Source organism: Silene latifolia, unplaced genomic scaffold, assembly GCF_048544455.1.
Source record: "Silene latifolia isolate original U9 population unplaced genomic scaffold, ASM4854445v1 scaffold_240, whole genome shotgun sequence".
Lineage (NCBI taxonomy): Eukaryota > Viridiplantae > Streptophyta > Magnoliopsida > Caryophyllales > Caryophyllaceae > Silene > Silene latifolia.
Genome location: NW_027413189.1, coordinates 74296 through 218474, shown reverse-complemented (window position 1 = coordinate 218474; position 144179 = coordinate 74296). Strand labels below are relative to the sequence as shown.

Genomic DNA, 144179 nt, shown 5'->3' with positions numbered 1-144179 from the left:
CGTGGCCACTTTATGTGATCCGAGGAACCTTCTGTGTGATTTTCGTAGGATTTTGTTCTGGGACCTTCTAATACCGAAAACCGTGTGTTATAAACTTCAATTTTAACCGTTTGGGAGGCCGTATCGGACCCTGTTCTATTTTTCCCAATTTTTCTACCACATGTCCGAGTTCATTTCAAGAGTTGACCTATTCGATTTCAGTTCCAAATAACAAGTATTAATCCATTTTTCACGATTATCCGAGGTTCGGCGAATATTGGTTTATCGCATACTGACACCCTCAAATGTCCTCCGTTACACCTGAAATTTGGTTGGGAGGTTTATCTGATCCGATGAACCTTCTGTGTGACTTTTGGAGGATTTTGTTCCGGGACTATGTAATCCCGAAAACCGTGTATTATATACACTTCAATTTGAACAGTTTGGATGGTCGTACCGGACCCTATTTCTATTTTTCCTGATTTTTGTGCCACATATCCGAATTCATTTCAAGAATTGACCTATTCGATTTCAGTCCCAAATAATTAGTATTAATCCATTTTTCACGATTATCCGAGGTTCGACGAATACTGGTTTATCGCATACCGGCAACACCAAATGTCCTACGTTACTCTTAAAATTTTGTGAGGTCACCTTATCTGATCCGAGGAACCTTCTGTGTGATTTACGGAGGATTTTTTTCTGGGACCCAGTAATCCCGAAAACTGTGTATTATACACTTCAATTTGAACCGTTTGGGAGGTCGTACCGGACCCTGTTTCTATATTTCCCCTTTTTCTACCACGAGTCCGAGTTCATTTCAAGAGTTGACCTATTCGATTTCAGTCTCAAATAACGAGTATTAATCCATTTTTCACGATTATCCGAGGTTCGACTAATGCTGGTTTATCGCATACCGGCTCCCCCAAATTTCTCTGTTACTCTTCAAAAAATTTTAGGTGACCTTATCTGATCCGAGGAACCTTCTGTGTGATTTCCGAAGGATGTTGTTCCAGGACCCTGTAATCCCGAAAACCGTGTATTATACACTTCAATTTGAACCGTTTGGGAGGTCGTACCGGATGCTGTTTCTATTTTTCCTCATTTTTCTACCACGTGTCTGAGTTCATTTCAAGAGTTGACCTATACGATTTCAGTCTCAAATAACGAGTATTAATCCATATTTCACGATTATCCGAGGTTCAACGAATGGTGGTTTATCGCATACCGGCACCCCCAAATGTCCTCCGTTACTCGTGAAATTTCGCGTGGCCACTTTATGTGATCCGAAGAACCTTCTGTGTAATTTTCAGAGGATTTTGTTTCGGGACCTTCTAATACCGAAAACCGTGTGTTATACACTTCAATTTTAACCGTTTGGATGGTCCTATCGGACCCTGTTTCTATTTTTCCCGATTTATCTACCACGTGTCCGAGTTCATTTCAAGAGGTGACCTATTTCGATTTCAGTTCCAAATAACGAGTATTAATACATTTTTCACGATTATCCGAGGTTCGACGAATGTTGGTTTATCGCATACCGACACCCCCAAATGTCCTCCGTTACTCCTGAAATTTGGCCGGGAGCTTTATCTGATCTGATGAACTTTCTGTGTGATTTTCGCAGGATTTTGTTCCCGAACCATGTAATCTTGAAAGCTGTGTATTATATATACACTTCAATTTCAACAGTTTGGATGGTCGTACCGGACTCTATTTCTATTTTTCCCGATTTTTCTGCCACGTGTCTGAGTTCATTTCAAGAGTTGACCTATTCGATTTGAGTCCCAAAAAATGAGTATTAATCCATTTTTCACGATTATCCGAGGTTCGACGAATGCTGGTTTAACGCATACCGGTACCCCCAAAGGTCCTCCGATTATCTTCAAATTTTGTGTGATTACCTTATCTGATCCGAGGAACCTTCAGTGTGATTTCCGGAAGATTTTGCTCCGGGGCCCTGTAATTCTGACAACCGTGTATTATAGACTTCAATTTGAACCGTATGGGGGGTCGTACCGGACCCTGTTTCTATTTTTCCCCATTTTTCTACCACGTGTCTGAGTTCATTTCAAGAGTTGACCTATTCGATTTCAGTTCCAAATAACGAGTATTAATCCATTTTTCACGATTATCCGAGGTTCGACGAATGCTTGTTTATCGCATACCGGCACCCCCAAATGTCCTTCGTTACTCGTACAATTTTGTGAGGTCACCTTATCTGATCCGAAGAACCTTCTGTGTGATTTCCGGAGGATTTTGTTCCAGGACCCTGTAATCCCGAAAACCGTTTATTACACACTTCAATTTGAACGTTTGGGAGGTCGTACCGGACCCTGTTTCTATTTTTCCCAATTTTTCTACCATGTGTCCGAACTCATTTCAAGAGTTGATCTATTCGATATCAGTCCCAAATAACGAGAAGTAATCTATTTTTCGCGATTATCCGACGTTCGACAAATGCTGGTTTATCGCATACCGGCATCCCCAAATTTTCTCCGTTACTCTTCAAATTTTGTGAAGTGACTTTATATGATCCGAGGAACCTTCTGTTTGATTTCAGAAGGATGTTGTTCCAGGATCCTGTAATCCCGAAAACCGTGTAATATACACTTCAATTTGAACCGTTTGGGAGGTCGTATCGGACCCTGTTTCTATTTCTCCCCATTTTTCTACCACGTGTCCAAGTTCATATCAAGAGTTGACCTATTCGATTTCAGTCTCAAATAACGTGTATTACTCCATTTTTCACGATTATCCGAGGTTCGACGAATGCTGGTTTATCGCATACTGGCACCCACAAATGTCCTCCGTTACTCTTAAAATTTTGTGAGGTCACCTTATCTGATCCGAGGAACCTTCTGTGTGATTTACGGAGGATTTTGTTCCGGGACCCTGTAATCCCGAAAACTGTGTATTATACACTTCAATTTGAACCGTTTGGGAGGTCGTACCGGACCCTGTTTCTATATTTCCCCTTTTTCTACCACGTGTCCGAGTTCATTTCAAGAGTTGACCTATTCGATTTCAGTCTCAAATAACGAGTATTAATCCATTTTTCACGATTATCCGAGGTTCGACGAATGCTGGTTTATCGCATACCGGCACCCCCAAATGTCCTCCGTTACTCTTCAAATTTGGCGTGGCCACTTTATGTGATCCAAGGAACCTTCTGTGTGATTTTCGTAGGATTTTGTTCTGGGACCTTCTAATACCGAAAACCGTGTGTTATAAACTTCAATTTTAACCGTTTGGGAGGTCGTATCGGACCCTGTTCTATTTTTCCCAATTTTTCTACCACATGTCCGAGTTCATTTCAAGAGTTGACCTATTCGATTTCAGTTCCAAAGAACGAGTATTAATCCATTTTTCACGATTATCCGAGGTTCGGCGAATATTGGTTTATCGCATACTGACACCCTCAAATGTCCTCCGTTACTCCTGAAATTTGGCTGGGAGGTTTATCTGATCCGATGAACCTTCTGTGTGACTTTTGGAGGATTTTGTTCCGGGACTATGTAATCCCGAAAACCGTGTATTATATACACTTCAATTTGAACAGTTTGGATGGTCGTACCGGACCCTATTTCTATTTTTCCTGATTTTTGTGCCACATATCCGAATTCATTTCAAGAGTTGACTTATACGATTTCAGTCCCAAATAATGAGTATTAATCCATTTTTCACGATTATCCGAGGTTCGACGAATACTGGTTTATCGCATACCGGCAACACCAAATGTCCTACGTTACTCTTAAAATTTTGTGAGGTCACCTTATCTGATCCGAGGAACCTTCTGTGTGATTTACGGAGGATTTTGTTCCGGGACCCAGTAATCCCGAAAACTGTGTATTATACACTTCAATTTGAACCGTTTGGGAGGTCGTACCGGACCCTGTTTCTATTTTTCTCGATTTTTCTACCATGTGTCCGAGTTCATTTTAAGAGTTGATCTATTCGATTTCAGTCCCAAATAACGAGTATTAATCTATTTTTCACGATTATCCGAGGTTCGACGAATGCTGGTTTATCGCATACCAGCACCCCCAAATTTCTCTGTTACTCTTCAAAAAATTTTAGGTGACCTTATCTGATTCGACGAACCTTCTGTGTGATTTCCGAAGGATGTTGTTCCAGGACCCTGTAATCCCGAAAACCGTGTATTATATACTTCAATTTGAACCGTTTGGGAGGTCGTACCGGACGCTGTTTCTATTTTTCCTCATTTTTCTACCACGTGTCTGAGTTCATTTCAAGAGTTGACCTATACGATTTCAGTCTCAAATAACGAGTATTAATCCATATTTCACGATTATCCGAGATTCAACGAATGGTGGTTTATCGCATACCGGCACCCCCAAATGTCCTCCGTTACTCGTGAAATTTCGCGTGGCCACTTTATGTGATCCGAAGAACCTTCTGTGTAATTTTCAGAGGATTTTGTTCCGAGACCTTCTAATACCGAAAACCGTGTGTTATACACTTCAATTTTAACCGTTTGGATGGTCCTATCGGACCCTGTTTCTAATTTTCCCGATTTATCTACCACGTGTCCGAGTTCATTTCAAGAGGTGACCTATTTCGATTTCAGTTCCAAATAACGAGTATTAATACATTTTTCACGATTATCCGAGGTTCGACGAATGTTGGTTTATCGCATACCGACACCCCCAAATGTCCTCCGTTACTCCTGAAATTTGGCCGGGAGCTTTATCTGATCCGATGAAATTTCTGTGTGATTTTCGCAGGATTTTGTTCCGGAACCATGTAATCTTGAAAACTGTGTATTATATATACACTTCAATTTCAACAGTTTGGATGGTCGTACCGGACTCTATTTCTATTTTTCCCGATTTTTCTGCCACGTGTCCGAGTTCATTTCAAGAGTTGACCTGTTCGATTTGAGTCCCAAAAAATGAGTATTAATCCATTTTTCACGATTATCCGAGGTTCGACGAATGCTGGTTTAATGCATACCGGTACCCCCAAAGGTCCTCCGATTATCTTCAAATTTTGTGTGATTACCTTATCTGATCCGAGGAACCTTCTGTGTGATTTCCGGAAGATTTTGCTCCGGGACCCTGTAATTCTGACAACCGTGTATTATAGACTTCAATTTGAACCGTATGGGGGGTCGTACCGGACCCTGTTTCTATTTTTCCCCATTTTTCTACCACGTGTCTGAGTTCATTTCAAGAGGTTACCTATTCGATTTCAGTCCCAAATAATGAGTATTAAACCATTTTTCACGATTATCCGAGGTTCGACGAATGCTGGCTTATTGCATACCGGCACTCCCAAATTTTCTCCGTTACTCTTCAAATTTTGTGAGGTGACCTTATCTGATCCGAGGAACCTTCTGTGTGATTTCCGAAGGATGTTGTTCCAGGACCCTGTAATCCCGAAAATCATGTATTATAGACTTACATTTGAACCGTTTGAGTGGTCGTACCGGACCCTGTTTCTATTTTTCCCCATTTTTCTACCACGTGTCCGAGTTCATTTCAAGAGTTGACCTATTCAATTTCAGTCCCAAATAACGAGTATTAATCCATTTTTCACGATTATCCGAGGTTCGACGAATGCTGGTTTATCGCATAGAGGCACCCCCTAATGTCTTCCTTTACTCTTCAAATTTTGTGAGGTCCCCTTATCTGATCCAAGGAACTTTCTGTGTGATTTCCGGAAGATTTTGTTCCGGGACCCTGTAATCCCGAAAATCGTGTATTATACAATTCAATTTGAACCGTTTGGGAAGTCGTATCGCACCCTGTTTCTATTTTTCCCGATTTTTCTCCCACGTGTCCGAGTTCATTTCAAGATTTGACCTATTCGATTTCAGTCACAAATATAGAGTATTAATCCAATTTTGACGATTATCCGAGGTTCAACGAATGCTGGTTTATCGCATACCGGCACCCCTAAATGTCCTCCGTTACTCCTCAAATTTGGCGTGGCAGCTTTATCTGATCTGAGGAACCTTCTGTAAGATTTTCGGAGGATTTTGTTCCGGTACCGTGTAATCCCGAAAACCGTGTATTATATACACTTCAATTTAAACAGTTTGGGCGGTCGTACCAGACTCTATTTCTATATTTCCCGATTTTTCTGCCACGTGTCCGAGTTCATTTCAAGAGTTGACCTATTCGATTTCAGCCCCAAATAATGAGTATTAATCCATTTTTCACGATAATCCGAGGTTCGACGAATGCTGGTTTATCGCATATCGGTACCCCCAAAGGTCCTCCGTTACTCTTCAAATTTTGTGAGATCACCTTATCGGATCCGAGGAACCTTCTTTGTGATTTCTGGAGGATTTTGCTCCGGGAACCTGTAATCCTGAAAACCGTGTATTATACACATCAATTTGAACCGTTTGGGTGGTCGTATCGGGCCCTGTTTCTATTTTTCCCAATTTTTCTACCACGTGTCCGAGTTTATTTCAAGAGTTGAGTTGTTCGATTTCAGTCCCAAATAACGAGTAATACCCCATTTTCACGATTATCCGAGGTTCGACGAATGCTGGTTTTTCGCATAGAGGCACCCCCTAATGTCCTCCTTTACTCTTCAAATTTTGTGAGGTCCCCTTATCTGATCCAAGGAACTTTCTGTGTGATATCCGGAGGATTTTGTTCCGGGACCCTGCAATCCCGAAAATCGTGTATAATACACTTCAATTTGAACCGTTTGGGGGGTCGTACCGGACCCTGTTTCTTTTTTTCCCGATTTTTCTCCCACGTGTCCGAGTTCATTTCAAGAGTTGACCTATTCGATTTAAGTTCTAAATAACGAGTAATAATCCATTTTTCACGAATATCCGGTGTTCTATAAATATTGGTTTATCGCACTGGCACCCCCCCAAATGTCCTCTGTTACTCCTCAAATTTTGCGTGGGAGCTTTATCTGATCCGAGGAACCTTCTATGTGATTTTCGGAGGATTTTTTTCCGGGACCATGTAATCCTGAAAACCGTGTATATTCACTTCAATGTGAACAGTTTGGATGGTCGTACGGGACTCTATTACTATTTTTCCCGATTTTTGTGCCACGTGTCCGAGTTCATTTCAAGAGTTGATCTATTCGATTTCAGTCCCAAATAACAAGTGTTAATCCATTTTTCAGGATTATCCGAGGTTCGACGAATGCTGGTTTATCGCATATCGGCACGTCCAAATTATCTCCGTTAATTTTCAAATTTTGTGACGTGACTGATCCGAGGAACCTTCTGTGTGATTTCCGAAGGATATTTTTCCAGGACCCTGTAATCTCGAAAACCGTGTATTTGAGGTCGTACCGGACTCTGTGTCTGTTTTTTCCGATTTTTTAACCACGTGTCCGAGTTCATATCAAGAGTTGACCTATTCGATTTCAGTCTGAAATAACGAGTATTAAACCATTTTTCATGATTATCCGAGGTTCGACGAATTCTGGTTTATCGCGTACCGGCACTCCCAAGTTTTCTCCGTTACTCTTCAAATTTTGTGCGGTGACATTATCTGATCCGAGGAACCTTCTGTGTGATTTCCGAAGGATGTTGTTCCACGACCCTGTAATCCCGAAAATCGTGTATTATACATTTTAACTTGAACCGTTTGGGAGGTCATTCCGAACCCTGTTTATATTTTTCCCGATTTTTCTACCACGTGTCCAAGTTCATTTCAAGAGTTGATATATTTGATTTCGGTCCCAAATAACGAGTATTAATCCATTTTTCACGATTATCCGAGATTCGACGAATGCTGGTTTATCGCATAGAGGCACCCACTAATGTCCTCCTTTACTCTTCAAATTTTGTGAGGTCCCCTTATCTGATCCAAGGAAATTTCTGTGTGATTTCTGGAGGATTTTGTTCCGGGGCCCTGTAATCCTGAAAATCGTGTATTTTTGGGAGGTCGTACCGGATCCTGTTTCTATTTTTTCCGATTTTTCTCCCACATGTCCGAGTTCATTTCAAGAGTTGACCTATTCGATTTCAGTCACAAATATAGAGTATTAATCTAATTTTGACGATTATCCGAGGTTCGACGAATGCTGGTTTATCGCATACCGGCACCCCCAAATGTCCTCCGTTACTCCTCAAATTTGGCGTGGCAGGTTTATCTGATCTAAGGAACCTTCTGTGTGATTTTTGGAGGATTTTCGTCCGGGACCCTGTAATCCCGAAAACCGTGTATTATAACACTTCAATTTAGACCGTTTGGGAGGTCGTGCCGGACCATGTTTCTATTTTTCCCATTTTTTCTACCACCTGTCCGGGTTCATTTCAAGAGTTGACCTATTCGATTTCAGTCCCAAATAACGAGTACTAATCCATTTTTCACGATTATCCGAGGTTCGACGAATGCTGGTTTATCGCATACCGGCACGTTCAAATTAAATCCGTTACTCTTCAAATTTTGTGACGTGACCTTATCTGATCCGAGGAACCTTCTGTGTGATTTCCGAATGATGTTTTTCCAGTACCCACTAATCCCGAAAACCGTGTATTAGAGGTCGTACCGGACCCTGTGTTTGTTTTTCCCGATTTTTCAATAACGTGTCCGAGTTCATTTCAAGAGTTGACCTATTCGATTTTAGTCTGAAATAACGAGTATTAAACCATTTTTCACGATTATCCGAGGTTCGATGGATGCTGGTTTATTGCATACCGGCACTCCCAAGTTTTCTCCGTTACTCTTCAAATTTTGTGAGGTGACATTATCTGATCCGAGGAACCTTCTGTGTGATTTCCGAAGGATGTTGTTCCACGACCCTGTAATCCCGAAAATCGTGTATTATACACTTCAATTTGAACCGTTTGGGAGGTCGTACCGACCCTGGTTCTATTTTTCCCGATTTTTCTACCACGTGTCCAAGTTCATTTCAAGAGTTGACCTATTTGATTTCGGTCCCAAATAACGAGTATTAATCCATTTTTCACGATTATCCCAGGTTCGACGAATGCTGGTTTATCGCATAGAGGCACCCCCTAATGTCCTCCTTTACTCTTCAAATTTTGTGAGGTCCCCTTATCTGATCCAAGGAACTTTCTGTGTGATTTCCGGAGGATTTTGTTGCGGGACCCTGTAATCCCAAAAATCGTGTATTATACACTTCAATTTGAACCGTTTGGGAGGTCGTATCGGACTCTGTTTCTATTTTTCCCGATTTTTCTCCCACGTGTCCGAGTTCATTTCAAGAGTTGACATATTCGATTTCAGTCACAAATATAGAGTATTAATCCAATTTTGACGATTATCCGAGGTCCGATGAATGTTGGTTTATCGCATACCGGCACCCCCAAATGTCCTCCGTTACTCCTCAAATTTTGCGTCGCAGCTTTATCTGATCTAAGGAACCTTCTGTGTGATTTTCGGAGGATTTTCGTCCGGAACCCTATAATCCCGAAAACCGTGTATTTTAACACTTCAATCTGAACCGTTTGGATGGTCGTGCCGGACCATGTTTCTATTTTTCCCATTTTTTCTACCACGTTTCCGAGTTCATTTCAAGAGTTGACCTATTTGATTTCAGTCCCAAATAACGAGTATTAATCCATTTTTCACGATTATCCGAGGTTCGACGAATGCTGGTTTGTCGCATACCGGCACCCCCCAAATATCCTCCGTTACTCCTCAAATTTGGCGTGGCAGCTTTATCTTATCTGAGGAACTTTCTGTGTGATTTCCGGAGGATTTTGTTCCGGGACCCTGTAATCCCGATAATCGTGTATTATATATACACTTCAATTTGAACCGTTTGGGAGGTCGTACCGGACCCTGTTTCTATTTTTCCCTATAATTCTACCACGTGTCCGAGTTCTTTTCAAGAGTTGACATATTCGATTTCATTCCCAAATAAGGAGTATTAATCTATTTTTCACAATTATCCGAGGTTCGACGAATGCTAGTTTATCGCTTACCGGCACCCCCAAATGTCCTCCGTTACTCATCAAATTTGGCGTGGCAGCTTTATCTGATCCGAGGAACCTTCTGTGTGATTTTCGGAGGATTTTCTTCCCGGACCCCGTAATCCCGAAAACTGTGTATTATACACTTCAATTTGAACCGTGTGGGTGGTCGTACCGGACTCTATTTCTATTTTTCCCGATTTTTCTGTCACGTGTCCAAGTTTATTTCAAAAGTTGACCTATTTGATTTCAGTCTCAAATAATGAGTATTAATTCATTTTTCACGATTATCCAAGGTTCGACGAATGCTGGTTTATCGCATATCGGTACCCCTAAAGGTCCTCCGTTACTCTTCAAATTTTGTGAGATCACCTTATCTGATCCGAGAAAACTTCTGTGTGATTTCCAGAAGATTTTGCTCCGGGAACCTGTAATCCTGAAAACCGTGTATTATACAATTCAATTTAAACCGTTTGGGAAGTCGTACCGGACCTTATTTCTATTTTTCCAAATTTTTCTACCACGTGACCGAGTTCATTTCAAGAGTTAACCTATTCGATTTTAGTCTCAAGTAACGAGTATTAATCCATTTTTCACGATTGTCCGAGGTTCGACGAATGTTAGTTTATCGCATACCGGCACCCCAAATGTCCTTCTTTACTCTTCAAATTTTGTTTGGTCCCCTTATCTGATATGAGGAACCTCCTGTGTGCTTTCCGGAGTATTTTGTTCCGGGGCCCTGTAATCCCGAAAATCGTGTATTACACTTCAATTTAAACCGTTTGGGAGGTCGTACCAGACCATGTTTCTATTTTTACCGATTTTTCTTCCACGTGTCTGAGTTCATTTCAAGAGTTGACCTATTCGATTTCAGTTCCAAATAACGAGTTTTAATACATTTTTCACGATTATCCGAGGTTCGACGAATGCTGGTTTATTGCATATCGGTACCCTCAAAGGTCCTCCGTTAATCTTCAAATTTTTTGAGATCACCTTATCTGATCCGGGGAACCTTCTGTGTGATTTCCGGAGGATTTTGCTCCGGAACCCTATAATCCTGAAAACCGTGTATTATGCACTTTAATTTGAACCGTTTGGGATGTCGTACCGGACCCTGTTTCTATTTTTCCCGATTTTTCTACCACGTGTTCGAGTTCATTTCAAGAGTTGACCTATTCGATTTCAGTCCCAAATAACGAGTATTAATCCATTTTTCACGATTATCCGAGGTTCGACGAATGCTGTTTTGTCGCATACCGGCAACCCCCAAATGTCCTCCATTACTCTTCAAATTTGGCGTGGCAACTTTATGTTATCCGAGAAACTTTCTGTGTGATTCCGGAGGATTTTGTTTCGGGACCCTGTAATCCCGAAAATCTTGTATTTATATATACACTTCAATTTGAACCGTTTGGGAGGTCGTACCGGACCCTGTTTCTATTTTTCTTTATTTTTCTACCACGTGTCTGAGTTCTTTTCAAGAGTTGACCTATTCGATTTCAGTCTAAAATAACGAGTATTAATCCATTTTTCACAATTATCCGAGGTTCGACGAATGCTGGTTTATCGCTTAACGGCAAACCCAAATGTCCTCCGTTACTCATCAAATTTGGCGTGGCAGCTTTATCTGATCTGAGGAACCTTCTGTGTGATTTTCGGAGGATTTTCTTCCGGGACCCTGTAATCCCGAAAATTGTGTATTATACACTGCAATTTGAACCGTTTGGGTGGTCGTGCCGGACTCTATTTCTATTTTTCCCGATTTTTCTGTCACATGTCCAAGTTTATTTCAATAGTTGACCTAATCGATTTCAGTCTCAAATAATGAGTATTAATTCATTTTTCACTACTATCCAAGGTTCGACGAATGCTGGTTTATCGCATATCGATACCCCCAAAGGTCCTCCGTTTGTAACACCCTCATACTCCAAGTGCCTTACCAGGACCACTCAGGTATAAGGGTACTACCATCTCGGTTGCCCGAGGCAATGAATATCATAAAACAATAAAGAAACGTACTTTTAAAGTAATTATAGTTTAAGTGATTACATGTTCAAAACCAAAACTAATAAAAGAAATTAGAAGGTTCTCAGACGGTCTACAGCTAAAACTATCAAAGCTACTAGACATCGTCTGACACAGCGGAAGACTTCTAACTGCCACGTGATGACTCATCCCAGCTATCCCATACGCGTCATATCACACCTGCTCAATAACTGCTCACCACACTCGAATGGATCACCACAGTTTTTTTTTAAAACATTTAAACGGGGTCGATACTAATCACACAATTCAATACATATATCAACAATAAGATAAACAGATGACTTAATCACACACACACACAACCAACCAATTCCGGTCATCTCAATCACGATCGTCCACCGACCACCCGCCAGTGGGGGACCGCAGCCGTACCCACCAAATCCCCGCTCCACATAGTGAGCGATAACCCCGTCCATTAATGTGCACATCCCTTCGTGGCGGGTTCCACGAGAGAGCGAATCTAGGGCGTGAAGCCACTCCCGCAAGTGACCCCACTCAGCCGAGGCCACGCCTCGCGAACCATAGACAACGATCACAACCACAATCACAATACAATTACTATATCAAACAACCAAACACAACACATCAACCAATATCCCATTATGGGACTAATACGAGTAGAAATCCTGCCCGATATGCACACAATCGACGGTCTCTCTTCTTTGAGTCAAAAAGCCTCTTCTATGAACCCTCCTCCTATCATACAACACATAAGGGCTACCAAATCACATACTACACATAAAACCCCCAAATCTCTAAATTAGGGTTTAACCAAAACAAAGGAAAGACAATAAAAAGGGTACGTAGATCTTACCCTCGACGCAAGGAACTCAACGGTATAAACAACGACAAGAACTCGACCGTCGAACTCCGGAATTGCTAAGAATGCGATTAAGAAGATGAACTTGTTTGCTTTCTCTCTTAAACAGGAATTTAGGTTTTGTAAAAGTGATTTAGAGTAATGACGACGAAGCTTAAATACCTTAATCGCATAATTAACAAAACCCGAGAAAACTCCCCGTAAAACCGACTACTCGATCGAGTACCTAAGGTACTCGATCGAGTACCCCCTTACTCGATCGAGTGCCCAAGCTACTCGATCGAGTACCCAACAAGTCAGAAACTATTTTATTTCGCAACTTACCCTTACTCGACAGAGTAAGGCCTACTCGATAGAGTACCCAAAAACTCATAAATACGGAGTATTACAGTCTTCCCTCCTTAAAAAGAACTTTGTCCCCGAAGTTCAACCCATACATAAAAATAACCATACTGACTCGACCAAGACACAACAACTTAGCTAAGGACTCAAGAACTCGACCGAACATAGAACATGAACTCTTAACACCCACTCCACCAACTATGTTTACTTCCACAACATGACTCACTATACCGTATCTACCACATATATATCTCTCACGATACCAACTCCATACATAACCAACTACCATCCTCTAATGTTGCTAGCTCCATAATATCATCAACTATCAAATCCAATACCAAGACACTCATAGACACCAAACGGAATGTTACATTCTACCACCCTTAAAAGGAACTTCGTCCTCGAAGTTTACTCACACTCGTAACCTCATCATCCAACTGTCAACACTAGCGAAATATTCTCACACTCCTAAACATCACGCTACTACAAGCACGGTCATGACCTTTAATAAAATCACCCACAACACGAATCGATCTTTTATTCTACATCAAGACTCAACTTCCGAATATATTACCATATGTACAACCATCAAAATCTGTTTTATCGCATCCTACTCCTCTTAAGACAAATGTTACGTCCTCGTAACTCACTAATACCAAACCATATCTATATCTCATTACCCTCTGTACCACCACATGTCAAAGATAACCGTCTATAAACCAAACACTCACAATTCTTATATCCAAGGCTCCCATACATAAACATTTCCCATTCCTCAACTCACTCGGCATAGCACCTAACCTATACCATAAACTCGTAGCAAATCACCATACCCACTCTTCATTATTACTGCCAAACAACATACCTCTCTATGTAAGGCACTTATCTCCCAGAAGCATAACTCACGATCCGCACTCGTTACGTACACGCACACTAGATCCTCAAGTTCTTTCTTTCATTACCGCAAAATTCATACACAACTTAACTTGACACTAATTTCCCCAACACCCTACACTCACTGTCTCAACAAAAGATTATGAACTACCTGCCGCTTTCAGATCATTACAACACATGGTCCACGAATCATTTTCCATTACCATGTCTACCGATGTCTCATCTGAAAACAAGATCAAAATTACCGTAACAACCTCTCACAACCGTGTCCCATCAACAGATTATCACTATCCCATGACAACAACGAAACATATACAACTCTATTTCATATCATACTCTACCTCATTCCCAACTTAACCTGGTAAAGAAAACATGAATAAACAAGACAACTGTCTATCAGCACAAACTGAAACTCGCAGAGAGCAACATCAAACAAAACAACAATTTATGTATAACTGGTATGTACTTTCGAAACTCGAATCATAATCATCCCGCCTACTCCACCACAACCGGTGACGGTATCACAACACCGCCACCAACAGCCACACCGTAGTGCGAAAATATCCGCATCACAGCACTATGTACCGTGCCCGGATCACCACCCGAGGCACCACAACCACACCGATAGACATCACAACTGCATACAATTCCCATAAATACTGACTCAGCATAACTTCTCAGACAAGAAAAACTTACTCAAATCCACCTTATTAAATCACCCCGCAACATATTATATGGATAAACAGATAAGCATCTCATGAACATCATCTCTACCATTTCCCGGAATACACATGTGTTATCAATCCACATAAAATTATAACTAGCCATGTCAAATCCATCAAATTATTACCTTTTTGGATATCATTCAATTAAATTACCGTGTCCAACATATATATTACAGAACATTCATAAAACAACTTTATAATTATCACACCATACCACTTCTTGTGAGGTCAGAACCTCACACAAACATTTACACATATCATAGACCCGTAATCACAACCAACTATTCAATCCTGACCACGTAAGTTACCACTCGAAAAAGGTTACCTGCCGCCCGAGTTTAACTCATATGCCCCTCATAACATATTCCCTCATTCGCACAACCATCACTTCCTGCCAAATATAACCATACCTTCACTATTCAACTAATAGCGTCCGCCTCATCTAACCACATCTTATACCCTCTCACAATCATACACAACAATCAGGTCCCTACCAAATCAACCTCTTTAGAATTGCTACCTTTCTAATATACCATCACTCTTAACCACTAGTGATAACACCACAATGCCACCGCTGCTCGTATATCAAATCTCTTACACTCATATCAAAATAACATGGTTCTTCTCCTATTTTTGGTTAACATTGCAAATAACGAACATCAAACCCATCCACAAAATTACCTCAACATTATTCCCAATGCTATCTTATTTGTATTGTCATCCAACTCTCCACCAAATATCTCGTATCGTGCCAATACTCCACCAACTTCTTACTCCCTTAATTCCTCGAAACTCATTACCAATCATGTTGTCCTGAAACTCCTATATAACCTTTAGCTAACATCCTCGTGATACCATCACACATTTCGATGATTCCTTATCTTTATATCACATAGCTCCGGTGAACATTTTCCTCAGCTTACTTTTATCCTTCTTTTCTCTTTACACTTAATAATACCAATTAATAGTTCAACTCCTTATTCCTTCTAGCTAACTCTTTAGAAATCCGGTTACCCCTTCGTCGCTCCAAAACTCGAATTCCATTATTTTCTACCGACATAATCTCACTCTTTCTTACCATGGATCTTCTCTTATTATGCTATCACTCATACTTGCCACTAATCTATCCATAGAACCAACGTTTAATGTTCAAACAATTGCATCTCCCTTTTTACATCTCTAGAAATCAGAATTCATTTAATACCGTTAATTACTCAAGGAAATCACACAGTAGTTTCATCTTTTAATAAACCAAACCTCCCAAACTCACTCACTGTCTACAAATACACCTCGCGACATGTCTCCACAAAGTTCACTATATATTACTCTTCTCAACCCCTTTAAACGAACTTCCACTACATAAATCCATAACCCACACGACTCCTAACCATTTCCCTCCATAACTCTTTACACATCTCAAGCTGCCACTATCCACATTCTTACTTTCAATCTTTTCATTCTCACGTTCATTATACTCACATCATCCCTTGCCTATATTCACTTATTTTTACATTACTCAACACACAATCATATCACTCATCCCATCTCGCAAAACGTGTGCCATGCCTCAATAAACTATACCAATCTTCCTTTTCTTTTTCCACCATCTATCATAATTGCATATAACTCATGTCCTCCCCACCGAACTCATACTCATCATAGTGCCACTCTTTACATCATAAGATTGGGTAACTTACGCTTCAGGACCAACACATACGTAAAACAATACATAAAGAAGTAATACAACACCTTTGAATTAAACATAATATGCAACGAATGTCAAAAGATAAACATATGACCCGAAACACGCATATGACCTGCACAGACCCCACTCGATCGAGTACCAGAACCTACTCGATCGAGTTGAGGCTACTCGATCGAGTGCCCAACATGCTCGATCGAGTGCCCCGACTCCAGAACCCAAACAGACCTTCTGATCTCTGACTTACTCGACCGAGTAGCCCCCATACTCGATCGAGTGCCCGAGGTACTCGATCGGGTGCTCAAAAACACGATTCTGGTCAAAATAACGACAAATACCCACTCGATCGAATCAAACCCACTCGATCGAATCAAACCCACTCGATCGCGTCATGCAGACTCGTGAATACTACCCGAATGTTATCTCACATACCCTAACGTACTATGCATTCATTATTATTTCAACATTATGATTACAACTACGCATTCAAATCTGCGCGACTCCTCATACAATTAACAAAATAATCTACTTCGTGTTATCAAGTGCCACGTTATAAACAACCGTCATGCTTTTCATTCAATTCGTTATATAAAACACATATCATTGAACCTCTATTCTTCATGTTACTACTTACCAAAGCCAAACATTACCATCTATCATGCTCATATAACATTCAACTTTCAATCATGTATTACCCGCATGTTTTAAATTTTCATAACTTTTCATAACACAAACCACACCCATACACTACAAATCCTATTTCCATGTTGCTAATACAACAACATTACAAATCCACTTCATCACATAAACACTTCCATAATCAAGAAATTCATATCCTTACGAAATTGCCACTTCATCTTTTCCAATCAATTCATCTAGTTCAATCACATACTTCATCTAACAAGCGCATATGATACGATAGTAGACAATTATACGAACTTAATATATAGCTTTACGCAAACAAAACTACGAAAACAAATCTTATCACACCCCCTAACCACATGTTATTAGGATTGCCTCATTATAAATCATTCGTCCTACAACATCATTATTCATCACACATCATCATATACGAATTACTTTCTTTTTCTACCATATCATTCATCATTCTCATATACTTTTCCAACGATTCCAACCAACATGTAAACCAACTATCATGCAACATGCTTTCAACAAACCATATACAGCACAATTAACATACACGTCGCACATATACACACGGACTCCACGTTCCCATACCATGTGATTGGCTTAAGTATCATGGGGCCAAGATTTTGAAGTGAGGGCGCCTACTCACCCAAAACCTAGCATCAGCCGGGGCTCCCATTACACATACACCAGGTTCATTTTATTAGACTCCCTATGTTCATTATGTTCATTTGTTACAGGTTCCAAAATCATCGCTCTGATACCATTTGTAACACCCCCATACTCCAAGTGCCTTACCAGGACCACTCAGGTATAAGGGTACTACCATCTCGGTTGCCCGAGGCAATGAATATCATTAAACAATAAAGAAACGTACTTTTAAAGTAATTATAGTTTAAGTGATTACATGTTCAAAACCAAAACTAATAAAAGAAATTACAAGGTTCTCGGACGGTCTCAGACTAAAACTATCAAAGCTACTAGACATCGTCGACACAATGAAGACTTCTAACTGCCACGTGATGACTCATCCCGGCTATCCCATACGCGTCATATCATATCACACCTTTCAATAATCGCTCACCACCCCGAATGGATCACCACAGTTTTTTTTTTTTAAAACATTTAAACGTGGTCGATACTAATCACACAATTCAATACATATATCAACAATAAGATAAACAGACGACTTAATCATCACACACACACAACCAACCAATTCCAGTCATCTCAATCACGATCGTCCACTGGACTGGACCACCACGCCCGGTGGGGGACCGCAGCCGTACCCACCAAATCCCCGCTCCACATAGTGAGCGATAACCCTGTCCATTAATGTGCACATCCCTTCTGTGGCGGGTTCCACAGAAGGCGAAACTAGGGCGTGAAGCCACTCCCGCAAGTGACCCCACTCAGCCGAGGCCACGCCTCGCGACCATAGACAACGATCACAACCACAATCACAATACAATTACTATATCAAACAACCAAACACAACACATCAACCAATATCCCATTATGGAACTAATACTGAGTAGGAAATCATACCTGATATGCACACAATCGACGGTCGGTCTCTCTCTTTGAGTCAAAAAGCCTCTTCTATGAACCCTCCTCCTATCATACAACACATAAGGGCTACCAAATCACATACTACACATAAAACCCCCAAATCTCTAAATTAGGGTTTAACCAAAACAAAGGAAAGACAATAAAAAAGGGTACGTAGATCTTACCCTCGACGCAAGGAACTCAACGGTATAAACAACGACAAGAACTGACCGTCTGAACTCCGGGAATTGCTAAGAATGCGATTAAGAAGATGAACTTGTTTGCTTTCTCTCTTAAACAGGAATTTAGGTTTTGTAAAAGTGATTTAGAGTAATGACGACGAAGCTTAAATACCTTAATCGCATAATTAACAAAACCCGAGAAAACTCCCCGTAAAACCGGCTACTCGATCGAGTACCCAAGGTACTCGATCGAGTACCCCCTTACTCGATCGAGTGCCCAAGCTACTCGATCGAGTACCCAACAGGTCAGAAACTATTTTATTTCGCAACTTACCCTTACTCGACAGAGTAAGGCCTACTCGATAGAGTACCCAAAAACTCATAAATACGGAGTATTACACCGTTACTCTTCAAATTTTGTGAGATCACCATATCTAATCCGAGGAAACTTCTGTGTGATTTCCAGACGATTTTGCTCCGGAAACCTGTAATCCTGAAAATCGTGTATTATACACTTCAATTTGAACCGTTTGGGAGGTCGTACCGGACCCTATTTCTATTTTTCCATATTTTTCTACCACGTGTCCGAGTTCATTTCAAGAATTGACCTATTCAATTTTAGTCCCAAATAACGAGTATTAATCCATTTTTCACGATTGTCCGAGGTTCGACGAATGCTGGTTTATCGCATACCGGTACCCTCAAAGGTCCTCCGTTACTCTTCAAATTTTGTGAGATCACATTATCTGATCCGAGGAACCTTCTGTGTGATTTCCGGAGGATTTTGCTCCGGGACCCTGTAATCCTGAAAACCGTGTATTATATACTTCAATTTGAACCGTTTGGGAGGTCGTACCGGGCCCTGTTTCTATTTTTCCCGATTTTTCTACCACGTGTCCGAGTTTATTTCAAGAGTTTACCTATTTGATTTCAGTCCCAAATAACGAGTATTAATCCATTTTTCACGATTATCTGAGGTTCGAGGAATGCTGGTTTGTTGCATACAGGCACCCCCAAATGTCCTCCTTTACTCTTCAAATTTTGTGAGGTCCCCTTATCTGATCCGAGGAAACTTCTGTGTGATTTCCGGAGGATTTTGTTCCGGGGCCCTGTAATCTCGAAAATCGTGTATTATAAGGACTGCATTTGTGTTAGGATTCGCTCCTTCAACTAAAGAGTATAAAATCCTCGCTATCACATTTGATGGAACTCTGGGTACTCACCCAAATGATTTGTTTTTTGCGGTTTGTACACTCAGTGATCAACGATGGACTATCAGAAAGAATGGGCTCGGGCTCGATGTCGAGAGCTCGTGCTTTGAGCGTATATTTTGGTCATATTTTCACCCGTGCATTATTGTTTTCTTGCAAGGCGCGGTACACATTATGGCAAATAATTTATACGGGATAATAAAAACCATCTTATTTCCCTTGACTTTGATTCGGAAAAGTTCACCTTTTTGGAGCTTCCATATTTTTCCGACAAAAGTTATACCCTTGAGTTTCTGTTTATTCTTGGGGAATGAGTAGCGGGTTTCAGTATTTCTGAAGTAAATACCAGCAAATGGGTGCTTGAAATTGACGGTGGAAAGAGGGTGTGGACTCTTTGGTTTTCAGAACCTTCAAGTCGTGATGGATTTGATTTCTTCAAGCACCACATGTACTCCAAGGCATTCTATTACGAGAGTGATTATGGTGGTTGTTTGATTATTGAGAAAAAGTCTTATAACATTGCTAGTGGCCAGGTTCAGGAACGTGGAAAATCTATGAGGAAATATGTAACACTAGGAACGTATTCAGAGAGCTTAGTGTTGTACAAAGGATATGGAGCTCAGGATGACGTATTTCCTGTGAATTAGAAAATACTTTCTCTTATGGATGATTTTGGAAAATCCCATGCTGGTAAGCAAAGGATATGACTGTTGCTACTTGTTTTGCTGTTAGCTGGAATTAGTATTATCTCTTACCTATTGTCTTGACTACTTGCTTTAATGTCCATTTTGCTGCTATTGGTTGTGGGTTGTGGCTCCGCTAGATATGGCCTTTTTTCAATCTGGTTCAAGCTAGAAGTACATGACTGAAAATGCGCATTTCGTAAATAATGGCTAATTTTATGTATAGACTACTACCCCTTTTGGAAGATTCATTGCCCCTATCGGATTGTTTAGTGTTGAACTTAGGCAGAACATAGTTTCTGTATGTTTCTGTATTTTGGAAGTTGACTTACTATGTGTACTCAATTGAATTATGGAGTGCCTTTTTTTCCCACCAAATTTCTTTTTTACTATAGTTGTTTTTAGCTGACTCTTCTATCTCGAGATTGTTGAGATCCTTAAATATAATCACATTCCAGGTCTTAGTGCTATTATTACATAAAGTAATAAGTTTGCTGATACATAAATTAACATTATTAAAGATAATATCATATCTATGAAACTATGCATTCCACCAAATAAAAATAATTTTACTGAAATCATCTTTTGGAATTAAATCTTTGAGATAATTAAGTTTCGTTAGAAAACTTTGACTTGTAATATTATCATATTTTAACAAAAACTCGTTGAAACTAATAATGTTCAGGTCTTGGATGACAGACCCAATCAAGGGACATTCGTAAAAGAAATGATTTTTGTTTTCATTGGGATTGTTGCACAGAACACAATGAGGTGGGACATAAATATGACTCTTAAGAAGTCTACTTTCGTTGGAAGGCCGTCAACATAGGCTTTCAAAAGAAAAAATTTCAATTTTGGAGGAATATTCAATTTCCAAATCCACTAAATTTACATTTGTCAAGAGCTTGATCGAACAAACCTTGCGCTAACCAAGTTGTCGTCTTGGTAGAGAAATTTTCATCTACGGACAGCCCCCAAATGAGGGTATCTGGAATATCATTATGTGGCAGAGGAATGTTAGTAATCTGATTAACAAAATCGTTATTCGCTAAACTGGATAATTTACTAACATCCCATTGTTTGTCTGAGGTTATGAAATTTTTAACCAAAAGATTAGGATCATGGTTACTATCATCATCAACCATACTGTTTGTAAGTGGGTGTGAAAAAATCCAATTATCAGACCAAAACTTAATGCTGTTATCATTACCTACTTGCCATCTTAGTCCTTTTCTAAAGAGATTTCGAAAACTCATAAGCTTACGCCATTGCCAAGAGGATACTGAGTTAGGCTTATGGTCAAAAAGTGAACAATTTCTCAAGTATTTTTTAGTTATCACTTTGACCCATATATTTTCTTTATCCATAAGAAGTTTCCATAAGAGTTTCATTTGAAGAGCTTTGTTAGCTGCTTCAGACGTTTTTATTCCTAGTCCACCCAAAGATTTCGGTAAACAAATTTTTTGCCAACCAATCAAATTAGGGAATCGTTGAGAAGGATTCTTGTTCCAGAGAAAATCTTTATTAATCTTATCAAATCTTTTATGGATTGACGAGGCAAGAAGGAAGCTTTGCATTTGAAAAGTTCCTTTTGAGGCTAAATTTGCATTGATTAGAACTAGTCTACCTGCTTGTGATAAAGAATTCACTTTCCATTTTGATAATTGATTATGAGAAGAATGAATAATACCGTCGAAAGTATTTTTAGTAACTCTACTATCAATGATAGGACATCCTAAGTACTTACCTAGGTGAGCTTCCTCGTTCATACGGAGAATAACTATATCTTCATCGCTAAAATTAAAGAAAAAAAACATTTGTATAAATGTATTGATCACCGAACTCATAACCCGTCCATGTAACCCTTTAACAAATCTACCACTGACCCAAACTAAATGGTCATTTATCATGAAGTGATCATTTTATCTGTTGCACTCCAGTCTCACACTATATAACCATCTAGGAAGCATCAAAATGGACACGGACACATAACACGGTATACCATAAAATTTAGGACACGAGACACGCTATTTAAATTTAATAAATATATAGTTTATAGTTATAAATGACGTGTGATTTTATTTTTGTAATGTATAATGTATTTGATATTAAATTTAAATAAGTGAGGTAAAATTTGTCTCTGGACTATAATTAATTCTCAATCATACCCAAACTCATCTTCCAATCAATCTCTTTTGACACTTTATTTCGCGTCTAAACTATAACATGTTTAGGCGTATGTATGACGAGTATTGAGTGTCTGGGTATCCGACGCGACATCGAATATATGACAACTAGTTAGAAGGAGTGTTCGTGTTACTTAGATAACCATCACACGCAATAAGTAATGCAAAACTTTAGTCTTTAGTCTATTTTTTATTGGTGCGCACTTTAGGCTCTGTTTGGTAAAACGAGCTGAAAAGGTAACTGAAACCTGGAAAGGTAACTGAAAACTGAAAAGCTAACTAAAACTTGAAAACGTAGCTGATAAGGTAACTGAAAATTAGGAACTAATTAGGTAACCGATTATATAAAATGTATGGTGACCGATTATATAAAATGACGTGAAAGGATACTATAATTATTTAATATGAGTATATTATAGATTGAAGGATAAAAATGTAATATAACCTAGAATGAGACACCTAAAATCTCAAATGTTAGCCTATGTAGTATGTTGTTTTAGGTAGCTTATTTAGGCAAATAAGCTACTTGTCAAACACTTACAAATAAATAAGTTACCTGAATTTTTTTTGTCAAAAAAACTACTTCTATCAAAACAGGTACTCGAAATGTCTTGTCAAACATAGCCTTAGTCTATCCTTCATTTTTCGCTTAAATCGGCTCGATTATACCCCAACTCACACAATACAATCCGTCTCATTGTAGATGGAGTATGAACGGATAGTGGCCCTCCCACAAAATGCAAGTGAGAGGATAAATAGGTCTGTTATTCATTCTCATTTTGTGAGAAGGACAATTTTAAACCGGATAATGTCTCTCTAGAGTGAGAATTTGTGGACATAATAACTAGTGTAGTCGTGAGAACTTTAATCTATCCTTCATCTTCACTTATACTGTAACCTTATCCTTTTAACAGTAAACCGTAACTCACTCACCTCTCAATATTTTACTGAGCTTATTCATCTACAATTTCATCATTCGCCTTCAATTCGCGCCATTGCTCTTCAAATACTCTGCTGCAGTTGTAAACAGGTCCATTTCTCTTTTTATTGAACAATTTTTTGTTTAATTTTTCCTAAACGCATGTGTTCATCAATTTTTAAGTTAATTTAGGGTTTAGGTGATGATCGTATTTCATATTCTTCTTTGATTTGTGCAATATCTTTGTTTATGTAAGTAATTAGGGTTTATTTTAGACTTCTTTTGTTCAATTAATTAAGAATCCTAAATTGTACAATTAAAACCCTAAATTGTCGAATTTTAACTCATTAAAAATCCTTTCAAACCCAGATATGAAGAAGGTGATGAGCAGAAAGAAGACGAAAACTTCATTCAAGTATTTACCCCTTGAAATATGGACTCTGATTTTGGCAAGAATGCCAGGTAAAACCCTGTTAAGATTCAGGTCCGTCTGTAAACCTTGGCGCTCTATAATCGATGGCGCTGATTTTGTTTACTTGCATCTCCAACTCTGCAACATTAATAACAATTCTAAGAATAAATTATTTGTAGCCTTTGAGGATCTGGGTAGACTGGGATTGAATGGTCTAGAAGCATGGTTGAGGACAATTCGTAGAGCTGATACTTTGAGGAAAACCGGTCACAATTTAATGAGTCCAGGAAATGACGATCCTCTAGGGAGTTGTATTGGTCCGAGTGTTAATGGGTTAATTTTAACTTGCGAACTTATTGATTTTAAGCAAGAATTGATATTGTGGAACCCTAGTATTAGAAAATCATTAGTAATCCCTCCTTGCCCAATTCCTTCCCATTTGCAAGTTGAGACTGCATTTGTATTTGGATTCGCCCCTTCGACTAAGGAGCATAAAATTATCGCAATCACATCTGATGAAACCCCGGGTACTCAGCCTAGAGATATGTTTTTCGCGGTTTATACACTCAGTGATCAACGATGGACTGTTCGAAATAATGGCCTCAATGTCGAGAGGTCGTTTTTTGAGGGTATATTTCAGTCGTTTCTGTATTCATCGGATACTACTTTCTTGTATGGGGGTACTGTTTTCTTGCATGGGAAGGTACACTGTTTGGCATTTGATTACGGGAATAACAAACTCCATCTTGTTTCCCTTGACTTTGATTTGGAATCAGTCACATTTTTGGAGGTTCCAGATTTATCCGACAAAAGTCGTCCCCTGAGGTTTCCGTTTATTCTTGGGGAATCGGTAGCGATTTTCAGTATTTCTACAGTAAAGGCCAGCATATGGGTGCTTGAACTTGACGATGGGAAGAGGGTGTGGACTCCATGGTGTTCAGAACCTTCAAGTCTTGATGGATTTGGTTTATTCATGGACCACATACTCTCCAACGGGCCATACTATTACGAGAGTGACTGTGGTGGCTGTTTGATTATTGGGAAGAAGTCTTATCACATTGCTAGTGGCAAGGTGCAAGCGCGTGGAAAATCTATGAGGCGTAATGTAATACTAGAAACATATTCTGAGAGCTTAGTGTTGCACAAAGGATATGGAGCTCAGGAGGTTGATGTCTTTCCTGTGAATTAGAAAATACTCTCTTATGAATGGTTTTTGGAAAAGCTCCTGCTGGTTAACAAAGGATATGGCTGTTTGATTAGCTAGAATTTCTATTATCCCTTACCTATTGCCTTAACTACTTGCTTTAATGTTCATCATTTTGCTGCTGTTGGTTGTAACGGGCTCTGCTAGATATATGGCCTTTTCCAAACTGGTCCATGCTAGAAGTATATGACCAAAGATGCACATTGGTAGATAATGTCAAATTTATGTATCGACTTGTATGAATGTATGATTGCAGTGAGCAACGACTAGCTCTTTTGGAAGCTTCATTGCCCCAGGTTTCTCTATCGGATTGTTCAGTGTCGAACTTAGGTTCAACATAGTTTCTGCATTTTGGAATTGACTTGCTATTTGTGTACTTAATTAAATTACCTGTTTTTCTTTGTAAGCTAATCTAATTAGAATGTAATCTTTTGGCACATTTTGTTTCTGATCCACTTTGTAATGCCTCCTCTGTTGTTTCTGATGTTATCTAAGCAGTACATGGGCACTTGTTCCATTGTGTTATAATGAACTTTGAATTTCGGAAGTTTCTGATAAGATCCATCTATCGAAAATGGCTAGAGCTTTTTTCTCCACCTCTTCAGATTATACATGAATCACTTGAGTTTGATACTTTGATAGGAGTAACCTTTGTTACTTATACTCTTCATATTATCTCGCTACCTTGCATATCCGTGTTGGACACTTGGAGCACTTTTTTGGAGACACACAATTTTGGATATTCAACCGCGTATCAGTATTATAGGGAGTTACAAATCACAAGTCCATGATTATTGATCTACGAAGAAACGACTGCTTAGCTGAGAGTGCATGTATGCAAAGGTACATTTTCTTTCTTACTTCCGTTTTCACAAGGTTCGTGTGATTATTGATCTCTTATTCATGTACTACATGAAACTTAATATATAACTGAGTTTATGTGTATCTTTTTTGTGTCTTATAAAGTTTATAAGTTATATTTCAGTTTTTTGAGTTGAAACTCAAATTTACCTTGAGCTTCTATGTGATATTTTTGAGTTATATTATAATTTTTTGAGCTCAATATTTAAGTGAACGAAATCGGAAACTTTATAATAAAGCGCATAATATTTAAAATAAAACTTGAAACTTTTATTATAAAGCTTAAAACCTACCAATAACTATATTTGGTATTCGATTTTTTTACTAAAATAATATTTGGTATTCGATTTTTTTCCGAACAAATGTATTAAATATATATATATATAAGGTCTTGTAAGCAACGAAAGAAACACATTTTAACCGTACATGCCTTTATACTAAGGCTCACGACCATAAATTTTTTTTAAAAATTAAAGCTTTTGTGGGATTCAAACACTGGTCTTCTTGATCAAATAGTGGATAACTAACCATTCAATCATTCAAGGATTAATACTTCTACAATGCACCAATAACTATATAATTCTGAAATTTGGGGGTAGGCACGTGCCTAACCCGTCCTACCCCCAAATCCGCCCCTGAAACCTACACCATCATTTATAGTACACATCGGATGTATAGTCTACTAATTTGATTTTATCTCGAGGTTTTGGGCTATAGGGAGACTTTTCACAAAATGGGTAGCTACTTTTTTAATTCCGTGTTTTCTTTTTTACCAGTGTATTGCTCCATAATTCATACGTATATGTTAGGTTTTTTTTGTCAAATACAACCTTTAAAAAACGTTTTTTTTTTCAAACACCACCTTTAAAAAAAATGTTTGTAAAACACAACCTTTAATCATTTGTGTGTGTTAAACACGACATTTTGGCCAGAGTTTGACCCCTTGCAATGAGTGACTTTCAGTTGATGTTTGAGATAGCAAACAAGGCTGGTTTGAGGTGTTCTTAGACTCGTTAGAAAGATGGGAGTACAAGTTTTCCAGGGGTTATCAACACGGTGGTGATAGGTGCCTTATGTGGGATATATTGGTGTGTAAACGCTGATCGTGGCTCTAAATCTGGGTTTACAGCGGGTGCTCGGGGGTTTCTTGTGGGGTTTTTAATGGGTTATGATGCTTTGTTTGGTCTGAAATTTGGTATGTAGGTAGAGGAGAAAGTCTAATGACTAGGCCCGTCAAAAGATGACTAGATTCGAAAAATCGATAGAAATCCGTCAGGTAGTAACCTGTTCTTTTCTATCTGAATTCTAAAACGAGCACCTGCACATTTAGGTTAGGGTTAACTGGTCAAGACACGCTTAAGCACGTAATAGGCAAACTAGTGTATGTCCCGCGCGAAAGCGCGGTTTCTTAGATCGTTTTTTTATAGAGAATTTATCATTTAAACTGACTGTAAAAGTAAATTTTAATAATGTGTAGTGATAAGGGGTAATAGAGATAAAATTAGACATTTTAGCCTTAATGAAGTTGGCAGTAGAACTATTTTTTTTAATAAAAAAGTTAGTTATTATAAATGATGGGGCATATTCTGCACCGCTGACCAAGTCAACATATTGAGCAAGGTCAAAGATATCCACAGCAAGTCAACGACTTAGACGACCTAGCCGATGCGGCCCATCGGCTGCCAACTGGTCCCGGCATGACAACCCGGTAAATTAACACATACCCGCGTACTCATATCCAAGACCCCTCGGCGGCGAGCCAACAGGATCCGCCGGCCAGCCATAGGCCCCTCGGCCGAGGGGTAGATCAGTCTTTCCACCTGCTAGCCACTTGGCCACTTGGCCACTACGTGACAAAAGGTGAAGTCTATAAATACTCCTCAACCTTCATTGAGGAGGGGATCCAATCCAGAAATACACAACTTAACCTAAATACACTATTCATCTGGTATAATCTTCCTTATCTCTCTACAATATATTCCTAGCCAATTAGCATACAACTTATACATCTAAGTTTACTGACTTGGGCGTCGGAGTGGGTACGCTTGGCTCAAAGCCAAGCCCTCGCCCGTTCATTGTTGCAGGAGAGGCCGAGAGGAACGATTAAGACCAAGGGAGAATCCAACTCAAGACATCATTCAACAAGCCACGGGTGGTAACTATACTTGCTCTGGAACTACACCCGGAACAATTGGCGCCGTCTGTGGGAAAAGCATACTAAAAGCTAATAAAATCCCTTAAAAACACAAAACAAAAACCCACCCAAAAAGCTAAGAAAATGTCGAAACAGCAAGAGGTGTTCGTAACCGACGAGCCCCTCCACCCGGATGATACCTTCAACAATTCGGAGTCATGCGACCCTCCACCGGCGGAGTGATCCAACCGGAGTTCGGGATGCCAATAACACCGGATGCGCCGCCGCCCGCCAACCAAGTCACCCTCATGGGACATGTGGTCGACGTGGCATTACTAAAGCAACTTCTAGACCTCATTGGTAGTACGCCGGCTCACACCGTCACACCGACAAGAGCGGCGGAACCCGCACAGAGACCAGGGGCCCGAATGTGACTCCAAGAGACTTGAATGGAGCGCTAGAAGAAGTTGGCCTGTCAAAACGCCGAAGAGCCCCGAGAATGCAAGTGGTGGACACAAGTCCCGACCGCGCTCGCGGGAGGACGGCGTCACCGCAGCCGGCCACGAGGCTGCCCGGAGAAATGAAAGAAGTCCGACTCATCGTAGTCGGAGAAGAAGAAGCCCGACTCGCCGCAGTCGGGAAGAAGTCCTTCCCGCCACGGGGAGAGGAGCCGAACTAGGGACGTGAGGAGCCGATCGCCGCGCGCCGTTCGACACGTGGTCGACGGCCCCTCGGCGACTACGTCCTAGAAATCCCGGTGCCAACTAAGCTAAAATTGCCACCCATATCGTACTCAGGAGAGGGCGACCCATCCGACCACGCGGAGGCTTTCGAGTCCCACATGTCGGTATGGGAACAAACTGATGAGGTCCGTGCCGTGTCTTCCCCACAACCTTGCATGGGATGGCACAAAGTCCGGTATAAAGGACTCCCCGACGGATCGATATACGGGTATGGCGACCGAGAGAAAGATTTTTGGCCCGGTATTCTGCATAAGAGGAGGGCCGTCGAAACATCGGACCTCCCGACTATCAAGCGGGAGGGAGGCGAGACTCTCCGAAGCTATGTGAAGAGGTTCGACGCCAAAGTTCAAGCAGGTTCGGGATCGAATAGCGAATCGCCGCCTTGCGCGATGAAAGGTCTCCCGAGAGGGGACTTAAAAAATGAGCTCATCAAGTGCGGCGGCCAAAGACTAGACTCCGCCAGGAAGATGGCCGACCAAGCCATTAAGGTGGAGGACTACCACAAGACCTAGGTAGGCCCAGCCGAGGCCGAGCACTCGAAAAGAAGAGCGCGGGGATAATCCGGATGAAAGACGCCGTGACGACAATAGGTCACGGTCCGATGAACGACGCCGTGAGAATAATAGGTCACGGTCGGACAAACTGCCGCGGGAGGCGGGACTCGACGGCACCGGGTGGAGTCCGGAACGTACCACCGGAGGCGGTATAGTGATAAAACCCCACTCGTCGTATCGGCCGCCGAGGTCTTTGCCCGAGCAAAAGCGAGGGCCGAAGTGGGAGAAACCCCCAAGCCAAAAAGTGACGGTGACACGAGCCGATCTTTGTGAGTACCACGGCCACACCGCCATTTAACCAACGATCTAGGCATCTAAAGAATGCCATTGAAGAGCTGATCCGGAAGGGGAGCCTCGGCAAGTACGTTGCCAAAGGCCAAAAGGCGACGCGGCAAAGACAGTAAGAAATCCGTCTTCGAACGGATAGGAGTGATCCATGTTGTCATCGGGGGCAACGAGAACGGAGGGTCCGCTCATGGGCACAAACGACACCTGAACGAGCTATATCAGGCCATCAACTTTGTGCCCAACACAGCGATCCCCGCTTCCAACATCCCCGATATAACCATCGGAAGGAAGGACTACGAAGGAGTCATCGCTCCTCACAGCGACCCACTTGTAGTCAATTTGGACATATCCTGTGGGTTAATATCCGTATACTACCCTTTAATTGTAGGATTATAACGCAAAATTTATATGTAGTTTATAGTCATAAAACGAAAATAACAATGAAACGATAAAGATATAGAAATAACCTTCGGTCCTAGTGCAAAAGGCAATGAGAGATCAAGTTAGATCTCCTCATAATCGTTGCACCCAAGATGTCCGAGTTATGCCCTTGTGCTAGATCAAATCCTCTAATTGCCTTTGCAATATTGAGAGGATAGTTTTTGTGAGTTGTGTTGGATGTGAGATCCGAGTTCTGAGAGGCACAATTCCCAAAACCCTAATTTTGATTAGCAAATGAATTAGGTTAGACAAGAGGAGAAAACTCCCCTTTTGTCTATGTGATACTCGGCCAAACCGAGTGAGTAAGAGAGAAATGGGCTTTTCATTTCCTCTTTACTTAAACTCGTGATCCGGTCCATAGCTCGCTAAGTGTATACGACGCGTTTCATTATAAATCATTATCGGTTATCGGAAATTAAGGCATCAACTAATAATACGGGTTAGTTGAATTATTAATACATGTCCGACAAAACAGTATTGTATAATTATATTCAATATACATTTAATTAAATATAAAACGCTTATATTTAATTTTACGAATTAACTGGTTAATTCGCCTTTAGCCCATGATATTTAATCCGTATTAAATATAATATCTCAACATCACATTTTGACTAATTATTAGTCAAATAACTCAGACTAACTGGTTAGTCAAATTTGGCATCTACATGACTGTATTTTCATACCGTCACATCACTCAAACGTATCCTATAGGTGTGACTTTTAGGGACCAGTTGATCACCGCCATCTGTATGACAATAACGTCAAACTTATCTAGCAAGCCAACCGTTATTGATAAACGTGGATCAACCGATAATAATACCAAAAGTATGCCCTTTGATCCTTTTAGAGGTTTATAAGTCCTTGCACTAATTGTTAAGGACACCAACCCCAACAAGCTCCCACTTGTCCGTACAAGTGTATGTGCAATGACGTTATCCGCACTAACTGGAGGACACAAGCTCCAACAAACTCCCACTTGTCCGTACAAGTGTATGTGCGATAACCGATTCTCATATTCATTTAAAATTTCTCCCACTCAATGTAAAACAATTTGCGGATCCGGATCCGCAAAGGTCGTATTTTACAATCGATCAGGATCTAGAGTGGTTTCCCCGACTAGAGAGTAACTTAACCGATAAAACGAATCCGTATCCGAGCATGGCCATGCATTTCGATTCTGACTCCTCGAGTGGCCCTGAGAAATATCGAGTACCTGATAAAGGCCGAATATTTCCTTCAACTCGAACTCCTTCCGATCTAAGCACAGCATGAAATGACCCAGAAAAAAATCTACTTGCCCCCTGTTACGGATGACCGTGAGAAAGAAACCAAAGTCACCCAAAATCCGCCTTAGTCTCAAGAGACAGTCGATAGTCAAAAGAATCGACTCTTAGGATCACCATGGAAGTCCTATCCACGACCAGGCACCGAATGTTATAAAACATTTAGGACTCCACGTCGATGTCACAATTGTGTCCTACGAGATATCCGTATAAATCGCCTCGTGATTGGTCGGTCAACCTGTTGACTTATGGCTAGTTGAACCCACCATCAACCAACGTCACAAAATAATTGCCGAGTTATCAGCTCATGTGGGCAATTAAGGACCGAAAAATATAATGTTCGTTCGATTCACTTTGTGGTGTTCAAAAATTGTCGCACAATTCCACATGAAAAACAAAATATATAAATATCAAAACGATGATGTTGTATAGAGTACAAAAGGGAATGAATCCGATCCATAAAAGAGTACTACAACTTAGGAACACGTTTAATTCCCATGGAATTAACGTGCCCTTCATGCTTATCTTGTCGTAATGGTTTAGTGAGAGGATCTCGCTATGTTATCATCTCAGTAGCAATCTTTTCTATCACTACTTCCTTTTGCTCCACGTAATCTCGGATTAGATGAGCTTTCCGTTGTACATGTCTAGACTTGTCGCTAGACTTTGGCTCCTTAGCTTGGAAGATGGCACCACTATTGTCGCAATAGATGGTGATCGGGTCATTCGAACTAGGCACTACGGATAGTCCATGTAAGAATTGACGCATCCATATCGCTTCCTTTGTAGCTTCGACGCGGCATAGTACTCGGACTCGGTCGTAGAATCTCCTTTATGAATCGTTTGCTTGGAACTCTTCCAAATGATCGAGCGCCATTAAGAGTAAAAACGAATCCAGGTCGAGATTTCGAGTCATCTCGATCCGTTTGGAAGCTAGCATCTGCACAGAATCGGTTGCGCATAGCTTTTGATCGCCTCCATAAGTCAATGCCCAATCTTTAGTCCTCCGTAGGTACTTAAGAATGTTCTTGACGACCACCAATGTGATTCACTTGGGTCTTTGTTGGAATCGACTTGTCATACTCAATGCATATGCCACGTCGGGACGTGTGCATATCATGGCATACATGATTGATCCTATAGCCGAAGCATAAGGAATCCGTGCCATGCGCTCTTTCTCTTCCGGTGTCTCTGGTGCCTGAGACTTGCTCAAATGCACCCCTGGAGCCATAGGAAGAAACCCCTTCTTGGAGTTAGTCATGCTGAATCTCTCTAGGACTTTGTCTATGTAAGACTCCTGACTGAGAGATAACATCCGTCGTGATCTATCTCGATAGATACGGATGCCCAGAATTCTTTGTGCCTCACCCAGATCTTTCATCTGGAAATGGTTTTTCAACCATACTTTCACCGAAGTTAAGAGAGGTATGTCATTCCCAATCGGGAGTATGTCGTCAACATACAATATTAGGAAGACAATCTTGCTCCCACTCGACTTGATATATAGACATGGTTCCTCGACGGATCGAGTAAATCCATTTTCTTTTATCACTTGGTCGAAGCGATGATTCCAACTCCTTGATGCTTGCTTAAGTCCATAAATGGAACGCTTAAGTTTGCATACTTTCTTAGGATGTACTGGATCGATGAAACCTTCGGGTTGTACCATGTACAACTCTTCTTCCAAAAAGCCGTTTAAGAAGGCGGTTTTCACGTCCATTTGCCAAATTTCATAGTCATGAAAAGCGGCAATCGCTAAGATAATCCGAATGGAACGCAGCATGACTACGGGTGCAAAAATCTCATCGTAGTGCAAACCTGGCACTTGGGTGAAACCTTTAGCGACTAGTCGTGCTTTGTAGATATCTTGTTGACCTTCCACAGAATGCTTTATCTTGTAAAGCCATTTGCATTGAAGGGGACGAACCTTAGCAGGTAAGTCAACAAGATCCCACACGTTGTTCTCATACATGGAGTCCATCTCGGATTGCATGGCCTCAAGCCATAGCTTTGAGTCGAATCGGTCATGGCACCTTTATAGGTTGCGGGTTCACTACTCGTTAAGAGTAGAACGTCATCTATGTCATGTTCCTCGACCATACCGATGTATCTGTCCGGAGGAATAGAGACTCTTCCCGACCTCCTAGGTTCCTCAGGAATGTTAACCGCAGCCGGGATTGAAGGAATAGGTTCCTCCAATAGTTGCTCGGTATTTGGTTCTGGAACCTCCGACAGGTCGAAGGTTCTATCACTCTTTGCATTCTCGAGAAATTCCTTCTCTAAGAATGTCGCACTAGCCGCAACAAAAACACGTTGTTCGGTTGGCGAATAGAAGTAATGACCAAGGGTTCCTTTAGGATAACCTATAAAGAATGTCTTGACCGATCGCGGGCCGAGCTTATCCTCGTGTCTCCACTTGACATAAGCCTCGCAGCCCCAAACCCGTATAAAGGACAAGTTAGGGACCGTTCCCTTCCATAGTTCATATGGAGTCTTGTCAACAGCTTTAGACGGACTTCGGTTAAGTATTAGAGCGGCTGACAAAAGAGCATAACCCCATAATGAATCAGGTAAAACCGTGTGACTCATCATGGATCGAACCATATCAAGTAAGGTTCGATTTCTCCGTTCGGACACTCCATTCAATTGAGGTGTTCCAGGTGGAGTTAACTGTAAGGAAATCCCACAGTCTTTAAGGTGATGATCAAACTCGTGAGAAAGATACTCGCCACCACGATCTGAACGTAGTGTTTTAATCTTTCTACCTAATAGGTTCTGTACCCTATTTCGGTATTCCTTGAATTTCTCAAAGGATTCACTTTTGTGCTTCATTAAGTAGACATAGCCATATCTACTTAAATCGTCCGTGAAAGTGATGAAATACCTATAGCCTTCTCGTGCGGTGATTGACATAGGTCCACATACATCCGTGTGTATGAGTCCTAATAGGTCAGCAGCGCGCATTCCAACACCTTTGAAGGAAATACGAGTCATCTTACCGATGAGACATGATTCACACGTGCCAAATGATTGAAAATCAAAGGCCGAGATAGCTCCATGCTTGATGAGCTGTTTTACGCGTTTCTCATTAATGTGTCCCATACGGCAGTGCCATAGATATGTTTGATCTTTGTCACCAACCTTTAACTTTTTATTCATTACGTGTAATATTTCCGTGGTCTGATCTAAAACATAAATTCCGTTCATGGAGACTGCCTTGCCATAAATCATATCGTGTAAAGAGAAAATGCAAGCATTATTTTCTATTACAAATGAAAAACCAAGTTTGTCAAGTGCAGAAACTGAAATAATGTTTTTCGAAAGACTAGGTACATAATAGCAGTCATATAATGACAACTCAAATCCGCTAGGAAGCTGGATCACATATGTCCCCTTTGAGATGGCGGCTACTCTTGCTCCATTCCCAACACGCAGTCCACCTCACCCTTTACGAGGGGTTCGATGTTTCGGAGCCCCTGCACATGATTACACAGATGAGAACCACAACCAGTATCAAGTACCCAAGTTCCGTAACTTGCGTGGTTAATCTCAATCATATGAATAAAAGTAGAAGAGAGAGAAGACATACCAACAGGTTTAACACGACCTGCCTTTAAGTCCTCATGATAAACAGGACATGTACGCCTCCAATGCCCAGTCTTGTGGCAATGATGGCATTCCATGTTTTCATTCTTGCTCTTTGTCATGCCTGATGAGTTGCTCGACTCACCAGGACCACTCTTACCTGAACCCGACTTCTTGAACTTCGGTTTACCTACCGCTAGGTTTGCACGAGCTTTGCCCTTACCTTTCCCTTTGTTGGACACAACGAGAACATCCTGTTTCAAGCTCCCACTTTGAACTTCATGTCCTTCTCGGTGCATACGAGAAGGGAGTGCGATTCATGGGGAGTCTTCTTCAAATCATTCATATAGTAATTCGCTCTGAATTGCGAAAAACCATCGTGGAGTGAATGAAGCATGCGGTCGATAACAATGTTCTCGCTGATGTTACAATCAAAAGTCTCCGACTTCTCGACATTCTCAATCATGCTGAGAATGTGTGGGCTAACCGGTTGGCCCTTCTCGAGTCTCGCATCAAAGAAGCGAGTGGTATGCTCATAGGTCACGATTCTCGGTGCTTTCGAGAATTCCTTGGTGAGCGTGGTGAAAATCTTGTTCGCACCATGGGCTATGAAGCGTTTATGCAAATTTGATTCCATTGCAAAAATGAGTACGTTTTTAATCGCACCCGCTTCCATACGTAAAATCATTAAACTTGGTGATTTCAGCAGCTCTAGCCGTGGGATCTGGGTTTGCCGGGAGGGGCTCTAATAGATATTTGAGCTTCCCATCGCCAGCGGCGGCATTCCGTAATGCCGCCTCCCGCCTCCGGTTGGATCCATCATTCTTCGATCGAGTAGACCGATTCATCCGATTCATGAAGATCCGGCCGGACTCACGGTCCAATGTGGCACTTGGCATTGGGTTATCGAGAGAACCACCATTTGTAATTAGCAGTTTTAAATTTCGTGATCTACACTGAAAAAGAAAGAAAAACAAAAACGAAATAAGCAACTCATCGAGGTGATTTAAGTCTATTAAAATTCATTTTAATCGTGTAGACTCATTGCACTTGCATAATTGATCTCCCTCAAGAATGATACAAGTGATCCCAAGACTCAATTTCTGTAAATTGATAAGCCAACTGTTTAGCTAATTCTTCCGGAAGAACTCTTGGTCGATAGATTTCCGTAAATCCTATCTATAGTCCACCATAGTCACAAGATCGTACGAGTGACCATAGTGTTGAGATAAAATAAGTCAATCGGTTCCAACTTACCCGACGTAGAAGGGGTCATAGTATGCCTACCGACGAAGAAGGGACTCATTGGAGTTTGACCTATAAAGACCGTTCTCAATTTTGGTTTATACGAGGAAGATCCCATCAACTTAATTATAATTCATTTTAAGTGAACGAATAACTAGCGTCTGCGTGAATGAATCAATTTAGGTGATGGCTTAAAATCGTGTGACATGAGAATGTCAATGAAAACTAACTCGTGACCTCTATATGTGTCAGTTTTCATGCAATAATTAGGTGGTTTGGATTTTTAGGCGGAATATGATGCATATTATCGTTACGAAAAATAAATAAATGAATGCGATACGTAAATAAAAATTCCTAGTGTGGCCTATCCTAGTAAAATAAAACATAAAACAACTTTGGAATCCACCGTTGGACCCGAGAAGCTTGTCTTGATGTTCCATCTTGATCCATGTAGCGGGAGTGAGCATCCGGTCTCCATCTTTGGTCTTCTCAAAAATTACAATTAAAATTTACAAATATAAACCTATTTACATTCTAAATAAAAACTGTAATTAAAAGAAATAAAAATGGAGATACGAGATCTCAAAATACAACCAAGACCGTGTTCCATCATTACGGTAACACGTTCTACTAAGGCCACACTAAGTTACAACCGTTTGCAAAATTAAATAAATACGTAATAAAAGGCATTCAAAACATTCAAAATTAACGATAAAAAAAATGCATCAACTAAAAATTAAATTTATTCGTGACATAATTCCGTAATTATGTTAAATTTTTATCCAAACCACCAAAGATAATTAAAATTACATGACAAAACCGCTTTAGTCAAGTTAATTTTAATCCGAGATAATCCGTTACAATAAATCGTTTTAAAGTAACTTTATTTTACGTGGGTGAACCGTTTCACTAATCAAGCGAGAGCATAAAAACGTTTTATGCATAAATGGCCAAAAAGAAAAAAAAACGGAAATTTTTTTTTTTTTTTTTTTCTTACTGTACTGCTGTACGTGAACAGTACCAGTACCCAAAAAAATTTTTTTTTTTTTTTTTTTATATTGCTGAACCGTGAGCAACAAAAAGAACAAAAAAAATAAAAATCAGATTGCTCAAACCGTGAGCAACAACAAACAATGCCGAAACGATTTGACAAAACTCAATTGCAATTTTAATCTAATCCGTATAGAATTCAAAATGCAATTGAAATGATCTTCACCTATTGTTGTAATTATCGTTTAAAACAACAATCGCAAAGAACAAAACGAAAATAAAACAGGAGATCGAATGATCTATCAAAATGTATGGCACGCAAATCAATGCAAAAACAAAAAAAAACAGGCCGTGATACATGAAAAGGCCACACGGTTTTCATAATTTTTCGAGACAAAAAAAATTTGTTTGTGCCACACGAAATTTTATGCAATCATTTTAACCGATCTTTAACATATAGCGATGAATATCGATTACATAGACAATATGCAAAGATCAAAAAACGAAAACAAAACAAACCAACCATCACCGTGTAAACAAGACACGGATCCCAAGGCACAAAGCAACAAAAAAACGCAGCAAAAAAAAAAATTATGCCGAGTAAAAAAAATTTGAGCCGTGACTTTTTTTTTAACCAAAATTCATCGTTTCAACAATCGTTTGATGAAAAACACATATAAAAATTTACGTGGTCTCGCTCTGATACCACTTGTGGGTTAATATCCGTATACTACCCTTTAATTGTAGGATTATAACGCAAAATTTATATGTAGTTTATAGTCATAAAACGAAAATAACAATGAAACGATAAAGATATAGAAATAACCTTCGGTCCTAGTGCAAAAGGCAATGAGAGATCAAGTTAGATCTCCTCCTAATCGTTGCACCCAAGATGTCCGAGTTATGCCCTTGTGCTAGATCAAATCCTCTAATTGCCTTTGCAATATTGAGAGGATAGTTTTTGTGAGTTGTGTTGGATGTGAGATCCGAGTTCTGAGAGGCACAATTCCCAAAACCCTAATTTTGATTAGCAAATGAATTAGGTTAGACAAGAGGAGAAAACTCCCCTTTTGTCTATGTGATACTCGGCCAAACCGAGTGAGTAAGAGAGAAATGGGCTTTTCATTTCCTCTTTACTTAAACTCGTGATCCGGTCCATAGCTCGCTAAGTGTATACGACGCGGTTTCATTATAAACTGTTATCGGTTATCGGAAATTAAGGCATCAACTAATAATACGGGTTAGTTGAATTATTAATACATGTCCGACAAAACAGTATTGTATAATTATATTCAATATACATTTAATTAAATATAAAACGCTTATATTTAATTTTACGAATTAACTGGTTAATTCGCCTTTAGCCCATGATATTTAATCCGTATTAAATATAATATCTCAACATCACATTTTGACTAATTATTAGTCAAATAACTCAGACTAACTGGTTAGTCAAATTTGGCATCTACATGACTGTATTTTCATACCGTCACATCACTCAAACGTATCCTATAGGTGTGACTTTTAGGGACCAGTTGATCACCGCCATCTGTATGACAATAACGTCAAACTTATCTAGCAAGCCAACCGTTATTGATAAACGTGGATCAACTGATAATAATACCAAAAGTATGCCCTTTGATCCTTTTAGAGGTTTATAAGTCCTTGCACTAACTGTTAAGGACACCAACCCCAACATATCCAACCACCTGGTCAAGAGGTGCCTGATTGACACAGGCGCGTACACGAACATCATGTTCAGGGAGTGCTTCCTCAGCCTCGGCCTAAAAGTCAAGGACTTGAGCCCCGCACCAACCCACTATACAAACTTCTCTGGGCCGGCCTGGTACCACCGGGATCAATCGGACTCCGTAACGTTCGGCGAAAAGAAAGCGGCTAAGAATGTCCTAGCCGAGTTCGTGGTCATCGACGGCTCGTCCGCCTACAACGTTCTCATAGGCCGAGTCACCCCGAGCGAGGCCGACGCAAGTGATGTCCATCCGGGCCCTAACACTGATGTATGTCTCGGACCGGGGGAAGCGCATAAGCTCGTCTCCAAAGACGAGAATGACGAGGTGGTCAACGTCCGGATAGCCGCCGAGAGGATGCAACATGCAATCCCTCAAAGTGGCAAAGAAATCGAAAAAAGGGAAAGGTCTATCCTTACAACGTAAGGGCGACCTCATGGATGTAACTAGTGGCCGATCGGGCCATTAGGACGCTGGTAATCTCGGGAATAACCTATGTAGCGGCGGAGGTGTCCAAAACAGATGTGGGCACCCCGACGCATGTTTTTATCTAAATGAAAAATCATCCAAGTCTTCCATCGTAATGTTCGCTCTTCCCATAGTCACTAGGAAGCGCAGACGCCGACTCACACCGTCATACCGACAAGAGCGGCGGTCTTTATCGATAAATGATGTCGGCTCACACTGTCATACCGACAAGAGCGGCAGCCTCTATGAAGAAACAGCGCCGTCGCAGTCACCCCAAGTAGTAGACGCCACGACAGTCACCCCAAGAGGTTTGACGCCGTCGCAGTCACTCCAAGTGGTAGACGCCACGGCGTCTCTATGAAGAAACAAAGCGCCCGTCGCAGTCACCCCAAGTAGTAGACGCCACGGCAGCCACCCCAAGAGGTTTGACGCCGTCGCAGTCACTCCAAGTGGTAGACGCCACGGCGCCTCTATGAAGAAACAAGCGTCGTCGCGATCGCCCCAAGTAGTAGACGCCACTAGCGATCCACCCCAAGAGGTTTGACGCCGTCGCAGCTCACTCAAGTGGTAGACACCACGGCGGTCGATAACAAGAAACAGATCTTTGGCTCACACTGTCACACACTGACAAGAGCGGCAATCACCGCTAGGAAGCAGACACCTCGATGGCAATGACCAACGCAGGTGATACTCGCAGAGCGTTCAAAATGCCTTGGAAGCGTTAACACAATTGAGATACGCACTCTAGACCGCCTCGGCCAAGCCGAGGCGGGAACAAAAGAGACACTCAATTAATAACGTAAGGAGACAACCCAGACGAAGACATAAACGCTAAGGTACAATCGAGACGCACAAATACTAGCGCAAGAAAAAGAAGTGAGGTAAAAACCTCGGTCGGGCCGGAGGCAAAAGAAACGAACTCTTATTAAGAATGTTCAACGAATTACAAGAAATTACAAGCATAAGCCAAAAGACAAAAGGTTGCGAGATATTATCTCCCTATGTCCGTTGTTGCTCACCATCGCAGCCGCAATGCGCAGACTTTTTTCGACGGGTAACCCAAAAGCGACTCTCTTAGCGGCCTCGGCTTCAAAGACCTCGGCCTTAGCCTCGGCGGCCTCGGTTTGCCCTTGCCCGCTTGGCTTCCTCCGTGGCCTCTTTAGCCTTCTCGGCAAAGAAGAGTGCCTTCTCGTGGCGCCGCCTCCTTCTCCGCCTTCTCCCTCACCGCCTCTTTAGCCTTCTCCGCCACGGCCTTCTCCTTGGCTTCGAGCTTGTCATCAAGCAGCTCGTCATATCTATCCCACGGAAAGGAACCATCAAGAGGGAAGAGCTCTTCAATCACTTCCCTAGCACTCCTTCGGCCAAATCCCGAATTCAAGACACATGTTAGGGAGCATGACGGTTTGAAGCATCTCAATGTCCTTCTCCTTTTGCCTAATGACGGCCTCTTTGCTCCGAACCACCTCCGACCGGGCCTTAAACAGTCCCCGGTTTCATTCCTCTGCTGGAGGTAGAGGTCGGCGTGCCTCGAACAAGTTTACACTTCTCCAAAGACTTAGCGGCTTCGGTTGCCGCACCTCGGCCTTGGCTCTCTCGGAAGGACCTCCTTTTCAACGTCCCGCCTAAGTTTTCTTTCGACCAAGAGCGCCCTCTCAAAGATCTCCCCTAAGCCTCTCGCTCATTGAGAAGATCCCGCTTTGCCTTCGCGGCCACCTTCTTAGTGGCATTAAGCTCAAAAGCGGATTGAGCCACGGCCTTCTCCTGCTCTACGATACGAGCACCGGTAAGACTGTTCCACCTCGCCGACTCCTTGATCGACTCCGTGCCCTCATCTATGAGCCGGGAGAAGGAAACCTTCAGGGATGAAGGGACAAAGGTGACATTTTGATCACCTGCTGCACTGGGGAGGAAAACCTTCTGGGATGAAGAGTTCACGGTGACGTGTTGATCACCGGCCCGCACGAACTCCCCTCCACTTGCGCCCAACAGAGCGGCGGACGATCGCGCCGATCTACAAAATTTAAAGTAGGCATAAGTATCGACATACGCAGACATGCCGGAGAGCCTGTCACAGGCAGCGCCTAAGGAACCAGCTAAATCTGAAGCCACAGATAGAACAATACCGTGTTTGGCCTTCTTGGCCGAAAGACGCGTTTCCTCGTCGGCAGCAGAATCAACGGTCGCGGTAAAGGCCGTCTGCTTTCTTTTACGGACAAGGGGCGACCCCTCCTCCTCGTCGGAGTCATCCCCGTTGGAGATACAAACGATCTCCACCGTCTTCTTCTGAACAGGGGGGATGGAAGGCGAAGCCGATGTCGACGCCACCACCGCCGAGGACTTCGTTTTTCGCGTGTGGCGCGGCACGTTACTAACGACCTTCGCCTGGGTCTCCACCGCACTCAAGCTTTTCACCGCCGCTCCATGAGATCGGTCGGCGACCTCCTGCGGTCATTGGGGAGAGCTTTGGGACGTAAGTTAGCAACGGTCTTATCTTTGTTCACCCCATTCTCCGGAGGATATCCTCGATGTGTCCGGTCCAAAATGGCCTGCGAAGGAAACGAAGCAAGAATTAAGTAGAAGAAATAAATCAAAGTTCAAAGACACAATGAGAACGGTGATGGGCCTCACACCGACCCCACTCACCCCGCGCTAGGGCCGGTATGAGGCCGACATGGGAAAGCGGCTCATCCTGAAGAATGATCTCGCGTCGGGGATCCATCTTTTCGGCACCCACTCTTGTCCAACTCAAAAAGCCTCATCGCGCTTTCGTCCTCCGTAAGAAGGACCTTGCCGACGTCCATTTTAAGCTTCTTCCGGAGACCCATCCGTCATGCTCCGCCTTAGTCTCGCACCGCAAATTAACTCGGTCTTTGAAAGTCGCGGGCGCGGATAGTCATCCCAAGACCTTAACGTACACCCACCGACCCCCGCCCCTTGCGAGAGGAAAGTTTGTCAGCAGAGACATAACCCTTCTCCGTGTGCACACTGTACCACCCGGCGCGCGCAGAATGACGGCCGGAGGTAATGAAGTCGGCGAAATAAGTTCACCGTTGGGGCCTCCCCTTGAAGAGACAAAGCCGGACAAAGCCGACTATGGTCCTCATAGCCAATGGGTGCGGTTGGGCAACAAGAACGTTCATGGCCTTAATAATGGCCATAACATGCTCGTTCAGCGGAAATCGGAGCCCGTACTCCAAGTGCCGCATGTATACGCCGGTGTGGCCCTGGGGAGGGCAACAGACGGCTGACCCTCCTCCGGGATAACAATTTCGTAGCCCTCACCAAAGAAGAAATGTTTCTCGAAAAATATCTCACCGAACAATGGGCTAACTTATGGGTCCAAGCACGGTCAAGACGGACTTTACAAAGCGTCACCATGATCCATAACGTACTCCCTCGCCTTACTAGGACGAGCCCTTTCAAAGATCATCATCAAAATCGTCCGGCTCATCATCGACATCGAGTCATCCTCCCATTCCTCCAGAATACGAGGATCGACTTCGGGAGAAGGAGACCTAGGGCCCCCAGGCCTTATCAGGAGGTCGTCCCCCGGCGCCGGCTTACTAGGCCCGGCATCAGCAGAAGACATGTTTACAATGAACTTACAAAATTAAGAATTGGAAAGTTTGTTTACCTTGAAGAAAACGCTCGCCGGAGTAACAAACTCTGGAAATTAGAAGACAAAGAAACCCTTGGAAGTTTAGAGAGAAGAAAATTTTGGAGATTGAAATTGGTGGCCAATTTTTCGGAGCAACTGCCCTATTTATAGGGAAAAGCCCATGAAGAGGGACCAATCAGCAAACAGCCCATGAAGCGTCAACCAATCAGCGTGCGGACACGTGTCGGACATGCAACCACGGGATGTCAATCGTTGCAACAGTTAGACGTCAATCAATGCAATAGTGACCAAGCGTCTTCAACACGCCTATTCATATCTCCTTGCCTATTCACCTTCCTCAACAAATTCCCAAGCATCTGTTCTCCGCCGGCCACATGATCAACCAGGCCAGACAGCGCCGGCCGGGGGCAAACAAGAACTACCGGCACTCTCAAACCCGGTCTCGACCAGCGTCCCTTTCTTTTTTCCACATCGGATGCCCAATGCACATCCATGTGGAGGGGGGATATGGTACGGCCTAAGAAAGACCAGGCAGAGGCAAAAGAAGCCGCCGCAAAAGAAGCCGCCGCAGAAGAAGACGTACATCGAAGCCCATACCACGGCATAGACTACGCTGGGGGCAAATTGATGGGGCATATTCTGCACCGCTGACCAAGTCAACATATTGAGCAAGGTCAAAGATATCCACAGCAAGTCAACGACTTAGACGACCTAGCCGATGCGGCCCATCGGCTGCCACCAACTGGTCCCGCATGACAACCTCGCCGGTAGGAACACATACCCGCGTACTCATATCCAAGACCCCTCGGCGGCGAGCCAACAGGATCCGCCGGCCAGCCATAGGCCCCTCGGCCGAGGGGTAGATCAGTCTTTCCACCTGCTAGCCACTTGGCCACTTGGCCACTACGTGACAAAAGGTGAAGTCTATAAATACTCCTCAACCTTCATTGAGGAGGGGATCCAATCCAGAAATACACAACTTAACCTAAATACACTATTCATCTGGTATAATCTTCCTTATCTCTCTACAATATATTCCTAGCCAATTAGCATACAACTTATACATCTAAGTTTACTGACTTGGGCGTCGGAGTGGGTACGCTTGGCTCAAAGCCAAGCCCTCAGTTCGTTCATTGTTGCAGGAGAGGCCGAGAGGAACGATTAAGACCAAGGGAGAATCCAACTCAAGACATCATTCAACAAGCCACGGGTGGTAACTATACTTGCTCTGGAACTACACCCGGAACAATAAATAAGATTGTCAGATTAACATAAATAACACATGATTCTTTTTTATCCATATAAAATATTTATGTGTGTATAACTATTATTGTAACTTTTGTTAAAATATACACTAATTTAATAATGTGAGTAAAGAATTTATGTATAGTTTATAAGACGGTATAGACTTAGTGGAACACCAATTAGTGACCCTTTATTTATTTATAATTTAACATTTATAAAGGAGCCCAATTATGAGTAAAAATTATTTAGGGGAAAAAAATAATAGAATTTCTTATTCTTTTAATAGTAAGGGGATGTAATTGATTAATATATCACATCTCCCCTACTACTAAGAGAATAAAATTCTCTTAGTATTTTCCCGCCAAGTGCTCTCTACTTTAATGGGCCTGCTTTATGGATTGAAAATACTACAATCACATTCTATGTTGAGCCCATTATTTAAAAATAATCTTTGACTTTTCTAATTAACAATCCTATATGGAAACAAATTGATTTTCCATTGATTGCCAGATCTATTACTAACATTCTAACGTATAACCAAAAAAATTCCGACGTTGATAATTAACGATCCTATATGGAAACAAATGGATTTCCCTTTGATTTGGCAGATCTCATTACTAACAATTCTAACGTTAGAAACAAATTGATTTCCCTTTGATTTTTAAATCGTCTCTATAAACGCGTAGTATATTATTTCTACCGTTTTTTTTATAATGATAATAGGTCTTTTTAATTACTCCCTCCATACCAGACCAATGGTAACATTGACCGTTTTGCCACTATTCATGGTCGTAGGGAATCTGCGATATTATTCTTAATCTATAAGACAAAATATAGTCATGTGATATCTTGTTTGATTTATCGTCATGAATGCTACAAGAATATCAAATTTTTATAATTTTTAATAATGTGTAACAAAAGATATTTACGTTTCAAAACGTGTCTCGACAAGTGTGAAAAAGTCAATGTTACCATTAGTGTGGTATGGAGGGAGTGTAATTTACATCTAACTTAATTTCATAAATTAGTTCCCCTTAATGATTTAACATTATAATATTATTATTAATAGTTTGAACAAGACTAACTTAGTTTCAACTATACTTTTACAGTAATAAACTTTATTTTTTTCCTCCTTGCTAATATTATATCTACTATATTATAACATTAACTTAAAAGTATCATATATTTTATGCCAAAAACAATTTTATTGAATTCTCCTCTTTATAAACCCAGTCTTAAAAATGTCGTGCTGTAGCACGGGTCATATACTAGTTGTGTTTTCAATTGTAGTGGGATCCAATTTATTATGGACCAATAAATTATCTAGTTTGTCATTCAAAGAGTTGACCCATTTTTCTGAGTGGGTAGCATAGGCGGGAACTATTAGGAGTTTTTATTCTCTTAGTAGTAAGGGAGATTTATTGAAAATTACTCAAATATAAATAATCTGAACTTTCAAAATTTTGAAATAAAAAGCTTATGTTTATTTTAACATAGTTTTACCTAGAATTGACAATTATTAACACGACCCGAAAATACGACACAAACCCGACATGAAGTTAACGGGTTAGGGTGGAGAGGTTGTGACTCATTTAAGTAATTGGGTTGATACTGACACGACACGAAACTTAAATGGGTCGGGTTAGGGTTGAACTCTTTTGACACGAACCCGACACGAATAACCCATTTATTTAAAAGTGTCATAATATATCTGGGTTGAAACAATCATCCAACAAAACAACTTAAAAATAAGCATTCTCATTCATCATTTTTGGGACAATAGGCTATAAAACTCAGCTTATTTATTAGTTTATGGGTTAAATGGGTTACAAATGACCTGCTATAAGATAAATGGGTTAACCAAATCGGGTTGGGTTAGGGTTGAGACAAATGACGCGTTTATGTAATTGGGTCAGGTTAGGGTTAGGGTAGTGATGACCCATTTAAAGTTGACAAGGACACGAACACGACACGACCTAATTCGTTTGCCAGATCTACTTTTACCTAGGGCTGAGAAAAACGTATATACGGTTTTTAAAATCACAAATTAACCAATACGGAACCGACCCGGTTTTCATATACTCGGATACAGATTTTGGTTGTTCGCTGTTAAATTTCTTGCATTCGCCATAAAAAAAAAGGTACATCATAAGCCTAAATTTATTAATAGGTTGCATGTTCAAATAATCAAAATTCTCAATATTTATTGTACTAATGCATCAGGAAAAAATGGGTAAATTAATGTGATTATGCTTAAAATATTTAGTTCAAGTTAGATTTTATTTGTTTTTAAATTTATTTTCAAAAATCGTATCAGAAATCGTTTACCCGAATTTATTTTTGCCTGACCCGGATCCAATACGGTTTTTCATCATATCCCTATTTTAAAACCATATCTTATATTTTTCGGTCCGTTTTTCTTAAGACCATTGCTTTTGGTCTGAAATAAGACGGGTAACATGTCATCGTTTTACAATAAAATGTTGTTATTTTTTGATAACATGTTACCATTATTGTTCACATCATTTTCAGGATAAAAAATGACACCTCTAGTCATAACATTTTATTAATTAATTGGTTACATTTTCTTAAAAAATGGCAACATTTTATCCGTCTGACAAATAAGACCAAAAGTGTCCGTCTGAAACAAGAATTTGTGTATATTTTTATTCAACCTAGTTTTACCACATGATTAATTTCGCAAATGATAACTTTATAAATATAGTTACTGTTTTCACATAGGCCATTAGGCCCAACTTGTATTTTACCGGAACCGAAATAACCAAAATCGTAACCTGACCATCCGGCCCAGACTAAAACAGCAGACAAGACTAAGACGCGTTTCTTAGCCCATTAAAAAACAATGTTCTCGACTCCACCTAAACACTCTAGAATCAACCCGAACCATGTAGAACCAACCCGAACCATGTAGAACCAACCCGGAAACGGAAAAAAGGAAAGCGGTATTCATTCAAACGGTGAGAATCCTCAAGAACGTTCTCGATTTCCAACCAGTATTCCACACTATATATACTCCCCCTTCTCCTTCTTACCTTCCTCATCAGAAAACAAAGAAATCACAGCACAAAGCTAACAAAAAACTTCAATTTTCAAGCTCTCTAATTTAAATTTAATTTTATTTGGTGTGAGGTAGAAATATGTCGGGAAACGGAGAAGGACCAGCGATTGGAATCGATCTCGGGACGACTTACTCGTGTGTCGGAGTATGGCAACATGATAGAGTTGAGATTATTGCTAATGATCAAGGAAATAGAACGACACCGTCTTATGTTGCTTTCACTGATACTGAACGATTGGTTGGTGATGCTGCTAAAAATCAGGTTGCTATGAATCCAACTAACACTGTTTTTGGTATGAACTCTTCTCTTCTCTTCTCTGTTTTTTTTTCTTTTTATGTTTTGATTCGTGCATGCATGAAGTGGCGGAATCAGGATTTGTAGTTATGAAATAAATCGGAGGTTTTAGGAGGTCAACTATTGTACTACAGCACTCTGCTTCCCGATTTTGATTATTTGTTTAGCTTTTTTTATTCTTTGTGATGAGTATTTTAATAAAATTAAATGTAAGTAAATGATTGAGATGAAAGAATTTAAAAATAGGAAAGTAGGATTAATAGTTGTATAGGTTTGGAACTGATTGGCTATTGCTTATATGCATGCATGTGTATTGGTTGATACTTGATATTGCATGTAATCATCCGTCTCAATCATTTGTTTACCTTCTGATTATTATATCCTTTACAATAAATATGAAAGGTTAATAAATGATTGCAAGAAGGGAGTATTTCCAATTTTTGCATGCTGGTGTTATCATATTTGCTTCACTCTATTTCATTTACTTTTACGCGGTCTTCAAAGATGGATGATCATGTTCTATTATACTTCCTCTGTCCCGGTTAGTTGTTGTCCTTTAATTTTAGCACAAAGACCTAGGAAAGGGGAACAAATTGGATGTTAATGATCAAATTGTTCATTATTTTCTTTCTTAAAATAGAAAGCACAACAATTCACTGAGAAACCCAAAAATGGAAATATAATAGGACAACAAATGACCGAGACAGAGTGAGTAGTTCACTAATTGCTGTGGGGTGACATAAATTAGGAATTTTTGCAGTAGTTTTATGTGAATTTTGTTGTTGTGGTGAAGTTAGAGTGGTTGATTTGCTGATTTTATCAGATGAAACTAGATATTTTTCGGATGAATTACTGATCTAGCTGGTTTATATGAATTTCAGATGCGAAGCGATTGATAGGAAGGAGATTCAGTGACCCATCAGTGCAGAGTGACATGAAGTTATGGCCATTCAAGGTAATTCCAGGCCCAGGTGACAAGCCCATGATTGTGGTAAACCACAAAAATGAAGAAAAACAATTTTCTCCTGAGGAAATTTCATCAATGGTACTGAACAAGATGAAGGAAATCGCGGAAGCGTTTCTTGGTACCACTATCAAGAACGCAGTCGTGACTGTCCCGGCTTATTTCAATGATTCTCAGCGTCAGGCGACAAAAGACGCTGGTGTCATTTCCGGGTTGAATGTTATGCGTATTATTAACGAGCCTACTGCGGCCGCTATTGCTTATGGTCTTGACAAGAAGTCAACTAGTACCGGGGAGAAGAATGTGTTGATATTTGATCTTGGTGGCGGTACATTTGATGTCTCTTTGTTGACGATTGAGGAAGGGATTTTCGAGGTTAAGTCGACTGCAGGTGATACTCACCTTGGTGGTGAGGACTTTGACAATAGGTTGGTGAACCACTTTGTGCAGGAGTTCAAGAGGAAACATAAGAAGGATATTAGTGGAAATCCGAGGGCGTTGAGGCGGTTGAGGACCGCTTGTGAGAGGGCGAAGAGGACATTGTCGTCAACTGCCCAGACAACAATTGAGATCGATTCCCTCTTTGAGGGTGTTGATTTCTACACCACTATTACTCGTGCCCGTTTTGAGGAATTGAACATGGATTTGTTCAGGAAGTGTATGGAGCCGGTTGAGAAGTGTCTGAGGGATGCTAAGATGGATAAGAACAGTGTCCATGATGTGGTGCTTGTTGGTGGATCAACACGGATTCCGAAAGTGCAGCAACTGTTGCAGGACTTTTTCAATGGGAAGGAGCTTTGCAAGAGTATTAACCCTGATGAGGCTGTGGCGTATGGTGCAGCGGTTCAGGCTGCGATTCTGAGTGGGGAAGGGAATGAGAAGGTGCAAGACTTGCTGCTGTTGGATGTTACTCCGTTGTCGCTCGGGTTGGAGACGGCTGGTGGAGTGATGACTGTGTTAATCCCGAGGAACACGACCATTCCAACCAAGAAGGAACAGGTGTTCTCGACTTATTCGGATAACCAGCCAGGTGTGTTGATTCAGGTGTATGAAGGGGAGAGGACTCGAACTAGGGATAATAACCTGTTGGGTAAGTTTGAGCTTTCCGGAATTCCACCGGCCCCACGAGGTGTACCTCAGATCAATGTGTGCTTCGACATTGATGCGAATGGTATCCTCAATGTCTCGGCCGAGGACAAGACCACAGGACAGAAGAATAAGATCACTATCACCAATGACAAGGGTAGGTTGTCCAAGGAGGAGATCGAGAGGATGGTCCAGGAGGCGGAGAAATACAAGGCGGAGGATGAGCAGCATAAGAAGAAAGTCGATGCCAAGAATGCTCTCGAGAATTATGCATACAACATGAGGAATACAATCAAGGATGAGAAGATCAGTGGCAAGCTGGCAGCTGATGACAAGAAGAAGATAGAAGATGCTATTGACGAAGCGATCTCGTGGCTGGAAGGTAACCAGCTTGCGGAAGTGGAGGAGTTTGAGGACAAGATGAAAGAGCTGGAGAATATCTGCAACCCTATAATTGCAAAGATGTACCAAGGTGGAGCTGGGCCTGACATGGGTGCAAATATGGATGATGATATTCCTTCAGCTGGTGGAAGCGGTGCAGGGCCAAAGATCGAAGAGGTCGATTAAACTGTTGTCTGTTGAAAGTCGGAAGCCTATGGCTGGTCGCTGTTGATGTGTAGGATCCTGGAGTCATGTTTACTATATTAGTACTTTGATAGTTTTTGTTTAGTAGTATATGTATTTCTGTACTAGTTGCGAGAATTTTTTATGTTCTACTTCGTTTGGTGTTAAAACTTTTGTGTCTTCGTTAACAGCTATGAATGAAAGTGCTTTGGTTCCATAAATTTTCATCCATGTCCCTATTTTCAGCTATGAATGAGTGTGATCTATGCGAGAGTGATTGTCGGCAATTACGTTGATTGAAGTTGCTCCCAATAAACAGGAGAGATCGAAAACAGGTATTTTAGGACTGAAAACTAAAAGATGCTCAAAGATGAAAGGCGAGCAAAATTTAAATCACTATGACCGAGCACAAATCCCGGCCAGTCTGTAAGTAAACAGTGACGTATCTTTACGAAAATTCAGCTTACTCAGAATAAGAGCTTGAAATAGAGTACGAAAACCAGTTGCGGCTGACTGTGTACGAAAATAAAGTAAGGGTTTGGCTGGCACTCATGCAGGATTGCAGGTTAGCAGTTCAAAGATCATTTTTCATGAGCAGCGGCTGACCTTCATTAATTCCCTGTAGCATACATAAACCAGATGCGGCTGTTCTTTGTTACAGAAGATTGTTCCTCACAGTAACTGTCATTCTGTATATTAGGTTCAACAAACTTCACCATAGTGTCCCAGAGAAAGACTCCATATGTAAAGGAACTGCAAACACTTTCATCTGCAAGACAGTAAAGTATGGAAGATGAAGAATCATAAATCAACTCACATTCAGGCTACAGGAAAGATATCAGAAATCGATCTTGTCCTGTTTCAGTGCTCGACTTGGGAATTTGAGGATCAAGTTATTAAATTTAATTCTACTTAATAGGCGTCAGAAACATGTATTGCAAAACTAGTAACTAAAACAGTCGCAGAAAGCAGACTATCAGAAAAAAAAAAAAAAAAAAAAAAAAAAAAAAAAAGTCACACACACACACAAAGGCAGAGGAGGCCATCAAAACTTAAACAGCTATTACATTAACAACTGATTCCAGACGTCCAAGGCAAGTTGGATAAGAATGTTATTGACAGGAAACAGAGATGAATTTTTTTCTCGAAAATTCAATTTAAAAAATATAGATTTGTTCATGAACAATACTAGTTGTGCAGAGCTGCAATTTAAAGATGAATTTGCAGGAACAATGCTGCCTCCAGTTCTTCATGACTGTACAATTCTTCAATGGCCTAGGTGTGTGGCTGCAAGTCTGCAACTCTCCAGTTGAACCAAGTTGTGCTCTTCGTTAACAAAGAAATGTTCTTTGTCACAGAAGTTCTCTCGCGTCATCCATTATAGGAGTTTTGATGATTTTCATCATAATTGTCCCGCAGACTAACAGTCCCTCGTATGCACTCGAACTGCAGAGGCTTGCACATTGGTATCTGCAAGGGAACCACTGATGTATCACTTCACTTTTGACTTTCACGCTTCAGCCTCTGACTTCTGCACAACACACAAATTTAAAGGCAAAAAGCCACAAAAAATTAAATTAAAAATATGATAAATCCAAAAAATTAAATTAAAAATATGATATCCAAAAAATTTGTGCATCGAGCTCTTACCTGATTACCTCCACCATTCTGATTACTGGAGATGTAGGCTATACCTGTCTTTCAATTTTTCAGTCTTTCAGCCATTTTATGTCGGATATTTCATTGCTTCTGCTGTTGGAGTTCCGTTTTGTTCTCTTCAGTAAGACTCTGTGAAAGTTCCAGAGTAGCTTCCTTCCAGGAAGAGATGTTCAACCAACATAGTGCTGCAGAAAGTAAGTGTAAAACAAAAACGAACAAGAAAGAACGAACTTTTGTGCGTAATAGTGAACCGTGAATGGAACAATCTTACATGTAAAAGCATCCATTATATGCGTAGTTGATTTGTTTTACATGTAGGACTGTGTCATATAACTGTTTTTATGTGTGCTACTATTACTCTATTAGGACGGGATTTCCCAAAGATGCGAATTCAGCTATGGACTTATGGCCCCTCAGAGATCAAAGAAAACTGGGGCATCTAGAAGGAAACTGCCCTCTTACAATTTCAAGTTTCAATCCACCATGGAATGTAAGATGGATTTTTTCCTCGATAAAATAAAAGAGTAGATCATAGCCACACCGGATTTGTAATCCACATAAAATAAATCCGGAACAAGGCATAAATAATTAAACAAATAAATAAAGAATACAATGCAATGAGTACTATTTTACAACTGTAATTTGCTGGGTTCAGAGGCAGAAGACCAGTGGGAGATACGAGTTCCATTGAAAGGCGAACAAAAAGTTCAAACCTTATGATGCAATGGAGCTCAAAAAAAGAAAAGAAAAAAGAAATGCATTAGTCTTTAGGGAGCCTCAACAGTGAATGTTAGTCAGACAACCGAGTAAGTAATAGATTACGAGACAGCGATTAAAATTGTAGGGAAGTACCGAAGTAGGGCACCTTAAATGAGCATCAACAATGGAGAACACAGAAGGGAAATCATAAACAAATAATTACTGTTTCATTGCTCAGAAAAATCATATACAACTATAGTCTGCAAGAACTACTACTAGAACAAAAAAACTTTTAGACTAGAAGATCTGATGTTCTGCTTCACAGTAATGACTAGTAACGCGTCATCACTCTGTCCCATAAGTGTACTGCAAGAACCCTCCATCGAAGTAACATATTTGACGACAGTGAATATATCAGAAAGCTGAAAAATAATAGGATAACCAAAAGAAATAGAATAATATTCTTGATGCAACAGGATCTTACCCGAAGTCTCCCATCTTCAACTTTCCAAGACAGGAGCAAAACCCATACTAAAAGCTATGCAAATGTGAGATGTGAAAAAAAAAACATCAGGATATGTTTATCAACAGAAGGTAATTTGCGTGGTAAATCTTAGAATGCCACTACCTCCATCTCAATTTTATTGTTCCCATGATTTTTGCGGTCACATATTTTCAACTTTGACCACCAATTTCTTTAAAGTTGGTAAGAACATTTTCATATTAACACTTAACAAACATTGTACTTAATGTATATTGTTCCTACGATTTACTGGGCAAATTTTTTCAGCTTTGAGCCTTTGACAATTGATTTCTGCAAAAAAGATAAGGGAACTAATTTTTCCATATTATCACTTGACAAGTTACAAAACATTGTATTTAATGTAAATTGTGAGAAAGCAATAAAAGCATTGATCAAAATTGAAGTCACTAAACATCAAAGTCAAATGGCTACAATATAAATGGGATGGAGGGTGTATATCCTAATGGTATTACGCTTAGAAAGTAATGATATGAAATATTAACAGCTCTTACTTTTGTCCATGATAAGCATCCGTCAAGACAAGAGAAGATCATTTCCACCAAAATGTGAGCGGAGGCAAATAGGAACCTCATGTTCTTCAGGTCCCCCATGAGGTTTCGGCACCAAAATTTCAAGAACGGTACCAGTGCTATCAAAATAAGCTTCCAATTTAGCATCATCTGGAATGCGGGATGGGAGAGGAATCTCCCTTTTGAAGTCCCCAGGAGGGCAGTGCTCCGGAGAAGGGTCTGTTAGCCTAAATATTCTGCCATTCCTCTGAATATATGGCGTGCAAGCTGTGCTTATAGATGTTACTTTGACTACGCCATGACCTGCTGTATTCCACCAAGAAACCTTCACCTTCTGAGGATCAGCGAATGGAAGGCTTATGACAATCAAGTACCCCTCTTCATCCTCGTATATAGATTTTGCACAGGTAACAGGTCCGTGGACATTCCTCATAACCCCAGAGAACTCTGTCACCCAGAGCGATTCACAAGGTGGTGCCTCTACTATCTCTAGAGCTCCATCAGAATGTGAATTAGACGGTAGAGAGTCTTCATCATGTCCATGGGTGGAGATGTCTTTCCTCTTCTTGTTTCCGGCAGCGGAGAGATCAAATCCGTTACTAACTTGATTAGATTGCGGTGTTGACAAATTCAAACCAGAACCATTAAGCAATTTCTTAGAAGCACCATTAGAATTGTTCTTGACAGAAGGAATGGGTTTTTCCAGCTCAAACTCCGTGCTTGGAAGGTTCCTCCATGAGGAAAAGTCGCTAGCTTCTTGTGGAAGAGTGAAGTTAACATCCCTTCCTGTGAGTTCCACCCACCTACGCTGCTCTTCCTCATCAAGACCGACAAGATTTGGTTGTCGAACTATCTCTATCCCATGAAGACACTGAGGATTAGAGAGTCCGCGATACTGTTTCCTTTGCATCTTGTGAGACCGAACAAAACCCTTTTCAACACTAAATGGGAACGGCCTTTCACCTTGACGAGAATGCCCATTCATGTAGCTCCTCAATTGCATCTTACCAAGAGCATTCTCTGGCCTTTCCTTAAAAACCCACATGTACATATTCTCCATATCATGCTGAACCAAGAAGGCATCCAACTGAAGATCAGACTTATCAAACCCAGAAATCCCCGTACTATCCCTAACAACCTTCCCCTTCGATTTCTCGTTCAAAGCAGGCTTGAAATAAAAGCTAAAGAAAACCCAAGCTCCCCAAACAGTATCAAGCCTCTTAGCACACTTCCTCTGCCCATTTCCAATCTTCGGAACATTCACATGAGTCTCCGACTCATAAACCTGATTCCCTAACCCAACCTCCAATATCTCACAAGCCTCCTGAGCCCATGACTGAGGTGGAGGAGGACTACGCTCGGCTGATAAGGGCAAATTAATATCAGGTGGACGCGACAATATAACATGCCTATTAACCTCCCTTTCGGATTCCTCGTGAGCTTTCGCCCTCGAGTCCATTGACAGCAATGTTGATGGATGGTGATCCTCGATCGACAAGCTTGTTAAATAATCTTCCCCCATTTTTTCTACACCTCCCAAAAATGTCTCTTCTATGGGTCCTTTTTATTTTTCAATTACTATCACTAAACCAACATATACCAATCAATTATATCTCTTCATAACACCTAACAATTTCACATTAATCAACCATTAACTTACAATGAAAACCCATAGAACCCTTTACACACTACAACAACAACATTACCCCAATGGCTCCTGCAAATTGCGAGGTAGGGGGGTCGGATGTACACAGCCTTACCCTTGTGTTACCAACACAAAGAGGTGATTTCCAAATGACCAAGATGAAAATTGCATCGAGAACTATATCGAGTTTACATATTAATGAGATAATCAGTCAAACCCTAAACATTAAAAAATATACTTTCTTAACAATCCACACAAACAAAAGGTCCCAAAACAACAACAAAAAACCACATCAAAATTTCTGATAATTTAACTAAAAAAGCTAATTATCTAATAAAATGTACACTAATCAATGAAAACCAATAAAACCCAATTGAGTTTACACACTAATAAGGTAATTAGTCAAACCCTAAACAATATAGAGATTAAAACTTTCTTAACAATCAACAAAAACAAAACAAACCCACATACAAATTTCTACTAATTTGACTAAAAAAAAAGCTAATTATGTAAAAATTACAAGAAAATTACAAAAATTGAAATTACCTTATGTATATGAAAATATGAGATCTTCAACAATTATATTTAATATTATAGTTCCATTAATTAATTTAAAAAAATGAAAATGAAAATAAAAAAGTGAGATTGAAAAGTGGGAAGAGAGGAGAGAGAAAGAAAGAAGAAAGAAGAGAGAAGAGGGGAGGGAGAAACCGGAGGAGGCAACAACAGCACCTCCTACGTGAATGTGAAATGACGAATTTACCCCTCATGTAACGGGGCTATCATTATTTACAGTGTTAAAGATAACGGACGTTAGGTGGGCCGGTGACTTGAGTGTGGGCTCTTCTTATTAGTGGTAGGACCGATAAGTCATAACTTGGGTTACTTTCATGGTGTTTTGTGTTTGGATCTATCCGGGTTGATAAGTGGGTTTGTGGTGTAACCCAAGCCCAAGTTGGAGCCTATCATATCGAGTGTCACAGTGTCTTCGTCTTAACCACTAGTAGAGTTGGTAGTGGGTCGTGTCGAACCGTGTTCCATGCCGCCCTACGGGGCCAAAAGAAGAAAATGGCACGACCTAAACACAAGAAAGTGGGTTTCCTGTTAGAGAATAAAACCGATCTTGTAATTCCAACTATCAGTTTAAACTTTTTGTTTAGATGATTTCTTAACATGGTATTAGAGCAATGTCTGCATGTAAAACAAGCCATCGTTAGCTGAATACTTTAGGTATAAACATCAATGAGGTTAGAATTGCTCACAACTTAGCAACTATTTACTCAAGATGTACTTTTCGTAACTCGGCACTCTTATAACGTTATATGAATGAATCGCTTTATTGTTGTCAAAAAAAATCTTCTATATATTTTTAGGTCAACTAAACGCTATCCTTGATCAATTGAAAGTGTCGCTTGGAATTAGGGGTGGGCATAATCCGGTCCGGACCGGAAAAATGGACCGGTCCGGACCGGAATCTAGTGGACCGGAACCGGAATTAAAAATTCCGGTCCGGTCTCCGGTCCACCATTTTTCAAGATTCCGGTTTCCGGTCCGGGACCGGTATTTTCCGGTTTGGACCGGAATGCCCGGAATTATTGTTATTTGCATTTTTTTTCTTAAAATTGTATTTTTATTCAGGTCCAAACCGGTCCGATCCGGTCCAATGGATCGGAATTTTGGACTGGAATTTGAAAAAGTGGGTAATTCCGGTCCAACCGGTCCGGTCCCGGTCCGGAATTTTGTAATCCGGTCCGGTCCCGGTCCATGAATTTTGTCGATTCCGGTTCCGGTCCGGTTTTGGACCGGTGCCCACCTCTACTTGGAATATAGAGGAAATAACCCCTTAGCTTATAAAGTTGTAAACTCTCTCCTTTTTTTCCATCGGAGACACTCATATGTGGGAATATTAGGTTTCTTCACACCCCTCACATTCGAGACCCATTTAAATCAAACTAGAGGCAATTAGGTCTCTTTTCCAGCTGTCAAGCAAACCGTGTTATTTTTCAACGATTGTGGTTAAAGGCCCCCGTTTAATTCGTCATATCCAAGACTTTTGTCATGGGCTATGGTACCATATTAGGATAAGATTACCGGTAAAACTCTTCCAAGTCTTTAAGACACTGCCACATGCCCACATCAGCTTTTCACTAACTTAATAACTTTTATTATTTATTTATTGTTAAGACTTATCTCAAACTTACCTCAAATTTTATACATTATCAGTTAGACTTAACTTAGCCTCTACTTTCCACTTCACTTTTTTTTTAACTAAAAGAAATGATACACGGATCCCCTCATTTGAAACACAAAATCTCATTATAGACGACACATATCTGTCTATAATTAAAGACGGACCAAATACAATACCACATTTCTAATAAGACAAGTAACAAGTGAGGTGGTGGGGGCAAAAGATATCACCACTTTCAAGCTATTTGACCCGTCTTTAGCTATAAACGAATATATCCGTCTATAGCAGGACTAGTTGTATTTGATTAGCTTATGTGAGCTGAGCTGCCCCTTTTTGGACACACAAAATTTGTTATCTCCCCATCTTTCCCTTTTCCTTCCCTCGTCATACATTTGATTCTCACATTCAATCATTTCTAAACTTAAAATCCCAAAATCAAAGTATCAAACCCTCTCACATTACCATTTTCCAAAAAAGCTTAAAACTTTTCTTCAAATTTCTTATAGTGGTCCTAGAAATATAGTGGCTAGCATTACACCCTTTGAATCATAGAATAGATTCTTCTGAGTTAGTTATGCCAAAAAAATCCAATCTTTTTCATTTCCTTAAACCATCACCTTTCATTTCAGCTCATTTGATTGTATTCGGAACGGTTGGTCTTGCTTAAAACCGTCTTAACTCGAGATGGAAATGGGAATCTTATTCATTGAGGCATAAAGTTTGAGTCTTTTGTGCAGAAAGTTTGATTCTTTGCATGTTTCCTCTTTATGAAGGTAAACAATTTGAGCAAAACCCTTGTTAGTATATTAAAGCAATTCTTCTTCAAAGTTGAGATTTTGCTGCATTTCTAGAATTTAGTTAAGAAAAAACAGTTGCTTTCTGACTGTCTCTTAAGCTTAAAAAGATGACACTTTTGAGTGGATTAGGTGTTGTGTTAAGTTTAGTATTTGGTTGTCTATTATTAGCACTTGTTGCAGAGCTGTACTATCTACTGTGGTGGAAGAAGCAGATAATTACCAGCAGTAACAGTGAAGATTACAGTAATCACACAAAGGAATTGCTTTATTTGTTTTGTTGTTCAACTAATAATAATAATAATCACCCAATTTCAAACACAATTACTGCTAATCCTGCTGTTAATTTAAACAATAACCCTGATTTAGAAATGGGATTAGACAGTAACAAAGATTTACTGTGGAAAGCACTTGGTGAAGAAGGTGTTGAATCAGAATTAATGAGGCTTCATAATCTAGGGGGCCCACCTAGGTTTTTGTTCACAATTAAGGAAGAAACTAAGGAAGATTTGGAATCTGAAGATGGTAAATCAAGGTGTGGTGGTGAAAGAAGTAAAAGTTTGGGTGAACTTATTGCTGCTCTTGAATCACATACACCTTTTTTAAGTCCTATTGCATCCCCTCTTAATTCGGGCTTGAGGTCGCCCTTTCGCAGCATTTGTTTGGAGGGTGCAGATTCTGGGTATCTACAGGGTAATTATAATTATAACAACCCTTTGTTTGAATCATCCGTTGAAGCGGAAATGTTTAGGTTGAGGTCTTCTCCGCCTCCAAAGTTCAAGTTTTTAAGGGATGCTGAGGAAAAGTTGTGTAGAAGGTTGCTTGAAGAAGCTCAGAAAAGTGGGGTGTTGCAGAAACAGAAAGTTATTTTGGATAATTCAGTGTCGCACATCGAAGAAGAGAAAGATTGTTCTTTGATAAAATGTAATGACATTCATTGCTCTTCACAGGTACTTCCACTGGCTGCTTCTCCTGTTGATCAAAAGAAACCATCTTTGCTTTAGATGTGTTGCTAAGAGTTCAGCTATGTTACTCAGACTCGTTTGGAACACGGATATGTGTCCAACTGTGCCAGAGGCTATTTTCATGAAAATATATACATATTTCGCCTCATGGCATCCAAGTGTCATACCCTTGTTCAGTTGTCTGAGCGTTAACTATCGGACACAGTACGCCAGAGGATATGAAGAGTCAGAGTAACATAGAAGAGTTGACTAGATAGTGTGAATTAAGCCTCTTTCTTGGGTTATTTCTCGATTTGTGGTTTAGTTTTAACTTTCTTTGATTTGGATTTCTGTATGATAACTCCTTGTTAATAAGTTGGAAGGAGTCTGATGTTTTTTCGAAGAAAAATTTGTGACATTGCAGCGTTCTTGAGGCAACAAATTTAGCTCTTTAATTCTGCATTCTGGTGAGAAACTTGCTTTACGTAGACTAAATCGGATATTAGATGTACAGTTAACAGTTTTATGCGTAAGCTTGCTTTTGGTAGACTAAATCGGATATTAGATGTACAGTTAACAGTTTTATGTGTAAATTCTGGTGTACACCATTGACGTTTTTTTGTTTGCAATTCAGTTCTAGTGATTGTATCCGACTCCTGCCACAAGTCTTGCATTTTGTCAAGTATTGTGTTACCACTAAGTCAAGGATTAGAGTTTGTCATCTTGCATTTTGTCAAGTATTTTGATACCATGAAAGTCAAGGGTTGGACCAAGGCTTTATTGTCGTCATTGTTGTTGATCGAACTGCAATCAGAGAGGCCTATCACTAAGACTGGTACAGAGTAAAATATTTTACTCCCGCTGTAAATATAAATGGGAACTTGGCAGTTAAAATATGCTTATAGCAGTACTCAACTAAGTTATAGTCTGCCCTTACATTAAAGAGTGAATAATACTGATGCACCTTACTACTCGTGTGGAACGGGACTAGCTAATACCTGATAGAGGAGTTTGTTGGTCAAGACTGGTTTTTTTGTCAGTAGGATTAGTATTTTTTCCTTCTATAGGGTAAATATTGCCTTTTTCCCGTAGCTTCACCTTCACCATCACCGCTTTCCTTTGTTATGGGTTTTATGCTTTTATAAGTAGAATGCTTTTTGGTATTTTACATTAGAATTAGTATCTGGTAAGTGTGGCAGAAGTTTGGCGTCACTCGTTATCGACAATAAGTAACTCCTTTCCAACAGTGCTACTGGTATATGATGCTTAAGTTAATCAACTTTTTAATTAATAATTGATGATGATTGCTACATACAGCCAAGATTGATTTGGTAGTATATTGTTATAATTGAAGCAGTGCATGTGCATAGCTGGTTCCACAGTCCATCATTATTACTCATAATGCAACAAAACACTTAAATGACAATATGATTAACACAGGTAATACTAGTGTTTTTGTGTTTGCTGTTTTTTTTTTTTTGCTGTTCAGCACCTGGCTTTGTATAAACTACTAGACGGAAAATGAAAATTTCGAAACCCATTACTTTTCCTCAAACCTTTCTATCTTTTTGAAGTTTTGCGGGCTGGGTAGTCAAGTCAAGTTTGGTTCTTTTGTGGACGGACTGATATCCCCTTTTTTTTTCTTAGTGTCGAATGAGACAGAAGGGTATTAGATTACAAGGGGAAGGAGACCTTATGTCTACTGTACGCCACTAGGGTAAGATATCTTTGATTCTGATTCCCCAGTTATAAGTTTACATCCGTCGGCTGGCTTAATCAGGTTCGGACCCAGTCTCGCCGTCTCGGCCGATAGTAGTAGACTCATAGGTCATAGTCAGCTGATAGAAGTTGACAAAGAAGTGTGACAAAGGTTTGGAGTAAGCATGAGCAGGTAGCACTGCAGCAGAAAGTGGTGAAATTGGATGCCATATGAGAATCATGGGTTTTATCAATAAATACATGTCACTGCTTTCACGCGAGTTTTGCCTCATTTTTAAGTTGCCCCCACTCATATACACTTACATTTACAGTTCTCTTTAATTTGAATGCTTTTAAGGACCAATCTCATTAACAAATATAACAATAGTAAAATATTATAACTAGGGGTGATAATGAGACAAGACAGCTCGTGAGCAACTTGAGATCGACTCAATCAAAGCTTGGCTTGTGGGAGCTTGACTCGGGCTCGGTTTGAGAGCTTAACTAGTCAAGCCGAGCAAACGCTGAGCTCGCGAGCAGCTCGAACTTGTGTTATTAGGTAAGATATTGCTCATATTTTTATAAAAATAAAATATCATGATTATATCCTTGTATCACAAATAACAAATGTGTCACTAATTTGCCAAATATTTTTACATATAATCTTTGAGCCTTGTTATAAAAATATTGGAAGGAAAAAGTAAACAATTACATATAGGCTCGATTTGAGCTCGAATTTGGCTCCAGCTCGCATTCTCGAGCTCGCGTTAAAGCTCGCAGGCTTTATAACAAGTACATTTTTTTCAAGCTCGGAATTGACTCGAACTCAAGTTTTGATTCTTGAGCACAAGTCGAGCAAGGCCATGCTCAGACTCGGCTCGGCTCGTTAACACCATCATAACAACATTAATATAGAGTGCTTATGCTGCATATGTAAACCTTAACTTAGGAAACGGTTTCCTGATGCTCATTTGTGCAATTGCGTTAGTGGAATACGTAGTTCTCTTGATAGGGTGCTTTTTCAAGACGGATATACTCATATACCCGTCTTATTTGTGTCAAACACAAAATGGTATGATTGGTTGATTAATACTCATAGATGAGTAAGGGCAAAACCACATAAAAGCAGCCTCAGAAGTCAAAACAAGAATGTGAGACCCATGTGGTCTAACAATTTCATACTTACAGAATGGTCCAACACTTGGAGGGTCGGGTCACGCCCACGGCCCACACCCTTTTTTTATAATTTTTTTTAATGACGATTAAATTCACAATCTTTTTATCGAGTAAGTACGGGATAAATCCAAAGCATAAGTAATACTCTCTCATATTCACCATTTTCTTCTCCTTTTCTTTTTGCATAAGAAATAAGAAATTGAATTTGAACCACATAAAACACACTACCCCACATGCTATTGAATTTGGACCACACAAATCAACCTAAAAAAGAAAATAGGGAAGAAAACGTGAATAATCTGTAAAAGGAAATAGTGAAGAAAATGATGAATATGAGGGAGTAATATGCAAACTAGGTCAAATACCCCTTTTATCTAGGAGGGAGTAATATGCAAACTAGGTCAGATACCCCTTTTATCAAGATAACGGTAATAAACATCCTTTTTATAGTTTCATTCATACCAATTTACGATAAATACACTATTCGCAACCTACTTCAAATTATGTACCCCTTTGTTCCAGTAATATGTTTACACTTCCTTTATTTTGTGAGGAGAAAATAAAGGAAGTGTAAACATATCACTGGAACGGAGGGAGTATTAGATTTGTTTGAGTTAATTTTGTATGCTTAATTAAAACACAACCTTATATGTAATACGAATATATAAAACTGTTATACAAAGGGACGCGAGTTGAGACGACTTAATTATTCTGCTGTGTTTATATACAGTTAGTCTTGCTGAAGACGGGTCGGGGTAAGTGACGGGTAATAACACTCACAAAACGGATAGGGGGACAAGATGGGGGCTCCCCTATGTGCTTCTCTCTCTCCTCTATTTGGGTCATTTGTGAGAAGAAATGGTATTCATCACTCCAAAGTGACGGATACGTGCCGTCTTTAATGAGATTTTGTGTTTTATATATTGCATTTTCAAACAAAACGCAATTAAAGTTTGTTGGTACAAAATCGACCATTTTCCCACAAATGTGTTGTCAAATGAGTGGTCGATGGAAGCAATTGAGCCCTACAAGTATTGTATATTTGTATGCGATTGGACACTTCGTTGTAGGGGTGCAATTAGCTCAAAAACATTGGCATTTTGCCACAGTCTACTATTTCTATTGTTTTTTTTTCGTACGTCTCTTTTTAGTTTGGGGGCTGATTTATATCGACGACGTTTTAGTAAATATCGACGACGTTTTTCAAAAAAAAGACGATAACTGCCCTTCCACTCATCCAACACTTTCTCTCTCTAAAAAATTTCCTCTCAAATTCAACTAAAAATCAACTAAATTAAAAAAAAAAAAAACAACAATTAACAACATGACGGATTCCGAATTACCGGTACTTGAACAACTTAATCTTCATTATTTGGTTAATTTTTATTTTTTTTGCGCACCGTTAAATCTAATCGATAATTGATTTACGTCACATATTAACTTAGTAATAGCAAACATTGCGATTTTTCTACGTAAATCTGAAATTTGTACCCCAAGGTTGAACCATGGACCAAACTTTAAGATCTAACGTTCAGCCACGGACCAAAGTTGGAAACCAACGTTTGTCATGGTCCAAACGTGGGAAAGCAACGTTGGCCGTGGTCAAAACGTTGGAATCCCACGTTTGACCACGGAGATTTTTTTTTTTTTTTAAAAAAAATTTTTTTTTTTATAAATAAAAAAAAATCACCATGGTCAAACGTGGGATTCCAACGTTTGACCATGGCCAAACAACCAAACCCAACGTTTGTCCATGGGCAAACGGCCAAAATCATCGTTCCTCCATGGCCAAACGTCCAAAATTCACGTTTCACCATGGATGAAACAACCAATTCCCATGTTTCATCCATGGTGTCCCCTTCCGCATTTTTTTCGACTCAAATTCGACACCAACAACAACATTATTCGACATATAATTGACCTATTTTACGCAAACAACTATGCAATTACAACTAATTAGCAAAAGATTGACAAAAAAAACAAAAATACAATTACAATAATACAAACAACAATCTATCTTTCAAAACTAATTCAATAAAGTTTAATAAAATCTAAATTAATCAAAACAAATTCAATTAACTAGCCAAATCGAAGCATATAATCAATTAAAACTAACAACTAAAGTCATATAATCTATTAACAACAATAAACGATTGAATTTCAATTACAAAGCTAATTTAAAAAAAAAAAAACTAATTTAAACGGCAGTGGCGGCGTGTGGTGGCGGCGTGGTACTGGTGGCGTGTGGTGGCGGCGTGGTGGTAGGAGGTGGTGATGGTGTTTGATGTTGGGAATATTTGAGGATTTTTGGACTTAGAGAGAAAAGAAGAGAGTTAGTGAGATGTGAAGGGCAAAATTGTCTTTCGGAATGAAAACGTCGTCGATGTTTACTAAAACGTCGTCGATATTTACGAATTGGGTTTAGTTTTTACTACTACTTTCATCCCGGTCATTTGTTTACTTATTACATTTTAGACTGTCTCAGTTAATTATTTTTCTTTTTATCTTAGAAATGTCTTTGATAATTAATTTGATCATTCATACTCAAATTGGTTTAATTGTCATCTAATAATTAACCCCATATTTTCTTGGTTTTTATGCCAAAACTAAAGGTAAATAAATGACTGAAACAGAGACTAGTTTTCGTTCTTCTAATTATCATGCTGAAATTTGTACATTCTACCTTTATCATCACTTATTTATAATTTTATGTATGAGTCACCATTATAAATTATCAAGCGTTTGAAAATAACAAAACACATACAAGACTTTCGATTTGATTTCTTGTAAACAAATTGTCTACATCTAAATTTAAAGTATTGAGCAGTTAAACCAGCATCTACATTGTAACATTGACATATCACAAGCTCGGAATTAGAAAACCCCAAACTTAAAAGTCTGACTTGTGGAGCATTTTTGGCCCGAGTCCATGCCTAATAGACTTCGAGCTTGTCACCCTCGGGTGGTTTACCTGGTATACGTGGTTTGCATGCTATTACATATACCCGAGGGTTTATCCAGTGCGCACCGAAGGTAGCGGCTGCGGGTTCCTTCGTTACAAAAAAAAAAAAAAAAAAATTACGAAACAATTAGTCTTCGGTAAGACGATTTTACACAAAACTAGTGTAAAACGGATCCAAACCCAACCGACAAAAAATAGTGTAATAGTGGGTGAAAATAGTTTCAAAAATATCTTTTTCTCTAAACTTGCTTTAGAATTTAACCGTCTTACACAAATATTTATCATTACGGAAATCAAGAAACTAAACCAACCAAATTGGACTTCGTTCAAATATTTATATAGCCCAATATATCTCAAAATTGTCAACCTTTACTTGAGTTTTTAAAGCCCAATAGAAAGCCCAAATCTATTTCCTAGAAAATTCGTAAAACAAATCAATTGATTTTACAGATCGTCTAAGCACCGCCCATCTCCGGTAATCAGGTATTAATTCTTCGTTTTTTTCATTCTTATCTTCCATTTAATTCTCATATTTTATTCAAATGTTTTAATTTTATGTTTACTGTGTTAATAATTTTGATTTTTGTTTGTTGATAGATTTATTCTTATGCTATGAATTTTGGTGTGTGATTAGTATTAGATAATCTTTTATGAATGTTGGGTTGTGATTTGTATGTAGTCGCTCTATCCCGCTCATTTATTTACCTTTGATTAAAATACCGCTTTACTAAGAATTAAAGAAGTAAACAAACGAATGAGACGGAGCACGGAGGTAGTATTCTTCTAGTTATGAGGATTGGAGATTATGATAAGTAGGGGTGAATGGGTGATTATTTTAGGATGGGCCAAAATAGGAAATCGGGATGTCGCTATAAATGGGAGAATTTTTAATTTTCAATTTTCAATGTATGCACCATTATAAGCTAAAAGCAATTCCTTTTTCGACAGTGAGCCGATAACTGGTGCTTTTAGTGGTATGGATGAATGGTGATTGAAGGTATGGGGGATGAGGTGGTGGTTGTTGATGTAAATTGCGAGCACTATCGTGATTGAGATGGTAGATTTTTGGTTTTGCTGGATTATTATGATGAAAGTTAGGAAGGATAGTGCGAATTATTGAGGATTAAGGCCTTGTTCTTTTGGACTTAATTTCAGCTCATTTCAGTTCAGCTTCATTCAGTTCGGTTCAGCTTTTCTCTTCACAAATTAATTCTTTACTCCAGTCCATTTCAAATCCATTAAGTTCAGTTTAGTTCAGCTCCATTATGTTCAGTTCAATTCAGACGGTTTCAGTCCAAAAGAACAGGGCTTAAGTGATGAAAAAGAAAAATTCTTTGGATAGTATTAGTAGTGGAGAATTTTGAGGGAGTGTGGAGAGGGACGCTTAAGAGGGAAGCTAGTGAGATTAAGGAAGGTTTAAGGAGATGCTTTAATTTCGATTTGAGCTTATGTTCTGCTGTGAGCTGTCTCACCTTCGGCCCCTCATTCTTTCTTCATATTGTAAAGGGGAGCAAAGCCTGTTTTTGCTCCCTCTATGATAAATAATTTCATTGCCTATCGTCGTTTTTAGTGACTTATAGGGCTACCGCACCATGCGCGAATTTTTTTAGGTTAGATACATCTGTATGGTTTTTCTTGTATGGCTATAAGGCAAATGCTATGAAAAGGTGAAAACTAAGAGTCCACCATAGAAGTGGCTCTGCGGATATTTTGAGCCAAAAGCAGATTGTTTTTTTTTTTTTTGGTTAAGAGGAAGATAAAAATTGAGGTTTAGGTTTGATGTTAATCGATTGTGGGTTAAAGGAGGTAGCATTTCTGAGGAGATCCAATCTTCTTTGTTGAACTTTTAAATCTGTGTGTATTGTTTCATTTAAGTTTGGTGCTGTTTGATTTAGATAGTTTACTTGAGAGCTTGGTGACTTGATGAGGTGAGAGTCCAGTAGAACTTAGACTATCTAGATGGATGTTCTCGCTGTTCTTCAATTAAGTATTGTATTTCTAGCATTCTTCAATGTACTGGTTCACGTAAATTTTTGGCAAGGGGGCGAGAATGTGAAAACTTTGGGTTATAGTGGCAAATGGTGAAGAGTACTGACTGCTGAGGGTAAATAGATACCAAATCTTTGCGTACAACAAAAGCGCTCATTGTGAGCGTCAAGCTCGGGGATTTCCTTGCGACTATTGTCTCTTTTCCCTACTTCTTGCCAGTTGCCACTTATCCAAGGAGATCTATCATGCACTTTTTTATATTCATACACTAATCATAGCATAAGCGACAGCTCCCACTACGCTCCCCTTCCTTCGTCACTTCTTTTATGGGCGATTTGACCCTACTGGCTTACCTTCCTATGGTCATGCACTCATGCTGCACTAGTATTCAGGAACTGAATAATAAGCTGCCCCATCAGGTTAAACTGTAATAGGAAAAATATCAGTGGTCGTGTCTCGAAAATCAATTCACGGTGAGTCTGTTTGTGTCATTTTGTTTAGTATGATGATCGACCTTCTAAGTGTGTGGCTTTTGTTTCTTGAGATAACTAAGGTAAGCTTATAGTTGCTCTTGTTTTATCCCTTTTCATCGAGGTACAGAGTAATTGATTTTTCAGTTAAATATGCGAATTGCGACTAAATTCTATCTTCTTGAGGTGGGCTTTAATACTTTATGTATATACGTTGTTTTCTATAATAAGATACTGGGGTGGTGATCTATTTGCAGTACAAATTAGAAGTTAAAATGGCGAAGAAAGCTGAAAAGCTGTTCATCAATTCGAAGAAGTTTGCGAGCATGAGTAGACCTTGCACGAAAGAAATGATATCATTCCTCAATTGTGTGGCTCTATGCCAGAACAACGATGAAAAATGTCAACGTCAAAAGCAAGTCCTTGGCACTTGCATGGAATCCCAGGTCAATTTAAAACCTTGGGCTAATTATTTTTCAGGCATAATATCAAGTTTTGCGAGTTGTTTTTGTCTTTACAGTAGACTAGCCGAGGCATGACCATTAATGCTTCAAATTGGCAGGGTTCTTCGAACAAAGGTGCTTGGGCCAGCATCAATCACAACTTGCTGAGGCTTAATAGCGGAAGGAAGTAGCTTATTTTGACAGAGTATAACCCTCTTGTTTACTCCTGTTGGACGAGTTTCAGTATCTTGAGGAAGGCTTGCGTAGTTGCCTCATGTATTCTGTATTGCAGATTGATCGAGTATTATCGCTCTTTCTATTCACTAATTTTTGTTCCAGACGATTTTTTACTCTGGAGTGACTTTTTCAGAGAACCGCTTCAGTCATAAATTACGCTATTTGAAATTCTATACTGTACTATGCAATACCATGCAGAAATACTATGCTAGTTGTCGGGTGTGTAATTTTTCGAATGGCTTCAGGCTTCGTTGCTGGAGTGTTGTTTACCAGAGTTTCAGTCAAGATTGTATTTAGTACGACCCGATCCTATGCATTCGGGTTATTTTGAAAGAAACTAGAGATATATATTTATGCTAACTAATGAACAAAATTAGCATCTCTATCAGGAGTCAGGACTATCACTGCCTACATTTCCTACTCACAGCGTAAATAAGCGTAACCTATTGATTGGGATTTGAGATAGAGAGAGTAACACTTTACAAGTCAAGTGTGTTGAATTTTAATCTTGCAAAAAGCATGGAAAATGTTTGAGGAGTATTATCAACCTTCTCCGTGGGTCTTCTCTCCAACCTTGTTTTTTAACACACCGCTTAAAATACTAACTTTTATATTTAAATCACTTGCTTGACATTAGTTCAAGGAGTACTGATTGATAATCTCATCCTTATATAAGTCGATGTTAGAGGAGAAGGCCAAAAAGAAAAAGTCAGTAGCATTCCTCATAACATTTAGGTCGAAGTTTGGGCCATCAAGTCCTTACACTGTTTTGGGCTTGGTGATGGAACAGGCACACAAGAGTACAAGACAGGCAGTAGATTTTGCCTACCCATGACAATCCAGATGATCTAATTAAGCATTAGTGTCTTTAATTTCCAAGACAGTTCCATAATCACTCACTATCAATCATATCATGCATCTAATTAATTCCAATTAAATCATACAACAGTTATATTCATCCCCTAGCTACTAAGAAAATAAAAAATTTCGAAATTTTTCTACCAAACTCCATCTACTTATATTATGAAAAAAATGAGATTTTCCCATTAAAAAATTATCTTTTACTTAAAGCATGATATTTTCAATAAATTCTAAATTATAATTATAATGTTTTAATTGCTATTTTTTTTTAGAAAATGACTTGATTCATAGTTACACTGTATAAAACAATAAAATAAACGAATATTATTAGCTTCGTGAAAAAAATTCATTAAGATAATTAAGAAAAGTTATAAAATGAAATCATTAACTTTGTGATATAAAAAAAAATCATTAAATGCACAATTTTTTTATTAGTTTTGAAATTTATTTTTTTTTTCTCATATTAAAATACAATGAGATAAAATATGAAAATATCAAACTACTCCCTCCATTCAACTTTTATCACCCCAATTCAATATAATACTCCTCCCATTTATTAGAGAAATGGGGTGATAATTGTTGAATGGAGGGAGTATAAATTTGGAATGAATAAATAATAAACTGAAAAACAAAAAATTTATAAATACCGCATATTTATTGCATGCGCGAGATCTATACTAGCAGAGTTAATAATCGAGCTAAGTCACTTTCTTACCTGCCCTAATAACATGACTGAGAATTGAGATGTGATTAGGGAGATACAAATGAACCTAACCATGTGAAGATGTGGTTAAAGTTACTACCTTCTTTTTTTAACCTTACATGTCATCATGCATCTTATTTTATGTTTTTTTTTTATTATTTGTTTTTTTTCATTAGGGAGGTTCATTTACAAACTAAACTAGGGAGTACAAATTTAAAGTCACGTCATTTGCATACCATTATATTACCATCAACAATAGTTTATACCATACGTCAAAGTCACCATACACAGTTCTTTCTTTTTTAATACTCCCTCCACTTTTTTATATATGACGCTTTACATTTACGAAGTAAGCCTTTAACTTTAATATTTACAAAAATATATTTGTTCAAAAAATATAAAAATGGTATCATTAAATTCCTTACGAAAAACTCTTTCATATGAGTATACATATTATAATATTTAGTCTTATATTTTAAGAGATATTGAAGAGAGAAGGGAGTGTCTCGAAATGTGAGAAAGTCATATATAAAAAAATAGAAGGAGTATAATATATGAGTATCGTATTTGTAATTATATATTTGAGAATATTAGAGATAATAACTAGAAAATTAAATACGATTCAGGTAAAAGAAAAGCACAGCGTAAGACTTAAGCTCAATTAAAAGGCTGTACTAACTAAGTGCGTATGACAAAAAAAAAATTTACAAAACCGTTGATCTAAAATCGAAATAAATTGTACACCCTTCTACCCAAGTATATTTATTAGCTGTAGACGAATAATTAGAATAGAAGTAATTGAGTACGGAGTAGTATTTAATAGAGGAATCGGATTCTCCTTGAGTCCTTCGACAGCTTCGGCACTAGACCTTGGAATATCTTGTACGTGCCTAGAGCCCTAGTATGCACAAATAAGATTATACATCCAGTTATACCATGAGCATTGTACAACCAAGTTATAAGAATCCGAGCTTATACGTACTCTTTCTGAGTTAATTCAAAATTTATGTTTTTAATGTGTAAATGGATGAGCACAATACTTTCTAATAAAGCTCATATTCTTTTACATAAAGCTCGGATACTTTATCACAAAGCTCATATTCTACACCGTACAACATATACAACTGGTTGTATAGTCCATGAATTGCCTACTATGTACTCTCCTCAACTCGTATATACATACTGATACTATGAATAATAACATGCATACAAAACGTGTTAAGTTTTCGTAACGCTAACTAACATAGAAAATTAATTATTTCATATTTCCATCATCTTCTATTTCTACTCAAAAATATACCGTACATACTTTAAAAAACTCCCGTAAAATTCCCTATCTAAAACCCTTTATATCACTTTCACAGGAGTATATATATATATATATATACAGTATTAAAAACCTAAGTTTATTTTTAAGCCCTTTTATTTTTCTCATTTAATTTAACGTTCTTTGGACGGAACGGCCAAAAATCAAACTCCTACCGATTATCACTCTAGTATGCTTCCATAGTTTCGCCCTGAGTTTCTATTGCGAACCCAGAAATAAAATTTAGGGGTAGCGAATTTTTCTGATGTTGTTTTACACGTATGTTAAGATGCATATTTAAAAAAATTGGGGTAGTAAAAGTCGATAATCTTAATCATTTTCTGGGAATTTGGGGTAGCGAGTGCTACCCTTTGTTACTATGTAGGTCCCCCCTGGTTTCTAAAATTATACAAAGTATGCTTCATATACTCTAATAGCCTGCAAGAATTTCGAAATTATCTTTGTTCTTAAATGTTTTATTTTTAACTAACGAAGCGGATATTTAATCGGATTATAATAAATAGGCGGAAAATTCAAACCTGAAATCTATTGTACACAATACAACATTCATCTTAACCGCTAGACTAAAACATTTTCGATCTCTTTGTTGTTATTAAATATGTTAATTGATAGAGGACATAAGATTAACCAAGCTGGTCCTCGTAAAAGCAAACTGAAATCCAAGATTCTTCAACTTTAATTTAACTTTTTAGACCATAGACGACAAACCACTCATGTTTTCTTAATTATAATAATAATTGTGTAATTATCATTATATCTATCTTCTCTTACCATGAATAAAACCAATAGTGACCTATATATGTCATGTAAGCAAAAGTAAATAACCAACATCATGAGAGTACATGCATGCATACATCTATTACAAGAAACTTAAGATGAGTTAAATATAGGATATAAAAGACAAAAGTAAAATGATTAGATAATATCAAACAATTAGTCTCACTATAGACACATATATCCGTCTAAAGTGAAAAACATGTCAAATATACTTAAAATGGTGATATTTTTGGGCCCCACCATACAACTTGTCTTATGCTTAAAAGTGAGTGGATATTTGAGACGTCTATAACTATAAATGGATATCTCCCGTCTATAATGAGAATTTGCAATTTTATTTTAAATCATTTGTTTTATCGTTCCATATGGAGTGTTATCTGTGTTTATTTACTTTAATCTTAAGACTGATATATCCGTCTTAAGAGGAACCCATTATACAACTACATATCCTTTAAAATTTACCCTACAAACTTTACTAAAAGTTTGAAAAAGAATTTTCAGTCTAAGTTTGAACGACATTGCTATAATTAGGACATCAAAGAGACGGAGTTATCAAAAAGTGAGAAATGCAATTAGCATATTGGAATGATCGAATAATCAGAGGTCCCAGCAAATAGATGATCATCATTAACTGAAAACTTAATAACGAAGTATATGTCATCCTTTTTGACGATGATAAAACACTACTATAGGATTCCTTATTTTACCACATGCATGCTTTTTATTGAGAGTGAGCTATTTATAAAACTACTAGTCCCTCGGGGTTCGGTCCCCGTTATTTGTTAACTTTTGGTATGTGCAAGAGATATTTTGACTGAAGGTAAACAACTGACTGAGACAGAAGTACTTAGTTTTACATATGTTACGTATTAGCAGAGCTGAAATTAGCTTAACGTTTAGTGGACAAGCAAATTTGCTAAATTTATGAATAATTTATTATAAATACGGAGTTACTCTGTATTTCCGATAATAATATTTGTTTGACATTTATCGTTTATTGTCCTCGTTTAACTTTAATACACCGTCAATAGAGCGGTCATGTTCAAGTTTTAGGAAGAACGGTTGCATTAATCAAGCAATTTTGTCACTTTATAGTGTTCATGTATGTTAAGTGTAAATAAAAATGACCTAGCTAATCTTCACAAATATTACTATACACCCAGTTGTATATTAAGTATTATACAACCCTATACATTAATCCGAGCTTATGTGCAATTTTATTGAGTTTTGTAAGAATGTATTTTTTTTTATGTTTAAGTGTGTGAGTTCAAAAACTTTAAAGCATAGCTCAGATTCTTTTTAACAAAACTCGAAAACTTTAGAACACAGCTCGGATTCTACACCATACAACCGTATACAACTGATTGTATAATCTACTAATTGGCTAATCTTCTAGTTACTATATGCTTTAAACAAGACCAGATATTAAATATTTTATTCTACATCATGGCATAATTTTATATAATAATACTATTATTTTTTAAAATTTATTACCAAAACTTTATTATGAAATGAGATTTTACTACTCATAGTATACGGACTATAAATTTACTGATGAACGTTATTTTTATGCAAAAATTAAGGTCGTAAGAAAATTACATGCATTATCGTACCACCTCTGTCCCAATAGCTAGTTATATATTTGAATTTTTTTGTTTGGTGCGATATATTTGACTTTTTTTTGTGAGGGAGATTTTAAACAAAGATAACTATTGTTTGAAACAGAGGGAATTTTAACATTTTACTCTACATAATCAATCACCTTCTTCCTCGGCTTTGACATTCAACATTAATAACAAACAAATTATGAATATGGCTGGTACAAATACAAAACCCTAGATAGACAACATCACCAACTAGTCATCTATCATTCTTATTCTTACCAAATTATGACAATATTCTACTGTAGTACACTGTACACCGTACCATATATTAGATTATCCACAGTTCCATACAACGTCCGTACAAATTAACTTGCCGGGGTTCCATATATGGAATACTACTACACTATGTGAATCACAGTTCTGATCAAGGCATATCATATTGTATAACAAGAGCAAGTTCATATACACGAATAGAGGCCGGAGTTGACTAGTACTGAAGACAACTTATTGGATAAAACCCTCATAAGTTTTGTATTTTCATTTCTGTATGTCATAAAAGTTAAAAATCTAACTGTTGACCACTTGTTTGAGAAATATGTAGTCCTTAATCACTATCATATACTCCTTATAAATGAGAATATGAGGTTATTTATAGATAAGACTCTATTAAAAAGACTTCTGAAACATAATTAATCGAGATCTCTACGTACGTTTCTCTTATGATAATATGAACACGTACACAATTGTAATCAAAGGAGAAATTGTGATTTAAGTTGATGACTAGAGTAGTAATCAAGCTACAAGTTTTTGATTTAAACTCTTAATTATTACACACACCACAATCAAATAAATACATCAAGTACAATAATTAACTGACATATTTATTTATATTAATAAAAAAAAAGAACAATGAAATTAAAGAGCTTAGAGTATATGAATCACTAACTTCATTCTAGTAGTATCATTTCCTTGCCATAAAGAGACGGAGATGCATCTCAACCCTAGCTAACGATCGAGCCTTCGTCATATAGTTTAGAGAAACATCGATGCCCTTGTCGCCTAGCCATCAAATTCAGTCTCCGACTTGGTTAATTTCTTGTCATGCTCTCTCCATTTCAATCATTTAGCTCCATTTCACATTTCTTAGGGAACATGTCGAGATATCGACATAATCTAATTATTAGAGTATATGGCTAACTTAGCTCCATTAGACATTTTATATGATATATTCTAATATATCATATACTCTCATTAGATTATGTTGATATATCGATATATTCCCTAACAACATTTTAGCTAAGCCGATCAGGCGAAAGCTAATTGACCGGAATAGAGAGACGACATCATCTTATCATCCAATAATAAACAAATCTCCCCAAGAATCCCAATTTCTAACAAGTTAACATTAGAACAAATCGACTTGAGATCGAGTTACCAATAATTCTTCATAAGAGATGACTTGTGGACGAAGAATTAAGCCCGGCCGAAAGATCAGTCCACATGCTAGTATTATTATTATTACCAGCAGCTACGTTTTCCATATTTACTCCCCAATTAAACTGATTATTACTATTACTATTATTATTATTATTATTATTACCATTTACGTCGTTGTTATTACCTCTTGATGAAGCAATTCCCATAATCATCATTTGGTTAGCTAAATTAACCCTTTGTTGTGCATTATTACCCTCCATTTTCACTTCTGGTGACGTAATCCTCGTACTTACGCTCTTCGACATACCATCATTAACATGTTGATGATGATCGTGACCGTTATCTTCACTAGTGATGGTATTATTATGATTATGAGCATTTTGAAATGGATTCGAGTACAATACCCCACCTCCTCCTGTTGCTGATGACCCAGGAATTTCGAAACCTCCTAAGAAATTCGGAAATTGTTGTGGATGATATTCATCATTACCTCCGCCAGCTAACCCTCCTATTTCAGAAGGGTTAGTATTATTAGGCGGAGGGTTATACATGGGCCCACCACCAAAAGTGAGGCCCATGTTATTCTGTAAAGATGTCAAGAAAGACATACCGTTACTACTTCCATCTCCTCCGGGTGAATGGATGTTAATTAGAGAATTAACATTTAAACCACCTCGAGTCTGCTGAGACCTGAGGTGCTCCGTTAACCTAACCATGGTTGACGGAGATGATGTTAAAGACGGTTTTGATGATGAAGGACCACCACCACCTGAAGAGGATTTAGACGAAGACCTCTTGTTCCTACGACAACCTCCACCGACAGGAACGTTCCTGAGAGCTCCATTATGTGTCCAATACCGGCGACACGTCTTACAAAAGTGACGTGGCTGAAGGAGGCTATAGTTGTTGAAGTAGCAAAACTTGGTGTTGGTAGACTCGCATCTTGGACATTTGAGTGGGGCTGGTGGCGGGATTTTCAGTAGCCGGGCCTGCTCCGCCATTGAAGTGGGCCTAACTTGGTGTGGGCCAGGCCCACCCAGCTGTTGAGGCTGTGGTTGATGAGGTATTTGTTGTGGTGGTGGAATAATGAGTTGGTGCTGATTTTGATCATCATGTTGATTATTGTTAGGATTTTGGAGCTGTTGATGATTAGGGTGCTGCAATAATAATAAAAAATATAAGGAAAATAAATGGAAAAATAAATTTGTACAAATAAGGAGTTAAAAAGAATAAAATTTAGTGAAATATTTTCATATATACATAAAGGAAACACACACATATATATCTATATACACTTATCTACAATAGACGGGTAGTTATTCAAATTAAATACCGAGTACTTGAGAATCCTTTCAAATAAATCAAATACGCGTTATTAAAATATATACATCACATATATTCAATAAACGTATAAAATTTATTAGAAATGATTAGGAAGCAAATGATATAACTATATATATACATATGGTGAGAAGGAATGTTTTAAAATTTCATAGGTAATTATAAATTTAATTATTAGGGTGTTACAAAGTTAGTTGCTGTAATAGTACTCCATAAGGGAAACAAATGATACATAATTCATTATAGATATACAAAATGAAGAGAAAATATAGTACTTCTAGCTTGAATCAACTTTGTGAAGTATATTCAAAAATAAAAGACATCAAAGAATTTTTAGAATAAAAAGGGAATAATAACACTAAAAAGAAGTAACAATAATCTTTTTCTCTTCACTCCTATTGCTTGAGAAAGAATCTTTAGTTTAGTATAATTAAGATGAAAAAAAAAAGATTAATGTTGAAAATATGAGAAAAAAGAAAAGCCATACATAAAACTTGTTTACCTTTTATATTCAGTATTAGGGATATTTTAATCAAAGGTAGACTAATGATTGAAACGGAAGGAATATCAAATAGTGTAATTAAGATGTAAAAAAAGATTGATGAAGAAAAGATGAGGAAAACAAAGTCATCCATAAAATTAATTACCTGTTGCCAATTAGGAGGATCTAAATAGAGTGGAACTGAGGGGAAAACCATGGTTTAATTTATGTCCTTTAAATTTAGGGTATATTTTGTGAAATCTTTCTTTAATTCTACAAAATATACTCTTTATTTCTTTTGTGCTTTAGGTTGTTTTTTCTTTTTATAAAAGGGGTAGCTATAATATTATGTAATATGTAGATAGTAGTGAAGGTGGGATTCTTTTGGAGATATGGTGGAGAATCAAAGTAGTGAGAAGATGAGATAACACCACCAACAAATAAGAGAGAAGAAAGAAAGAAAGAATGATAGAAATGTATGAAAGGAAAGCAAAGATGGAAACTAAAGCTAAGGGTTATTGAATTGAGGGTGTATGTGTAATGTGTATTGTGTTTTGCCCTTTTTATTCTCTCCTTTATATTTCACTCCCAACCTTTTTGTTTTTATTATAAATTTAGGGTTTTCATCATTCTCTTTTCTTTTGGATTTTAATATTGTTATTTCTATTTCCTTGGTGTAGTGGGCTAAGTAACTTAATGTTGAAGCTTTTAGTGGTGTTGTGTATGGGTAGGAGATCATGATAAAGCTTGGTGGTGGTGGAGCTGTGGAAGGCAAGGTGTTCTATTAAATCACGTTATAATATGACTGATTGAGACGAATGATTATTATTATTATTGTATGTTCATATGATATGCCTGGTACAGCTCCGCTGTGGAAGACATGGTGTTCTGTTAAATCACGTTATAATAATATGATTTGTTCATATGATAAGCTTAGTGAAGTTGTGAAAGGCATGGTGTTCAATTAAACCACGTTATAATATGATTGATTGAGGTGAAAATTTATTGTCCATATGATACGCTTGAGGGAACTATGAAAGACACAGTGTTCTATTAAATCACGTTGTAATATGATTGATCGAGGTAAACAAATGTTTATATGATAAGCTTGGTGCACGTTACAATATGATCAATTGAGGTGAAAAATTGTTGTTCATATGACGAGTTTGGTGGAGTTGTGGAAAACATAACGTTCTATTATATCACGTTACAGTATAATCAATCAAATAAAGAGATTAGAAAAATATTTGTATAATAGAGGTTCGAGTATTATCCAACATATTTACGTGTGTTGTGGTTATAGTAGGCTGCTTGTAGCACGGTGCTTAGCTCGGCCAATTATTAACCATCAATAAGGGTTGAGTTTTGATGAATTTATGAGCTTTGGAAAATTTAAAATAAAGAAAAATCTATATAAAATAATGTTAGTGATGGACGAATAAAGAGTAAGGCAGCTTTACCCCTCATGTATGCAAATAAAGAGATAGATTATGATCATGATGAGTGTGTCTCGATTTGTCCCCAATTAGCCCATATTAATCCAGAAAAACAGCATGACACATATAAATGAAAAAGAATTCACTAAGAAAATAAGTTCTTTTAAAATCTTCTTATATTTCCATCTTACACAAGTAGTCAGATAAGTATAACCTTATATATTTACCGGGTTTTATTAACTCAAATCACGAATACATTTGATATTATGCTAGAATGTTTAGTTGTAATAAAGTTGTGAGTTATTATATTGTTATTGTTATTATAATTAAAATTAGGAAAATGATAAATATAGCCCTTAGGGCTGTATTATTTAAAGTGCCAAAAAAGGAATGAAAACCTTAAATCAAGTATTAATGACATCAATTTACGCGTAATTGTGTCTTAAATTCCTAATTTAATTCCATTTTGGGAAGTAATTAGTTCTTAGGGCTGTATTTATCATTACCGTTAAAATTATTGCTTTAATTGATGTGATTATTGACCAAGAATAAATGTGTTTTATGCTGCAAAGTTGCATGCATTTTTTTGACCACAGACCCCACATTATTCAGGACACAATTGAGCTTTATAAGGCCAAATTAAAGAATCGAGGCCTCTTCAAACTAAAAAAGAGGAGATTTTTTTTGCAAAGTAAAAGGTAAATAAAGAAGCTAGGAATGAATTAGTAGTTGAATAGAAACAAAAATAAATAGTCTTAAAATTTCCAAAGTTTTGAATCAACTTTAAGAATCGACTAACAATGTTTGGGATCTTATGTAAAAATCAAAAGAGAGATTTTAAGGACAAAATTTAGTACTCCATTTGTTCGATTATTCTTATGTGATTGATACTCGGGAGTTTCATACTTCAAGCTTTTTGAGACAAGTTTAGCATGTCTATTATTTAAGCTTCGATTGGCTGCTTTTATACCCTAATAACTTGATGATCTATTGGTGATGGTTCCCATATTTGAAAAAATGTGGGAATTGGGTGGAGCTTCCTCAAGAACCACCTCACCTGGTCTATTAGTGATGGTTCCACTATTCGGTTGTGGGATGATCCTTGGACCAGCCTGGGGCCTCTCCGGGCCGCCATCACTGGCCCACTTAGCTTTACCTCCTCTACCGCGAGACTTTGCACCATTATCACTAATGGTACGTGGTCTTTTGACTCCCTTGGCTTTGAGCTCCCTGACCATATTACCCAGGTCATTATCTCACTCCCTATCCCCTCATCTCCTAGATGCGACATCCTCTCCACCTCCCTTGCCCCCAAAGGCAAGTTCTCTGTGGGGGACACTTACCATCACCTCTCTGGACCCCCAACCACCCCCTTGCCACCCAGCCCCTCCCTCTCCTCCGACTTGTCCTGGTTGTGGGATCTTCATACTCAGCCAAGGATCAAAGTTTTCCTTTGGCTCGTGTGGTGGAACAAATTACCGCACAAGGCTTCCCTCTTTGCCAGAAACATCATTTTTAGTCCATCTTGCTCTCTTTGTCACAGTCCCTCCCTCTCTGAGACATCTCTTCACGTCCTCCGTGATTGCAGCTTTGTCTCTGATTTTTGGGCCTCACTTAATGTCCCAAACTCTTTCTTCTCCCCTGACCTTCACTCCTGGATCTTCGATAACTGTAATTCCCCTTCCCCTAGCTGGAACACCCTTTTCACTTATGCCATCTGGCGCCTTTGGCTAAGGCGCTGTGACCTGACCTTCTCATCTCCTAACCCTCGCCCCTTTTCTTCTTTCTGCGCCTCTATTTTCTCCCAAGCCTTTACCTAGACTAGAGCCAACGACCACACCCCCACTGCCCCCTGCACCAGTACCGCCCCCCTTGATGCCTTTAGCTTTCCTATTAGCTGGGCCCCTCCGCCGCTGGGTTGGCTCAAAGCCAACGTTGATGCGGCCCTTTCTCCCTCTTCTTGTTTAGCCAGTCTGGGGTGTGTCATTAGAGACTGTTCTGGGTCTTGGGTTTTAGGTTGGTCACTCCGCTTCCCTGGGAGCGACCCTTTCCTGTGTGAAGTGCTTGCCATCCGTGATGGGCTTTTACGTTCTAGTGTCCTTGTGAACAATGTCTTGGTTGCGTCTGATTGTCTGGATGCCGTTAACTCTATCTTGCTGTCTACTGCCCCTTGTGGTCTTTATACTAATATCATCCTTGAGTGTAGGGCCCTCTTGCAGGACTCACCCCATTTGAAGTTGATTTTTGAGAAGAGGACTGCTAACCGTGTGGCGGACGCTATTGCTCACCATTCCGTCCATGATACTAGTTCCCTTTTAGGCTGTTTTGAGTGGGCTCTTGCCCCTCCTTTTGTTGTTGAACTTTGTACTAGTGACTCTGTTTTGGCCTCTGAGCCTCTATCCCCCGACCCACCCCCGTGATGTACTCTAAACGCTTTTCTCTTGTTTAATGCATGTTCCCTTCATCCAAAAAAAAAAAAAACTTGATGATCTTAAAATCCCCTTGTTTGGCTCGCACAAAATAGGTTATAAACCGTGGAGGATGTAGAAAAATATGTTTTCCGTGTCCTATATACCAAATTACATACTCCGTGGATAACTTGATGATCTTAAAATCCCCTTGAATCCAATAAACATGAGATTTTTTTAATGTATTGTTAGTATATTAATAAGGCAAAATGCATATAAAGATTTTTCTTTCTAGGGTTTAAGGACCTCATACATTAAGGCATTATATTGACCGCCGGTGGTTATGTATAGCTGAATTATTAACCTAGAAATTATAAAATGGAATGATTCCATCCTCAAAGTTGTTGTCTACGGCCTTGTTCTTTTCAGCTTCATTTCGGCTTATTTAAGCTCACTTCAGTTTAGCTTATTAACTCAATTCAGCTCATTAATTTTAACTCTCATAAATTCAGCTTCATTCAGTTCAGTTGAGTTCAATTCAATTAAATTTAAGTCGTATTTTTTCACATACGAATTTTACTCTTTCGGATACGCTTTTTACAATTTTACTCTTATCATTTTTTCTCAATTCCCTCACACCCAAAACCAATTACTTACTCCTTCCCTCCCCCACTCATCGGCCTACCCTTCCTCTGGCCTACCCCACCCTCTCGCGCACCCTCCCTGCTCCGGCGTTCTCTGTCCGGACCTTTCCTATCAACCTATTTAAAATAGCATGAATGTAATAGATCCCGTTTGCGAACCGATATCAAAGACGGAAATCGACGGAGCAATTTACATTGAAATTTATAACAATAATACTCAAAAGTACTAATCAAATATTAAAGCATCTGAAAAACCTTTGTGCTTCTGTAACTTGATAGACAGTAAATAACATGCCAAGTGACTATACTAAACAGATCAGGGAACAATGTTTACTTGATTTTAATGGAGTAATGAAAAAAGCTATTAACTTCTACTATCAACTATGAAACATACACCATTACACCGTCATTTAAGCATTAGAGATGTATTTTTTGGCGTAAGATTATTCATCAATCATTGGATTGATTCAATGTAGTCACGAGTTAATTGGAGAATTAGAAGGGTTAATTTTTCTTAGGTTTTAGGTAAGGAGGGTATGATATGGAAAGTTAATGGAAAAATGTATGTGAAAGAGTAAAATCTCTATATAAAAAAGTAATTCCGTTAAATTTAGCTTAGTTCATCTTCATTCAACCCAACAAAACAGAACCAAAGTCTAAAATACATGATTATTCACAATAACAAAGGGCAGTGGTGGACCATGTAGTTGTTGAATAAAGGAAAAACCGAAAATTCACGTGGTATCTCTAAACTATGTCATTTTGCACGAGGTACCCAACTTTTTAAGTTTGTGCACATGATAACCTTAAGATTTGATTTTCAAGTACGATATGCTCTTTTTATCGTTCTTCGAATCTTCAATTGAGCATAAATTGTAGACCAGAAATCGAAATTGGCCAATTTTTTTTATTAAATTGACTACCTCTTTGAATCTATAATGTGATAAAACAAAAAGTAATCATTCGGAAATTTAAGATCGAATTTATGGTCGATTTTAGGTTTTCGTGAGAATAAACCCTATAAAATGTCAGTCGTCAATTTTTTTTTCTCAAATTGTAGATTATGACAAGAAAATGTGTATAGAACAGGAAATTGGCCGATTCCAAATTCTGGTGCATGGGTTATGCTGAAATGAAGTTTAGTAGAGCGACAAAAAGGACGTGCATAAAATCAAACGTGGAGGGTAATATGTAGACAAACTTAAAATATTGGGCATCATATGTAAAGTGACAAAGTTTAGGAGTACCGCGTGAATTTTCCGAAGGAAAAATAATCACTTTTGTAAAAAATGCAGAGTTATTTAGGTTCTATTTTTTTCGGCTTAATTTCAGCTATCATTAAGCCCACTTCAGTTGATCAGCCCAGCTCAATTCAGCTCATTTCAGTTCAGCTCAATTTATCTCAATAAATTTCAATTCACTTCAGTCTTATTAAGTTCAATGCAGCTTCATTCACCTCAAAAAAACAAGACCTTGCACTTCTAAATTATGGTACTAGTTCGCTCTCTTAAAATTTCGATTTGTGGTTTTACCCTAGTTCCAAATCTTTGCTCTGTTACGTCACAGTGGCAGAGGCAGGATTTCCCGTTGGGTGGAGGGGAGCGCGAAAAATTCAACGGGGACAAACAAGTAGTGCCGTAGAGTAATGCTCGAAAAAAACAAAACAAAAATATCAACTAGGAAATATGAAATTTTCAATGTTCAGCGGGGACGAGCATCCCTACTAACCTCCTAATTCCGCAACTAGGCTACCACATAGTAACATGGAGAAAAAGGGATTGGAGATGTAAACAAGTAAACAAAAGAGATAAAATGGGTGGAGTTAGCACAATGAAGTTGATTGGGACACAAACAATAATAAGATGATGACGTTGAAATAAAACTTAGGGTACAAAACTACAAACGTGAACAAAGAAGCTAATACTCGAAGATGCCAATTCAAGGTACAGTCTTGTTTAGGAGTGTCTTTCATCTTTTTATAGTCATCATTACAAAGATATATACGAATCCCATATCTTTCATTTTTTTCATTCATTCTTCCACATTATCTGAATCTTACCTTAACCCTAGCTTCGTACGTGCTTCGCCCCTCCCGTTTAGGAATACGTACCAAGATTATGACGGGTAGATTGTATGCATGCATGCGACCCAAGAAAAAACCTAAAAATTTATATTAGCTAGGGTAAATATGTAAATATTTTATACCGTATCTTTAGCCTAGAAATACACATTTAGTGGACCGAGGAGCTAATTTGTGAGGTTGTTGGACCGATAAATGTGGATAACAAGCGCAACCAAATACACGTAAGTGATTATAGGAAGGGTCTTTATTGAAGAGAGCGGAAGTGGGTGAACGGAAGTGAAGAGTTTTTGTGGGAAGAATATTATGAAGGTGGACAGCAGCATGAAGAGCATCGACCCAATAGGAAGGGGGAACAGAGGCATGGTAGAGGAGAGCTAAAACAATTTCATTGAGACGACGGATCATGCTCTCGGCCTTACCATTTTGTGGTGAAGTTTGAGGGCAAGAAAAACGAAACATCAGGCCCTTTTTGTTGGCAAAAGACTTGAAGGAATTATTGTCAAATTCTCGACCTAAATCGCATCGAAAAGTTTTAATGGGACAATTGAATTGTGTGCGTATGTAGGACGTGAATTGGAGGAATTTTTGATAAACCTCAGATTTAGCAGTTGATGGGTATAAAGTACAAACCCAAACAAAATGCGTAAAATTATCAATAAGAACGAGATAATACTTGTGACTACTTTTACTCAAAACTAGACTAGTCCATAAATCGGCATGTATAATATCAAACGGAGCTAAAGTAGCAGAAGTAGAATCACGAAAAGGCAAGCGTTTGTGTTTACTAATTTGACACCAACCTTGCTCTGATACCATGTTATTGTGTAATCCCTAATTTAGGGTGATTAGCATAGCTTGATATATATACTCGATAATTACAATATCGTATCTAAAACTAACATATACGTAACCTAAATACAAGGATAATTACAAGGCTAAAGATACGGTATAAAATATTTACACTAATATTAGCGATACCAAGTTTATATATCATCATATTCATGTAAATTATGTATAATATTCGATAATTATATTATTTTATTTAGGTAATTTCAATATATATGAGTATTATTTAGTGCAAATGTCAGTACAATTTACGGTATATACTACTTGGTGATTAAAACTCATTTTTAAATCTAGTTTGTTATTTATTTTGTGTACCAATAAAACTTTTTGATGTATAATTAACTACATTCGTGATTTACCCTTTTCTTTAGAATTCTTACATGAGTAATACATGATTAAATGATCTAGAGAAGATGCACGTAGCATTATTATTAATGTTTTAAATTAGTTATTTGTTTATTATTCCAAATTTCCAATAATGAAGAAGGCCAAAAAAAACATTATTTTTTTTTTTTTTTTGATGACGAGGAGGTTGGATTTTCCATATTTCCAATGGAGCCAAAGATTCATTACTCTTTGGTTATGGATTATAATGGAATAAATCAAAATGGCTCACTAAAGTAGCTGCTCTTCTTTCTTTTGTGAAGTAGCGGTCCTTCGATGCAGTTCTCGACGCAATTTCCATCTTGGGTCATTCGGAAACAGCCTCTTTGTGTTGCTAACACAAGGGTAAGGCTTCGTACATCCGACCCCCCTTACCCCGCAATTTGCGGGAGCCATTGAGGCATTGGGGTAATGTTGTTGTTGTTGACGAGGAGGTTGGATCCTCCCCGGATACAGGACCCCACCCTGCTAGGCGCCTGTACCATGTGAGTTCTTTCCCGCGGGGATTATTCCCTCTCCGGGCGTCAGGTCCCCAGGAAAGTGTTCATCTAGGGAATCGAACCCAGGACCTCGCAATTCCTCCTTAGGAGGCTTTGAGGTTACCCTGGAATTCCACTAGACTCACACATCTTGGGTGCACTTAACATTATTATTAATGTTTTAAATTAGTTATTCGTTTATTATTCCAAATTTCCAATAATGAAGAAGGCCAAAAAAAAACATTTGAATGTCATTAAAAATTAAGTTGAATTGGGTCAATTGATAAATGACTGATTAATCTAGATTACTTTAAGACGGTTTACTTAGAATGTAACGTACACATGACCCTAAATCGACTCAAATTTAGACTAAAATAAATGGGATCATGAGAAAAAAGTAAATGCAATTATATACTCTCTATAGCATGGCCTTTTGTAGTAGGAAAAGATAAAAGTGGTATCAATCGAAATCAAGAGATGCTAACGGTCGGCTAAATAATGGTGCCAACCTTAACAAGATATACTACTAGTTGCATTATATTGCTCATGTTCATATGCCCCCACAATCAAATAATCTATGAATGTTCATTATAGATAACATTGCTTAGCCACGACCTTCACCATATGATGTTGGGCGTATATATGTACTATATGTCATGCAATTAGGGTTTCATCCTATCTACATGTCTAGCTCGATTATGGTAATACTCTATAATTTCCATTCATAGAGAGACACATTAAAACTAGACGAACTATGATTAGTTAATTGGTCTCTCTTAAAACGGATATATCCTTCCTTCTTAACATTAAAACGGGTCAAGTATCATCCTACACGTGCATATAAGAAAAATATGTTGCTTTTCTCTATGCATTTAGGTTTTGTTTTATTTCAACTACTTGACCCGTCTTAAATGAGAATTTGTGATGATTAGTATTAGCCTAATGATTTTATCAATGTGTAGTAGTTAGCAAGGGTTTAGTTAAGATTTCATCTTAATATTGATTGAAAATACCGAGTACTTATTATAAATCAACCAGTAAGTGGCTCCAAATCAAACCCTATCTGAAAATGCAGTAATGTTAAAACTCATAAGGGAGAACGGGTTAACGTCCAAATGTTCCTACTAACTCAACTCTAGACCAAATCGAATGGAGACGCCAAAAAAAAAAGATAAACATTGATTGAAATTAAGTTATTAAAAGAACTTGTTAATCGGATAATTATATATAATCACCTTTATAAATTTGTTAAGGTATGATAACTAGCTTACTCATTAATTTACAAAATATCTAAGGAAGATCTATATAGAAAGTTCTAAGAAATAAATAGACTTTATACCCTTATATATTAATTAATATGATAAATATAATATAACTCCTAAGATTGTAAATAAGAACTAAATGTATTCTCTAAAATGGAATTAAAATAGGAATATATAATTTATGTGTATATTAATGTCATTTAAGTTTTTTTTTTTTTAAACCTCATACAGCCCTTTGTATATATACATCATTTTTCCTTTATTAATTTACTTGGATCATGACAATACTCACAATCTTACTATGAAGTACACCTTAAGTCCTTCATTTCTAAATCACATGCATAAAAACTTCTTTATTACGTGGTGAAAGATATTTTCATAGCAAAAGCAATTACATTTCCCTAAGAAGAATATACTGATATATTTGATTCCACCACTACTATAAAGTCTCCTACAACTCTACAAGTGAATATACATGAACGAACAAATAAATCTATAAATTCCCATCTATTCTAATCATCAATTAATCCACTTTCAATGTTTCTATGAGAAAATAAACCAATTGACTGCAATAAGTCGTTGAACGACGATCATAGTCGTTGTACTATCGAGTTTTGTAAAATCTTGATATTGTATGAAGATGTATCTGATAATATTGATTGAGTAATAATTGTTCGTTATTACAAAAGTGTATCAATTACAATGAGCTTCCTTGATATTTATAGGAAGAGCTAACTAATTCTAACCGACCTTAACCACTAGAATCTAGGTGACTATAGTTAGTTAGAGTAGTTAGTTAACTAATTTATAACTAACTAACTAAGCTATACCTAATAAGTTTATAAAATGTACAACTGCTGTTCTGTAATCTTAAATCACTCGATCACATTTTTTAAAATTGGTTTCATATTGTAGTTAATCAGAGTTTTTATATTCGAAATCAAAGTTTTATAAATTTGATACTGAAAAGATTTTTGTGAACAGAGGAAGTATAATATAAGCAAATGAGATCGAACTTACGACTTAACTAGGGTTAAATGTAGGAAATATTTGAGTAAGCAAGAAGAATATGATGATTCATAAATTAATTAAAATATCACGTGGAGTTGATGGTTCGATCATGCAACGTCCATATAATTTTAAGGAAAAAAAAAATGATAGTGACAAAAAGCAGGAAAAATAAGAGTGGCGTAGGAATCTAATTCCCTGACAAATGGAGCCATTATATATCTTCCTTTTTCTAATTTTGATGCAAAAAAACAGTTCTACTGTCTGCTGCGTCTATACATTTTTAGTTGGAAAGTCGGCAAAACTGCAGCCTTTTGCTTAAGAGAATTGGTTTCACTAAACAAGGGATGTGGAGGTCACTTGAATGTAAAGATGGAAGTGGGCCGTGCTCGACCGTACCTTGTATCAGTTCATCGTGTTTAAAGGAGAAAATGATACAATACGGCTATGGGAAGGTGGACTCTATGTCGCGCTATAGCATGCTGGTGAGATGGAAATGACGGTCTATGCACGGTTCACGGTCGTACCGTGCCTTGTATAGGCATATCCAAGCACCACTTCAATTTTATCTCTTTGTATTTTGGGCGTGTCAAATTGTATCGTGTCCAAGTAAACCGTGACACGTTAACCTAGACCTTACAATCAGTAAATGACACTAATAACAACCCAAGTAACCCAATTAACTACTCCATATCCCCTTAGTGGTAAGTCTATCTTAAAATGGAAGTATCCTTCTTAAAATTAAACGGATTAAATATACTTCCACTTATATACAAAGGACAAACCTTTTAGAGGAATTAATTAGGTTATAGATAGCTTACGACGGAGATCCTCTCATCTGCCTTTCTCTAAAGGCTCTCCTTTTTGGAGAAATGTTGGTCGGGAATGGGACTTTTTCATGGGATCCATTTCTTAGCTTGGGCTGTTGGTGATGGTTCATCCATAAATCTTTGGAGTGATAATTGGCATCCTAGTGGTCCTCTTCGTTCTCTAATTCATGGGCCTTTGAATGTTGGCGAGGATAAAGCTTGTTTTTCCCTCATCATTCCTCGTCGCAATTGAAATTTGACAATGCTTTCTTTCTCCCTTCCCCAATCAATCACTGACCTCATCTACTCCATCCCTCTCTCTAGGAACCATAGATCTGATATCAAGTTCTCCACTTTCACCACGAATAACTCTTTCTCTCTTGGTCGCGCTTATGATACAATTTGTCGGAACCGCGACACTGATAATAATCTACCTGATAATACCGAGGTGGAGCTGACTTGGTTATGGAAAATTCAAACTCTGCCCAAAATAAAACTCATGGTCTGGTTTGCTTTGTTAGATAGGCTGCCCACTACAAAGACTTTGTCTCATAGGAAAATCATCTCTTCCCCTATTTGTCAATTGTGTAATTCTTCCCCTGAAGACACCCTTTATGTTTTGCGTGACTGCATTTTTTCTAGGAATGTATGGGACGAATTTCAACTGCCTCAGGTTTTTTTCAATCTCTCCCTTACAAACTGGCTACATCAAAATTTAACCCAAAACTCTCCTAACAATGGCCTCCCTTGGGCTACTCTCTTCTCCTTCTTCATTTGGAATATTTGGTTGAGACGGAATAAATGGGTCTTCAAGGATAAGGTCCCTCCCCACCATCTTTGGCTTCTTCATATTCGGTTTTTGGCCTGGGAATGGTTTTCCCAGCAGCCAAACTTTGTTTCAACTCCCCCTGCCCTTACACCTATTGCCCCTACCACCTCTGTTTGGACCCAGCCTCCCCCTATTGGTAGCTTCAAGATTAATTGTGATGTGTCTTTTCACGTTTCTTTGGGTATAGCGGGTCTTGCTTGTTTTGTCGTGATCATCTTGGTACATGGGTTGTTGGTTCGGGATCAAAAATAAAATGCAGCTCCCCTTTCCATGCTGAGGTTCTTGCTATTAGGGAAGCCCTGGCCTTTTGTTTGTTACTAATTTTTCAGGTGATGGTGGGATTATTAGCTCGGATTGCAAAAAGGTGGTTGATGAAATACAAAGGCCCTCCTTGAGTAATAGTGTTATCACTAATATTATTATGGATTGTAGGGAACTGTTGCAAGCTTTACAAGGTTGGGATCTCATTTTCGAGAGAAGGGAGTGCAATGCAAGTGCGGGTCTAGTTGCTAGATGGGTTGCGTCTAATGCCCACAATTATGTTTCGGGTTTATTTTGATGGAATGACCCCCCATCTTTCGTCATTAGTACTTTATGTAAAGACAATGTGTATGGAGGCTCACCTCCTATCCCTCCTCCTTATCCCCCTTAAACTTCGTACTCGACTTTGTTCTTTTTAACTAGTACCATTTTCGGCAAAAAAAAAAAGATAGCTTACGATGGCTATTGTTTAGGGTTTAGAGTATTAGAGTTTCTTCTACTATGATACTATAAATACATTATATTTTTATCATTAGAATCACAGGATTCAATTATACAACTCTCTAGGGGGCGTTTGGTTCGCGCGTGTGTATGGGCTTGGAATCAGGAATCATACCCGGGTGGTATGGGTTTGGAACTTGATTCATTTTTTTTTTTTTTTTTGGATAGAAGGAACATGCATTAAAGGTGGAAAATAAAGTTAGAGTACATCAAGGGGGCGGGTCTGGGGAAAGAGGCGCGGAGGCCAAAATAGAGTCGCTAGTACAAAGATCAACAACAAAGGAAGGGGCAAGAGCCCACTCAAAACAACCTAAAAAAGAACTAGTATCATGGACGGAATGATAAGCAATAGCATCCGCCACACGGTTAGCAGTCCTCTTCTCAAAAATCAGCTTTAAATGGGGTGAGTCCTGCAAAAGGGCCCTACACTCAAGGATGATGTTAGTATAAGGACCACAAGGGGCAGTAGACTGCAAGATAGAGTTGACGGCATCCAGACAATCAGAGGCAATCAACTTGATTCTTCATACCTTGTGTTTGTTTCAGTTTTGAGTAGGATGGAGTTGAACTTGATCAAAGTTTAAAAAAATCTAAAATTCAACATTAAAAAGAATTATTTTTTATATTGAAAAATCATGAAAATATACCCTCCCCGGTATGAGAAACCCAAACCTTATGGAGTTTGAGTTATGGGTATGAAACCTCTAATTTTGTCAAACAAACACCTAGTATGGGTTTTGCTCATTCCAAACACACACCTCATACATTTATGAGTTAAAACAAACACTTGCTTAATTGTTTTAAATCAGACTGGAGGTAATTAATAGGCCTCACTTTCGACGGTGGAAGGCAAACAATTTTCCTATATATATTTGCAGTTGTTGGTCTTCCATAAAACAAATATATCAATTTAAGAACAAAACGAGTTAAATAACACCTCAGGCATCTAAATGAAATAAATCTTTTGTTAATTTTTATATGCATTCTGCTGTTATCTCTAAATACTTAACTCGTCTTAAGATTAAGATGGATATGACGTGTATTTGTTCAAATAAACAGCCAGAAAGTGCAAATCCTACGCCCTAGCCATTTGCCCAAATTAATTAAAGTGGACCATAAATTAATGTGACCCGTATAGTATGTATGTATAAATAACATAATCGACCATTTTGTCTGGGAGCATATATTTAAACATAAAGCATAATCTTTTTATTAGGTTAATAATTTTATACTTTAGTGATGAGGGATAATCCTTTGAGATTTGGTAGCTAGCTGGTTTTGCCATGCAAATACTCCTGGACATTCTGCTAAAATATAGTATGGTGGATGTTGCTTTTGTCCGACAATTTGTGAGCCTTACGTCCACACGAATCTGGAATGCTTCATCTATACTCCTTCTTTCTTAATTATTTTGCTAAATTGTAATTACAATAACGAGTTACCTTTTTAATCCTAGATCGTCTAGAAAGTTTTGGCGTATACCATTCGGTTTAATTTAATCTGGAATCGAGCCGGGTAGCATCATTAGGGCTGTAGGTGGTAGTTTTTCCTCATAAGTTTTAAACTGTTGCATTCCCAGGGCTCGAACAGATCATCCAGAAAGTGATGAGCTATTGCATGTGTCAAGACATTTTCAGGCGATTACATGCGCTCCTGATAAAAAGATACCGTAGGGCGTAGGCTGATTTCAGAAATCAGACAGACATGTTGAATGCGAGAAATAACATGGACTGAACCAGAACCAATAAACCAGTACTCGTTAGAGGGTTCAAATAAGAGATTACTGCGAAACGGGTCTTGCATATGAGGTTCATCGGATCCAAAGTAACAGAACTATAGAAGGCCAACATATAAATTCATAGAACCAATCCAACTAGTAAATAGAACTATAAAAGGTTTGACAGTTGACACATCGACGCTTGATTTGTATTTGTGACGCTGCCACGAGTGAGCATCGAGGATGTAGGAAGCGAGCAGTTCCTCCGTTCATGGCCTTGACCCTCCCTACCCTTTCTTCCTAAGCCAATAAACCTGAAGTACCGTGTCTACAACGACCATACATAGAAAAGATCGAATCATTTCTGAGAAATTGGAAGGGACTCCGGATGCTGAGGCCAAACTATGGAATCAATACAATGGGCAAGTTTAATTTCATCTCCTTCAAATAAATTAGGAGGAAAGTCAGTCAATGCAATTTTACAAGTTATATTTGTCATTTGACAGATACTCCCTAGTTTTCGCTCCTGTACTTTTTTTTCGCCTTCTCTGAAGACAAAGAAGAGCACAGGCATTCAACTTCCAAGAGTTCCAACTCTATTCCCAAAAGTGGCCAATTACAGAATCAATGAACTTTACCACGCAGGATAGCGATCTTCCACCTTACCTGCAGGTTAGTAATGAGCCGTTTCTCTGTCCCTTCGATGAAATAGAAAGAAAACCAAAAAATAGAAAAAAAATCAAAATATAGAAAGCCGTCAGCTGTCAGCTGTCAGCTGTCAGCTACAGTAGGCTCGTGTCCCTCAGCCTCAACTGTCACCAAGACCTGCTTCTGCTGTTCGGTGTACCGGTTTATCCGCTCAAGTAATTGTTGAGCTTTTCTTCTGCCTCTTTCAGTGCCAGTTTGGGCCATTTCAAGCAAATAGGCTGTAATTCCAAGCTCTTGGGCTGCTGCAAGGTAGCTACTATCTCCTGAACAAAGATGCACCAAAACAGCAGCTGCATTCTCTTTGTTTCTGGGGGATCCATTTCCAATCACTTCTACTAAGACTGGCAATGCATCTGCCGATCCTATGGCTGCTTTTCCATCAGGGTGGCTTGATATTATTGCCAGTATCGCCAACGACTCATCCAGCATGGCCCCACTGGTCTCAGTTAGAAGCCGCATTAATATAGGCACGATTCCGGCTCTTATAGCCCTGCCTTTATTCCCTTGATAAATGCAAAGGTTAAAAAGTGCGGTAGCCGCATCTTTCTTCCCTCTTTGGTTACCCTCACTAAGCAACAAGACAAGAGGAGAAATGGCACCCGAAGAACCAATTGTGGCCTTATTTTCATCCACAACTGATAGGCTGAACAGGGTTGCAGCCGCATTTTCTCTTGCTTCCATGCTACCTTTCTTAAGCACGTGAACAATGCCGGGAACAGCCCCCGAGTTAATGATGCTTCCTTTGTTATCATCACATATGGAAAGATTAAGAAGAGCGGTGACAGCATGCTCTTGCGTGCGTGAGTCAGCTGTTGACAGCAGGCCCACAAGTAGTGGAATGGCACCTGCCTCGGCAATGGCAACACGATTATCCGCATTTCGTTTTGCCAGAAGCCGGATTTCACCAGCTGCTGCTCGCTGGTCCTCCGGGTTGCCATAATGGAGCTTTTGGAGGAGTTCCTCGATCTTGGAACGTTCTGCAAGTGAGCAGGCAGATGGGCTCCTGCTTGGTCGGGTCGGGCCGGGTCGCATGGGTGGGTCTACCCCATTTGCTTCACACCACTGTGCTATAAGGCTTCGTAGGACATAGTTAGGGGTGAGAGAAGAGTTCTGGAGGGTTTGTTGTGTCTTTGGGCAAGTGTTGTGCCCTGCTGCTATCCATTTCTCGATGCATGAACGTTCATAGGTCTGCAAAAGAGGAATACCAAAGTCGTTAATAATTAAGTCTTGTCAAAGAACCACATCAAGCTGTCATAAAAACTAAAATGTTGTCCGGCACCAAACACCAGCAGGTAATGTGATGGGTTGCAACTGCTTCACAACACCTAAAGTTTCTTCCACTCGAATATTTTTAGATAGACTCAATTATTATTACACACATTACAAACAGAATATAATAGCTGTAATCCCATACAGAAGCTTTTTTTTTAAAAAAACTACATTTAGAGCAAGTTTTAATATCAGATGTTTCAGAACATCTCCCATAACGTCATAACTTGTAATGATACGGAAATTGGTTTTAGAAAAACGGAATCCATATCACAAAACAATTTACTCAGCGAAAAGGAACCACATCTGGAAAATTTTGATATTTAAACATCACTGATCGTACAAATACCTGTCCACTTGAAACAATGACTGGGTCTTTCATTAGCTCCAAGGAGATTGGACAGCGGAAGTCATCTGGTATAATAAGAGACTTGGATCTCCCAACAGCGGGCGTTTGCCCGCTACAGCCAGTTGAAAGACTCGTTTCTTCGGTAGAAGACTCCATATCTGGGTTTTCAGTCTGAGCAAAACCTTTAACTTTCCTTAGAAGATTATACATCTTCTCTATCTTCTCATCGAGTTCTCCATTAGACGCAATCATCTCAGTTAGAGCCACAGACTCCTGTGTAAGATCATCAAGTTTCAAAAGCTGCAGTTTTTCACCAACTCTTCTTAACAAACTTGGATCAACAGTAGCGTCATTGCTGCTCTCATAAAGAGTCAAGAGATCCTCATAGAGCTCATTATCAGGTGCCTCGACCCTTTCCTTGGCTCTTTTAAACTGAGATATCACGAGCTCAACCTGAAATGAGAAAAATTTAGCACCTTTTATTCACTGTAGCTATTCTGCAACATCAATCTCACGATGTGCATTGTTAATTTGTCAGAGCAATACAAAAAGCCTTCAAGAAGTGTCAGTCTACCTGTTCCTTGACTTCATCAGAGATATCAAGATTCTCGTATGATATTCCATCCAAAGCTTGCTCCAAATTAGAAGTAACTTCATGAAACTTAGCCATAACCTGCTCTCTCTCAAGGGCCTGGAAAAAGCAAGTATGATCAGTGACGGAAATGGAAAGGAATGTATGCAAAAACATCATATTACTCTGTGACTTGCATATATAGAATAAAAACATGATAGTAAGACTGTAAGAGTGAACAGCATCTCTTAACTACGGGAACTTAGCAACTCGCATAAATTGGCAGGTTCCATGCTAACCCACCAAACCCAAGTATCTTTCATCTCTTCCGAATAAACTTCCAAATGACAATCACAATTATATACGGAATGCCAGCGACAATCTTACAAGATTCTCCTAACATCAGACACATTCTCAACGCTATGAATACATAATTCACTATCTCAACAACCACTTGATTCACAATCTTCTTGTCTTTTACTTTTTTTATTTATCATCATCAAACTGATAACCTCTGCTTCAAAGCACCAAGACGCTATTACAGCCCTCACGAGGTTTTACACTACCGTCACCATTTATAACTACTCGGAAATTCCTTTGACGAGTTGATATACATTATTAAGTAGATTTGCATTGCATAAATAGCCTCTTAATAACCTCATAAATTACATATATATACATCAACATCCGAACATTACTTTACAGATTCCCGCAAGATTAAATCCCCCACTTGATGCACCGAGAAAAAAGTCTCACTCTCACAAATCATCTCTATGATTCGCCTAAACACCTCGTACAATTACACAAAAATACACCGAAAGCATAATAATTATAAACCATATAACGAGCACATAGCTATTGGTCCTCAACGATCAACATACATGCTTTTACCTTTGCCATAACAGAAAAATTCTAAGGTTCGCCGATTGTATCAGACTCCCAACGTCCCAATCATTTGTTTTACTTTTTCATTCTTTGTGAGTAGTATGTTAATCAAAGATAAACAAATGATACGCACCACGGGAGTATCATCGTACACCCTAACCAACGAGAATATTCTTCTCTTTTTTATCTTATTTCACTAAGATTTTGCTTTCTTACTTACGGAAGTGTTGATAATTCTAATTTTCTCATTGGTTCGGGTGTATGATGACATAGTACATCGGATATAACAAACTCATTAACAGCAGTTCGTCTTAAACCCGAAACTTACCCCAATTGAACACTAATCAGTTCTCACAATCAGTGGCAGAGCGAGACTTATTCAAAACAATAACTGTTTAGTGAAAATTTACGATAATTTTTCTAATTTACTCTATTACATTACTAATCCGCCCCTAAAATGGAATCCTAAAATAGAAATGATAACAATTAACTAAAATGGGATAGGACAACAAATGGCCAGGACGGAGGGAGTAAATTACTAATTCCACCCTAAAATAGAATCCTAAAATAGAAATGATAACAATTGAATAAAATGGGATAGGACAACAAATGGCCGGGACGGAAATCCACCCCTAAAATGGAATCTTAAAATAGAAATGACGAGAATTGACTAAAATAGGATAGGACAACAAATGGCCGGGACGGAGGGAGTGTATTACTAATCCGCCCCTAAAAATCTCAATTTACAGTTTAGTCACCTAACTTCAAATCCCGGCTCTGCCACTACTCAAATCGAATCAAATTACACAACAAATACAAAATCAAATCAATTGCAAAAAATAATAAATCTAATTAAAACGAATAAATATAAATAATAATTAATAAATGGATAAGAAAAAGATAAAAACCAGAAAAATCTTGCTGCCATTGGAGCCAAACCGGAGCAAATCTAGAGCAACAGAAACAAAACGGCTGAAATCAACAAGAGATGAAACGACGTCGTTAGACAAAGGATGATCACTCTCCTTAATTTCCTCAAACATTGGGATTAACAACTTTAATCTCCTTGCTAAATTACTGTACTCTTTTTTAACCGTAGGACGGTAAACCGTAAACAACGATATTTCATTGATTTTCGCGATTATTTCTTTTAACACCAATTCTTTACCACCTTTTTCATCCTCCATTTTAATCAAAAATCACCAAAACTTATATAAATAAATAAAATTGCAATTATAATTTTGATAATTGAAGATTTATTTAATTTAATTTTGGTGTAATTGAAGAATTTTGTGATAATGAGGTGAGTAGAGAGAGAAAGAGAGGGAGGAGGGTGATGATTTTTTGGGTGTAATTATATTGGGATTTATTTACTGCTGGTATGCGGTAAGAATGGGGGAGTAAAAAGTAGAAGGATTAGTGGATTTAGTGTAATAAGTTGGAGTTTTTAACTTTTTATTACCGGGGTTTTTTTAAATGATGGAGAAGGATATGGGATTTGTTGATTATTTGCCTAAATTTAGTGGGTGTGCTGGCTGACTGGCTCCAGCTACTACTATCTTTTGAGATTTCCATTTTTGACTTTTGTATTAAGGAAAATTCTTAAGATAAGTATATAGATTATCGGATTTGTCTACTTGTTTTTTGAAACAGTGTTTTAAAAAATTATATAAGTAGAGATTCTCGTAATGATATAATATCTTGTGAGAAGTTGAAATATGAAATCGTTAAAAAATTTGATATAATGAGATTTGGATTGACTCAATGATATCGGAGTTTATAAATTTGTTGTGTTAGTTGGTGGAAGGTGTTCAAAGTCGGGAATTGAACAAGGCGAGTATAGAGGTCGGTCGAGCTAAAGATGAGCTGAATAGTGAATAAGAGCACCTTGGTGAAATCAGTGGTGGAGTTAGGGGGGCTAACAGAGGCGGTCGCCTCCCCTGGCGGATGAAAATTTCGAAGTTTTTAATTAAATTTTCGATTTTTTTTCGAATGTACCTTATGAAATTAGTCGTTCGCCCTCCCTAAAAATTTTCGCCCCCCTAAGTTCAAATCCTGGCTCCGCCACTGGGTGAAATTGATCTTGGATATGGTGATCGATTATTGAGATATTATCCATATATTATTAAGTTGAATTCAAGTATGTAGTAAACATTTAAATGATTAGTTGGTCAATAAAAGGCCGCTAACACCATTTGTCCATGTGGACAAATCGTTAGTGATTAGTGAACCGAGGAATGTGTTTCATAAACACTTCAATTCATATAGATTAAGTGTCTAATAATAACTTATTTTTATTTGTCTAAAATTTCTACACATACGCGTTTGTTACGGAGTATTTATGTTGGCGATCCAAGACATGGCATATAGCATGAGATGGATAATCTATTTCGAGTTTTTGTGGGTAATATGGAGGTCTAAGTTATCTTAGTTGTAAAGTATTCGTAAATTAAGAATTGATTAAAGTAGAGAGAAAAAGGAACATACATCGGATGTACTATATCCAACTTTTTTATTTTTTGAGCATATATGTATTTTTTTTGAGTTTATTGCCTCAAACTTTATTTGTTTTTTAGCATATATGTATATTTCTTTGAGCATATTAAAGTTTATAAGTTAGATTTTAATATTTTCCCGTCAAAACTCAAATTTAACTAAACTAATATGTAATGTTTTCGAGTTTTATTGCAAGTTTTTATTCCTTAATTTTTAAGTGAATAAACTCATAAACTTTATAGTGAAACTCAAAAACTTTAAAATAAAACTCAAAAACTTGATTAGAATACTCAAAAACTATAGAATTGGAGGTAATACATCAGATGTATAATCCTCTTACTGTTATAGTAGATGACAATGATGATCTTCATCCATAATTAGTTGTTAACCATAAAGACAATGGAGGTGGACATTAGAAATTTCACAAAATCTCATTGAAGACGGCGATATCCGTCACAAGCTGAAGACGGATACCATTTCCTCTCACAAAATACCCATGAGAGGCAAGTGGGGAAGCACATGGGATGCCTTTTGTCCCTCTCCTTTTTGTGAGAGTGTTTTTTAATGACGGGATTAGCCCATCACAAGCAAGACGCTTTGAAGAAATTTAGAATGAAGTTCATGCTCTGAAAAGAACACAAGTAGATCAATATAATAGCGGAGCTAGAAAGTAAACCTAGCAGGGTTGAAGCGGGGATAAATAGGTGATGATAAAAAGGGAACTCGAAAAAATTTAGAAAATTTTAACTAAAATCTTTACGAATTTTATCCGCTGGTAAGAGGGAGCGGCCATGCTAACTCCACCACGGAAGTAGATAAGTGCCAGATGGAAAAGAATAACACCTTTTCTTAATAACTTGTTTATTTATTCTAATAATCTAATGATTCGCCAGATTTATACGCGGGAATACAGTACTCTCAAGTCTCACCAACACCAATTGCAGCTAATTACAGAACATCCACACATTAATATTGTTTAATTATTGTACGAGATTATTTGTCATCGTAAATGTGAATGTGAATGTGAATGTGAATTGAACATTGAAATGACATGGAGTAGTACAGTAGAGAGCAAGGATCCTCTCCATTTTCTAAAAGAAATGGAGAGTTCATTTCCCTCTCACAATACAATTTAATATTGTTGTTTTAATTCTACTTGCTTTTTTATACTAAAATCGGGTACGTTAGATCGTTGCAAGATGAAATCTAGACCGTTTATAAGAAATGACCTTTCCATTTCTTTTAAGAAATGGAGAGAATTTTAATTGGTACACTAGTACGTCTCCATTAACTCCAACAGCAACACAAACTGTTAGTTGGTTAATCAGATTTGAAAGGTGTAACTATCAAATTAAAGACGAGACGGTAATTTCGTCTCAATCATTTAATTTGTTTACATTTCATTAAAATATTCTCACAAGTTAACAGTAAAAAAAAACTAAATAAATGCATGGAACAGACGGGGTGGTGTAGTATATGACGCAGTCCAAAAGCAATGAAAAACTCAAAGTATGTTAGCTGAATTCAATTGGTGTCTCTTCAACCGGTTATCCATTTTAAGATCAAAGCGGGCATATCCATCTTAACTCTAAATGGGTTAAATAACACCTTAATAAGATAGACGGGGTAAGTTTTTTTTTGCATTATGTTAGTGATTATATTAATCTATCTGTTTTTTGTAACTTTTCTTTTTTTAACTGAAGTGTACATAGATCAAGTGTAGATAGACGGTGGATCGGTGATGGCAAATGGGCGGATGGGCCATGTAATAAGGAAGAAAGGCTGCGCAATAATATAAGGTTGCATGTGACTTTCCCACCATCAGACCATCCCCAAGCAAGGTCAATTGCTTGGTCATGGGGTAATTAAGGTATTTAATTGGTGACCAAAATTGTTAATTTGTGACCAAAGGTCAATTTGTGACCAAACTTGGTCACTTTGGTCACAAATTGACCACTTATGTGACCTCCCATGTGTCCAAATTTGATTGGTGGAACAATAAAAAAATAATAAAAAAAAGTATATAATATGATAGTGGGGTATGATTGGGAATGTTGTGAAGTAGAAAATGATTGGGTTAATGACCTAGGTCGCGACCTTCTGCTTGGGAGGGTGAAAATAGGTCAAGGTTAATAAGGTGGAATTAAGAGTAAAATCGGGTCGTGACCTAGTTAGCGTGACCACTGCTTGGAGATGGTCTCAGTCATCACACTTCATTTTAGTGGTAGAGTTAGAGGGTTAGCAGGGGTCTTCGACCTCTTGACGATTGAGATTTTCGAAATTTTTAATTAAATTTTTCGAATTTTTTTGAGTGTACTTTATATTATTGCTTATCCGTTCTTAAAAATTTTCGTCCCCCAGCCATAACCTCAAATCATTTGTCAAATGGTCGGGTCGCTGACGATCTTCTCTTAGATGGTCTACCGTCTCACCACTGTGAGACCCATGTCGCTTCTCGCGAAAGTATTAGCTCTACTTGAGCTATAGGAGTTCCATGTCTTACAGTGTACGCCACATTCAAGTCTTGTCTCTATGCTTCACCAACGTCGTTGTACGCCACATTCAAGTCTTGTCTCTATGCTTCACCACCGTACCTCCTATGGACTTGAGCTTTGCAAACAGTCTGCCAGATCGAGCCCATGCGTCCATAACTCGCGAATGCTATATATCCCGCTCTCCAAGCTCCACCATTTTACGTCACGGGGCGTAGGCCCAAGATTAACCTTGGGCTCTGATAGCACTTTTTATGCGGAAGCGTGAATATCCTTTGTGTTGGACCTCTGCTGCATCTATGCCCACTGCTCATAATAGTACGATATTGTCCGCTTTGGGCCCAGCCCTCATGGATTTACTTTTGGGCTCCTTCCCAAAAGACCTTGTACTATTATCTTCTCTACACACTTATAAAGATGATCTTCCATCTTTATTCTAATGATGTGAGACATGAATTTGCACCCTAACAACTTGCAATTGTGTGGGACATTGACATTAACTAGTAAAACACAAAATATGCAAATGTAAAACTGAAATTGTTATAGAATCTACCACTTTGAACAAGTTAAACTTAAAAGCAATATTGTTAGGATCGGGATCCTACTTTGAATCGATGAGCTTCCTAGGATCGAATCGGTAGGATCAAATCGTAGAATCGTAAGATCCTACAAATTAACTAAAATACATAATTGTGTTATCAAAATAGGTTAAATGTAACGCCCCGTAATTTCGGACCGTTAATATATTTCGAAAATAATTTATTAATCAAATAAAATTTGATATTTAAGTATTTAAAGTAAAAATAATTCAAAGAAATATAATTTTATTATATTTTGAAGAAAAGTATTTATTTTGATAGTTTCGAGATGTTTAAAAATAGTTTAAACCGTGTAAAACTTTTTATTTCGAAATAAGGGCGTATCGGGGGGAAAATGACAATTCTTTTGAACATTGGGTAAACGAATTTGGAAATGGGTCGTATGAGTATTCAATTTTCTTGTAATCTCGTGTTTAAAAACTTTGGTCTTGTCGGAATTTGCATTTGACTTACGGTTTTAATTATTATCGAAACGAGTCAAAACCGACTCGAAAAATCCCGACTCAAACCCGCTCTTTCCTCCTTTCCCCTCCCTTTCACGCGGCACTCCCCCTTCCCCTTCATTTTTTCTGATTTTCTTTATCTTCTTCAACATTCCAAAATCATCAAAACACCATTTTCATATACAATTCCAAGCTAAAATCGTCACATCTCCCTCATTTCTACTCGGATTTTCACGAAATTTACATTTCCGGAATCCTCTCATCGAGATCTACAACCTTGTATGTTTTAATTTCAGTTTTCTTGAAGTTGTTTTAAGACGAATTTTCGGTAATTTCGGTATTTATGTACTTATTATGGTGTTTTTATTGTTTAATTAGGTGAAAAATTGGAGGACGAGTTTGGGGACTCGTATATTGTCGAGGATAGCGGCTAGTGCTTGTTAGGGTTTGGTTTTTAAGGTGCTAATTGCTCATTTTCTAGCTTAAGGTAACATATTTCGAGTTACTCGACGAATTATCGTCACAATCTTTGTTGTTTTTGTATGTTTTGTGATTTTTGTTTGAGTAATAATTTTCACATGATTAAATTTGATACATGCATGTTTAATCCATGTATTTTTGTTAGTTTTAGCTAACAAGTTAGTATTGGGAACGATTAATTATGTTTCAGACGGTCTTATATTGAACAAAAATGAAAAAAAGAGAGGTGTAGGAGGGGCGGCAGCGGGCCCGGCAGCAGCCCGGCAGGCCCACGGCTGGCCCATGGCTGGCCCGGGTCGGCACGTTGCTTGTTTCGCGGTTTTCCATGCATTGTTCGTCATTTTAGGTTCATTAGCGAGATAATTAGAATAAGTAATGTATGGGTAAACTTTTGAATTAAATCAAATTAGTAATAAAAATTATGTTAAAGGTAAAAATTATATTTATTTTGGTAGTTGCACATGTTAGTATAGGTTAGAAAATGAAATTTGTAAAGATTAGGCTCAGAATGAATTATATAGCGATAATTGTAATGTTTTGTTGATTGTCTGCCAAAATCGAGCCTTGGTCCCTTTGATGATGCGATGTCGATTAATTGAGTGATTGGTCAGCAATTTAACCCGTACCTGTCGCAGGGCTGGGGTTGCGGGTAAAAATTCGGTTGAATGAATTAGATAATCGGCATTTTTCTTGTTTTAGGCCATTTATTATATTTTTATTTCACATGTGTAATTAGTTGATTTAAGTAGCTTCTTATATTGTAGAAACGGCCCTAGATTCCCTGAAGCCTTTAACATGGTTAATATTGTTAGAATTGGAAATTAGTATTGAATACTTATTGAGGATATTGTTGGATTGTTTCTTTGAATAGACATTTATATAGCCTTTCACATGATAGAATGTTAGCATTTAGGTTGGTAAGTTGGACTTCTTGTCCTCTTATGGTTAAGTGGGTGTCTTACTTGTCTCGTGTGGTGTGGGCTAAAGTATTCAAGCTGTGACTAGTTGGGACTAGGTCCTAGGTGAGTATTTCGGCCTTCATCATAGATAGGTCTTTATAGTCTCTGACGAGTATATGTTCACTGCTTGATAGCCTTTGTGTTCCTGACTAGTGGATTTATATCCAAGTTGGGGCATGACCTCGTTACTTATTTTGATAGTAAGTGGTCAGCTTAAGTACTAGCCAACCCTTTGGTGGACTCCTTAGGGTACTCACTTTGTTTTAGAAAAATTGTGGGTCTTGGGTGCGGTGGTGTGTATCCGCATGTCTAAGTCTCAAGCAGATTTTAGGCTAGGGTTGTGTTGTGTCTTGGCCATGTTTTATTAATATTAACCGCCGAGCCAAGATACCGGTTCGATTACCTTCCCTACCTCGTGGTATAGACTCGATTCTGAGTGACTATTGACGGTGCTAAGAACTTATGCCTGTCTTTGATATATTGCCCTTTCTTGTATGGTGATTTTATGAATCGTAATAGGTGAGATGTAAGCGGTTCTGATTGATAAAGTTTGGATTACTATTTGTTATATGATTCACATGATAGTTTAGTTTGGTCAGTTTAGGGGTCATAGGTTAGTTTACATGATAATTACATTGTTTATCATATTGTTTACATGTTTTACTACATGTTACATTAATTTTGACGATTCGTGGCTGGGAGGACTCGAAGTTACTCCCCACTGAATTGTGGCTTTCGTGTTTGTATAATATGCGATTGACAGGTTGTGATGCTTTGTTGGGGTCACAGACGAGCTAGTGAACATATGGAACCTTGGACCTAGTTTTGGCTATTCTTATAGTAAACCTTTTATCTTTTGGTTTTGTATATAATTTGAAGGGACATATGCCTCCCTTTTCTATTTTGGGTTTGTATCATTACATTTTCTTATCGTTAGCTATGGCATGTAAATTAGTTCGTTAGCATTGCAGGTTTTGGCACCCGCCTCTTGGGAATGTTGGAAATGTTGTGATTGGTTTAAATTTTTTTTTGAAATTACAGGTTTTTGGCTAGTTGAACCAATTACAAACATATCCTGTCAGTTTTTCTGTAGAATTTACGTAATTAGTTAAGGCTAAACTTAAGGGTGTCACATTAAAACTAGTATTGGTGCCCGGCTTCGCCCGGGCTACCTCTACTTACCATTATTTTTTTTTCATTTAGTAAAATTACTTAAAGTTGCATAACCCATAAATTTATCATTAATCTATTTTTCTATGACATATCCTAAAATTACGATGAAATAAATTTTGAGACAAATTCACTACTCCCGCTATTAATATTTTACTCTTATTAATGAAACAATAGTAATAACATTTCACTACTGGCTCGTAATCATTATTACTTTCACTACTCTTGCCATAATTATTGCTATTGTCATTACTGCCGCATTAATATTGATAATTTCACTACTCCCGCCGTAATTATTGCTACTTTCACTATTGCCGCATTAATATTGATTATTTCACTACTCCCGTTGTTGTTTCTACCACTTTCACTAATATCGCTGATAATATTGTTACCTTTACTATTCAAATGAGTTATTACTATCATATAACTATATCCAATGTTACTACAATTCTTTTTTTTATTGACGAAATTACATTTACTACTTAGGCATGCAATTTTAAAAGGATTATATATTTATATAAATATATTACATATATGCATTAAATCAAATCGAAAGAATTATGCAATATTATATATTTTGGAATCTAACTTGAATAATTTATAACCTACTTATATTATATTTTTGTATGTTAAATAATTAACATCTATATACATCTAATAAACTATAAAGTTTAATAAAGTTGCACAGATTTTAAATTTAATATATAATTTTATGATGATAATAATTACTACCATAAGTGTGCATGTTTATACTAATTAATTATTTTATTTTAAGAAAATTGACCATCTTCTAGTCTTCTATAAATATTTAGGAAAATTACCAAGCATCTTCTTTGTTTTATTAGTCTCCTTGAAATTGACCATCTTAATTAATTATTTTATTTTAAGGAAATTGACCTCTTAATTAATTATTTTATTTTAAGGAAATTGACCATATTTTAGTCTCTTACAAATGTTTAGGAAAATTATCAAGCTTTTATATAATTTAATTTTAATCCAAACTATATAATATTTGCATTAAGATCCCTTAATCAGGTCCATCACATGGTGCTAGTGATTAAAAACAATATAGTATAATTAATTTGTATAACTTTCTTTAATTACATTGAAGTCCCTTGGTTTCTGGAATTAATATATAGTATTGATCTCTTGCTTAAATCTCAAAACAGTATTATCTTAGCATGTGCCTACTAACTAATCTCGTTTATAGTAGATTTCTATCTTAAAAGTCATATATAAAATTTTAGTATCTGAAAAAATTGAAATGTTAATAATGTAGGATCGGGTTAAGATTTTACTTTAAAATATTTTTACACGAGTTGAATCGTAAGATCCTACAAAATTAAGATCCTACCTAGGATCGGGATCGGTCACCACTTTTTGGATCATAGAATCGTAAGATCCTACGATCCGGATCGGGATCGGTCACCACTAGTTGGGCATGACACAACATGCCATGGGGCCGTGGACCGTACCTCGGGCTGAGCAAAAAAATCCCGATCCTATTTTTTTTCCGAATCCAACCCGAAATCTGGAAATAAAATCCGAATATATGGATACCATTTAAATTGGATATCCGATCTAGTTTTTTCCGAATAAACTGAATCGGATGTGGATTGTGATTTTCTTAAAACCGGATATCCAAATCCGATCCGAATTTTAAAAATTTTTATATATATAAAAAAAAAAAAAAAAACTTTTGTTTAGTTTATGCGATTAAAACTTGTATTTATACGATCAAAACTTGTAATTTATGCAGTCGAAGACGTTACCTTTTTTAGTGGGTTGCAAAATGCGAAATTGGCCGAAATTGCCTTTAGTTTTAGTCTGCCAATAGTCAAATACCACGGGACACGGTGCAATTTTTACTGTACATTTAAATCCGGATCGAATTCGATTTCCGAAAACTGGATCTCAGAATTTTCGGATTCCAGATTTTCGGATATCCGAATTATTCGGATCGGATGTGGATCAGAAAAATTATAATTTTAAATTCGGATATCTAATCCGTTTTTGAAATCCGGAATCGGATATCTGGTTTTGCTCAGCCCTAACGGTGGGCCGGCCCACTTCCATCACTTTATATTTTATTCCGCGGTAACAACAAATATTCTCATGTGCTTCATAAATCATAAGTTTGTCTTTCAAGGACTGTAGAAGTGACCAATCGTCGAAAATGTCAGGGGTTGCTGCCGCCGCCGACGAGCACCGCCGCCGTGAAAGCTGGTCGGAGTTAATTTTCAGGTGTATTGTCTCAGCAATCTTGGGCTTCTCCACTCACCTTGCTCTACTCTCAATTCTTCACTTTTTCGGAGCTCTGTCTATCCACTTTCTGATTATCTTCTCAGGTCCTTAATCACGCTCTTTAATCTCTTTAATTCTTGAATAATTAGGTTAATTAGGGTTTTTAATACTCTTATTGAAGTTGATTTTACAGTTTTGGTTCTGTTAATTTATACTCCCTCCTCGTCGCTCATTTCTTCCCCTACCATTTTGCACAATAACTAAGTAAATGATTTGGTCCGCACAAAACATTCTACGCCCATTTGGACCAAACAAACCTTTCCAAAAAAGGAACCCCATCTGCAAAGGAATTTGGATCACACGAAACTTTCCAAAAAAGGAAGTCCACTCGCAAATGAATTTGGACCACACAAAACTTTCCAAAAAAGGAAAGAGGGAAGAAATGACCGACTAGGAACATTAGAGATCACCTGTCCCACTTTTATGTCCCATCTTGTGTCCCATTCCGTTAAGATTTTGACACTTCACACTCGAAATAATAAATATGGTAATATTATATATCAAAGTGCTAATGTATAATCTTACGACAATTAGTAAAGAATTAGGTTAGGTAAGTTGACTGTTATAATCTAATTAAATTAAAGTTGATTTTTCAGTTGGGGTGCTGTTAATTGCTATAACTGTCGGACAATTTGTGAGGCAATTTTTCGGCGTTCATGCTTCTCCTCCCGCGGTCCTTGCGTTCAATATAATCTGTATGTGGATCGCATTCATCAGCGTCATCGCCGAAGCTCAAGAAGGTATAATATTATTATTCAAATAATTTAGTAGACATTCAAAACTGCAAGCATGAACTATTAGCGAGTTAGCTAACTTTCATTTGTTTATCTTGGCAGTTTATTCACCACTACTATACATCCTGTTCAACGGGGTGTTCGCATTGGTTCTCAATTCATTTTTCAGGTTGGATTACTACTCCCTAACATTTTTGTTGTCTTCGTATTGGTTCTCAATTCGTTTTTGACGTATAAATTATTTGAATAACAGAATGCTGTTTCGAGATGACTCAACTAAAGAGGTATTTTTCGCCATCAATCATAGCAAATGAATTCCAATGCATTGATTTGTATACTGACTTGTTCTGTTTGTCTGCTCTGAAGACTGAAATTGCAACCCGACTTTTATGTCAGGTTGATGATAGTCTGTAGTCGGTAGTCCTAAACCTTATTGGCTCGCTTCTTATTGCCTTTCCATGTTTTCTTGTTTGCTTAAGAAGAACCATCCCAAAAAAAAAAAAAACAATCAATTGGTAGTAAGTAGAACTTGTATTTTCAACTTTCCTCGTGTTTGGCCGTATCAGTTATGGAAATTAGACTACAAGATTTTCAATTTGTTTGGAGTTTATTGAAATTCTTTTATTGGTGTTTAGGAGTTGGTGACAATCACCATATATTGTGACCTGATCGCCATTAGAGGGTGGATATTTTCATGGGACGTTGTTAGTATTGTTCGGAAATTGATGAAAGTATTTTTGGTTGGTGGCATGATAACATCTAGTTGAATATTAAGGTGCTCTATCAACCCCATCGCCAAAGCTGCAGTTCGTAGGGGAATGGCGGATTAAACACAACTTGATACTTAGATAGTGTCGATATAAGTTGGTATACAATGAGTCAATCACAATTCACAATCATTAACTGTTTTCTTCTGAAAGTTGAAGTATTTATAAGAGTCGTAGGCAATCACAATCATCTAAATGTAGGGTTCTTCTCGAAAAGGTGAATTTAATAATTATAATACATTAATACACCCTTCAAACACTTTCATGTGTCACAATGTCAGAAGATGTAAAAAACCGCGTTCGGACTGTGTATTCTATGTGGTTGTAATAATTGATTCGGTATCAATGGACATCATCTTAAATCATCTTGGATAATCTGATTTCAAGGGGCAATAACGAAATGTGGATCAAAATACTAGTTTTATGGTGCTTAAGAGTGAGGATTAACAAATCATAACTCATTCTGCAACAGGATTGAAGCGCAGGGTTACTGAAATTAATCAAGACAAATGTTAGCAGAAGTAGTGCGCAAGGAAAGAAGTACAGTCTAATTTGTTGGTTCGTGAAATCACGCGACGGTCATTATCAGACTGTCCAATTATCCATTCCTTGTTATTAGTCTTTAGATCAGTATCTTTAGAATAGATGATCAGACATATTATATGTATATTGTAGAATGCTTATGTAATGCCCGAAAGACAATTTTTATTAATGAAATATAACCAAAAATATCCTCAATTTACTTTGTGTTTGAGTAAGTACCTTTGTGGAATTGTTACAAGGAAATATTCAGCCTTTGTGGTGAGTGTTTTATTTCTATAGGAAACTTTAAAATTGTTAGTAATTCCTGTTAATCCCTATTGTTTACGCATCACATTCTAACATAATCATATGGGGTGATCCCGAAAAGCGTAATTTGAAAATTATAATACTCGCTTGGAGACGCCATCATGAGGCATAATGGCCGGAATTGAATGAAAATTGTCATGAAGCATCTAAGAGGTGTACATTGGATATAGTGAGAACATTTGTTCAGACCATCGGCATCCATGCGTCTTCATCAACTTTTTTCGAATTTCTAGTGGATTTTTTTTGTAAATTATTTGTATTTGCGTCTAGTGTATGACCACTTTTGGAGCATTGTTGATTTGTTGGTTGTAGGCTTCATTGCCAGCAACAAGGGTGCGGTATTGTAAGAGTTGCAAAGCCCATATTCTGGGATTTGATCACCATTGCCTGCTTTTGGGAATTGTATAGGTAATGACAGTATTTTTCCGGGAACTTAAAATCATGCTTAATTTTTCCGGGAACTTCTCCTGGCCGTTCCTTATATATATGTATATAAAGGTAGGTTGAACACTTCTACCCATCACCTTCCCTGTTCATAGAACTGCAGGAATAAGTTGAGACGCAACTTGCCTTATAACCTTAAAAGTTGTTGCCCTTCTGAAATGTTGAAAGATCTATTTTTCTTGAATGTCATTTGTATTTGTGGAAGTTAGCCTATTCTTGATTGTCATTGACTCATTGTACTTTAATTCAAGTTTTATTATGGATGATTTGTGCTGCAGGTTTCAAATATCAAAGGATTGTAAATTGATCGGGTAGTTGTAACATATACTGTGACACATTAAGCAGCAGTTAACACACCGTTCTCCACACTGGCCTTAACCTCTTCCATCTTTGTGTTCTCCGGGAGCCTGAATCGACGAAGGAACTTACCACTGCTCCTCTCAACACGGTGCCATTTATCATTCGTCAACTCTTGTTCCTTGCTAGTTGCTCCTTTCACCACTGATCTGTAAAATCCTTCCTTCTTCAACCTCGACTTTGATTTCTTTCTTCTTCAACCCAGGAAGATCCACTTTGAATACATGGGCTTCCGGAGTCTCCTTCCAGTCGACCCGGGTGCTTGCGATCTGGGCAGTTTCGCTGGTAAAACTGGGTACATTGGCCAGGGTCGAGTCAAGGAAACCATCAACGGATCCCACAAGTCGAGGGAGAATGGGTCCAAGACATTGGTCTTTCGGCCACTGAATGTTAAAGATATTACGTAATCTTTTGTATATCTTTCTTATTTACCGTATCTTTGTAATTATGGTATTTCTAGGTTTATTAGCTTGTTCATCAAGTCGTCTCACTTGTATAAATACTCACCTATTGTAACCATTATCTTATTTTTTGGGTGTCGAGGTGACTCCCAATGCCTCCGGTTTATTACTTACTCAATCGAAATACATATATGATATACTTGAGAAATTTAAAATGGTGGATGCTAAGCCTTATCCCACTCCCATGGTGCCGTCACCCTCTCTTACACGATCTGGTGGCTCCAAGTCTGGTGATTCCACCGAGTATCGGGCCATAATTGGCTCCCTCCAATACTTGTCTTTTACACGTCCCGACATTGCGTTTAGTGTAAACAGGTTGTCTCAGTTTATGCAAGACCCATCTGATCTTCATTGGTCGGCTCTTAAACGGGTCCTGCGTTATCTAAATGGCACTTGCAATGTTGGCTTACAACTGTTTCGGTCCTCTCCTCACTGCCTTCACGCTTTTTGTGATGCTGATTGGGGAGGTGACAAGGATGTCTACACTTCCACCTCGGGTTATATTACGTATCTTGGTCGCAATGCTGTTTCCTGGTCGTCCAAGAAGCAACGAGCTTTGGCTCTATCTTCCACTGAAGCGGAGTTTCGGGCGGTCGCTGAAACAACCTCCGAACTCACATGGCTGCAATCTCTCCTTAAGGAGCTCCGTATGCTTCCCACCGGTACTCCTGTCATCTATTGTGACAACTTGAGTGCCACCCATTATGCTGCGAATCCGGTTTTTCATTCGCGAATGAAACATGTCGCATTAGCCTTTCATTTTGTTCGTGAACGTGTTCAGCAAGGCACTCTTCGCGTGCAACACATTTCCGGTGATGATCAATTAGCTGATATTCTTACCAAGCCTTTACTGCGTTATCAGCATCGATTTTTGCTCTCCAAGATTGGTCTCGCTTTCAGCTCGTCCATCTTGCGGGAGGCTGTTAAAGATATTACGTAATCTTTTGTATATCTTTCTTATTTACCGTATCTTTGTAATTATGGTATTTCTAGGTTTATTAGCTTGTTCATCAAGTCGTCTCACTTGTATAAATACTCACCTATTGTAACCATATATTTCATCAATGCAAATATTACTTACATCCATTCTTTACACTGAAGAAACTTGGGATGATGGGCATGTTTGTTTGGAGAATAGATGAATTGCTTGAGCTTGCTGAAGATTTAGGATTATTTGTGATTTGTAGAAGTGTGTTTTGAGATTTCTGTGTGATGTTGGTAGAAGTGTCCAATTGTACACATTTTTAATTTCAGCTAGTCTTGCTATAGACGGATATATCCGTCTATAGCTAAAGACGGGTCAAATAGCTTATAAGTAGTGATATTTTTGGCCCCACCACCCCATTTGTTGCTTGTTCTATTAGGAATGTGGTATTGTATTTGACCCGTCTTTAGTTATAGACGGATATGTGCCGTCTATAATGTTTTTGTGTTTTAATTTATGGTAAGTACTGTTTGCCTTACTAAAACTTTGATTCTTGTATGGTTGTATACAGCCATACAGGTTCTCTCATGTTCGAGTTAACGAGTAATAAGAGGGTTTTGATAATTATAAGTCATATTAATACAATGGTTTTTGAAAGTGACCAGTTATTATAACTCTTCTCTATAAAAACTCGTATTCAAACACGAAATAGTCTCATACCTTATTTCACCCGAATCCGAAATAATTGAACCCACTTGCTCAATCCATTTGACAGGTTAACTTCTACAATAATTTGCAATACCAAAAAACTATTCTTATGTGCATAAATTTCAGTGATTATGTGACCAATTGCATGGGTTGGCCTGTCCAACCCGCCTCTCGGGTCGTCAATGATAAGGCCTGGCCAACCCTTCCATTAACCGGCACGATCTGCTCAACCTTTCGAGCTGGTTCAAGGATCTAAGATATCTGGCTCAGGCGCTCAGCCCATCTATGACCCACCGAAAACAAAAACCCAAAAAAAAAAATGATAAAGAAGTTGGCCGGCTTATGACCCGCGCAAGAGCAGATTCAAGGTTAGCCATCCTCGAAACTGGCTCGACCTAGCACGCCTCACCCCCAACTCCCCAAGTACCGGTTCAAGGTTAACCAGGCTAATAAGTCTAGCCTATAGACAGTTAGACACCAGATCAATAATAAATACACCTGAGAAAAGTAAAAAATATACCTCTCCTCCGGCTTCTCGCGAAAAATGTTAGGGGTTGCTGCCGCTGCCGATCGCCGCCCTCAGAAAAACATGTCGGAGATAATTTTCCGGTGTACGGTGTCGGCAATTCTGGGCATCTTCACTCACCTTGCTCTACTTTCAATCCCTTATTTCTTCGGAGCTTTTTCTCTCTTCTTTCAGATTATCTCCTCAGGTTAACCTAATTCCTCTCTTTAATCTCCATTATTACTCAAAGAATTAGGTTAATTAAGTTTAATTACTCTCTTTGACCCCCGTTATTACTGAATAATTAGGTAATTAACTTAAATTAAGTTTAATTACTCTCTTTGACCTCCATTATTACTGAATAATTAGGTTAATTAACTTAATTAAGTTTTGTTTTAGTCTAATTTATTACTGTATGTTGAATTTTCAGTTGCGGTTGTGTTAATTGCTGTAATAGTCGGACAATTAGTGAGACGCTTTCTCGGTGTTCGCGCTTCAGCTCCGGCCTTTTTAATCTTCCATATGATTTTCATATGGCTCGCTTACATCATCATCATTGCTCGAACAGGTAATTCATTTGTCGGAGAGTCGGGGTAACACGGGTTTAGTTTATTTAAGCTTGCATCAGTTGTATGACAACTCCGCCTGTGAGTGTTTCCGGGCATTCACTGCCGGTCCCAAGCCCGGAGAAAGGAGGAGGGTTGCGGTTGGTATGTGGCAACCAGCATAAAGTCACATTTTATGGACATGAATCGGAATTTGCCTTTGACGGTTCTAATGGATGATTCATGTCAGCCGACCCCAAATCTTTTTGGGATTAAGGCTCTGATGTTGTTATCAGTTGCATGACGACACATTTTTAGAGTTAGGTATTAACTAACTTTCATTTACTTATGTTGGCAGCTGCTTTTTCACCATTTACGAACATCCTGTTCAACGTGATTTACGTATTCGTTCTCAATGGATATTTCAGGTTGGAGTACCACTCTTTAACATTTAGGTTTGTCGTGTTCATGCCTAATAGCGGTATGTTTTTGACGTATAAATTATTTTAATGATAACAGGATGCTCTTTAGGGATCCTGGCAGCTTGGACATCTCAACAGAAGAGGTATTTTTCCTAGGCGATATTTTTTTCCGTTTTCTTTACGCAAGTCTTAAGTATACCTGTGCGAAAAGTTCTGAGGCTTTCTTCATTTCTTTTATTATTTATTTTGTGCCTTTGTGGAAGACTATGGAACCTACTTATAATTGAGCTTTCAAAGATCGACGACTTTTATTTAAAGTGCCTATAAGTTGTTCCAATTGATCTAATATCGAACAAGAAAATGGTGCAAGTCATGTTAGACATTCTATTTCCAATGAATATGTAGTTTGAAAATTCTCAAGACTCTTAAATCAAGCACTCACGTCATATGGCGTCAACCTGATCGCCATTAGAGGGTGGATTTTTTCATGGGAAGCTATTAGTCCTGTTCAGAAATCGATGAAAGTATCTTAGGGGTTGGTGTCATGATAACAACTAGTTGAATATCTAAGATGTTCTATCAACCCATCGCCAACGTTGCAGGTCATAGGGGAATGGTTGATTGAAACATACAGAGTTATTAGATACTTAGATAGAGCATTCATGTGACACAAATTAGTCATAGTGTCTATATAAGTTGGTATACAATCACAATCATTAACCGTTTTCTTCTGAGAATTGAAGTATTGATAAGAGTCGGTAGGCAATCACAATCATTAAATAAATGTAGGTCTTGTTCTCGAAAACGTGAATTTAATAATTATAATACACCCTTCGAACACTTTCATGAGTCACAATGTCAGAAGAAGTAAAAAACGAAATGCGTTTGGACTGTGTATACTATGTGGTAGTGATAATTGATTCGGTATCAATGGATAAGTTCAGATTAAATCATCTTGGATAATCTGATTCCAAGGGGGAATATCGGAATATGGATCAAAATATTAGTTTTATGGTGTGTAAGAGTTAGGGTTAATAACCGCAACTCATTCTGCGTAGTAGTGTATGACCACTTTTGGAGCACTGTCGTGTTGTAGGCTTCATTGCCAGCAAGGGTGCGATATTGTAAGAGTTGCAAAGCCCATATTCTGGGATTTGATCACCATTGCCCTGCTTTTGGGAATTGTATAGGTAACGACAACACTGCGGCTGAAAATTGCAACTTAAAACCATGCTTAATTTTTCCGGGAACTTTTCCTGGCTATTTCTTACAACATTGAGACAGTATTTCTCGTGGAGGAATTCAAATATTCACTTCTGTTCATTTTCTGTCCATGCAGGACAGAAGAATCATGTCCTATTCATGGTGCTTTTGGTTGGATTTATATTGTTGGAGACTTTATACACACTAATTGCTTACCAGTGTAAGCAATGTTATCCTGCTTGAATTATTATACACTCTATCATGCTCTTTAGTTTTTTGGTTTACCATTTTTTCTCTAAACTCCGCATTCTTGTAGATAATCCGAATTAAACAAGTTAGCGTATGAGTTATACACTTGTCCTACCTAGATTCTTGTGATTAACGAAATCATAACTAGGATTTAAGATACTCTGAATTAAACATTTGTGCATTTTAGCTGATTCACTTGAACTTCCTCTTTGTCATCTGTTTAATCTGCTGCCAGAATTCTCATTTACGGTTATTTGATTTCAGGGATAAAAAATGAGATCCACCAAGCGAGTAACACTGAGGTATACTTCTCCCCCCTTGTTTGCGTTCACTGACAAACAGTTGTCATTATCACATATTTTAAGCTCAATGCCATGTTTGTGGATCTTTTTGTGCAGATTGCTAAATGCTTGGTCGTAAGCACAATGATCTTTTCCTTGGTCCAAGTGCTATGGCAGGTTTGTTGCTTCTACACATTGACGGTCCTGAAGTACTTCAGTTCAAAATTGCAATAGGCTTATTCTGATGATTGAATCTTATGGTGTGCAGCTGCCTTTTTTCATGTGGCACGTCTATTGTGTGTGCTTCAACATAAAGTCTGATGAGTGGGTAAGTAACTCTAGTAGTAGGTTGCGGGTTAACAATGTGTATTTGTCAGGCGGTTAGAAACATGCTGTAGGAGTCTTGATACCAAGAGAACTATCTCTAGGATCAAGGGCAGAACTACAACTTGGAAATGCAATTGTTATGCATGTAGTTTAGTGTATCCTATCTCTCTTCGTCTGCATGGGGATATTTGAATGCTCAAGTCGAATATTTTTGCCTTTGCAGATAAATTGGAGAAAATATCCAGAATTCCATGACACTGTTCGGCCAAGTAAGATCTTTTTTTCCAGTCTCCGTCTATTTTTTCGCCTTTTATGGGTCCTCTGCATTTTATGTATATAATATAATGATTGGTCTTTCATGAACAGGTCCATCCTCATCTGAAATTAGGTTTAGGAATCCATATAACAAAGGAATCTACTCCAACCTGAAAAGTTTCCTGCAATTGTAAATTGATGTAGATTGAACGTATGGAACTTCCATGACACTGTATCGTTGATCGTTGTATATAAGCTGTCTAGGACTCAAGGCCATGATTTCATTCACAAAGGTTGGTTGAACACTCTTTCCCATCACTTTCATTCACAAAGGTTGGTTGAACACTCTTTCCCATCACCTGTTTGTGAATTACTTTCTCCGTTCCGGTCAATTGTTGTCTTTTAGTTTTGGCATATAGACCAAAGAAAGAGGGAGAGACCAATTATTAAATGACAAGTGGACCAAGTTACTGTGAAGGATCAAATTGTTCACCAAATGAATTCCTAAAATAGAATAGGACAACAAATGACGGGACGGAGGGAGTATTTTATTCCCTGTTCATAGAACTACAAGAATTAGTTGAGACGTAATTTGCCTTTTAACCTTAGAAACTGTTGCTCTTCTGCAATGTCGGCTAAAGATCTATTTTCTTGAATGCCAATTTGCATTCGCGGAAGTCGTATTCTTGATTGTCATTTGAACTCTAGTTCAAGTGTTCTTACGGATGATTTGTGCTGCAGGGTTCAAATATCAAAGGGTTGCAGCTCATGCCCAGTTGCCCATTCTACAAGTTCATTAACTATCGCAGTGGCGATTCAGACATATTGTCTGTGTAAGTATAGTATGACACTATCTACCAGCTTAATTTATCTCGTGTTATGCATAAACAAGAGCGCTTTGAAAAAAAAAAAGAAATACTCAAACTTTCATTACTCACTGAAATGAGTTACATCATACAAAGCTTCACCTAAAGGCGAGTTCACACACACACACACACACACACACTGACACACAGACCGATTACATTACTGACTGTAAGGACACATTGATACTTTTATTATTGTCTCAGGACTCTTGGCATACTCGCGATAAATTATGACACATTAAGCAGCAGTGATATCAATAGTCTTGACCTCAGGTTTCTTCTGCTCAACCTTCGGAACAGTCACAGTAAGCACACCATTCTCCATACCAGCCTTAACCTCTTCCATCTTAGTATTCTCCGGGAGCCTGAACCGACGAAGGAACTTTCCACTGCTCCTCTCAACACGGTGCCATTTATCATTCTTCTCCTCTTGTTCCTTGCTCCTTTCACCACTGATCTGTAAAATCCTTCCTTCTTCAACCTCGACTTTGATTTCTTCCTTCTTCAACCCAGGAAGATCCACTTTGAATACATGGGCTTCCGGAGTCTCCTTCCAGTCTACCCGGGTGCTTGCGAACTGGGAAGTTTCGCGAGCAGAACTGGGTACATTGGCTAAGGTCGAGTTGAGAAATCCATCAAATGGGTCAAACAAGTCGAGTGAGAGTGGATCAAAGACGTTGGTCTTTCGGCCACCAAAGAAACTCGGGATGATCGACATGTTTGTTCTGAATGTGGATGAATTGCTTGTGTTTGCTGATGATTTAGGATTATTTGTGAATTGTAGAAATGTGTTTTGAGATTTCTGAGTGATGTTGGTAGGAGTGTGTGTGCATGCTTATATAGGAATTCAGGGAGATTTCTGGGAAGTTCTGGGGATTTCTATTTACAAGTGTATGCAGGGAAAAAGGGTGTTGAACCACGTCTCAATAATTCTTATTTGGAGGTCTCTGGAATTTTACAGCTTTTTCTATAAACTTCTTATAGCTTCTTCTCCAACCTCCATCTAATGCCCATTCAAATAACTACGTTTTTTTTCTTCTTTTTGGCGTGTCATTTAAGACAGGCATTATCCGTCGTCTTATATTTAAGACGGGTTAAATATATACCAAATCATATGACAAATTGCCTAAAAAATGTCAAAAATTGTCTTTACTACCATCATGTGGTAGTATTTGACCCATTTTAAGATTTAAGACGGATAATCTGTTTTGAGTAATACGGAGTATACACTATGGTCTTCATATATTGAATTGGCACAAATTCTTATTCAAAATGGGCACGTTCATCGTAAACTAAACACCAATTTTCTTTTAAGATTGACTTAAGTCTCAACTTAAGACGTCTCTCACAACCGAATAAAATAAAGTCGGAAATAAGAGGAGTTTGTGAAAGATCTAAACTTAAGACGGTGGTAACCAACTGTAAACTTAAAATGCCTCGTCGATGGGTGTACTCAAATAGTCCAATTTACCACCATGAGTAGACGGGCAAGGAGGAGATGGCTCTAATTCGCCTAAGAGCCCCCTCTCGGGTTCGAATTAGGACACTAACACTACCCACCAACCCCCCTCTCGGGTTCGAAGGTCGGAATCCCTAACTCAACACCCAACAACCCCAAAAACATGCATTTTTCCATGGTGGTCAAGAATTTGGTCAAGGTCATTAAGCCCCCATCGTATTCCGGGTCATCCCACTCCTCCTCTCGGAGGTCGATTTCAAACGCTAGTCTAAAGGTACCCTCCCTTGGTTCTCCCTTTCGGTCTCAACCTTGGTTAGTGATAAGATCAATTTCCGGGTATCCAATTCATAACCTAACCAACTCTCGTTGGTGGACAAGGGTTACAAGTCGACACTACCCAAAATTAATCCATAAACCATGTCATTCCTCTAAACTACCCTCACCAATTTCTCCAAACAATTAACCTTTATGAGAATCAATTAGTGAAATTACTCATGTCGGGTCAAACCGAGTCCTAGTGGAAGACTACTCACTAATCATGTTTCTAAAGGCAAGAGAAACAACAAAGATGGAGTCTTTAAGCATAAACATGGTGGAATAATAAATTCTACTACTAATCATGCAATAATCCAACACAATTATGAAGAAAGACAATTTAATCTAAGAAATGATGAGGATTAAACTAAAAGACACAACCTTTAACACAAGTAACTCAAAGATTCAATCTTTAACGAAGGAAAATCAAAGACTCAATCTTTGGGTGTAAACAACAATGATGAACAAAGAAAAGATGAGCAAGAGAGAGAATAACAACAATCAAACAACTAAGATTGAATTTTTAACATAAACAATTAAACAAAACTTGAAATAAAAGCAAATGTAAACAAATGAAATTGGGAGAAGAAATTATACCAACTCAATAGCAAAGAGAAGAACTTGGATTGAAAAATAAGAAAGGAGATGCCTTCAATCTTCTTACAACCCAATTTCTAACACTCTTGCTCTAATTAAGGAAAGATTAACAAAGTAATTAGTAAAGTTTGAAACTTGGAAATGGGAAATAAATTAGATCTAGGGTTGTGTGTACAAAGGGTTAAGGGAGGGGGTATTTATAGTCTTTCATTGGATTTAGAAAAGAAGGGAAGAAAAGCCCAAATCCGTCAGCCTGCTGCGTCCTGCCGGTGGACCGGCTACCGGTCCGCCTACCGGTAGCGAGGTCAAATGATTTTGAAGTTGGATTTTTGGGAAATAGCTGGCAAGTGTGATAACTGGGTTTGTCGCACTCCCCAAATCAAACAAATAACTCAACTAATGTAGTAGGGTAGTCGAGGTCGAACCACAGGGAGATCAAGTTTGAATACTAGTTTTGTCTTAGATTATAAGTTAGCTACGTGAATCAAGAAATTGGTTGATATTAAACTAATTAACTAAATTAATAACTATTAAAACAATTAAAGTAAGAAAGCAAGTAATAGAAATGGCAATTCAACAAGAGAAGTGAAAATGAGCAAGAAAAGATTAAGTTGTAAATCAAATGATTAAAGGGCCTAGAACTCGGTTCTCCCACAACAATTCGTAATTTCACATAACAATTCTCTAGGCTAATCATAAGGGTAGAAAGGCAAGGGGGAGATGGCTCTAATTCGCCTACCAACTCCCTCTCGGGCTCATAATAGGACACTAGCTCTACCCACCAACCCCCCTCTCGGGTTCGAAGGTCGGAATCCCTAACTCAACACCCAACTACCCCCAAAACATGCATTTTCCCGAGGTGGTCAAGTAATTGGTCAAGGTCACTAAGCACTCATCGTATTCCGGGTCATCCCACTCCTCCTCTCGGAGGTCGATTTCAAACGCTAGCCTAGAGGTACCCTCCCTTGGTTCTCCCTTTCGGTCTCAACCTAGGTTAGTGATAAGACCAACTTCCGGGTACCCAATTTACAACCTAACCAACTCTCGTTGGTGGACAAGGGTTACAAATCGACACTACCCAAAATCAATCCATAAACCAAATCATTCCTCTAAACTACCCTCACAAATTTCCCCAAATAATTAGCCTTTATGAGATTCAATTAGTGAAGTTACTCATGTCGAGTCAAACCGAGTCCTAGTGAAAATACTACTCACTACTCATTACTAATCTAACATTAATTACATTTTTAACTATACTAAACATGGTGCTAAGAACAATAGAACAATAAAGAGTGAGACTTTAATCTAATTTAATGACTAATAAACATGAGTAAACTAACATTAAACAAGGTAAGTCTAATAAAGACTAAATCTTGGACTAATTAAAGTAATTAAACTAATTAAATACATAACAATAATTAAATAACAATAAGAGAAAGAGAGAGAAGAAATGATACCAAACTTAGAGGAAAATTGTATATATGAGATGAAATTAGTCTTATAAACCCAAAAATTACATCTTGAATCACTAATTGATCTATTTTTAAACTAAATTTGAGGGTGTTTTTGAGGAAAATACCTAAAATTAACTATTCCTACTGCTACTCTATTCGTGCTCTCTGCCCAGAAAACCCAACACAAAAAATGACGGCTGCCCGAAAACCCCAGAATGTGAGCTGCTTTTCTATTCTGTCTCACGTGACCCGCACACCCACAAATAATTGAAGGCCCCTCACCAATATGCTGCTTCGTTGTCTTTCATAAAGGAAGGGCCAAATGGGATTTTTTTGTTTTTGTGCTATCCAATGAAAATGTCGTAACAAGTCCACTAATAATGATTACAAGGCCCAAAAATATGAGAACTAATGAGCAACATCAATATAAGCAACGAGCCAATGTTCTCAAATCCACATAAACAACTCCACGGATTCACGCATCAGATACGAAGCCCGTTGACGGTTTGTTTTGCCCCGCTTTTCATCACTTCACTCGGTACCTACACAACAAAAAGACGGAAGTAGTACCAAAATCCCGTCAACTTGCACGAAATAATTATTATTTAAAACTAATCGATTACTGTATTATTTAATACTAAAATGGGTGAATAAAAATAACTCGAGTTATTAAATCGACTAAATAAGACATAAAATGTGGGTAAAAAACGAGTAAAATAAAGAGTTATCAAATCTCCCACACTTATCTCTTACTCGTCCTCGAGTAAGCTCATTAATTAAACTATGACCCTTAATATAAAAGACTATCTAAGCTACTAATATCCGATGAAAGGCAATTAACGGGCCTCCTCCGTCCCTTCAACTCACAACGAAACACAATGAGGTATGTGCTCCGTTGTAAGGCAAGTGGGGGCTTGCGGAAAATTTTTGACACATCCAACATTTAAGCATGAATCAACATATAAGATGCATCACAAAAAGTCAAGCCGCTTTCCTCATCTAAGCGGCCGTTTTGCTTTCAAAAACCGAACAAAGAGAGTCATTAGTGGAGGATGTCGTCTTCGGGTCTTACCAAGGTGTCAAATCCCAAGTTCTAGCTCAAGTAGCCAACATTGACAACACGGGGTGCCTAAGAAACAAATTCTAGGCGGGAAAGGGGAAGTACTTCGCTATACTCCCAAGATTGACACGACACACGCAAGATTCGACTCCATATCAAACCCTTGACCAAAAGGAGACCAAAGACCGACTCTCACGGGTTTCACTAGTCACTCAAATGAAAGAACGGGGTGATTTTTGTGACAAAATGTAACCAAAATCACTCTCCTAACTCGACTTGCGAAGCATGCCCGCAATCTAATATGGTACTCCATCCAATATCCGCAAGAGAAATGTCAAATGATGCACATACAAGAGACAATCGGGTTGTAATGGGGCTCGGGTTCGGTAAAAAGGGATCGGTGCAAGCACCGTTTTATGACATGTGGGGCTATCGGTTAAGTAGTCGTCACATCTAACCAATCCACTAAACTCAACCCAATGCAAATGAATTCTTACACAAAATATGACAAGATTGTCATTTCCAAAAATTATTCAATTCATTCTTTTCAAAACAAGACTCAATTGCAATTCCATCAACCCTTTATTTGAGACAAAAATATACATTCTTTTCTTTTTGTTTTTCATTTCATTTTTCTCTTTTTCTATTCGTTTTTCTTCTTCATTTTCATTTTTGTTTCTTGTAAACCTCTTAATAATGCAAAAATTGGCCAACTATCAAGCTTCATTTCACTTTTGTGATATTTCGGACAGTTCACCTCATCAAGAATCAAATTTCCTACCCAATTATATACTCCTCCAAACAACTACAAAGACGAACTACTCAACAAGGTGAGATGTTTATGGAATGTAGTTATTTTATTGGCAATTGAAATGACAAGGCTTAGGCACAAATTGGGTAAACAAAAGGGAAAGATGATCAAATGGGTGAAAAATAAGCTTATTTGGCTATGAGAGGCTTCTTTATTTGAACAAAATTGTCTCAACATGCACATCGACACTTCTACGGTAAGGAATGAGCACCATACTTATGCGTTTTGACATGACATACCACGTAAGGAGAACTACTCTCATAACCTAAACGGGACCGGTTTGATGGACCGGCCATAAGGAGGCTTTATCCTCACATTTTAGTAGCTATGTCGGTCCTAGGTCAAGTCTCGGGCCTAATACGGTCTCACAAGGTGGTCGCAACTTGGTTGTTAAGCTAGACTTCCAGGTTTTTGCAAGCTAAAACCCTAACATGTGTCATCAAGAGGTACGAGCTATCAAGAGGGAAATGACACGGGCAAAACAAATTATCATCATTGGCAACATATGCCCTCCACATTAAGACCCTTTATGCAAATATTTACAAACAAGATGTGACGTGTATGAAATGCAACTAAACATATGAACAAGCTATGTGAATGCAAGAGTAAACACATATATACATTTCTAGTCTAAATGCATACAAGTTCTAGTCCTAACAACATACCAACAACACAACCATATCCAAAACGGTTCCCAAAGGGAACACCCACATCAAATATCTCGTCCTCCTCCATGCTTATATATACAAAAAAGAAAAGGAAGGATAAAGGAGAAAGAATTGGAAGAATTTTACCAAGCGTCTTCTCCGATGCTTTCATGTGTTGTCAATCAAAAAAAGGTTAGGATAAATGCAATATATATAATATAAACAATGCAAATATTTTTAAAATTTTTTGAATTTTTTCAATTTTTAGGTATTTTTTGTAATTTTCTCAAATTAACAAGTAAATATATACAAATATAAACAAATATACACAAGATGGATATTTTCCTCCCCACACTTAAAATTTACATCGTCCTCGATGGAACGAAATGTAGGGAAGAAATAGGAAAAATAAAAGACATGTTTTTGTATTTTTAAATAATAGAATTTCCTCCCCACACTTATTTATTTACATAATTTCCAATGGAAATAAATGTGTGGAGGAAATTCGGAAATGAAATACATGTTTTTGAAGATTTTTGAAATATAAGATTTCCTCCCCACACTTATTTATTTGCCGTGTTTCAAAAAGAAACAAATGTGTGGAGGAAATTGAAATTAAATGCATGTTTTTGATTTTTCAATTTTTTTTTTTTTTCAAAGAAAAGAACATGTTTTTGGATTTTTAGAAAAATTTATCAAAAGGAAAAAGAATGCATAAAAAGCTTGGGTTGCCTCCCAAGAAGCGCGGTTTTAAGGAAACCGCCAAACCTAAGCTTGGTCCCAAAACTATCCAGGATCCCAAAATCTATGGGCAATGCCACTCATCGCCTTCCCATCATCATTTAAACTCACATCTTTAAGCTTCCTCCTTTCATCTAGAGTTTGATCATTCTCCACCTCACTTTCAAATTCAATGGTGTAAAACATGTCCTCCCTTGTGGGAGGAGGGTGATCAAACTCCAAACCACTTGGGCAATCAACAACATTGGAGACTTCACTAGTCTCCTTGCCCTTCACTTCATCCTTCTCCTTATACTCAAATTTCTCATTCAAGCAACCCTCAAGAGCTAAATAAGGAGCCACAACAACTTTTTCGGAAATATTATCACACTCCTCAATCATAAGCTCGTAAGATGGGGTAAGAAAGTCAAGAGGAAGAAAATCAATGGGAATAAGAGAATCAACCTCAATAAAAAGGATAGACACCGAGGGTTCTTGGAAAAATCTCTCAAAGGTGGGTTCTCCGAAAGAAACAATATCCACAATATCATCATCCCACTTCACCTCAAGACTATCATCAAACATGTTTAGACTCTCTTTTTCCCAAGACTCGTTGAAAATACCACTCTCCTCAAAACACTCTTTACTCAACTCCTCCACCATCTCATGATCTACCTCAAATGACATACTCTCATACTCACATATGCCAAATTGCTCAACCTCATCCATAACAAGTGTATCACTCGGCTCACCCAACTCATAATCATCATGAAATAACATGGTCTCAAACTCACATACACCAAATTGCTCAACATCATCTTGGACCAAAGAAGGAGAGTCATTAACCACATTAAAATCATCAAGAGGTGACATATTATCATCATGAGAAATCACATAAGACTCCACAAAATTATCACCATTAAACATGTTATCATTTTCCAACAAAGACATTGAAGATTCATTCAATTCATGTTCAAAGGTGGGAGAATCAAGAGACACAATCACATTATCATTAGGAACAAATTCACAAGACTCTACAAAACCATTATCATTATCACTCAAGACATCACTCTTAAAATTCTCAAAATTTTCCAAATCACTTGAACTATGAGTAAGAGTGTCGATGTATTGGTTTGTTGTTTCAATGAATTGTTCCATCATGATCTCAAGGTTAGATTTAGGAGGCGGGGTATTCAAATCCCATTGGTATGTGTCATTAGCCAACCTTCTAAAAAGTTCCCAATTCTCCAAATAATTTGTATCAATGAATTGCCCACCACACATATAGTTCACTATGGTCCAAGTCTCTTGATTCATGCCATAATACACAACAAGGCAAAGTTCCCATGTTTCAAAACAATTATCAAATTGACCAACATATTCACCAAGCCTATCAAAATAACAATAAAATGGCTCATGCTCAAATTGTGGGAAATGAAAACTAGCCATCTTATCACAAGTAACAAGTAACAAATACGTAGTCTAACAAATCTAAGACTCAACAAATATCAATCCGTTGATCTCCCTCTCAAGAATTCTGCGCCATTTTGATAATCGGGTTTGTCGCACTCCCAAATCAAACAAATAACTCAACTAATGTAGTAGGGTAGTCGAGGTCGAACCACAGGGAGATCAAGTTTGAATACTAGTTTTGTCTTAGATTATAAGTTAGCTACGTGAATCAAGAAATTGGTTGATATTAAACTAATTAACTAAATTAATAACTATTAAAACAATTAAAGTAAGAAAGCAAGTAATAGAAATGGCAATTCAACAAGAGAAGTGAAAATGAGCAAGAAAAGATTAAGTTGTAAATCAAATGATTAAAGGGCCTAGAACTCGGTTCTCCCACAACAATTCGTAATTTCACATAACAATTCTCTAGGCTAATCATAAGGGTAGAAAGGCAAGGGGAGATGGCTCTAATTCGCCTACCAACTCCTCTCTCGGCTCATAATAGGACACTAGCTCTACCCACCAACCCCCCTCTCGGGTTCGAAGGTCGGAATCCCTAACTCAACACCCAACTACCCCCAAAACATGCATTTTCCCGAGGTGGTCAAGTAATTGGTCAAGGTCACTAAGCACTCATCGTATTCCGGTCATCCCACTCCTCCTCTCTGGAGGTCGATTTCAAACGCTAGCCTTAGAGGTACCCTCCCTTGGTTCTCCCTTTCTTGTCTCAACCTAGGTTAGTGATAAGACCAACTTCCGGGTACCCAATTTACAACCTAACCAACTCTCGTTGGTGGACAAGGGTTACAAATCGACACTACCCAAAATCAATCCATAAACCAAATCATTCCTCTAAACTACCCTCACAAATTTCCCCAAATAATTAGCCTTTATGAGATTCAATTAGTGAAGTTACTCATGTCGAAATCAAACCGAGTCCTAAATGAAAATACTACTCACTACTCATTACTAATCTAACATTAATTACATTTTTAACTATACTAAACATGGTCTTGGAAACGAATAATAACAATAAAGAGTGAGACTTTAATCTAATTTAATGACTAATAAACATGAGTAAACTAACATTAAACAAGGTAAGTCTAATAAAGACTAAATCTTGGACTAATTAAAGTAATTAAACTAATTAAATACATAACAATAATTAAATAACAATAAGAGAAAGAGAGAGAAGAAATGATACCAAACTTAGAGGAAAATTGTATATATGAGATGAAATTAGTCTTATAAACCCAAAAATTACATCTTGAATCACTAATTGATCTATTTTTAAACTAAATTTGAGGGTGTTTTTGAGGAAAATACCTAAAATTAACTATTCCTACTGCTACTCTATTCGTGCTCTCTGCCCAGAAAACCCAACACAAAAAATGACGGCTGCCCGAAAACCCCAGAATGTGAGCTGCTTTTCTATTCTGTCTCACGTGACCCGCACACCCACAAATAATTGAAGGCCCCTCACCAATATGCTGCTTCGTTGTCTTTCATAAAGGAAGGGCCAAATGGGATTTTTTTGTTTTTGTGCTATCCAATGAAAATGTCGTAACAAGTCCACTAATAATGATTACAAGGCCCAAAAATATGAGAACTAATGAGCAACATCAATATAAGCAACGAGCCAATGTTCTCAAATCCACATAAACAACTCCACGGATTCACGCATCAGATACGAAGCCCGTTGACGGTTTGTTTTGCCCCGCTTTTCATCACTTCACTCGGTACCTACACAACAAAAAGACGGAAGTAGTACCAAAATCCCGTCAACTTGCACGAAATAATTATTATTTAAAACTAATCGATTACTGTATTATTTAATACTAAAATGGGTGAATAAAAATAACTCGAGTTATTAAATCGACTAAATAAGACATAAAATGTGGGTAAAAAACGAGTAAAATAAAGAGTTATCAAATCTCCCACACTTATCTCTTACTCGTCCCGAGCAGTTCTCATTAATTAAACTATGACCCTTAATATAAAAGACTATCTAAGCTACTAATATCCGATGAAAGGCAATTAACGGGCCTCCTCCGTCCCTTCAACTCACAACGAAACACAATGAGGTATGTGCTCCGTTGTAAGGCAAGTGGGGGCTTGCGGAAAATTTTTGACACATCCAACATTTAAGCATGAATCAACATATAAGATGCATCACAAAAAGTCAAGCCGCTTTCCTCATCTAAGCGGCCGTTTTGCTTTCAAAAACCGAACAAAGAGAGTCATTAGTGGAGGATGTCGTCTTCGGGTCTTACCAAGGTGTCAAATCCCAAGTTCTAGCTCAAGTAGCCAACATTGACAACACGGGGTGCCTAAGAAACAAATTCTAGGCGGGAAAGGGGAAGTACTTCGCTATACTCCCAAGATTGACACGACACACGCAAGATTCGACTCCATATCAAACCCTTGACCAAAAGGAGACCAAAGACCGACTCTCACGGGTTTCACTAGTCACTCAAATGAAAGAACGGGGTGATTTTTGTGACAAAATGTAACCAAAATCACTCTCCTAACTCGACTTGCGAAGCATGCCCGCAATCTAATATGGTATCTGGATCCATTTTAAAATTATATTAATGTAAAACCGCCTTACATAAGACCTGCTCAGTACAGAATTACTTGACCCTATAGCACTATATTCAACAAGTACTTGCATACTTAGAATCAGTCCAAAAGAATGAGTGATTAATCACATTAATTTTGGATTAAGGATATTAATACATATACTTTTTTTGGTATTAACTAAAGACAGAAGATAATGATGCATTTGTATTTTCTACATTTTCAGAAAATATTCCTGGAACCAGCAGAATATTAGATGGGACAGTGCTTTATTTAATTATTTCTACAAATAGTTCATAATTTCATCATTAATTTTCCAATTTTAATTACACGTAAAAATAATAGCGCAATTTAAGAAATATTGCCCTAAGTATTCCAGCTGGTTCAGAGCTAGGAAATTGCAATGAAATTGCATACATTGATACATATACCATATCACATTTTATATTTATTTTGCGAACGCACTCATTCTATATTTATACGGTATTTTGAATATTTTTTGCTTCGATAACAAATCCAAATTTCTATATTTAGAACTATTCGATAAAAGGTGTCTATACACATCTGGCATCGCTCGTAATTACAAAACTAATTCTACTTTATTTGTTGATCCTAGTATTATTATTATCTTCGAAAATGAGTGTCTCATCAATTTAATTTCCTCTATAAATATCGTGTTCTCATAATTTTTTTTTTTATATATACTCCGTAGATCATAATCATTTGTTTTAGTGTCATATACTTCACTTCTACTCCTATTCTTTATCTCTAAGAAGACATCATTACAACTTAAGTGTGATCAATTACCAAATTAGAAGACAATTATACGTAAACTTTAAGGTATTAATTCGCATTATTATTACTAGCATTTTGAACTTACATTTATTTAATTTCTTCCAAAATGTCATTTCGACTAAATGATCTTCCTTGATTAATTAACAGGTTTCGGAACACTGAATCAGTAAGCTGATGAAAATTATGGCCATCTACGTCGAGCTGATCATTATTATTTGTAGTCTAATTGCTTCATCTAATTGCTGTCCTGGAAACTTAACCACCACAACATTCAATGAAGGTTTCATGAAGTTGGGTGGCAATGTCTCGGTCTCAGGTAACCGAAATTCTGTTAATACATCGCTTTTAAACAACACTGGAGCATCAGGTTTCGCGTCTCAAGTCAGTTACACAGAAGGATTGTTCAGTGCTTATATTAAGCTACCTTCACAAAACTATACGGCTGGAATAGTGGTGACATTCTACCTATCAAATAATCTTCACGAGCACGATGAGATTGATTTCGAGTTCCTAGGTCATGCTCATACTGGAGAATGGATCCTCCAAACCAATTTCTACGGTAATGGGAGTTCGGGCCAAGGAAGGGAGGAGCGATACAAGTTATGGTTCGACCCAGGTAAAGAAGCCCACAAGTACTCCATATTTTGGACCGAGAATAAGATCCTTTATTATATCGATGAACTTCCTATAAGGTCGGTACAAAAGGTGGATGTAACCGGTGTGGTTTACCCGTCAAAACCCATGACATTATATGCTACAATTTGGGATGGGTCGGATTGGGCTACTGATGGAGGCAGGTCTAAGGCCAACTTCACATATGAGCCGTTTGTGGTCGAGTACTCAGATTTTGTTCTGAACGGGTGTTGGATTGATCCAAGCCGAAATTTTTCTGTATGTGGGTCAGATTATAGTACGGGTTGTGGAAATATGACATCGAGGCAATTGAAGGCGTACACGGAGTTCAGGAAAAAGTATCTTACTTACTCGTATTGTCTTGATAAAAACCGGTATAATAACACTACCTTGCCTGAATGTGATGTTCTGCCAGGGAGCGGTATGCTTCAGTGATGATACGCTTTGTACATAAGATTTAAAGATTCGCTATACTCGTAGACTCGTAGCATATACTAGCATATTATGGATTTTTTTCGAGGAATTCTATCGATCATTGTTACAGGCTTACAACCTTGCATGAAATCAAAATCTCGATCTTTTGTAGCCCTCATCTTTTTAGAATGTCTATCCATCTTGTTTATTTGACAGGCTAGATTCGTACAGTTGTTTAACGGAAAGACGGCCAGTGAGGCGTGAACCGTAAAAAGATAACCGAGTAACCAACCATTCTAAAAATTTATTATAGCTACAAATCGACTTAATTAAAAAAAAAAAAAAAAAAAAAAAAGCAACCCTTCCAAAGGATCGCAATGTGAAACCTTGTTTTAAAGAAGAAATACCGAAGACGATATCATCACCATACAGGGCTTGTGCGACCTCACAAGTCACAACCGAGCAAAAAACAGGAAAGACACCAGGGATCATTGAACAAATCGGTTGATTTTGCTTCAGACAGGTCATTATGGTCTGAAGCAATAAGACGGGATTTTGTAACCATTTTACAGTCAGATGTGACTATTATTGAAAAACAAGTTAACATAAGATGTAACACTGACTGTATTATTGTGGTTATATTTAACCATAAAATGAATCACATATGCCCGTTTGAAACTTAAACGAAAAGTAGCCGTCTTAAATAAGAATTTGCGTGAACCAATATATCATATATGCATATGATGTGTAAAGTAAAACTGTACAAGACACAATGATGAACAAACCACAAATAGAATTCAACATTCACAGCAAAAGGTAGATAATACCATAATTTAGCAAGTAAAAAGGGACAGTAAAATAGCAGAGTACACAATGGCTTTAAACAGAATTGCAGTAAAATGCATGTGATACTGTGCTAGTAGCAGGGAAATGCCAACCAAATGATCTAATTATAAACATTCATTAGTAGAGCTCAATAGTCTGGATAACAAAAGGAAGATGATATTATAGCTCGACAAGCAAAACGAGCCGATGAAGGGGCCAGAAGCCCGGAAATGAACATCTAAAACCGCAACCATAGTTCTTATCGAAATACATTAAAAACAATGCAGAAACTTAAAACTTAAAACCATAATGCGAGAGCTAAGAAGGATACGAACATACACATCATCTAAGTGTGTAACAACTAGAGGTGGACTATGGGCCGGTTCGGCACGGGCCGGACCAGGCTGGTATCGGGCCAAGTTGGGGAGCGGGGAGCCCGAGCCCACTGTTGGAAATAGGGGCTACTATTTGCATAGTCTTTTTTCCATTTTGTCCCACATTGGTGAGGAATAGTGTTTGTGTTGTGTTTATATATGACCACACTCCTTACCATATCACTAGTGGGTCATGGGAGGCTTTTGTGGAAGCTTTGCGAGGTGCTTAATTCAGCTCGCACACGCGCGCGCGCGCGTGCCCGTGCCCGAGCCCGAGCCGGCCCGGCCCGGATTCGGGATTTGGGATTTGGCAATCGCCTGCGGCGGGCTTTGCCTATCTTTTTGGGCCAGAGCCGTTTGTTTTTGATGAAGAGTACCAGTGCTGTCATTGCTGCTGTGGTTGTGGAAGCTAATTTGGTGGGTAATGTTCTTTGAATGGGTCTTGGACACTGCGCTTCCCGACACCTCTGTGCTTTGATAAGGGGTTATTTACGAGTTCGAGGAAGTAGGCGATGGGGTTGCGTTTTTATGGGTAACTCTTCATCCGCACCGATCAAAGGCAAAGGCAAGATCTTTCTCAAACTCACCTCAGGGAAAACACTTGCTTTAAATAATGTTTTGTTTGTTCCCTCGTTACGTCGAAACCTTGTGTGTCAGTGCCTTATTAAACAAAGTTGGGTTGAAGCTTGTGTTTGAGGCTGACAAGGTGGTAATGTCGCGTAATGGGGAATTTGTGGGCAAGGGTTATCTGTCTGGGGGTCTTTTTGTGTTGAACTCGATTCGATTTTTAATAATATTGCATCTACTTCGCTTATATCGCGAGTCTATTGATGTTTGGCATGGTAGATTAGGTCATGTGAATGTTGACTATATTAAAAAACTTAGAACTATAAGTTTAATTCCAAGTTTGACGAGTCAAGAATTCTCTAAATGTGTTAGTCGTGTTGAAGCTAAATTCACAAAGAAACCTAGTAAATCTGTCACAACTAGGAATACGAGTCTTCTTGAGTTAATTCACTCCGACCGGTGACTTCAAAAATATTGCAAGCAGAGGTGGAAAGAATTATTATGTCACCTTTATAGACGACTGTTCAAGGTACACCCGTGTCTATCTTCTTAAGACTAAAGATGAAGCAGAACAATCGTTTATAAACTTTAAAAATGAAGTCGAAAATCAACTCGACAAGAAAATTAAAAGGGTAAGGTCTGATAGAGGTGGTGAGTATAAATCTACTTATCTAGCCGACTTTTGTCTTTTGCTAATGGTTTAATACATGAGACTAGTCCACCTTACTTACCTCACCAACGGTGTAGTGAACGGAAAAATAGAACCTTAAAAGAGATGATGAATGCTATGCTTTTAAGTTCGGCCTATCTGACGACATGTGGGGAAGCAATACTTTCTCGCTTGTCACATTCTTAACCGTGTACCTCATAAGAAAATTGACAAGACACCCTATGAGATATGGAAGGGCTATCCTCCTAACTTAAGTTACCTTAGAGTGTGGGGGTGTTTGGCTAAAGTGGGCTTACCGATTTTAGGAGACCTCTTTTGTTGGACCAAAGACCTATGATTGTGTTTTTATAGGTTATGCTCAAAATAGTTCTGCTTATAGATTCATGTCTTTAAGTGATCGTTCTATATCCGAAGCTAGATCTTTGTGTTTTTGAGCATGTTTTTCCATTACAGAAGAATGTTGATTCATCTCCTAGTTTACCTTTTACATCTGTTGATATCTCTTCACATGCTAGTAGTAGCTCTTCTAGTGATCATGATGCTTTGAACCTAGAAGGACTAAGAGACCTAGATGTCCAAAGAACTTTGGAGCCGATTTTGTTTCAACTTTGCTTTTCGAACATGGATACACCGTGTGTGCTAGTGATGAATTTGTTTCAACCTTTTTAATAGAAGATGACCCAAAAACGTATAGTGAGGCAATGAAATCCATTGATGCTAATTTTTGGAAAGATGCTATTAAAAATGAACTTGACTCTATTATGTCAAATCAAACTTGGAAGTTGACTGACTTACCTAAAGGTAGTAAACCCATTACAAGTAAATGGATCTTTAAAAGGAAAATGAGACCTGACGGTACAATAGAGAGGTTCAAAGCTAGACTTGTAGTTAGAGGCTTTACACAAAAGAAGGGTATTGATTATTTTGATACTTACTCTCCGTGACCAAAATCTCGACTATCGGACTCTTGTCGCCTTAGCGCTATTCATAACCTTATTATACATCGATGGATGTTAAAACCGCTTTTTGAATGGTGAACTAAGGGAAGAGGTCTACATGTCTCAACCTGAAGGGTTTGTGATTGAGGGTCAAGAGAGTAAAGTGTGTAAACTGAACAAGTCTCTTTATGGACTGAAACAAGCACCTAAACAGTGGTATGAGAAATTTAACAACACTTTAATAAGTAATGGCTATGAGGTTAACCATTCTGATTCATGTGTTTATTCAAAGGTAATAGAATCTGATTGTGTGCTCATATGCCTTTATGTTGATGACATGTTAATACTTGGTAATAATTTAGAGGTAATTATTAGAACCAAAGATTTTTTGTCATCACAGTTTGAGATGAAGGACTTAGGAGAAGCTGATGTTATCCTAGGAGTTAAGGTCATCCGAAACTCCAATGGAATCTGTCTAAGTCAATCTCATTATGTTGAAAAAGTGTTGAAAAAGTTTAACTGCTTTGATGATGTGCCTGCCAGAACACCCTATGATTCTAGTGTAGCATTGTGTAAAAACTTGGGCAATAGTGTTTCCCAAGAAGAGTATGCTAAAATCCTAGGTAGTGTGATGTTTTTAATGAACTGTACTCGACCAGATATTGCTTATGCAGTTAGTAGACTGAGTCGTTATACACATAACCCTAGCAATGAACACTGGAATGCTCTTCGTCGTTTACTAAAATACCTGAAGGGAACAATTGACTTATGTTTGCATTATAGTAATTTTCCTGCTGTGTTAGAGGGATACTGTGATGCTAACTGGGTTGCAGGTAACGATGAGATCTGTTCTACTAGTGGTTATGTCTTTACCATGGGTGGAGGTGCTATATCGTGGAAGTCTTCTAAACAGACTTGTATTGCACGCTCTACCATGGAATCTGAGTTCATAGCTCTTGAGTTGGCAGGGCAAGAGGCTGAATGGTTGAAAAACCTTTTAGCTGATATACCAGTATGGGGCGGACGGCTAACACCGGTCTCCCTGCACTGTGACTCGCAGGCAGCAATTGGTGTTGCAAAGAACAGTGTCTACAATTCGAAAAAGAGACATATTCGAATAAGACACGCTGCAGTTAAACAACTCCAAAACAATGGAGTGATTGCTTTGGACTATGTGAAGTCCGAAAACAATCTTGCTGATCCCTTTACTAAAGGGCTGGCTAGGAGACTAGTCGTTGATACGTCAAGGGGAATGGGGCTTAAGTCCTTAGGTCAAGAGTGAGACTTGACTAGGTATAAAGCTTTTATTCCTATGGCGTTGTATGATTCATAGCCTTAATGGTAGTGCTTTTGAGACGCACTTGATGAATCATACACCAGGTTGGACTTAGGTCCTTAATGACTCATGTGAGAAGTGCTATTGAGAAGCACTTGAGTCACCTACGTAGGTGTAACGATCATTAGACTATGAGAAGTCTTCTGAACACATCTATGAGTACCGAGGTAAACGCATAACTCTAAAAGAGCGCGTTGCACTTTCGCGGAACGATCTTAATCTGAAGGTATGATATGTGTTGTGGGGGGTATCGACCGAAGCTCAGCTAGGAATTCAAATCGCAAGATATTCTCTCGCTGTAAGTAAGTTGTTTCCTCATTTCACTAAAGTGTCAATTCAAATCGAAAGATATTGATACCTAAGTATCCAATCCTTCCTTTACCCAGGAATTCTTCTTCTTTCTCTCTGGCGCCCCTAGTGGGGGATTGTTGGAAATAGGGGCTACTATTTGCATAGTCTTTTTTCCATTTTGTCCCACATTGGTGAGGAATAGTGTTTGTGTTGTGTTTATATATGACCACACTCCTTACCATATCACTAGTGGGTCATGGGAGGCTTTTGTGGAAGCTTTGCGAGGTGCTTAATTCAGCTCGCACACGCGCGCGCGCGCGTGCCCGTGCCCGAGCCCGGCCCGGCCCGAGCCCGAGCCCGGCCCGGCCCGGCCCGGATTCGGATTCGGATTCGGGATTCGGGATTTGGGATTTGGGATTTGGCAATCGCCTGCGGCGGGCTTTGCCTATCTTTTTGGGCCAGAGCCGTTTGTTTTTGATCAAAGAGTACCAGTCTTTGTCATTGCTCTATGCACTAACGTTAAGTCTTTGTTGGTAGTCTTTGTTAGGCTCCCCGCACCGACCTGTTAGTGCCGATAGGCTCCTCTCCACCTTTGTGTAAATGCTGCATTAATAATGCTTTGCAGGTGGACCTCGCTCTTGACAGTGACTCGTTGATCTATTTTGCTATAAATAGATCAACATTCTTCAGCATTAATCACAACAACAATAACTCTCCCTTCTCTCTAATCTCTTCTTCTCTTATCTTCTCCTCTATAATTCCTGGGTGAAGTAATAGATTCTGTCGTTCCAAGTCTCACAGTTCCGAGTGGGCGAAACTGAGTTGGAGACTGTAGTGTTATCCTTGGGGAACTACCGGCACTAGCTGATTGCCACCACGGTCGTACCGGAATATAGTTTTCAAGGCAGTGGCTCCCTTACCACGGCACTACTAATCGGGTTATTTCTATTCTGGTTTTCTTGATTTTCATTGTTACTGCAGTTTACGACTAACAATTTGAAAACTATATATCTGTTGTTGTTTGTTGCTGTAACAATGTCGTCTGTTTTAGCGAAAACCATTCCTGACTTGACTAAACTTGAGAAACTGAACGGTCATAATTATAAGCGTTGGTCACAAAAACTGCTGATGTTTTTCGAACAACTGGAAATTGATTATGTGTTGTTTAGTGACCCGCCTGCTCCTGTTTATCAGGCTGTTGTTACTGACACCGTAGAGAACTCACCCCCGCCTAAATCAGTTGTTAAGTCAAACGAAGAGGATATTAAGAAATATGATAAGGACAATAAACTTGTTAGATGCCAGCTACTAAACAACATGTCTGACACCCTTTTTGACCTGTTTATGGTTCATAAGTCTGCTAAAACCATATGGGAATTGTTAGAGAAAAAATATGGGGCTGACGATGCGGGTAAAAAGAAATATGTTGTGGGAAAGTGGCTACAATTTCAGATGGTTGACGGGAAACCCATCATGGAACAAGTTCATATTTATGAGAACCTTTGTGCTGATGTTGTTAATGAGGGTATGAAATTAGATAACATTTTTGTGGCTAATGTACTGTTAGAGAAATTCCCTCCCTCCTGGTCAGACTATAGGAACCACCTTAAACATAAGAAAAAAGACCTGTCTCTCCAAGAACTAGTAGGACACATGAGGACCGAAGAGGCAAATCGCCTTAAAGACAAACCTGTTAGTCAATCAGTTAAAACAGGAACTGATGCTGTTGATGCTAATCTGGTTGAGTCTGGTGGTCCGTCTTATACTGAGAAGTTCAAGGGTAAGGGTAAGGCTAAGGTTGGTCAGGGTAAGAACCAGGGTCAGGCCAAGAAGAATGGTCCAGGGAAGCACTCCAAACCGGTTCCTAAGATTCAGAAACCTGCTAAGGGTCCTTTTGTCTGCTATGTTTGCGGAAAACCTGGGCACAAAGCCTACCAATGCTCCGAAAAGAAAACTAATGAAGCCAATGCTGTGACTGATGACATCATTGCTGCTGTGGTTGTGGAAGCTAATTTGGTGGGTAATGTTGCTGAATGGGTCTTGGACACTGGCGCTTCCCGACACCTCTGTGCTGATAAGGGGTTATTTACTGAGTTCGAGGAAGTAGCTGATGGGGGTTGCGTTTTTATGGGTAACTCTTCATCCGCACCGATCAAAGGCAAAGGCAAGATCTTTCTCAAACTCACCTCAGGGAAAACACTTGCTTTAAATAATGTTTTGTTTGTTCCCTCGTTACGTCGAAACCTTGTGTCTGGTGCCTTATTAAACAAAGCTGGGTTGAAGCTTGTGTTTGAGGCTGACAAGGTGGTAATGTCGCGTAATGGGGAATTTGTGGGCAAGGGTTATCTGTCTGGGGGGTCTTTTGTGTTGAACTCGATTCGATTTTAATAATATTGCATCTACTTCTGCTTATATCGCTGAGTCTATTGATGTTTGGCATGGTAGATTAGGTCATGTGAATGTTGACTATATTAAAAAACTTAGAACTATAAGTTTAATTCCAAGTTTGACGAGTCAAGAATTCTCTAAATGTGTTAGCTGTGTTGAAGCTAAATTCACAAAGAAACCTAGTAAACCTGTCACAACTAGGAATACGAGTCTTCTTGAGTTAATTCACTCCGACCTGGCTGACTTCAAAAATATTGCAAGCAGAGGTGGAAAGAATTATTATGTCACCTTTATAGACGACTGTTCAAGGTACACCCGTGTCTATCTTCTTAAGACTAAAGATGAAGCAGAACAATCGTTTATAAACTTTAAAAATGAAGTCGAAAATCAACTCGACAGGAAAATTAAAAGGGTAAGGTCTGATAGAGGTGGTGAGTATAAATCTACTTATCTAGCCGACTTTTGTGCTGCTAATGGTTTAATACATGAGACTAGTCCACCTTACTTACCTCAGTCCAACGGTGTAGCTGAACGGAAAAATAGAACCTTAAAAGAGATGATGAATGCTATGCTTTTAAGTTCTGGCCTATCTGACGACATGTGGGGGGAAGCAATACTTTCTGCTTGTCACATTCTTAACCGTGTACCTCATAAGAAAATTGACAAGACACCCTATGAGATATGGAAGGGCTATCCTCCTAACTTAAGTTACCTTAGAGTGTGGGGGTGTTTGGCTAAAGTGGGCTTACCTGATTTTAGGAGACCTACTGTTGGACCAAAGACCTATGATTGTGTTTTTATAGGTTATGCTCAAAATAGTTTTGCTTATAGATTCATGTCTTTAAGTGATCGTTCTATATCCGAAGCTAGAGATGCTGTGTTTTTTGAGCATGTTTTTCCATTACAGAAGAATGTTGATTCATCTCCTAGTTTACCTTTTACATCTGTTGATATCTCTTCACATGCTAGTAGTAGCTCTTCTAGTGATCATGATGCTGAACCTAGAAGGAGTAAGAGACCTAGATGTCCAAAGAACTTTGGAGCTGATTTTGTTTCAACTTTGCTGTCTGAACATGGATACACTGTGTGTGCTAGTGATGAATTTGTTTCAGCCTTTTTAATAGAAGATGACCCAAAAACGTATAGTGAGGCAATGAAATCCATTGATGCTAATTTTTGGAAAGATGCTATTAAAAATGAACTTGACTCTATTATGTCAAATCAAACTTGGAAGTTGACTGACTTACCTAAAGGTAGTAAACCCATTACAAGTAAATGGATCTTTAAAAGGAAAATGAGACCTGACGGTACAATAGAGAGGTTCAAAGCTAGACTTGTAGTTAGAGGCTTTACACAAAAGAAGGGTATTGATTATTTTGATACTTACTCTCCTGTGACCAAAATCTCGACTATCAGGACTCTTGTCGCCTTAGCTGCTATTCATAACCTTATTATACATCGATGGATGTTAAAACCGCTTTTTGAATGGTGAACTAAGGGAAGAGGTCTACATGTCTCAACCTGAAGGGTTTGTGATTGAGGGTCAAGAGAGTAAAGTGTGTAAACCGAACAAGTCTCTTTATGGATCAAACAAGCACCTAAACAGTGGTATGAGAAATTTAACAACACTTTAATAAGTAATGGCTATGAGGTTAACCATTCTGATTCATGTGTTTATTCAAAGGTAATAGAATCTGATTGTGTGCTCATATGCCTTTATGTTGATGACATGTTAATACTTGGTAATAATTTAGAGGTAATTATTAGAACCAAAGATTTTTTGTCATCACAGTTTGAGATGAAGGACTTAGGAGAAGCTGATGTTATCCTAGGAGTTAAGGTCATCCGAAACTCCAATGGAATCTGTCTAAGTCAATCTCATTATGTTGAAAAAGTGTTGAAAAAGTTTAACTGCTTTGATGATGTGCTCGCGAACACCCTATGATTCTAGTGTAGCATTGTGTAAAAACTTGGGCAATAGTGTTTCCCAAGAAGAGTATGCTAAAATCCTAGGTAGTGTGATGTTTTTAATGAACTGTACTCGACCAGATATTGCTTATGCAGTTAGTAGACTGAGTCGTTATACACATAACCCTAGCAATGAACACTGGAATGCTCTTCGTCGTCTACTAAAATACCTGAAGGGAACAATTGACTTATGTTTGCATTATAGTAATTTTCCTGCTGTGTTAGAGGGATACTGTGATGCTAACTGGGTTGCAGGTAACGATGAGATCTGTTCTACTAGTGGTTATGTCTTTACCATGGGTGGAGGTGCTATATCGTGGAAGTCTTCTAAACAGACTTGTATTGCACGCTCTACCATGGAATCTGAGTTCATAGCTCTTGAGTTGGCAGGGCAAGAGGCTGAATGGTTGAAAAACCTTTTAGCTGATATACCAGTATGGGGCGGACGGCTAACACCGGTCTCCCCGCACTTTGTGTGACTCATGACAAGAATTGGTGTTGCAAAGAACAGTGTCTACAATTCGAAAAAGAGACATATTCGAATAAGACACGCTGCAGTTAAACAACTCCAAAACAATGGAGTGATTGCTTTGGACTATGTGAAGTCCGAAAACAATCTTGCTGATCCCTTTACTAAAGGGCTGGCTAGGAGACTAGTCGTTGATACGTCAAGGGGAATGGGGCTTAAGTCCTTAGGTCAAGAGTGAGACTTGACTAGGTATAAAGCTTTTATTCCTATGGCGTTGTATGATTCATAGCCTTAATGGTAGTGCTTTTGAGACGCACTTGATGAATCATACACCAGGTTGGACTTAGGTCCTTAATGACTCATGTGAGAAGTGCTATTGAGAAGCACTTGAGTCACCTACGTAGGTGTAACGATCATTAGACTATGAGAAGTCTTCTGAACACATCTATGAGTACCGAGGTAAACGCATAACTCTAAAAGAGCGCGTTGCACTTTCGCGGAACGATCTTAATCTGAAGGTATGATATGTGTTGTGGGGGGTATCGACCGAAGCTCAGCTAGGAATTCAAATCGCAAGATATTCTCTCGCTGTAAGTAAGTTGTTTCCTCATTTCACTAAAGTGTCAATTCAAATCGAAAGATATTGATACCTAAGTATCCAATCCTTCCTTTACCCAGGAATTCTTCTTCTTTCTCTCTGGCGCCCCTAGTGGGGGATTGTTGGAAATAGGGGCTACTATTTGCATAGTCTTTTTTCCATTTTGTCCCACATTGGTGAGGAATAGTGTTTGTGTTGTGTTTATATATGACCACACTCCTTACCATATCACTAGTGGGTCATGGGAGGCTTTTGTGGAAGCTTTGCGAGGTGCTTAATTCAGCTCGCACACGCGCGCGCGCGCGTGCCCGTGCCCGAGCCCGGCCCGGCCCGAGCCCGAGCCCGGCCCGGATTCGGATTCGGATTCGGGATTTGGGATTTGGGATTTGGGATTTGGCAATCGCCTGCGGCGGGCTTTGCCTATCTTTTTGGGCCAGAGCCGTTTGTTTTTGACTGAAGAGTACCAGTGCTGTCATTGCTCTATGCACTAACTGTTAAGTCTTTGTTGGTAGTCTTTGTTAGGCTCCCCCGCACCGACCTGTTAGTGCTGATAGGCTCCTCTCCACTTGTGTAAATGCTTTGCATTAATAATGCTGCAGTAGACCTGCTCTTGACAGTGACTCGTTGATCTATTTTGCTATAAATAGATCAACATTCTTCAGCATTAATCACAACAACAATCACTCTCCCTTCTCTCTAATCTCTTCTTCTCTTATCTTCTCCTCTATAATTCCTGGGTGAAGTAATAGATTCTGTCGTTCCAAGTCTCACAGTTCCGAGTGGGCGAAACTGAGTTGGAGACTGTAGTGTTATCCTTGGGGAACTACCGGCACTAGCTGATCGCCACCACGGTCGTACCGGAATATAGTTTTCAAGGCAGTGGCTCCCTTACCACGGCACTACTAATCGGGTTATTTCTATTCTGGTTTTCTTGATTTTCATTGTTACTGCAGTTTACGACTAACACCCACAATGTGGGCTGTGATGGTGCAGGCTGGGCTGGGAGATGATGGCCCTGAACCGGCCAGTTTGGGCAAAATGGTGACGGGTTGGGTGGGCTTAGGCAGTGTGGGCTGGGGGAGGCAGCTCGGGACCGACCCGGATAGAGGAGCGGGCTGGGCAGGCCATGGTAGCGGGCCAGCGGGTTGGAGAATTGTTGACCCAGTTGGGCGGGCCGGGCCAACCCTCACTCTTGTCCAACTCTAGTAACAACGAACATTCAAGTCCGGCCAATTCGAGACACTGGTCAAGTTTGGATCTACGTTTTGGGTGTTGAGTCAGATAAAGGTCAGGTTACCCCGGGTCAGTCATTCTGATCGGGTTAAATTTGCCCGGTGCTCTGGTCTAACAAAAATTAAGTTCAAAATAACAGGGTTAATGACTGCGAAAGTTTTTCAGCGATCTATTGATTTTATAGTTTGAGAATAATTATTAATTCTCACATATGTTGGTCAACATGTCACATGTTTAATGTGTGACTTCACATAGTATCATTGTGAACGATAGTAGATTTTAGCTAGTATGAAGTATTATTGCAACATTAGGCACAAAAAGATGGTAATTGAGCCTCGTATAAACATTTGAGCTAAAACATTGGCGGGTTGCAATTGATAAGCTTGTTGGGGCTGGTGTCCTTTAGAGTTAGTGCAAGGACTTATAAATCTCTAAAAGGATCAAAGGGCATACTTTTGGTATTATTATCAGTTGATCCACGTTTATCAATAACGGTTGGCTTGCTAGATAAGTTTGACGTTATTGTCATACAGATGGCGGTGATCAACTGGTCCCTAAAAGTCACACCTATAGGATACGTTTGAGAGATGTGACAGTATGAAAATACAGTCATATAGATGACAATTTTGACTAACCAGTTAGTCCGAGTTATTTGACTAATAATAAGTCAAAATGTGATGTTGAGATATTTTATTTGATACGGATTAAATAAAATTGGCTAAGGCGAATTAAGCAGTTAATTCGTAAAATTGAATATAAGCATTTTATATTTAATCAAATGTATATTGAATATAATTATACAATACTGTTTTTGTCGGACATGTATTAATAATTCAACTAACCCGTATTATTAGTTGATGCCTTAATTTCCGATAACCGATGACAGTTTATAATAAAACCGCGTCATATACATTTTAGCGATTTTGCGAACCAGACCATGAGCTAAGACTAAAAGGAAGTGGAAGCCCACTTCCCCATGTAGCCCATGGCCGACCGAATGGTATAGACAAAAGAGAGCTCTCTCTCTTTTGTTAACCTGATGATTCATTTGCAAAATTTTTAGGGTTTTGAAGAGTGCTTTCCTCTGAAAAACCTAGATCTCTCATCTAAGAAAACCTCACACAAATTCTCTCAATATTGCAAGGCAATTAGAGAATTCACTTCTAGCACAAGGGCATAATCTCAGACGGTCTTGGGTGTTTCGATTAGGAGGAAATCTCTATTGATTTCTGATCTTAGGCCAAATTCTCAAGGACCCGAGGTTGTTTCTTTGATCTTTATCGTTTCATTATGTTTTTCGTTTTATGACCATAATCACATGTAAATTTTGCGTTATAGTCCTAATTTTATAGGGTAGTATACGGATATTACCCCACAAGTGGTATCAGAGCGAGGCCACGTAAATTTTTCTATGTGATTTTCATCAAACGATTTTTTGAATCGATGTTTTTTGTTCAAAAAATGTCACGGCTGGAAATTTTTTTTTCCCTCGGCATTTAATTTTTTTTGCTGCGTGCTGCGTTTTTTTGAGCCTTGGGATCCGTGTCAAGTTTACACGGTGATGTTTGTCTTTTGTTTGTTTTCTTTTTCGATCCTTGCATATTGTATTGTAATCGATATTCATTGCAATATGTTAAAGATCGATCAAAATGATTGCATAACATTTCGTGCGGCACAAATTTTTGTCTTGAAAATTTTAGAAAACCGTGCGGCCTTCATGAACACGGCCTGTTTTTCTGTTTTTTTTTGCATCGTTATGCGTGCCACACAATTTTTGTTAGATCATTCGATCTCTTGTTTTCATTCGTTCTTCACATGTTGTAATTTTAACCGATAATGATTGCAATATGTTGAAGATGTAACAATTGTAGTTTGATTTCTATACGGATTAGATTAAAATTACAATTGTGTTTTATCAAACCGTTTTGTTTTGATCTCTTGTTGCTCTCGTTTTAAAGCCGATTGATTTTTTTTGGCCTTTTGAGGCTCTCGGCATTTTGCCTTATAAAAAAAAAAAAAAAAAGTTTTTTTTCTGGTACTGTTCACGTACAGCAGTACAGAAGAAAAAAAAAAAAAAGTTTGTTTTTTTCTTTCGGCCTTTGTTGCATAAAACGTTTTTATGCTCTCGCTTGTTAGTGAAACGGTTCACCCACGTAAAATTAAGTTACTCTAAAACGATTTATAGTAACGGATTATCTCGGATTAAAATTAACTTGACTGAAGCGGTTTTGTCATATAATTTTAATTATCTTTGGTGGTTTGGATAAATTTAACATAATTACGGAATTATGTCACGAATAAATTTAATATTAGTTGATGCATTTTATTTATCGTTCTTCTTTAATTTGAATGTTTTTCATTACGTATTTATTTATTTTTGCAAACGGTTGTAACTTAGTGTGGCTTTAGTAGAACGTGTTACCGTAATGATGGAACACGGTCTTGGTTGTATTTTGAGATCTCGTATCTCCATTTTTATTTCTTTTAATTACAGTTTTATTTAGAATGTAAATAGGTTTATATTTTGTAAATTTTAATTGTAATTTTGAGAAGACTAAAGAAGGAGACCGGATGCTCACTCCCGCTACATGGACCAAGATGGAACATCAAGACAAGCTTTTCGGGTCCAACGGTGGATTCCAAAGTTGTATTATGTTCTTTTTACTAGGATAGGCCACACTAGGAATTTTTATTTACGTATTGCATTCATTTATTTATTTTTGTAACGATAATATGCATCATATTCCGCCTAAATACCAAACCACCTAATTATTGCATGAAAACTGACACATATAGAGGTCACGAGTTAGTTTTCTTTGACATTCTCATGTCACATGATTTTAAGCTATCACCTAAATTAATTCATTCACGCAGACGCTAGTTATTCGTTCACTTAATATGAATTATAATTAAGTTGATGGGATCTTCCTCGTATAAACAAAAATTGAGAATAGTCTTTATAGGTCAAACTCCAATGAGTCCCTTCTTCGTCGGTAGGCATAATATGACCCCTTCTACGTCGGGTAAGTTGGAACCGATTGACCTATTTTATCTCAACACTATGGTCACTCGTACGATCCTGTGATTATGGTGGACTATAGATAGGATTTACGGAAATCTATCGACCAAGAGTTCTTCAGGAAGAATTAGCTAAACAGTTGGCTTATCAATTTACAGAAATTGAGTCTTGGGATCACTTGTATCATTCTTGAG

General features: G+C 38.4%; 11 protein-coding genes and 1 pseudogene across 18 annotated transcripts; 7 read left to right on the top strand and 5 right to left on the bottom strand.

Annotated features, from left to right (window-relative positions):
* Window positions 1–23695: 23695 nt before the first annotated feature.
* LOC141638965 (F-box protein At3g22700-like) lies at window positions 23696–25841 on the top strand. Of its 2 annotated transcripts, XM_074448150.1 has the most exons (3): window positions 23730–23888; window positions 24147–24239; window positions 24369–25841. In XM_074448150.1, the coding sequence occupies exons 2-3, from the start codon at window positions 24149–24151 to the stop codon at window positions 25376–25378; spliced, it is 1101 nt and encodes a 366-aa protein (XP_074304251.1). In that variant the 5' UTR covers window positions 23730–23888; window positions 24147–24148; the 3' UTR covers window positions 25379–25841. The 2 variants fall into 2 exon arrangements, with proteins under 2 accessions (XP_074304250.1, XP_074304251.1); XM_074448149.1 differs by having other exon boundaries at window positions 23696–23888; window positions 24147–25841.
* Window positions 25842–47660: 21819 nt separating this feature from the next.
* On the top strand, window positions 47661–50733 carry LOC141638967 (heat shock cognate 70 kDa protein 2-like). The gene is made up of 2 exons (XM_074448153.1): window positions 47661–47972; window positions 48856–50733. The coding sequence occupies exons 1-2, from the start codon at window positions 47759–47761 to the stop codon at window positions 50589–50591; spliced, it is 1950 nt and encodes a 649-aa protein (XP_074304254.1). The 5' UTR covers window positions 47661–47758; the 3' UTR covers window positions 50592–50733.
* Window positions 50734–51628: 895 nt separating this feature from the next.
* On the bottom strand, window positions 51629–56405 carry LOC141638953 (uncharacterized). 5 transcript variants are annotated; one of them, XR_012542314.1, is made up of 5 exons: window positions 56191–56405; window positions 53982–55625; window positions 53431–53484; window positions 52239–52432; window positions 51629–52119 (listed from the first exon to the last, which is right to left on the bottom strand). XR_012542314.1 is itself a non-coding variant. In XM_074448138.1 (3 exons), the coding sequence occupies exon 2, from the start codon at window positions 55519–55521 to the stop codon at window positions 54004–54006; it is 1518 nt and encodes a 505-aa protein (XP_074304239.1). In that variant the 5' UTR covers window positions 55522–55625; window positions 56191–56356; the 3' UTR covers window positions 52343–52432; window positions 53982–54003. The 5 variants fall into 5 exon arrangements, 2 of the variants coding, with proteins under 2 accessions (XP_074304239.1, XP_074304238.1); XR_012542315.1 differs by having other exon boundaries at window positions 53982–55583; window positions 56191–56381; XR_012542316.1 differs by lacking the exons at window positions 51629–52119; window positions 52239–52432 and adding an exon at window positions 53148–53312.
* Window positions 56406–58171: 1766 nt separating this feature from the next.
* On the top strand, window positions 58172–60028 carry LOC141638963 (uncharacterized). Its single transcript, XM_074448146.1, has one exon. The coding sequence runs from the start codon at window positions 58740–58742 to the stop codon at window positions 59631–59633; it is 894 nt and encodes a 297-aa protein (XP_074304247.1). The 5' UTR covers window positions 58172–58739; the 3' UTR covers window positions 59634–60028.
* Window positions 60029–65785: 5757 nt separating this feature from the next.
* Window positions 65786–68831, top strand: LOC141638964 (uncharacterized). 2 transcript variants are annotated; one of them, XM_074448148.1, is made up of 3 exons: window positions 65786–65892; window positions 68126–68314; window positions 68431–68831. In XM_074448148.1, the coding sequence occupies exons 2-3, from the start codon at window positions 68144–68146 to the stop codon at window positions 68500–68502; spliced, it is 243 nt and encodes an 80-aa protein (XP_074304249.1). In that variant the 5' UTR covers window positions 65786–65892; window positions 68126–68143; the 3' UTR covers window positions 68503–68831. The 2 variants fall into 2 exon arrangements, with proteins under 2 accessions (XP_074304249.1, XP_074304248.1); XM_074448147.1 differs by having other exon boundaries at window positions 65799–65892; window positions 68100–68314.
* Window positions 68832–74587: 5756 nt separating this feature from the next.
* LOC141638966 (dof zinc finger protein DOF3.6-like) lies at window positions 74588–77681 on the bottom strand. 2 transcript variants are annotated; one of them, XM_074448152.1, is made up of 2 exons: window positions 77101–77199; window positions 74588–76414 (listed from the first exon to the last, which is right to left on the bottom strand). In XM_074448152.1, exon 2 carries the CDS (start codon window positions 76256–76258, stop codon window positions 75266–75268), a length of 993 nt encoding a protein of 330 aa, XP_074304253.1. In that variant the 5' UTR covers window positions 76259–76414; window positions 77101–77199; the 3' UTR covers window positions 74588–75265. The 2 variants fall into 2 exon arrangements, with proteins under 2 accessions (XP_074304253.1, XP_074304252.1); XM_074448151.1 differs by lacking the exon at window positions 77101–77199 and adding an exon at window positions 77246–77681 and having other exon boundaries at window positions 74589–76414.
* A 14470-nt stretch (window positions 77682–92151) lies between these two features.
* Window positions 92152–97058, bottom strand: LOC141638961 (U-box domain-containing protein 13-like). The gene is made up of 4 exons (XM_074448145.1): window positions 96437–97058; window positions 94647–94763; window positions 94073–94525; window positions 92152–93642 (listed from the first exon to the last, which is right to left on the bottom strand). The coding sequence occupies exons 1-4, from the start codon at window positions 96713–96715 to the stop codon at window positions 92518–92520; spliced, it is 1974 nt and encodes a 657-aa protein (XP_074304246.1). The 5' UTR covers window positions 96716–97058; the 3' UTR covers window positions 92152–92517.
* A 9215-nt stretch (window positions 97059–106273) lies between these two features.
* On the top strand, window positions 106274–108710 carry LOC141638960 (uncharacterized). The gene is made up of 5 exons (XM_074448144.1): window positions 106274–106515; window positions 107068–107211; window positions 107308–107374; window positions 107459–107489; window positions 108445–108710. Exons 1-5 carry the CDS (start codon window positions 106344–106346, stop codon window positions 108448–108450), a joined length of 420 nt encoding a protein of 139 aa, XP_074304245.1. The 5' UTR covers window positions 106274–106343; the 3' UTR covers window positions 108451–108710.
* A 563-nt stretch (window positions 108711–109273) lies between these two features.
* Window positions 109274–110142, bottom strand: LOC141638955 (18.1 kDa class I heat shock protein-like; annotated as a pseudogene).
* A 2041-nt stretch (window positions 110143–112183) lies between these two features.
* On the top strand, window positions 112184–115774 carry LOC141638958 (uncharacterized). The gene is made up of 11 exons (XM_074448142.1): window positions 112184–112429; window positions 112652–112789; window positions 113125–113194; window positions 113286–113331; window positions 114285–114378; window positions 114528–114611; window positions 114905–114942; window positions 115039–115098; window positions 115190–115249; window positions 115472–115517; window positions 115615–115774. The coding sequence occupies exons 1-11, from the start codon at window positions 112261–112263 to the stop codon at window positions 115695–115697; spliced, it is 888 nt and encodes a 295-aa protein (XP_074304243.1). The 5' UTR covers window positions 112184–112260; the 3' UTR covers window positions 115698–115774.
* A 633-nt stretch (window positions 115775–116407) lies between these two features.
* LOC141638959 (17.6 kDa class I heat shock protein 3-like) lies at window positions 116408–117203 on the bottom strand. Its single transcript, XM_074448143.1, has one exon. The coding sequence runs from the start codon at window positions 117085–117087 to the stop codon at window positions 116608–116610; it is 480 nt and encodes a 159-aa protein (XP_074304244.1). The 5' UTR covers window positions 117088–117203; the 3' UTR covers window positions 116408–116607.
* A 10989-nt stretch (window positions 117204–128192) lies between these two features.
* Window positions 128193–129477, top strand: LOC141638956 (putative xyloglucan endotransglucosylase/hydrolase protein 30). The gene is made up of 2 exons (XM_074448140.1): window positions 128193–128307; window positions 128410–129477. Exon 2 carries the CDS (start codon window positions 128437–128439, stop codon window positions 129328–129330), a length of 894 nt encoding a protein of 297 aa, XP_074304241.1. The 5' UTR covers window positions 128193–128307; window positions 128410–128436; the 3' UTR covers window positions 129331–129477.
* The last annotated feature ends 14702 nt before the right edge of the window (window positions 129478–144179 follow it).

What these genes read in the sequence shown, in the direction of transcription:
- LOC141638953 (XM_074448138.1), bottom strand. Translation starts at nt 55,521, where the DNA reads ATGGGGGAAGATTATTTAACAAGCTTGTCGATCGAGGATCACCATCCA.
- LOC141638966 (XM_074448151.1), bottom strand. Translation starts at nt 77,296, where the DNA reads ATGGTTTTCCCCTCAGTTCCACTCTATTTAGATCCTCCTAATTGGCAA. An exon ending in ATCCTCCTAATTGGCAACAG is followed by an intron (nt 76,415 to 77,245) that starts GTAATTAATTTT and finishes TTATTATTGCAG; the next exon opens with CACCCTAATCATCAACAGCT.
- LOC141638960 (XM_074448144.1), top strand. Translation starts at nt 106,344, where the DNA reads ATGTCAGGGGTTGCTGCCGCCGCCGACGAGCACCGCCGCCGTGAAAGC. An exon ending in CTTTCTGATTATCTTCTCAG is followed by an intron (nt 106,516 to 107,067) that starts GTCCTTAATCAC and finishes TTGATTTTTCAG; the next exon opens with TTGGGGTGCTGTTAATTGCT. An exon ending in CATCGCCGAAGCTCAAGAAG is followed by an intron (nt 107,212 to 107,307) that starts GTATAATATTAT and finishes TTATCTTGGCAG; the next exon opens with TTTATTCACCACTACTATAC.
- LOC141638965 (XM_074448149.1), top strand. Translation starts at nt 24,149, where the DNA reads ATGAAGAAGGTGATGAGCAGAAAGAAGACGAAAACTTCATTCAAGTAT.
- LOC141638958 (XM_074448142.1), top strand. Translation starts at nt 112,261, where the DNA reads ATGTTAGGGGTTGCTGCCGCTGCCGATCGCCGCCCTCAGAAAAACATG. An exon ending in GTTCTCAATGGATATTTCAG is followed by an intron (nt 113,195 to 113,285) that starts GTTGGAGTACCA and finishes TAATGATAACAG; the next exon opens with GATGCTCTTTAGGGATCCTG. An exon ending in CACACTAATTGCTTACCAGT is followed by an intron (nt 114,612 to 114,904) that starts GTAAGCAATGTT and finishes ATTTGATTTCAG; the next exon opens with GGATAAAAAATGAGATCCAC.
- LOC141638964 (XM_074448148.1), top strand. Translation starts at nt 68,144, where the DNA reads ATGGCGAAGAAAGCTGAAAAGCTGTTCATCAATTCGAAGAAGTTTGCG. An exon ending in GCACTTGCATGGAATCCCAG is followed by an intron (nt 68,315 to 68,430) that starts GTCAATTTAAAA and finishes TCAAATTGGCAG; the next exon opens with GGTTCTTCGAACAAAGGTGC.
- LOC141638956 (XM_074448140.1), top strand. Translation starts at nt 128,437, where the DNA reads ATGAAAATTATGGCCATCTACGTCGAGCTGATCATTATTATTTGTAGT.
- LOC141638967 (XM_074448153.1), top strand. Translation starts at nt 47,759, where the DNA reads ATGTCGGGAAACGGAGAAGGACCAGCGATTGGAATCGATCTCGGGACG. An exon ending in TCCAACTAACACTGTTTTTG is followed by an intron (nt 47,973 to 48,855) that starts GTATGAACTCTT and finishes TATGAATTTCAG; the next exon opens with ATGCGAAGCGATTGATAGGA.
- LOC141638963 (XM_074448146.1), top strand. Translation starts at nt 58,740, where the DNA reads ATGACACTTTTGAGTGGATTAGGTGTTGTGTTAAGTTTAGTATTTGGT.
- LOC141638961 (XM_074448145.1), bottom strand. Translation starts at nt 96,715, where the DNA reads ATGGAGGATGAAAAAGGTGGTAAAGAATTGGTGTTAAAAGAAATAATC. An exon ending in ATGGCAGCAAGATTTTTCTG is followed by an intron (nt 94,764 to 96,436) that starts GTTTTTATCTTT and finishes TGCTTTTTCCAG; the next exon opens with GCCCTTGAGAGAGAGCAGGT. An exon ending in TCATTGTTTCAAGTGGACAG is followed by an intron (nt 93,643 to 94,072) that starts GTATTTGTACGA and finishes CCTCTTTTGCAG; the next exon opens with ACCTATGAACGTTCATGCAT.
- LOC141638959 (XM_074448143.1), bottom strand. Translation starts at nt 117,087, where the DNA reads ATGTCGATCATCCCGAGTTTCTTTGGTGGCCGAAAGACCAACGTCTTT.